Source organism: Malaclemys terrapin, chromosome 2, assembly GCF_027887155.1.
Source record: "Malaclemys terrapin pileata isolate rMalTer1 chromosome 2, rMalTer1.hap1, whole genome shotgun sequence".
NCBI lineage: Eukaryota > Metazoa > Chordata > Testudines > Emydidae > Malaclemys > Malaclemys terrapin.
In genome coordinates, this window is record NC_071506.1 from 210,048,006 (window position 1) to 210,192,184 (window position 144,179).

The window sequence follows — 144,179 nt, forward strand, 5'->3', positions numbered from 1 at the left end:
GGGGAGAAGGGGAGGGTGCAGTTAATGTTGTGAGTGACATTCTGTTTTCAGTGGGCAAGCTTTAACAGGAAGCTTTTGCAGCATTTCTGAACAGTGGTCAGACTGTAGATTCTTCTAATCCACAGATGGATTCCCTCATGCAATCCCACTCAAGGATTTCCCTAGACCTCAAGGGTTAACACATTGTTGTTAATGTAGCCTCACACTCTACAAGGCAGCACAAATGGAGGGAGGGGAGACAGCATGGCAGAGAGAGACGGACACACACCGTGTGTGTGAGCAAGAGACACGCATTGCCCCTTTAAGTATACTGAGCCCACTCTAAGTACATTGCCTTTTTCAGTAGATCAGCAAGTTGAGACAGCAGCTGCTGGCAGCAAGCTCCCTCCGTCCCGAGCCCTGTGGAGATGGGGTAAAGAATGGGGGGGCAGGGCCAGCCCACAACATTTTGGCACCTGAGGCGGGGACCTCAAATGGATGCCCCCATGCCCCCTCACTTGGGCCAAAACTTTGAAAGGTCTCCATTCAACCCTCTTCCTGGTCTACTCCTCTGCAACCTACCCCAATAAAGGAGAACTAACAACTTAAAATGCCTTCTTCAAAAATTTTAAGTAACACTTAACTTTCAAACGCCTCAACAGCAAATGTAACTTTTCTTGTCTGCATAGTAAACACTGGCATTTTTATCTGTTTTGAATAATCAAAGTGGTGCTTTCTGTGCTTTTTTGGTTGCAAAGATTTGAACTGCTTCCTGAAGGTCCACAGTCTGGGCTAGCTCATGCTCTATTGAGATGGTTGCAAGGCCGACCAGCCTGTCCGTGTCATTGTGGAGTGTAAATATGTTTTTATTAACTTCAGCTTGGAAAAGCTGCATTCTCCACTGGCAACTGTTACAGGAAGTGTTAGAAGTATGCACAGAGCAACAAAAGCATTTGGAAAGAGGGTGGTCATCTTATTTGTGCACATACATTCCAGAACAGCCTTTGGAGTTGATCCTGCTGAAATGTATCTTGAAAGGGCTTTCAATTAATCACCTAAATCGCTCGCATCAATATAACGCATATCATCATGTGTCAATGCGGTCTCTAGAGCCCTGCATTGCTGGTGTAGGTCGTCTTCAGGTATAGTGAGGAGTTTTGAAATATCATACAACATCCCAAATATACTGCTGTGTTCCTTGAGCTGCATGAAACGTTCTTCAACTGACTCTATTGCACAGTCTAGCACCTGGTTAAAGAATTCAACTTTGAATTGTTGTTTGGGGTCTCTTACGGGATTATCCCGTGCCTCCTAATCAAAATGTCGTCTTCTTCAGTGACTTTTGTATTCTTGAATGGGTGGGAAAATAGCTTCAGTGTGAAGTTCCTCTGCCAACTTCTGTGCACTCTTCAGAACATTTTGAAATCCCTCATCTGACCGGTAAGACTGTAGGTATGACTTTGCTTTGTCCAGTTGTTCCATTGCTCCAGATATATCAAGGTCAATACCTTGGAGTCTCTTGCTTACAACATTTATTTCAAACAGTATGCTATACCACAACACTAAGCCACACAGAAATATGAAATTATGTATGTTTCTGGTGATTCCATTTCCCTCTGCCATTGTTCTCCCATGAACAGTTCCTGTCATGGCATTATCCTCCATAATGGCAACTATGGCATCATCTATCTTCCCAATTTGGTGTTTGATAGGCTTTATCGCCTCCACTCAACTTTCCCATCGTGTGGCACTCAGTGGTTTCAGGGTCAGAGGATGTTGCTTCAAAATTTGCCATTGATGAGTTGATGCAGAGAAATATACATAGATACTTTGAATTACATTAAAAAATTCAACAGCCTGAATAGAATAGAATAAAATAGAATAATAAAATATCAGGGTTGGAAGGGAACCTTAGGCCATCTAGTCCAACCCCCTGCTCAAAGCAGGACCAATTTCCCAACTAAATCATCCCAGCCAGGGCTTTGTCAAACCTGACTTTAAAAACCTCCTAAGGAAGGAAATTCCATCACCACCCCTAGGTAACCTATTCCAGTGCTTCACCACCCTCCTAGTGAAAAAGTTTTTCCTAATATCCAACCTAAACCTCCCCCACTGCAACTTCAGACCATTACTCCTTGTCCTGTCATCTGCTACCACTGAGAACAGTCCAGATTCATCCTCTTTGGATCCCCCTTTCAGGTAATTGAAAGCAGCTATCAAATCTCCCCTCATTCTTCTCTTCTGCAGACTAAACAATCCCAGTTCCCTCAGCCTCTCTTCATAAGTCATGTACTCCAGCCCCTTAATCATTTTTGTTGCCCTCTGCTGGACTCTTTCCAATTTTTCCACATCCTCCTTGTAGTGTGGGGCCCAAAACTGGACCCAGTACTCCGGATGAGGTCTCACCAATGTCGAATAGAGGGGAATGATCACGTCCCTCGATCTGCTGGCAATGCCCCTATTTATGCAGCCCAAAATGCCATTAGCCTTCTTGGCAACAAGGGCACACTGTCTACTCGTATCTAGCTTCTCGTCCACTGTAACCCCTAGGTCCACTTCTGCAGAACTGCAGCCTAGCCATTCAGTCCCTAGTCTGTAGTAGTGCATGGAATTCTTCGGTCCTAAGTGCAGGACTCTGCACTTGTCCTTGTTGAACCTCATCAGATTTCTTTTGTCCCAATCCTCTAATTTGTCTAGGTCCCTCTGTATACTATCCCTACCCTCCAGCGTATCTACCACTCCTCCCAGTTTAGTGTCCTCTGCAAACTTGATGAGGGTGCAGTCCATGCCATCCTCTACATCATTAATGAAGAATCAGAGGGGTAGCCGTGTTAGTCTGGATCTGTGAAAAGTGACAGAGTCCTGTGGCACCTTATAGACTAACAGACGTTTTGGAGCATAAGCATCTGACTAAGTGAGTATTCACCCACGAAAGCTTATGCTCCAAAATATCTGTTAGTCTATAACAGGGGTCGGCAACATTTGGCACGCGGCTCGCCAGGGTAAGCACCCTAGCGGGCCGGGCCAGTTTATTTACCTGCTGATGCGGCAGGTTCGGCCGATCGCGGCCCCCACTCGCCGCGGTTCACCGTCCCAGGCCAATGGGGGTGGCGGGAAGCAGCGCGGGCGAGGGATGTGCTTCAGAATTTGATTCTTGAAGACCTGCTCCATGATTTTTCCAGGGACTGAGGTGAGGCTGACTGGCCCGTAGTTCCCCAGATCCTCTTTCTTCCCTTTTTTAAAGATGGGCACTACATTAGCCTTTTTCGAGTCATCTGGGACCTCCCCCGATTGCCATGAGTTTTCAAAGATAATGGCCAATGGCTCTGCAATCACATCCGCCAACTCCTTTAGCAACCTCAGATGCAGCGCATCCGGCCCCGTGGACTTGTGCTCGTCCAGCTTTTCTAAATAGTCCTGAATCACTTCTTTCTCCACAGAGGGCTGGTCATCTCCCCATGCTGTACTGCCTAGTGCAGTAGTCTGGGAGCTGACCTTGTTCGTGAAGACAGAGGCAAAAAAAAGTATTGAGTACATTAGCTTTTTCCACATCCTCTGTCACTAGGTTGCCTCCCTCACTCACTCTCTCCTGCTGTAATGAATGTGTAAATCACAGAGTGAGTGATTGCATAATGTTTTCTTATTCCATTATACACTTATTTTTCTTGCACAAAACAGAGATACGATGTTTATATCCAGGCAGCAGGGAGTTTTTAGGTACATCATGAGCAGACAATTTTGTCTCTTGTGTGTAAGTAATGACTTGTAAAGGAACAAGGATCTCCCATCATGATCACTATATCTTGTCTTGTTCTTAACACAGAAGATTTGATGGGAATAGCACTGAGTATTAGTTTTAGCTAGTATGATCACATGAAACAAGACACCATCTGAAGTTTCAGGCAGATAGTTTAATTAGTACCATGACATGTTGCATAACCTGCATTAAAAAGCTCAGTATGATGCCAGCATAGTGACAAAGGGTACATTTTACAATTGTCCCCATACAGTTTTTAAATGTCTTTCACCAATTAGAAATTAAATACTTTTTTAAAAAAAAGTCAGAAAAATAAAATATTTTCTTATACTACTCTCTAGACCAAAAAACTGGTCTAAATTGTGAACATTTTTATTTGAAAGAATTTGGGGTCTGAAGCTTTGAACAATGACTATCAGGCATGCTTACTACTGTGAAGAGTCACCTGTGCCTGATCATAAGAGTTTGAGAAATGGGACTTTTGTTCCTTTATAGTGCACTGATATTCAAAGCCTGATCCCACTAAAGCCAGTGGTTTATATCCCCAGGGACTTCAGTAGTAATTTGGTTTAAATTTTCCTTTTTGGAATAAAGATACATAGAAAAAAATACATTTAACCAATATCTCTTCTTTTCCCCAATTGGCACAACATAATTCTAGGTTTGAGAGTTTACTCCAAGCATAACTAACAACTCTACTGTAATATGGGAAGGATAGTTTAATGGGCTCACTACCTATTCAAAGTACTTAACGTACCAGTTAAAATGTAATGAGCTACTATATATGTATGCTGTCTATTTTTACACATCTGTGTACTAACACTGAAATGAAGCTTTGTAAATGTACAACAAACCTGGATGTTGCAATATTTTTTTATGACTATTTGACATCACATCAGTCTGAAAATTGGTATATTGTGGCATATGAAACCAAATTCCATTTAGCCACTTTTTAATATTGAGACTGTAAAATTGAATAGGGTCCATGTAGCTATGAAGACAAGTAGAGTTGTACAAGTTCTGTCCCATGAAACCTGCAATTCTGAATTTTTTTGTTGTTCCAAATCAGAACAAGCAGTTGGAAATACAAAATTTTCTGTGGAATAGACTTTTTGAAAACTTCTAGACTGGCACACTGGCCAGACCGTCGGGAGCCAATCTGCTTGGTTTTCATCAAAACTTATGATGGAATAGAGACATTCCTGTAGAATGCTTCAATTCCATGGACTCAACATTTTTTGATGGAAAAAACACGTACATTGGAAAGTATTTTTTACAAGCCCTATGCTTATGACTTTGGTGTTTTGTTTTGTTTTAAGGTAGACGAGATGCTCCATGTTAAAGACACGCTGTTCTTTTAGAGTTCTCCTTGGTCTAAAAAGTAATTCAGTCACCAATTGCATAGTTACTCTATCTGGAAAAGCACAGCAGTGACTAATAAGCCTTCTTCCTATCTTTACACAATGCAACTTACACTTGTAGAAGGACTATGGAAAGTAAAGTTTCACTGAAAAGAATTTGCACTGCAGTTTACTCATTGAAAGAGGAGAGTGTTACACACACATTCATGCCTCAGTTCTTGCCAGCCAACTCCAACAAAGCACAACTGACCTGGAGACTAGACAGTTCCTTAAGGGCCTGACCCTGTTAATTTCCAAGTGTCCTCACCTCCCTCTGAAGTGAATGGGAGTTGAGCACATTCAGTACTATACAGGAGTAGACCCTACGTGCATAGGGATAGAGATATTCAAGTTTTTTAAAATACAGTCTTGTCCATTTCTTAAAAAAATAAAATTATTCTGTATCTCACAGATCATGTCCACATTTCTTCCATGATTTCCACCAATAAACCATTGTAGGAGGCAGAGACGGGAATTTTTATAGGTCAGAACCATGCAGCATAGTTAGTTTCTTCAGCCCAGTGCCATATTTAACCATTTCATTGTTTAAAACACTTTGGTTCCAGCCATCTATAAAACAAAAACAAAAAGGGCCTTCTCTTTAGGATGAGACTGTCCATACAGAGGATTGAAAAGGCTTGTTTTCAATACCATTGCTTTTCTCTTTTTCCTATAAGCATTGTATTAAGGTAGAGTATATCTTTTCAAAACAGTGAGTGATGGCCAAATCTTGGCTCTTGCCACAGCCTGAGCACGTGCTATGGCGCCTCTCAAAAAGGGCCAGGATGGGAACAAGTCTCTAGCCAGCTGATGAAGCCAGTCTTTCCTCTGCTGGGAGGAGTGGCAAGATGGCGAGATGCAGTGGCTCTATTAGTGCCCTCACTTCTTCCTCAGACTGAGCCCAATCCCCCCAGTCCCCAAACTACATACACTGCTTCTGCAGTTGGCAAATGTGTGGAATTATGGTAGGCTTTCCATCTCTGAGAACAAAACCAATGGACTATATCCATCATGGGGATGGGGAGAAGGAGATGTCTGAGGATGTGAACAAGCGCTACACAACAAAGGAGTCTATAAAACTAATACGTTCAGAGAAAGATGATGCATATGTGCTATATAGCAAAGATGCAGTTGCAAATGAGCATCCATTCAATCCCCATCACAACAGTACCTGACACTACACTCCAAGGAAATCTCTACAGCTATTTTCAAAGGATATTTAAGGGCCATAAAGGAAAGAAAAATATTTCAGAAACACGTCAATCAGAGCAGTGGATGTGCAATACCTCTGAAAATTAGTTCACTTATTTATGTGCTTAACTTCAGGCAGCCAAGTTTGAAAGTGGGAGCCTTAACCTCTTCGGGCTGTTTCCCCATCCATTAACAGGAGATCAGTCTTTGCTCCTGTAGAGCATTTTAGGCCCGCAGATGAAACGTGCTGTGTAAATGCTAAGCATTGTAGTGAAAGGAGCTGGAAAGCAGTAGTGAATGCTAGCCATTTGCTTTTCAATTTGCTAGATATTTTACAAGACTATTTTTATTTCCTCTTCTTCTAACTGCCATAATATTTATCCATGAGCCTTTGTATGCAGCTCCCTTCACAGCATTCTGAGAACAGAATGTGCGGATGACCAGTAAACTGTAGTGGCTGCAGATCCAACCAAATTCCTAATTGTTTTTATAATACATGAGCCTAGGCATTCTTGCTTAGTATTATTATTTGAACACGATCGTGTTTACATCCTCAATATTAGTTCATTTTGAAGGGTCACAACAGTTCAGGTGGACCAGGTCTTAATATTTTACTGAGGGTGCTTGTTTCAGTGAGAATATTTGGGTTTGGGGTAAGAGGAGGCCATGGTTGAACCACATAAGAGGCTGTCCCACCTCATGTTGGGAAACAGCCACAGGAGGGCGACTAAGAGGATCATGTGTAGCTAAAGGTAGCTTAGAATGGGCCTGGAGCCATAAAACAGATCTGTGCTTGGAGGCTAACTGACGGAGAAGGTAAGTGGCAACAGGAAATTCTGCCTGCTTGTGTAGGAGCCCTCTTCCTGTCATGCTGGTGCTGAATCAGTGATTCTACAGAAGGCAGAAAAGAGGTTAGGTTGATGGCAGGAAGAGGAGGAGGAGACAGAGAAGAGCTGGTATATTTGGCTCCTTTACCTCAGCTCAATTTTCTTAGAAGGTGTGAAGTCATCCATAGGGTTCCAAAGGTTAAACCTTCCACCCTGCTCAGTGAGGTTTAAGCAGACATCCCCCTTCCTTTCCTTACATCAGAAATAACTTACTGTGACGGGGCAGCCCCGCCCCGCACTAGCCCCGGCAGCAGCAGACAAGTAGCTCTGTCAGTGGAAGTCCCGCACCAACCATACTGGGCATGCTCCAAATGCTCAGTGAGTATAAAAGGAGAGAACTCTGCTCATTCTGGGCTGGCAGCCGAAGGGGGGGGTGATGGACTGGTACCTTGCCCCCGGTAAGCCTCAGCGTGTTTCGGTAGGACCCCCCCCGCTGAACCAGCAGTAACCAGGGGCAGTTCTATGGACTCTGGCCGCTAGGCAGTGCTGCCTTGTGACACGGGGGTTAAACCCTCACACTTACGTTATCTTCCCTTCCGTGTGTTTTGGCAGCATTCTCCATTATGTCGGTAGTTACCAAGGATTGATGTGTATTGCTGACAAAACTGTTGGTGTTTAAAGGACCATCGCTTACGTCATCCTGGAACATTAGTGTTGCATGCCCAGAAACAGCGTATTCAGCATCAGCTATGGCATCACCTCCTGACCAATCCTCATCTAGGATAGCACTGGGGATAAAAGAACAGGAAACATTTTGGCCTGGCAGGACGACTCAAAAATAGCTGGTATTAGCTAACTTCCTCTGTTTCAATGTCTGCCCTTTTCCTTAGGTTGAGTTAAGACTTGAACATCTCAGGGAAGAGATATTCAGATTTCAATAAGGGCTCGTCTTCACCATTTGTAGCAAGCTGGGGTATGAATCTACCCTGCCCTGCAGTAGGTATCTGTGTAGACCCTGCTGCTGTGCACTAACAGTTTGCTAGTGCACTTAGAGAGTAGCTAAAATCACGCTAAGGAACTGTTAGTGTGCATCAGCAAGGTCTACACAGTCAGTGAATAGCGGGCTAGTGAAGGTCCGATTTACACCACAGCCTGCTGCAAACTAAACATTCATGTGGACAAGCCCTAAGATCTGGAACAATACGTACCCCCAAAACAATCAACCACCGGTGTTGGGGCAGGTGGTGCTTTGCACAAATGAGCTCTGCAGGACAAGCGGAAATCAGGCAGGAGGAGAATTTTGTATCTGGTTTTAATGAAAACGTTTTTAAATCTTTGTTGCAATTCTATAGTTTTCAATTTCTTTTTAAACGACTGATAATTTTGATGGCAGAACATGAAATTACTGCCCAACACAACTACTCACATGCATAAAGTGAAGCACATCTGTGAGCGTTTGCAGGTTCAGAACCTTTGATAGGAATCCCTACCCAGGAGAACTCATCAATTTGCCCATATGTAAAAACAAGTCATAATAAAATAAGTGTCTGGACTCACACATGTTGGCCTTTCTGAGAGCGAACTCTGGTACAAATTCTCTTGAGCTCTACTGGTGGATATTTGTTGCTTGCACCTGTCAAGAAAACAAGATGTAGTAACAAAGTGTACCAACTCAGTGGAATTTGGAACAGTTTTCACTCAACTTTTCCTCTTCTGCCCCCACGTATCTTCATTCACCCAGCAGGGTTGTACTAAATACTGAAAGCAGTAAGACAAATTACTGGCAGAGCTTGCAAGGGCTTATACTCAGCTTGATGGTATTTCTGTTTGGATGGAACACAAACTTTTGGATGTCACAGCCAAGCGATTCCAAAATCTCAGGAAATGGTCTAGACATAAGAACGGCCATACTGGGTCAGACCAAAGGTCTATCTAGCCCAGTATCCTATCTTCCAGCAGTGGCCAATGCCAGGTAATCCCAGAGGGAATGAACAGAACAGGTAATCATCAAGTGATCCATTCCCTGCCACCCACTCCCAGCCTCTGGTAAACAGAGGCTAGGGACACCATCCCTGCTCATCCTGGCTAATAGCCATTGATGGACCTATCCTCCATGGATTTATCAAGGCAACAATGGGCAGAGTCCTACTGATTTTGGTGAAAATCAGAAGGGGGATGGGGGGAATGACATGTAGCCCCTGGCATCTAGTTGTAGACCTAGCAGCTTCAAGCGCCTCTGTAATTGTGTACAAATCAAAGAACTATTTGATGGCTGCCATTAACGCTTTCTATCATAACAACACCCCCTCATCTCAGCTCTCCCCATCCTCCCAGTACAGTTTTAAAATGCTGACTTGAAAGAGAGAGAGAAGTAGAATCAGAAGAGTGGCATGGGGGCACATGCAGCCCCTGAGATGAGAGCCTATTGGCAAACTCAGTTTAAATACCTTCTGTTTCTTTATGCATAGGCACCATTTTTTAGACACATTCACACCATAAGGCCATTAGAAGCTATGATTAGTTTATAGTACATTAGTTCTCTCACCCTTGCAATTCAGCCGTTCTCAAAGGCTTACTTTTGCCTAGGGATCTAAAAATAATTCAAATGTGTCTATGTTAAGGTGAGGACTTCAGGATGATAGTCCAATTATGCTCTGTAGTCTCCTCCAGTATCATTCCATCAATGAGTCTGGAAGGGCTGCTGCGATGTGTAAGTAGCATAGATTGTACTAAATACATCCCCCATCTGCAGGTTCTTCTGATGTGTAGTCAAGTGATCCAAGATTCTAACAACTTTTCTGACATATCACTGTGATCTACTACTAGGTCAGCATTTTTTCTGTTTATTGAATAAATGGAAGGCCCAGGGAACTGATAATAGGATATCAAGCTCTCAACCTAGGTCACTGGTCCAATCTGTGGCAAAAGCTAGAAGTGACCTAAAGTCACTGCCATCTGATAGTTGTTAGGTGGCCTATGTGAAATAAGATTGGTGGCCTTAGTTCAATTCCTAGTAGAGAGATTTCCCATCATAAAACCTATTGAGATCACCAGTGTTGTTCGTTCCTAGCATGGAACTAAGACTATCAAGCATGGACTTAAACCACTCTTTTACCCCTTAAGTATTTAACTTGATCTACTAAGGACAGAACTAAGCGACTTTGGAATGGGAAACCTGCATTGAAAACTCCATGCTAAACACCTTTGTGAATCTATGGAAGACTAATGTCCAAGGTTATCAACCTAACCTCTTTCATGAGTTGCTGAACGTTCACTGAAGAACAATGAAACAGCATTAATATAATAACTTACGCCTGAGGAGATGCACAAATGGTTTCATAAACCTCACTACGTATTCAAGTTCAGGCTTATGAACTCTGCCCAGCTGAATCAAATGATGTTCCAGGGGAATACTAGCCATCTCTTCCAATTCCATGTCGTTATATACATGTCCTAATGAAATTACAAACAGAGCATATCCTTGGCACTTGGCTCTCAGAGATGCCTTCTTTAATGTGTCTTTGTCCCACTGACTTGTTTCTCCAGCAGATATAACAATAATAGCCTTGTGTTGTCTGGAGTGGGGTGCAGTTAAGAAAACATTATCAATTGTCCACTGTATGGCATGGCCAAGAGCAGCTGCTCCATTCAGCTGTCGAACAGATTCTTGGATATGTCTTTTCATTAACTGTCTCTTCTTGTAGGTGACAAAGTCAAACTCTTTCTTTACAGGGTTCCGCCCCATTCGGGGTTTGAAACCTGGTGGAGCATGGCTTACTACAGCCACCCTATCACCTGTGGAAGAAGTCTCTGGCTCAGAGGAAATGTCAAAGTTATCAAGTACTCTGCTCAAGAAGTTTTTCACGTTCTGAAATTCGGCACTACTCATTTTCTGTGAGCTATCCAAAATGAAAGCAGCATCCACATATACCGGTGGTGATCGGAATCTGCGGCGTTCACAAAACTCGTCTGGTTTACATTTGTCTGCAAATAAACGGAAAATTAGTTTGTACTTCTTTCTTTAAGAAACTGAAAGTGTGACAAAAGAAACGGCGTCAGAACTCTCAGTTCCGGAGAGGATTAAAGAGCCTAAACTTGAAGTATTAACAACAATCTTCTACATCTGTGAAAGTTATGTATAATTAAAATCAGAAAGCTAAGGGACTGATCCTGTGAAATAATCCGCTCCTCACAAGAGTAGCCTTTATTACTAGGATTGTTGATTAATCAGAGTTAACTCACGCGGTTGCCTCAAAAAAAATTAATCGCGATTAATCGCAGTTTTAGTCGCACTGTTAAACAATAGAATATCAATTGAAATTTATTAAATATTGTGGATGTTTTTCTACATTTTCATATATTGTATTTTGTGTTATATTTTAAATCAGTGTATATTGTTGATTAAATATTTGCACTGTAAAAATGATAAATGAAATAGTATTTTTCAGTTTACCTCATTCAAGTACTGTAGTGCAATTTCTTTGTTATTAAAGTGCATCTTACAAATGTAGATTTTTTTGGTTACATAACTGCACTCAAAAACAAATGTAAAACTTCAGAGCCTACAAGTCCACTCAGTCCTACTTCTTGTTCAGACAATCGCTCGGACAAACAAGTTTGTTTACATTTACAGGAGAGAATGCTGCCCTCTTCTTATTTACAATGTCAACTGAAAGTGAGAACATGCATTCTCATGGCACTGTTGTAGCTGGTGTTGCAAGGTATTTACGTGCCAGATATGCTAAACATTTGTATGTCCCTTCATGCTTCGGCCACCATTCCAGAGGACATGCTTCCATGCTGATGACGCTCGTTTAAAAAAAAACAATTTTGTTAATTAAATTTGTGACTGAACTTCTTGGGGGAGGGGGGAACTGTATGTCTCCTGCTCTGTTTTACCCACATTCTGCTATATATTTCATGTAATAGCAGTCTTGGATGATGACCCAGCACATGTTGTTCATTTTAAGAACACTTTCACTGCAGATTTCACAAAACGCAAAGAAGGTACCAATGTGAGATTTCTAAAGATAGCTACAGCACTCGACCCAAGGTTTAAGAATCTGAAGTACCTTCCAAAATCTGAGAGGAACAAGGTATGGAGCATGCTTTCAGATGTCTTAAAAGAGCAACACTTCGATGTGGAAACTACAGAACTCGAACCACCAAAAAAAGAAAATCAACCTTCTGCTGGTGGCATCTGACTCAGATAATAGAAAAATTACATGCGTTGGCCCGCACTGTTTTGGATTGTTATCGAGCAGAACCCATCATCATCATGGTATGGTATATCATCAGTATGAAAACATGTCTTCTAAAATGGTGGCCAAAGCATGAAGGTGCATACGAATGTTTAGCATATCTGGCACGTGAATACCTTGCAGTGCCAGCTACAACAGTGACATGCAAACATCTGTTCTCACTTTCAGGTGACATTGTAAATAAGAAGAGGGCAGCATTCTCTCCTTTTACGTTGTTTTGTTTTTGAGTGCAGTTATGTAACAAAAAAAATCTACATTTTGTAAGTTGTACTTTTGCAATAGAGATGACACTATAGTACTTGTCTGAGGTGAATTGAGAAATACTATTTCTTTTATCATTTTTACAGTGCAAATATTTGTAATAATAAAATAAAGTGAGCACTATACACCGTCTTCTGTATTGTAAATTGAAATCAAATATTTTAAAATGTAGAAAAACATCCAAAATATTTAATGCATTTCAATTGGTATTCTATTGTTGTGATTAATCGCGATTAATTTTTTTGAGTTAATTACGTGAGTTAACTGCAATTAATCGACAGCCCTCATTTTTATGCATTTGAGTACATTTCCTCCTAAGAAAAACTTGGCAGCACAGATAGTGGAGATAAGCAGTTGGTTGTAAATCATGATCAACATGCTACTCATTGGAAAGTTCCCTCCTTTTAGGGATTAACTTGTGAAGAAGAAATAAAGCCAGAAAATTCAGTTGTGGTTATTTGAAACACAAATGCCAGTCTCTCTCATGCTTTTTGAGAGGCAGCACTAAATAGTGTTTTTTTTCCTCTAATACAGATGGATCTTACCATAACAAAGAGTGCAGCGCCGAAATGTTTCTAAGAATGGCTCATAGTCATCCTCTTGATTAATATTTATTACCTGGAAGAATCCAGTATCGTCCATCTAGACAGAACAATAATAAAAGGATTTAGTGCAGAAGGCAAGTGGTGAGTTTTACCTTAAAACAGTTTCTTTGAATACTGTACAATTGTGTTCACGTCAGGAATTCAGAGAAAATTACATTCATTCCTAAGTGTCAGATATTCAACCCCTAAGCCACCTACAACCAACAGCAATTTTGTACATTCTCCAGCGTGACAAACTTCAGTGACCCTGAAAACCTCCACAGAAACCTCCAATTTCTCAACTACCCTTCAGCGATGAACTTGGGTTCCGGCTGTCTTTGCTCTGGGCTCTGACTTGGCACCTCCACACTGAAGTTTTGCCCTCTATTGGGGGCTGGAGTGTTCCAAATCTCAGAGTCAGCCAGCTTGCGTGATTTGGAGCATTTCATTTGACACACAGTTAATTCAGTAGTAAACCAGTGAGACTTTAGATGCGTGTCCAAAAAAAAGGCACTGCATACTCTAGTTTTTCCAAGCAGAAGTACGGATTGAGAATAATTCTCAAAACAAAAATGCTACATTGAGTGTTTCCAAACACTAGCTACTCCTTACAAAGTGATAGGCCCTGTCCTTCAGTGTCTTCTTGAACAGAATTCCCATTGACTTCAATGGAGGGGGTCAAGGACTGCATGCTGAAACTGGGAATCAGTGACACCAGGCATCTTATTCTATTCTGAAATGGTTCTCTTTCCACTGATGTAATGTAACACAAGCTAGGAGTTATTATGTAAAGGGAGAGGGGAAAAGGGGCAGAGCTGGGGAATCCTGTGGCGCTAAAGGAGAGCTCATGCAGAAGCCCCTGCGAAGAAGGGGAAAAACCTGCTGGTTGGGAGAAGCTGAGCCCAAAGCAAGAAGGGTTGATGCTGAAGGGTGGATCCCAGGGGTAGAGGTCACAGGCAGAGAGGCCTGTGAGAGTAGAACACTAGGGGAAGCCCCCTTGCAGCAAGCCTGAGTGGAGGGCTGCAGGATGCAGAGCCCAAAACAAGGGAGCTGTCCTGGAGGGATGTTCCCTGAGCAGGGGTAGGACTCTCAGAAGGGAAGCCTGGCTCAGTGGAACACTGGAGAGTTCTGTCCCAGGAGACCTGCCTTGGGGCTATGGGAAAAGAGTTGCGGGTCTTGGAACACTCAGGTAGATGCCCTGGAACAGGGGCTAAAGGAACTGGGACAGAGTGGTTAGTGACTCTTGGCTGGGTGACTGGGGAACGGTGACCTTTGCATGGGATTGACGAGCTGCTGCGTTGTAACCTTGTTTAACTTTGGGGGTTTGAGAACAACTGTTTTACTATGAGGGATCTGTGGACTGTGACCCTTTTATTAATATAAAGGGTTTGAATTTGCTGCTGAGAGAATGTTCCTATGCACAAATGGAGTCCAAGGAGAAACTGAGGTAGCTGCAGCAGGGTGCTGCAGAAGGGCTCCCTGAGTGGGGGCCGTCCTACTCCACATCCCTTTGTTAAACTGATTTCTCTTCATAGCGTCTTCAACTAGATCTTTGTTTAGCTTCTAGTCTTTCTCCTTGAAAGAGATTAGAGTTCCCAAGGAAATCCATGACAACATGCTGTATTGTAAAGTAATTTTTACAATAACATCAAAAACATAGAATGTTGAAGCTGTAAAATTCCAACTGATTTTTCTCCTTTCCAGCAAAAAATGCTGCAAAAGAACAATCTCTTCGGAGAACATACTGCAGCACAACTATGCACAGAACACACTTTTAGACACTGAGTAATGAGTGCTGTAAGGGCTCGAGTCCTGCTCATCTTGCTCATGTGATCAGCATTTGGCCCAAGACAGTGTTAGCCTATAATCGTACTGTGGTAACTGGAAAGGTCATCCCAGAACAAATTAGCTGAACAGGAACTGTCTGTAACATTAGATGCGCCAAACTGTGTTAGAGAAACATTAAAGTTGCACTGACTGTTAAAGAAAAAAAAAATATATATATATAGAAATCCAAACATACTGTTCCTGCAGCTATGCAACTTAGCCACATTGCACAGATCTGCTCTTTGATTTGTTCCTGTTGCTAAATCCAGCTCAGAAATTGCTCTGCTACCCCAAAACAATGACTGAAGTGTGGGTCTCTATAGTCAGTAGGCCGCCGTGATTTCCATACCAAATCTGCACAGTTTGAAAGAAAATACTTTTTTTGTCTTGCTCCTCACCAACTCAGCTTAGCTATTGACAGTCAACTTGGGTTGTTCCCATTTCACACACCATCAATACTAATAATGGTTCTGCAGGCTGAATTATTCCCTCAGCTACAACTATGCAGCCCTGTTATCTTTAGATTATGTAATCAGTGATACCTCTGCAAGCCACCAGATAATTAAGAATCATGCTGTTTTTCTTCATAAGAGGCCCTGCTCTCTCTACTACTGTTATTTGAAGGATTTCCTTGTCACAAATGCCAGTAGTCCCACAAACACATTGCTTTGGTAGTGAACTCTACAGTTTTCAAGCACATTGCGTTTGATTCTCCACTGCCTTGCCCCTTGTGTAGTCATTTACCCCCCAGGCAGAGTGAGTGGAAAACACCACTGTTCGGGTTTGGTACTGTTTTACTGCTAGTCTGCACTCACTTTCCACAGGGGTAAATGACAGACAATGTAAGGTGTAAGGCAGTGGAGAATCAGGCCGGGTTTTCTTGAATGTATTAAATACTCTGATTAAGCACCAAGTCCTACAATGTTCATCAGATGCATAATCCTTATACAAGTAGTTCTACTGACTTGAATGGAATCACTAGCATTAATAAGGACAATTCATGTAAGTGTTGCAGGATTTGACCCCAGATATAATCACAAATAACCAATACAATGGGCCAGATCTGTCTTGGGTGTAACTCCACTGAAGATAATGGAGTTACACCAAAGGATGAATGTGGCCCACTCTGTTTTGAAGGCTGTGAAATACAAAGTCTTGTTACTGAACATCAAAAAGAAAACGTTAGTGGATGTCTTACCGCAAAAGCACGACTGAGGAGGGGAACATCATTAAAAGCAATAACTACTGGAACAATATCAAATGCAGTGTACTCCAGAAGTTCTGTGTTAATAGAAAATTCATCTGCAGACGGCCCATTGCTGAAAAACACTGCTATTTTTCTCACATTAGGACCTTGGCGAGTTCGCTTGAAAACATTCCTGGCAACGAATCCCATTGCTCTGGCAATATCCCGTTTGCTTGAGGATCTCTCATAAGCCAGATTATTAAGTTTGTTGAGGAGCTGATTCTTGTTGCAGAACTCGGAGAAGCGGATCAGATAATGAGTGTTGGAATTGTAGGACACAACAGCGACTCTAGCTCCCACTGGGCAGTTGCTGTCTCTAATTTTGGTGGCATTCACTACTGATATTACAATCTCTCTCATTCTTTCAAATAACTGGGATGTGACATCCTGGGATATGTCCAAAGCAAACACTAGTTCCGTTGGATATACTGGGCATTCCGGTTTTTCTAGACAATAAAAACAGTTATACAAATCACACAGGATAAAATATGCAAGCTAGTTTAAAAAGTGATTAATAACTACTTAATTTTTTGCTTTCCCGAGATAGCAGGCAGCATTGTATCAGGCTATCTAGGGACTCACTCTACAGAAAATGATACAAGGGCAAGTCATGCTGGGGCATAGTTCATGAATGCAATGAGACTTTTTCAGACACTGCACTGAGGAGTGCAGGTGCTGGACACAACTGCAGTCCCTGTACTCCTTCGAGTAGGGGGGAAGGGAGGCGAAGGCAGGGAGAAGCCAAAGTCATAGTCTTGCCCCCTTCCATGCCACATACAGGTCTGCGAAACTGGCTGGGTGCAGAGGGGGATTATGGCTGGGTGCAGAGGGGGATTATGGAGCACTTCCCTTCCTGTCTGGAAGGTCCAGGAGGGATTGTGTTTCCTGAGGCACAATCACTCCTGGAGCGCTCTCTGTGGTAACGTGGTTCTGTACTGGCCCCAGCTCCATGCTCATCAGGCACAATGGGGCCTACCATGTCTATTGTACTTTACTTAAATGCAACACTAAGCTGTGGAAAAGCATGGGGTACTTCTATGTTTAAATACATTTCAATGTGTTTAGTGACTCCAAATGGTAGTAGAGGCACATGACATTAGGAAAGACAGCTGAAAATAAAGCTAGTGAATGGAAAGGAAATGGTAATCTAAGCTCATGGTACGGGCCATAAAGACGACCACGATGGTACCCAAAGGTTGTTATAAAAGAAAACTCTGAGAAAAAGAGGAACACCAAAATGACTAACAAACTAAGAGAACTGGTAGGTAATGTCCCGTGGGAAGAAAATCTAAGGGCTAAAGGTGTTTACATGAGCGGTGTGAAGCAGAAGTTTCTCAAAGAGACGGTATCGAAGGCGCAACAGCAAACTATCCTGATGCAAAGGAAAGATGGGGAGAATAATAAGAGGACAATATGGCTCCATGAGGAGCTCGTTAATAACCTGACAATCAAAAAGGAATCCTACAAAGAGTGGAAACATGGACAAATTACAAAAGAATAGCGCAAGCCCGTAGGGACAAAATCAGAAAGGCTCTGGCACAAAATGTACAAGGGACATAAAAGGCAATAACAAGCGATTCTAAAAATACATTAGGAGAAGAGAAAGATAAAGGAAAGTGTAGGTCCTTTAGTTAGCTGTGAAAAATAGCTAGTAACTGGATGGCATCAAGAAGGCCTGTTTTGCTTCAGTCTTCTCTAAAAAGGTAAACTGTGACCAGATCCTTAACACAATTAATATTAACAACAAGGGGGAAGGAACACAAGCCAAAATAGGGGGAAGAACAAGTTAAAGAATATTTAGATAAGTAAGATGTATTCGAGTCATCAGGACCTGATAAAATTCACCCTCTGGTACTTAAAGAACTAGGCTGAAGGCATCTTGGAACCATTAGTGATTATCTTTAAGAACTCATGGAAGTTGGGTGAGGTCCCAGAGGGCCAGAGAAGGGCAAATATAGCACTTATTAAAAAGGGGAAAAAAGAGGACCCAGGGAATTATAGACCTAATTTCAATATCAGGAAAGATACTGGAACAAATTATAAAACAATCAATTTGTAAGCACCTAGAGGATTACAGGATTATAAATGATAGCCAACATAGATTTGTCAAGAACAAATCATGCCTAACTGACCTAATATTCTTCTTTGACAGGGTTACTGGACTAGTGGATAGGCCGAAAGCAGTAAACGAGATAGATCTTGATTTTAGTAGGGCTTTTGACACAGTCCCACATGACATTCTCATAAACAAGTTAGGGAAATATGAGTTAAATAAAATTATTAAAAGGTGGGTACCCAACTAGTTGAATGATAACTAGTCTTTGAATAGAGTCTATGGTCCACTGTCAAAGTGGGGAGACTTATCTAGTGGGGTCATGCAGAGGTCTGACCTAGGTCCAGCACTATTCAACATTTTCATTAAATGGACTTGGACAATGGAGTTATACTTATAAGTTATACTTATAAATTTTGCAGATGACACCAAGCTGGGAGGGGTTGCAAGCACTTTGGAGGACAGGATTAGAATTCAAAATGACCTTGAGAAATTGGAGAATTGGTCTGAAATCAACAAGATGAAATACAATAAAGACAAGTGCAAAGTACTATGCTTAGAATAAATAAAATGCACAGTTACAAAACGGGAAATCACTGGCTCAGAGGTGGTACTACTGAAAAGGATATGGGGGTGATAGTGGATCACAAATTGAATGAGTCAACAATGTGATGCAGTTGCAAAAAAGGCTAATATTCTGGGATATATTAACAGGAGTGTCATATGTAAGACAACCAGCTATGTCTGTGTGTGTTGCAGCAAGCCACACCTTGGCTCTTACCAGCCTTAGTTATACTGCAGGGTGATCCCCAAACACCCCCAGTCCTAGACTTTTTTCCTGGAAATGTATGTCTTGTACTGCCCAGCCCCCTCCTGCACAATAGAAGTTTATGTATAGTCTATTATTGCTTTAATAGAAATAATATGCACTTAACTTGCCATCCCAAATGGCATTTAAAACATAGGATTAAATAAAACAAGTTTATTAACTACAAAGAGAGATTTTAAGTGAATACAAGAAATGAGGCATAAAAATCAGAAATGGTCACAAGAAAATAAAGTTCAAATGCTACTGCTGCCTCACTTAAACTATATCAAATTCAAGCAAAGTTTCTCATCATACGCTTTCAACAGTCTGACTGACCAAACGTAGGAGGTCAGGACCCCTTCTCCAGTCCCAGGAATGCTTTGGAATTGGGAATAGTAACATTCCAGGAGATTAGCTCTATGTGGGCTTTACCAATATCAAAGACAAATGATGCAAAGGATTGAGTATGCTAATACACCAAGAAGCAAATCAGAAACATACAAGAAAAGGCCATGAGAATAAGCTGAAAATATTCATACAATGGGAATCAGGGATGGGCTGGACCGTAAACTTAAAAGATTTGTGGAAATTAAACTAAAAGAAGAATATATCCTTTTTCGTTCAGTGTATGATCCTACCAACTTCAGTACATCTCAAAATGCAAATATATGCAGACTGTGACAACAGCAAACGCGTAAGTGTGAATAGTTGTCAAGGCTGACACTCAATGTGAAGGAATTCTTAATTAAAGGAAGAATACTGGTTTCTCATTCCTGCTGTGGATGCAGCAATCACAACACACAACAATCACTCTGATGAGTTAAAGAGAAGCACTGATGGCCCCTTTCTGATCACATGTCCAATCCTCTATCCCACAGTGGAGGACTCAATGCAGGGCCTTGAAAATTGAGAGTATAAAAGTAGCACTCTGAGAAGGTCAATGAGAACTTCTGAGAGTGAGAGGAGAAGAAAACAATGGGGCAGGTTTTCCCAAGGGATCTCCCCTCAAAGCATATTTATTTGCGAAGTTGCCTCAGATGCTAGGTACTTCATCAGCTATTGAGGAGGACGAATGATGTTTTAAGGCCAAATCATCCTGCAATTCCCACAAACGTGAGTAAACCTCAAAGAACTATAGAGGTAAAACCTTTCTTTTATCTCTGCACAAAAGTTACTCATGTGAGGGCTGCAGGCTAAGTGACATAATTCACAGTTTTAGTGGTTAAAAGGCAAGTAATCCAGAGAGATGCACCATAAGTATCTTTACGGTAATGGCCTAAACTTCAGAGGTGCTGATCATCCACATCTCCCACTGCATTGAATGGAAATGCAGATGTTCAGCACCTCTTAAAATCAGGTCACAAAGGAACTAGAATAACTCAGAAAGACACAGGGCCAGGAGCTAAGTGTTATTTTCTTGTTTTTTTCTAGCTGTAGCTGAAAAGCAAGATAGGGATCAACTGAACTCTAGTTTACGTTGTCTTATCTAGTCACTGAACTCTGCAGATACAATATTAGGTAATGGGGATTCACATAGCCAGAACTAGCTGACCTGAAGTTCTCAAAAAAAAAAAAAAAGGTAAAGCAGAGTGAATATTTATTTTAAAATCTGTATCAGTAGAGCATGCTCAGGGGCAAGCTATCAATGAGGAAATAAAGCAGAAAGGGTATGCCTATTGGAAGAGAAGTCTGACAAATTAAGAAGTAGTGATATGATGGGCAGGGAATGAGGGGCATGCTCTCTTTACAGAATTGCAGAACTACAGTTGTTTCGCTTAGTTAGCCAGAGACAAACAGAGGCTGATCTATCAGCAGGTGGGGAGCTTAAAGAAGTGAAACTCCAGATCACAAGTGAGGTCTTTACCTAAACCATCTTCCCAGACACATTGATACATTTTAAGATTTTAGTTACAACAATATAATAATAAACAGTACTCACCCTGCCAACAAGCTAAAGAAGAAAGGGAAAAAATGTTATACAGCATGTTTAAAAAAAAAAAATCTTAAAATCTCTTTAAAAAAGAAAACATGTAGTGTCCTGGGAATAGGGACTGGGAGTGGCTGGCTCACTACAAAAGCAATTTTCCCTCTCTTGGTATTGACACCTCCTCCTCAATTATTGGGAGTGGACCACCTCCACCCTGACTAAATTGGCCTTCAACATCGGTTCTCCACTTGCAAGGTAACTTCCTTCTCTTCACGTGCTAATATATATTTATGCCTCTATCTGTAATTTTCACTCCACGCATCTGAAGAAGTGGGTTTTTGACCCACAAAAGCTTATGTCCAAATAAATCTGTTAGTCTTTAAGGTGCCACCAGACTCCCTTGTTGTTTTTGTAGTGTCATGGATTGCACACCTATAATTTTACAGCATTCCCTGTGCATGCAAAACACTCATTGGTTTCAATGGAAGTTGTTAAGTGAACAAGGAGTTCAGCTTCTGTCCCTTAATTTGCATTGCATATTCTTATTGTGGATGTCTATGGTCCCTGGTTTCTAACAGAATTTAGAGAAATAGATATAACTCAGCAAATTATCCAGACTCCTGAATTTGTTTTGGCAAATTCCATGGTTCGAGACACTGGACTGAAACATTCTAATGTTTTCTCAAATAAATATTCTCTGCTTAGCCCAGCTCAGCTGAACTTTCACTGTGGATCAAGATTAGTCACATGAGTAAGGGTCCATAATCTGTGTTTAAGATTGATTTACATAAAATAATGTAATTTACTTCCTGATCTTCCCTTAAGGACACTTGGGGCATCTTCATTATTCATATGGACACTAGCCCTTTCCAAGTGTCCCAAGCACCTAATTTCCATGAAGGCTATTTTATACACAAAGGGAACATGGATCCCTATAACAGCTATTGCCATTTAAAATAGTCTTATATTTCAAAAGAGGGTTTTTTGTTTGTTTCGTAATTTGTGAGCTTTCAAAGGAAATCAGAGAAGCATGTTAGAAATGATCATGCAGAATTACCGACTGATTACTAGAATCAATAGACATTTACTGATTCACTTAGTGCATGGTACAAACACAGCTAAAACAGCATCATAAAAAGGATCTACTGTGAGCTAAAAATACTCTCTCTGAAATGAAGGCTATTTACTTGTCAAGCAATTACTCTCTCTTTTGCATGTAAATGGCCTTTAAGTCTGTAAATTGAAAAAGAAGTGGTCGCTAGAACTTGATTTTCTTTCCCTAAAATATCACTTCAAGTGCTGACCCTTTGGGTGATACAATTTTATAAAGCAAAATCATGTACTTACGACTGTGTCTGCGCACATAGTCAATGACTTCACATGGCTGCAGAACAGAAACAAAACAAGGAGAAAGAAAGGAATTCTTAGCTGATGAAGTGGTTTATTTCTAAATGTTTACTGAATATAGAAACACGCCAGAGATACATACGGGAAAAGGGTGCAGTCCCATTGTTCCTTTAGCGCCCTATAAGAACAAGATTGTAGATTACTAGATCATTTAAAGCTATCAACTGCCTGGATAATTATAATTATTAAATTGCAAGAATGTCTTGTACAACGAGACAATCATATAGTACAATCAAGTTCTGCTATATTTTCTCTCTTTTCATTTAATATGTATTGTGCTGTGGTGGCAATTGAAGTTCCAGAATGGTGGGATCATGTTACCCAAACAGAAACAGAGTTATTTTATTTTAATGGGCTTTGGGGAGAGAGGGAAGAATTAATATATATGGGAATCCAAGTTCTTAGCACCTTTGAAAATCAGGTGTAATGTTGCTGCCCCTAAGCATCTGTCCAATATATCTTTGTGTGACATTACTGCTGCTTATGCCCAAGTAATGATTACAAACAAAAATTAGATTTGAGTGGAGTCCAGATTCAATTTCTGAGATGAGTGAAATCTCAGCTCACTTTTATTGGGATCTTTTAATTCCAGCCTGATATTACAAAACTATCAGAAAACAGTGGTAAGCTGCAAACTTCAGACATGGCTAGAAAAAATTCCAAAAACCAGATATACGTTCCTAATTTTTAAAAAATATTGCAACACATGTGTTGTTCTTTAATTGCCAGTTTTCAGGTGTGGCCCAAGGTCCAAATGAAAAGGTTGCAGCTACATTTTAAGTACAATTAGGCATTTAAAGAGTTGTCTAGATTTGCATGCAAAAATTAGATTTGGGCATCTAAATAGTGATTTGCACATGCAAATACCCAATTTGTGCTCTCAGTTGCAGTAGAGTGAGAATTTAGACACACAGTTACATGCATAGACTTTGGGTCTCTTTTTTTCCTAAAATCTGACCCTTAGAATTTTAGTTCAAATACTGTAACATAATTTGATATACAAACAAACACACAAACCTATTGTCATATTGCTGGTGAAAAAACAGAATTAGCATTTTCTAAGTGACATCACCAAGCAGATTACAATATACCTACCTCCGGCACCCCAAAATGTGAGTGTCTTAATGATTTAGACTATTGAATACATACTGTAGCCCGAGACAGGAAAAAAAAATCACCTCTCCTCACCTTCAAATTTAAAGGGAGTACCTTTTCATGCAAATAAAATTACATACACTTTACGTGGTCAATTCATACCCTGGGTCCTGGAAATCCCTTGTCCCCTGGAAATCCCTCTGGACCAGGAGGACCTGGAGGACCCTGGAAACATTGGCATAAATTAGACAGACAGACACTCTACAAATGGTATATACAGCAGTTATGATACTATTGCATACTTCTCTACTCTAGGGCCCAGTTCTCCATTTCATTAATGCAAGTTTTACACCAGTTTAACTCATTCAGTTCGACGGATATACTCCTGATTTATAGCTGGGTGAGAAGAGAATCAGGCCCTATGTATTTTCACATATAACCATTTTTAAAAGAAAAAAAATAGAATGGCAGCATACTACTGCTTTCTCTTTGGGTGTTTTCAGCTGAATGCTAGCAATGCTTCCTCCACAGTGACTCAGGAGACAGGGATTCTACTCCCACCTCTACTGTGGACTCTTTGTGTAACCTTGGGAAAGTCACTTAACTTCTCTGTGACTCAGTTTCCTGATGGTAAAATGGGAACAACAACACTTGCCTGCCTGCACCTCACAAAGACACTGAGGCTAAATTCATTCAGATTTGTAAAGTGCTTTGATATGCTTGGATAGGAAGTGCTACATAAGTGTCCCACTCCCTCGATCCCTAGCTCTGCACCCTAAACAATTTCAACCATCCCTGACACAACCTCTGCACCGGGGGGGCTAGTGCAGCGGAAGTAAAGCCAGCTTCAGAGTCTCAATGTGTGGCTGAGACGATGGTGTAGAGAGGAGGGGTTCAGATTTATTAGGAACTGGGGAAACTTTGGGGATAGGGGGAGCCTATACAGGAAAGATGGGCTCCACCTAAACGAAGGTGGATCCAGATTGCTGGCACTTAACATTAAAAAGGTTGCAGAGCAGCTTTTAAACTAAGAGATGGGGGAAAGCCGATTGCTGCAGCGGAGCACGTGGATCGGACAGAGACTTCTCTTAGAGGAGAGTCTATTGATAGAGATTCTCTAGGTTCTAGTCAGGAGGAGAGGATGGAAGAGGATAAAGTATGGGCCAGATCAGACAAGAAACATTCACATAAAAAAAGAATCTGACATCAGAAAAGGGCAGACAAATAAACAGTGACAAGTTTTTCAAGTGCTTGTACAGAAATGCCAGAAGTCTAAATAATAAGATGGGTGAACTAGAATGCCTTGTGTTAAAGGAGGATATTGATATAATAGACATCACAGAAACCTGGTGGGGTGGGGACAATCAATCAATGGGACAAAATCATTCTGGGGTACGAAATATATCGGAAGGACAGAGCAGGTTCGGCAGGGGAAGGAGTGGCATTATATGTGAAAGAAAATGTAGATTCAAATGAAGTAAAAATCTTAAATAAATCCACATGTTCCATAGAATCTCTATGGATAGTAATTCCATGCTCTAATACTATAGATCCCTACTGTTATATTCTTATCGACCACCTGACCAGGACAGTGATAGTGATGATGAAATGCTACGGGACATTAGAGAGGGTATCAAAATAAAAAACTCAATAATCGTGGGGGATTTCAATTATCCCCATATTGACTGGGTACATGTCACCTCAGGAAGAAATGCAGAGACAAATTTTCTCGATACTTTAAATGACCGCTTCTTGGAGCAGCTGGTACAGGAACCCACAAGGGAAGAGGCAATTCTCGATTTAGTCCTGAGTGGAGCGCAGAATCTGGTCCAAGAGGCCACTATAACAGGACCGCTTGGAAATAGTGACCATAATATAATAACATTTAACCTTCCTGTGGTGGGAAGAACACCTTAACAGCCCAATACCATGGCATTTAATTTCAGAAAGGGGAAATATGCAAAAATGAGGAGGTTAGTTAAACAGAAATTAAAAAGGTACAGTGACTAGAGTAAAAAGTGTCCATGCAGCTTTCAGGGATTTCAAAGACACCATAATAGAGGCCCAACTTAAATGTATACCCCAAATTAAAAAACGCCGTAAAAGAACTAAATAAAAAGAGCCACCGTGGCTTAACAACCATGTAAAGGAAGCAGTGAGAGATAAAAAGGCATCTTCTAAAAAGTGGAAGTCAAATCCTACTGAGGTAAATAGAAAGGAGCATAAACACTGCCAAATTAAGTGTAAAAATGTAATAAGAAATTCCAAAAAGGAGTTTGAAGAACAGCTAGCTAAAAACTCAAAAGATAATAACAAAATGTTTTTTAATTACATCAGAAGCAGGAAACCTGCTAAACAACCAGTGGGGCCCCTGGACAATCGAGATACAAAAGGAGCACTTAAAGACAATAAAGTCATTGCAGAGAAACTAAATGAATTCTTTGCTTCAATCTTCACGGCTGAGGATGTTAGGGAGATTCCCAAACCTGACCTGTCCTTTGTAGGTGACAAATCTGAGGAACTGTCACAGATTGAAGTGTCACTAAAGGTGGTTTTGGAATTAATTGATAAACTTAACAGTAACAAGTCCCCAGGACCAGATGGCATTCACCCAAGAGTTCTGAAAGAACTCAAATGTGAAATTGCGGAATTATTAACTATGGTTTGTAACCTGTCCTTTAAATCGGCTTCTGTAGCCAGTGACTTTAAGATAGCTAATGTAACGCCAATATTTAAAAAGGGCTCTAGAGGTGATCCCAGCAATTACAGACCGGTAAGTCTAATGTCAGTACCAGGCAAATTAGTTGAAACAATAGTAAAGAATAAAATTGTCAGACACATAGAAGAACATAACTTGTTGGGTAAAAGGCAATATGGTTTCTGTAAAGGGAAATCATGTCTTACTAATCTATTAGAGTTCTTTGAAGGGGTCAACAAACATGTGGACAAGAGGGATCCAGTGGACATAGTGTACTTATATTTCCAGAAAGGTCCCTCACCAAAGGCTCTTACGTAAATTAAGTTGTCATCGGATAAGAAGGAAGATCTTTTCATGGATTGAGAACTGGTTAAAAAGACAGGGAACAAAGGGCAGGAATAAATGGTAAATTTTCAGAATGGAGAGGGGTAACTAGTGGTGTTCCCCAAGGATCAGTCCTAGGACCAATCCTATTCAACTTATTCATAAATGATCTGGAGAAAGGGGTAAACAGTGAGGTGGCAAAGTTTGCAGACGATACTAAACTGCTCAAGATAGTTAAGACCAAAGCAGACTGTGAAGAACTTCAAAAAGATCTCACAAAACGAAGTGATTGGGCAACAAAATGGCAAATGAAATTTAATGTGGATAAATGTTAAGTAATGCACATTTGAAAAAATAACCCCAACTATACATACAATATGATGGGGGCTAATTTAGCTACAACTAATCAGGAAACAGATCTTGGAGTTATCGTGGATAGTTCTCTGAAGACATCCATGCAGTGTGCAATGACAGTCAAAAAAGCGAACAGGATGTTAGGAATCATTAAAAAAGGGATAGAGAATAAGATGGATTTCCCTTCTATAAATCCATGGTACGCCCACATCTTAAATACTGCATACAGATGTGGTCTCCTCATCTCAAAAAAGATATACTGGCATTAAAAAAAAGTTCAGAAAAGGGGAACTAAAATGATTAGGGCTTTGGAACGGGTCCCATATGAGGACAGATTAAAGAGGCAAGGACTTTTCAGCTTGGAAAAAGAGGAGACTAAGGGGGGATATGATAGAGGTATATAAAATCATGAGTGGTATGGAGAAAGTGAATAAGGAAAAAGTTATTTACTTGTTCCCATAATATAAGAACTAGGAGCCACCAAATGAAATTAATGGGCAGCAGGTTTAAAACAAATAAAAAGAAGTTCTTCACACAGCACACAGTCAACCTGTGGAACTCCTTGCCTGAGGAGGTTGTGAAGGCTAGGACTACAACAGGATTTAAAAGAGAGCTAGATAAATTTATAGAGGTTAAGTCCATTAATGGCTATTAGCCAGAATGGGTAAGGAATGGTGTCCCTAGCCTCTGATTGTCAGAGGGTGGAGATGGATGGCAGGAGAGAGATCACTTGATCATTGCCTGTTAGATTCACCCCCTCTGGGGCACCTGGCATTGGCCACTGTCAGTAGAGAGGATGTTGGGCTGGATGGACCTTTGGTCTGACCCAGTATGGCCATTCTTATGTTCTTAGCTATGTTGGTCCAAGGTTCTCCTCCCATGCTGGCACACCATTGTAATACCATTTTAAGGTCATATTGCATAGCTCCAGCAGCGGACAGTGACCTTAGCATGACCAAGGACCTGACCCTTGGCAAGGGAACTGACTGTATTTCAGAAAAGCTTCTTCTGGTCCAGAAATGAGTGCTACCAATTAAACTACCGTAGCACAACGTATACATTTATAACCCCAATGGCATGCTGCCTCTCCTGATTTATTAACGTCTGTTGGCAAAATTGTCATAAGGCTTTAAGTTCTTTGGGGGTATAAGGTTTCACTCACTTTCAATGGAACTGAGGTTCCTAAATCACTCAGGTGCTTTTGAAAAATTTACCCTGTGTTAGAAATTAATGGATAATGGGCACCATGTCACATGTAATATCTAACCAATAACATTTTACATGTACAAAAACAAACAAACAAACAAAAAGACGACGACGACGAGGACCCAATCCAGCTCCCATTGAAGTTAAAGGCAAAAGTCTCTGATTTCAGAGGGAGCAAGATCAGCCTGAAGTGAGGAAAAAAAAACCAAGTCATAGTGTGATAACTACAAAAACAAGAGTTGAAAAAGGTTAGCAATTTGCATGGCTAACTTATAATACAAAACTACTACTACAACTTTGCCCTCCCTTTGTCAGAGGAGCTGAAAACACAGTTAAACAGGAAACAATTGCCCCAAAAGAAGTGTTTTGTTTACCTTGGCCTATTAAATGAAGAAGACTTAGCCATCTATCAGATTCTTTCAAACTAGTAACTCTGAAATAACTCATTTATAATTACAATTTAAAATATAAAAATCACTTATATGAGCTCTAGCAACCCTGAAAAAATTAAACTTACTATTGAAAAGGAGCATAATACAATAAGAAATGTTAATGTTTCAGCCAGTAAAAACAGCAACAAAATATGCCCCCGCCCACTTCACCAACTTCCCCATACCATTAGCCCTCCACAGGATTTCTATAAAATAATTAGACGTTGTGTTTCCCTGATTTGGAGCCAGCTCTGTGCTACACCAGTCTTCCAGTGTAAATTATTCAGGTTGCCATTGGTCATAAGAACAAGAAAACGGTTACACTGGGTCAGGCCAATGGTCCATCTAGCCCAGTATTTGGACTTCTGGCAGTGGCCCATGCCAGGTGCCCCAGAGGGAATGAACAGAACAGGTAATTATCAAGTGATTCATCCCATCCCCCATTCCCAGCTTCTGGCAAACGGAGGCTAGAGACATAATTCCTGCCAATCCTGGCTAATAGCCATTGATGGACCTATGCTCCATGAATTTATCTAGTTCTATGTCCAAAGACAGAGAAGGTGGGCGAGGTAATATCTTTTACTGGACCAACTTCTCTTGGTGAGAGAGATAAGCTTTCAAGCCACACAGAGCTCTTCTTCAGGTCTGGGAAAGCTACTCTCAGTGTCACAGAAATTGCATGGTGGAACAGATTGTTCAGCATAAGTAGTTAGCACATATTGTAAGGTAGTGGCCCATTAGACTGGTCCCAAGAGACAGACATGGCATCCAGCTATAGGCCACTAGAGGCCGCCTCTTGCACTAGGTTGATCTTCCATAGCTGGCTACACCAGTTTTAGACTTGCTAGTGGTGTACAAAGCAACTGCAACTGAGTGCGGGATCTGGACTATTGTGCTTACAACAGATGTAATACACATAAATTCAGCATGTTAAAAGATATCCATTTAAAACAGATTTCTATCACCTGGGCAGGAAAAATTACATGTGATTTCTGCATTAACAACAAGCCAATCTCAAGACAAATCAATATTCATAAAAAGGTGCTTGCCCTTTGTCCTTTGATTCCTATTGGTCCAAGTTCTCCTGGAAATCCTGTTTCTCCAATTTCACCCTAATTAATTGGATACAGCAAAATTAAAATGTGAAAATGGATATTCATTAAAACAAAAGTGTGAATAACTCAAGGAATGGTTCTTGCTGTTTATTCCTCCATTCATACATCTCGCTTTTCAGAGCGCAAAGACTGATATGAAATAGGAATATACAAAAATATATACAAGTAGCACTGTGTGTGGTCTCTCCCTCCCACCCACCCCCTGCACCAAAATGATTCTTTCAGAAAATACACATTTTGCTGAGTCAATGGGGAATATTTAAGTTCTTATTCTTTCCATATGGAAGTGTATGTCTATTTAATATGCTAACACTCTACTGCTGATGGTTTTTGTTAACATATAATGATCCTAAACGCAGACCCTGTGTGCCCTCCCCCCCAGCCTACCTTCACCCCAAATACCAGCTCCATAACTTGGAAGGATTCGATTTATATATGTAAATTTTGGTAAATGTTAATTTCTCTGTACATACACAAACTGACTAAAAACATATTTCCATCAATAACAGAAATTTACAGATAGGCAAAGTAAGAAAATTGCTGCTTGAGAACTTATTAGGGACTTCTCAGTATTGGGATGCAGACCTCAGCATACACTGCTCAGCCCCTGTGCACTGAAACCTTGTTGGTCTGACTGTGGTCACAGCCTCTGTGCCTGCAGCAATGCAAGGGGTGATTTGTCCCTAACCTAATTGCTTTGGAAATATATTGATTTTTTTTAGAGATGGACCCAAACTAAAGTCTGGATCTGAAACATGTCTGAACTTTGAGGAGACAAGTTCACAATGCAAACCCAGATAAGGATCCAAATTTCACAGCTGGTCTCTATCTTTACTATGGGCTGAACCAAAACCTGAGATCCTGTTTTGAATTTTTCAGCTCAGGCCCTTCTATAATTTAATTGGATGTTGTCCCAATACCATCTTTATTTTAGTTAAGGTTGTGGAAGCAGAGAAAGAACTGTCATGCATTGCATCCCCTTCCTGTCAGTTCTTTCTCTGCTTCCACAAGTTTTAATTAAATGAAGCAATTGATCAATATTGCATATTATTACTGTATAAGAGTCATAGAGGAGATGTAAGAACTTTTTATCTTTTTTAACATTATTTTTCATTGGTCCTTCCACTGAAAACTGTTTTGCACTGCTAAAATTAAAAAGAAGATATCAAAATGCTCTTTCTGCCAAGTTTATTTTGGCATCTACCTGTGAGAAAGTTTATAAACTACAGCACACCGCGCTGACTATTTTACTGTGTTAATTCCCAGTTGTGCAAGATTATTGGTGTGGACCAAATATCTCCTTACTACATTTAGACTCCCAGTACCAGACACTCAGCCCTCTCTGGCTCCTTTGAGCAGCTCAAAAGAGAACCAACTAGCTGGAGAGCTATCCTAATAGGGCTGTTGGACGATAACCCTAGAGCAGGAGAGTCCCCTGGTGGTATAAAGTGGAAGTAACTGGCAATATATCAGCTACTTCCCTCAGGACAGGGTGTTTGTCAGGGGAGCGCAAGATGTACGGTGGAGTATGGTCATGTTCTGGTGATCTCTGTCGGAGGAAATTATTCCTGTCAGTGCAGCAGAGGATAAAACAATCTGGCACCATTGACATCAATGGGAGAAGGATTGAGACCCTAGAGTAGCCCTTAGCCTGCTCCTAGTTACCTTCGGACACAACTGATCAGAAGAGTAGAAAGGTGGCATAAAGTCATCTTTCCTCACCCTGATTCAACTCTAGAGCAATTAAAGTATCAACAGAAACACATTCTGCAGTGAAAACAAAAGAATGGAAGAAACAACTTGTCTTTTTACCTTAAAGTGACTAGTTAGGCCTACAGGTTCCCCATGTATTCTTTCTGGTTTTATATATTCTCCCTCAAAGAAGCTACGTCAGCAGTACATGACTTTTGGTGTTTGGTTTTACAATTGCAAACAACTGCTAATAGTTAAGGATGAGCATGTCAGACTTGCTTTCAGGGCTGACGTTTAAAAAAACTGGAGCCTTTTAATATGTCAGAATGGGTAATTTCTCCCCAAAATGTGTAATTTTAATAATTTAATCAGCCATGTACTACTATACATTACAGGTTGAAAAATAATGTTTGTGTAATTCAGGAGATGAGGCAATGAATTTAGTTGGTCTATACGTCGATATCAGCATATTTTCACCATCACTTACGCAATACATTGATGTCATACTTCAGATGTAATGCACAGCACAAAAGTCTAGTTAATAGTGTATTTTTCATACACATAGCTTCAATAGACTATGTATATCACACACAGCTTCATATACAACACTACAAGACAAAATGCAGAAGTGTGACTAAGGCTGTGCAAGATATTATCTGGGGATTTTTTCTGGCACTTTGTTTGGATAACTGTGCTTTGTAACCGCTGACACTATCTGTTACCTGCTCCACGTTACTGACAGGAAGAAGTGGGACACAGACTCCTAAACCAGCAGGCACAACACATAGCTATTCCTAGATTTAGAGAATCATGTCCCAGAGGCTCATAGACTTTAAGGTCAGAAGGGACCATTATGATCTTCTTGTCTGACCTCCTGCACAACGCAGGCCACAGAATCTCACCCACCCACTCCTGTAACAAACCCCTGACCTATGTCTGAGCTATTGAAGTCCTCAACTTGTGGTTTAAGCACATCTCTAAATGTAAGATTTGACTTCACCAACAATATTAGAAATGACACACTAATTAAAATTGATAACATTTAAAAAACGGTTTAAAATTTCCAAGCAGTAAGGTGAGCAGACAAGAATTTTTTTAACCCTTTAGTATCAAAGAATTTCAGATGTTGACAGATAAATCAGAACTTTCTTCCCATGAAACATCAAGAATGTTTCTTTTATTCTACCATTGAAACTTATTTCCATCCTTAAAGTCTCCACTCTTTTATCTTGATTTTATGCCAATATAATTGTTAACTGCAGCAGAGTTCTGTTGGTGCAAAAGTGGTGTAATGGAGGGGAGACTCAAGTCTATTGATCAGAAAGCTACAACATTAATGTGAAGTACGATACCTTCTGTTCAATATCTCCGGTGAATCCTTTTTGTCCCTGTTATTTACAGTAAATAAGATAAAATCATCATCACATTGATATTTCTACTGAGTTTTTTCTACTATATTTGACTTTTCAGAATCAGACACATAACCCAATAAATAATAAGCAGTGAAACTGGCAATGTGCTGGAAAACAGTATTATTGTTGCTATCTATTATTTTTTGAGGTGCTAACATGGATTGTACAAAATGCAGAAGACGACACTGCCCTGATGCAAGAAGCTTATAATATAAGAGGAATGATACAATTGATGCATAAAGGGCCAGATCCAACTCCTGTTTGAGTCAATGAAAAGACTGCCGTTGATTTAATGGGAGTTGGATTGCACCCAAAATACCTCTGCAGACCAGGAAGTTTAGAGCCCAATCCTGCTATGTGCTGGTTACCCTAAATTCCCAATGGGAGCACCTTTCTGGATTAAGTCCTTAGAACACATGAAGCATGTGGGGAGGGGGAATGGCAAGAGGCACAGTAGGGGTGTGACAGCATGTTACTAAAGTGGGATAAGCTTGCCAGAAGAAGGGAGTTTAAGGTGAGGTTTGCATTAATAGGGTTAAAAGACATGGATGGAGAAGTTCAGGGAGTCTAGTAGTAGTTACCCAGGACAAAAGCGTTCTGTTCTCCTTTATTTTATTCAGACGTATATCATTTAAAATATATATATAAAGAAGCACTGTACTTTACTGGGCTATTCATGTGCTCCTAATTGCATTGATAAATTAAAAAGAAGTGACTATGTAAAGATGAAATACTCCAGGATAACTTTACTCGTTTTTCCTAAACACAGACAGAAACTGTACAGTGAACGGGCACTGGCTAGGCTGTCTGGCATCTGTGGCTATGACAGAAAGATTAGATATATCAAAATATTAGACCTCACAGTTCAGAGTAGAGGGGACTGGAAGCATTTCTTGGAATAAATCAGAACTATTCTCTGATTAGTTTTAGTGCAGCAGAATTTTTTCTCTCATTTCAAAAGAAGGTTTGTAAATAATGATATATGTAAATGTGAACTTATTTAACTGTAAGATGTATCTAAGCTATATAAAATATATCTACGGAAGGACATATAATCTGATTCTATCCCGCTCCTGCACCCTTCAGGTGTTGCTTGTCTTTTTAGACTGGAAGCCCTTCAGGGCAGCAACAATATCTTCCTGAGTGTGGACAGCATTAAAATATTGTTACAATAACAACAACAATATTAAAATAATGCTCCAATAAATAATTAGGGTTATTATTACTATTATATTTTATCTTTTACTCTAATTTTAAGAGTTTATAACTTATTTTCTAACGTTTATACGTTGCCATAGGCACACATGGCAATTGATAGACAAATAAAAACAACAATCCCCCCCCACCCCACCCAATGACTTTACAACCTATGGCCCTAATCTTATAATATGATCTGTACGGTGGATTTTTATGGAGCCCCTGCAAAGTTAATGGGTGCAGAAGTCTGCTTCTGTGGATCAGATTGCAGGATTTACAGTCAGAAATGATAATGGAACAACTTTTTTTTTTCCCCTGCAGTTTTCGCTCTCACTAAAATAATGTAAAAACAAGTTAAGAGTTTCCATTTCTTTTTCCTTTTTCATATTTACCTTTGCTCCTTTCTTTCCTGGTTCACCATATCTATCAGCACCATTGTCTCCCTGTAAATAGAGCATTATATTTAAATCATCTGTTTTTTCCGTCAGTGCTTTACTCCAGCTATTAATGTCTATATTAATTCTAAGTGTCTATGTAGCAACCCAAATATGAGGAGGACAGAGAGAAGCGACAGGATTGGCAATTTATAAATTAAGAACTAGCTTTTGGCCACACACTGCCCATGGAGAGAATAAAACACAAACCTGAATTCCCCGTTGACCTGGTGGCCCTCTCTGTCCTTTCTCTCCAGGATCACCATATTCTCCCTGTTAAATGCAATTAATATGAGCTGAGACTTGTAAGTAATATCTTTTAAACCCACAGAGCCTGATTAAGCTTTCTATCCAACTGATTTTAAGAATACTGTAGAAGCTACAATCCAAAGGTTTAATAAAGATAAACAGTAAAGCTCACTTAATTACTTACGATTAAGGCTGCATGTCTGTCATGGAGATCACGGAAGTCAGATACCATGACTTTCTGTGACCTCTGTGACTTCTGCAGTAGACAGTGCAGCTGGCTCAGGGGTGTGTGGGAAGGGGCTCAGGCTGGGGCAGGGGGTTGGGGTGTGGGGTGGTGCTTACTTCGGCGTGGGGGTGCTCCCTGGCTCTCACCAGCATGTCCCTGCAGCTTCTAGGCAGAGGGACATGGGGGCTCCACATGCTGCCCATGCCCGCAGGTACTGCCCCAGCAGCTCCCATTGGCTGTGGTTCCCAGCCAATGGGAGCTGTGGAGCCAGCGCTTGTGGCGGGAGCAGCGCATAGAGTCTGCCTGGCCGCCCCTCCCCCTACGAGTTGCAGGGAGCTGCCTGTCAGAGCCAGGCAGGGAGCCTACAGCGTGGCCAACCCTCTCCCCCAGTGCCAGTGGGGATCACAGGCCACGCACCGCCGCCCGCCTCCCCTCTTCCCCCCCCCAGCACTAATGGGGGTCCCGGGCTGTGCGCCTCCACCTCCCACAACACCAGCAGCGGTCCTGGGCCGTGTGCCACCACCACCACCCGTGTCCCCCTCAGCTCCAGCGGGGGAGCCGGGCCACCCCCATCCCAGCACCCACAGCCTCCCCCCAGCCCGCCCCCCAGAGCGCCGGGGCACCCCCGGAGCAAGTTTTAGTTAGGAGTGTATAGTAAAAGTCATGGACAGGTCACGGGCTGTGAATTTTTGTTTACTGCCCATGACCTGTGCATGACTTACTAAAAATACCCATGACTGAAACGTAGCCATACTTATGATTATGCACTGCCCTTGGACTGTGCATACAGCTGCCACTCAGATCAAAGACCTATAGTCATTTAAAAAAAAAAAAAAACCTGCCATTGACTTTTGCCTGAATGATTTTTTCAGGAGCAGTCTCAAAGGCAAGATCTTCAGGTGGGAACAAACAAATTAACGTTTAAAACAACAACAATAGTTAAAGGAATGAAACCTACTTTATTTCCTCTCATCCCAGGACTGCCAGGACTCCCTTTTGGACCTGCAACTCCCAGTTCACACTGAAATTAAATGAACATAAGATATCTAGTGAGAATTTGGAAAAAAACCCAAACAAATCACTTTGCTTCTTTTTGCAACTTGTAACAACCATATAATGATGTTCAATGGCTCAGCTTCAACAAACACCACCACATTAGCACTTCATGTAGAATGACAAGAATCTAGTCTTAACTGTGCCACCTGTGCTTTTCCTGTAGATATCTGGCAGGCAGCAAAAGCAGTCAACATCAATAACATTTAGATTCATTGCTTCAAGTATTCATTGCTTCAAACGTTTATTTTCCTACCAGCATGGCAGCAACAGTGTACAAGATGAAGGCCATTCACTAGTTTGACTGGTACAGAACATTTTTTCAGTATCCATCAAACGTTGCTTTCTCAATTCCAGACAAATAGAGACGTGTCTATAAAGTGATTATACTGTAGACTTAAAACCTATTCTTCGTTCATAAAAAAATAATCCAGACAAAGTTACTACTGGCTTCTCATCCACACAGTCTCCATATTAGTCATATATAAACAAAAAGGCCTAATTCGGTCTTTAGTTACATGGATACAATCTCCACTGCTTTGTATCAGGTTTATATGGATCATATTGATTTCAATGGGAGTTCCCCACTCCCATCATAAACAGAAGCAGAATTTTGTCTCACTTTTTTATTTTGTCACAGTGGCCACATCTTCCGAACACAAATCTACCCAAACAACATATATGGCTTGAAGGAAGTTTACACGAGAGAATCAGGAGAAGACCCATTGTTAGCTTCAGGAAACTCCCTAATACAGTTTCTTCTATTGTTGAAACTCGGTGTGTCTAGCTCTTTCAGTGCAATGGTTTTCCAGAGACTCTGGTCACAAGAAAGGTGGCAACTTGTCAGAAATAAAGACTATCCTGGAAGAAATTAGGGATCTAGCCTCTCTATATGGTAAATTGACTGTAAATACTTTGGAAACATGTAAAATATAGCTGCTCAGTTAAGATGCAAAGTGCCAAATACAAAAAAGCAAAGAGAGCAACAGAATCATCAGCCATTTCTTTTAGACAGTACTGCCAAGAGAAAGGCAAGTATGGCAACTAAGCAAATATAAATGTTAGGTGAGATTTTTAAAAGTACTCAGCACTGGCCTACATCTCATCCCAATGGGAATTTCCCCCCCCAACGTTTGAAAAACCCAGCCTAGAAAAATCAAACTGATAATTGCTCCGCCTGCCAAATGGAGAGCAGGAAGAAGATTTGGATAGCTTTCTTGTTAAATTATCTAGTAGATGGGTCCAGATTCGGTGGCTGTACCGTGGTTCAGACTCAGTGGTGCAGTTTCTGTGACTGTCAAGGTACCAGCTACAACTATGAGACTCAGGAAGCTGTATGTCATTTAATAAAACACTATCATAAAGCAAAAGTTCTGTTATTTTCTAACTCTCGAGTAGTTCATTTTACAAGCTTAAAACCATTATTTTAATCAATGTTTTGCAATATTTATGCAAACCCACACACACACGCTCCTGTACCCTTAAATAAACTGGTGGGTCATGTTAGAATATAAACAAATTGTTATATAGCTATTGCAGATTTTTTTTCTTAGAATGTAAAACAGTTTAGCATTGCTCTGAAATGTTTAAAATTCCTTTAGCCCCTTACGAATACATTTCTCTCTGACAGGGTATCATGATACACTGCACAGGAATTTTGAAACAAAGAATGCAGTAAAACAGCAGTAAAAATGAAGTCTCCCACTGGTTACACACACAGTGAGTAGAACACTAAGTGAACTTCACACAGTATTTTTACCTGAAGACCTTTATTTCCTTCACTTCCTTTCTCTCCTTTCACACCTTTAATCCCTTTTTGTCCCTAGAAGGTATGTTAGATGACAGAAAATCCAGTTAATACACAAATGCATATATTACAAACAGAAATATTAAATACCCTGTCTTAAGAAATAACACCATGTAGCTCTTTATATAGGTGTTATGTCTTGAAAGTGCTCTTAAAACACCACCTGATTCATCCTTATATCATCACTATGTGATGGGTATTCTCCCCATTTTACATATGGGGAAACAAAGATTCAGGGGCACAGCTACTCTCCAGCTGCATAGGTGGGGCTGGGGGAGGGGGGGGGAGATGGAGCAGGGAGGACTAGGGAGATCTGTAGGGGGAAGGATGGGAGGAATCCTGTCCAGATGGTAAGATACACTCAAGGGAGGCTGCTAAGATGTCAGCAAAGGTCTCTGGTGGCACCAGGACCCCCCCCCCACCAATGCAAAACACAAAGCATTAAAAATGTAAAGAAAAAGTAACCAGTGAGTTCTAGCACACACAGCTACAGACACTGGGTTCCCATAGCAGACAGTCAGCCAAGAACAGGAGTTCAGCTGCCCCCAGTTCCTTCCTGCTGAAGAGGTCCAGGTGCACGCAAGAACATAAGAAGGGACATGCTGGGTCAGACCAATGGTCCATCCAGCCCAGTATTCTGTCGTCCAACAGTGGCCAATACCAGATGCCCCAAAGGGAATGAGCAGAACAAGGCAAAGATCAAGTGATCCATCCCCTGACATCCAGTCCCAGCATCTGGCAGTCTGGGGCAATTTGGAGGGGATGTGTAGCGGGGTGGTCACCTGCTCCGGCCCTGAAAGGGTTACAGTCAGACCTGGGAGAGGGCGGGGGCTGCGAGCCAAAGACTAGGCTGATGGGGAAGGCAGCCACAGCTGGGGCCACACCCAAATCAGGCCACAGCTGGCCCTATAAAAGTCTGTGGGCCAGGAGCTCAGGCAGCCTCTCTAGCTGTGGAGAGAGGTGGGCCTGGCTGCTTGGGAGCTCAGCAGGGTACCTGGAGTGGAGCAGGGCTGGGGAAAGGCTAGAGAAGCTGGGGAGCTCCAGGCTGGAAAACCCCACAGCCTGCAGGCCTTGCTGAAGGCCTGAAGCAGGTTCTGGGGTTGCAGAGGGGCAGCCCGGGGTAGGCAAAGGCAGCAGGTCCAAATCCCCCCTTGCTGATAATGAGTGGTTCACAGACTGCAGTCCGTCCCAGTGAGCGTGGGATAGATGGTGATTGGCAGTAGCCCCTGAGGCAAGGTGGGGATAGATGGTTGGGGGTTCCCTGGGATGGAGAGACCCAGAGACTGGGGGTACTGCCAGGGAGCAGCACCCAAGGTAAAGGGACACCAGGAGGGATATGGGGGCCTGAGGCACGTGGGATAGCGGCTGGCAGAGGGCGCTCCAAAGCTGGAAAAGCTAATTCCCTGGACAACCAGCAGGAGGCACTGCGCTGGTGAGTCATCGCCTTGCCACAGGATGCGAGAGGCTTGCTGAGAAGGATGCGGATTCACACCCATGGGATGGCCCTCTGGTGCGGCAGCCCCCCCAGGTGTTAGCTTCAAGGAAATCCCCAATATAGTTTCTTCAATTTGCAGCCTCCAAGAATGAATCTATATCCATATTTACAATACAGGGATCTAAAACATGTCTAAAATCACACGGGGCCAGATTGTGAATCCCTTACTCACTCTGGTTCCACAAGCTATTTCACTGGATTACTCATCAACATGAGGAAGAGGCTTCCAATCTGGGCCACAGAAAACTGTGGTCAGAAGTCCAGATCTAGATAGGAGGCATACTTGGGCAGTATTTGCTCAACAGAAGGGCAGGACTGGAACATCAGAGGTATTGCAAGCCACGAAAGGCAGAGCTGTGTGGGGAAGTTTGCACTGTGTCTGCCTTACTATGCTATGCCCGACTCAAGCCAATGCTGCCAGTGCTTCACAGCCACCAACAATATATTCACTGACATGTTGGCTGTGCTTTATAGAATCATAGAACTGGTAGGGACCACGAGAGGTAATTTAGTCCAGTTCCCTGCACTCAAGGCAGGACTAAGCTTTGTGTGAGTATGGACACTGGGTTATATGATTTTTGGACATAGACTATTTCATTTCTCCTTTGTATTTCAAGTCCTCCTCCTTCTCGAAAATACCTAGATCAGCGGTTCTCAAACTCTGGGGGTCACCAGGGCTGGTATTAGACTTGCCGGGGCCTGGGGCCAAAGCCCCATTGCCCAGGGCCAAAGCCCAAAGCCCACCACCCGTGGTCAAAGCCAAAGCCTGAGGGCTGCAGCCCTGGGTGGCAGGGCCCAGGTTATAGGCCCCCCGCCTAGGACAGAAGTCCAAGGGCTTCAGTTTTGCCCCCACCAGGCTTTGGCATTGGCCCCCACACCTAGGGCAGTGGGGCTCATGTGGGCTCAGGCTTCAATCCCCCCTCCTAGGGTCGTGTAGTAATTTTTGTTGTCAGAAGGGGGGGGCTCACAGTGCAATGAAGTTTGAGAACTCCTGACCTAGATGAATATTCATGTTAAGATGTTAATATTCACCTGGGATCCTGGAAATCCTGGTTCTCCTGGAAAGCCCGTCAAACCAGGAGCTCCTTTCTCCCCCTGTATTAAGAGACAGAATCTTGTAACAATTTTTTCAAGTGATCATAACAGTGACTGATCTGCCTGGAGAACAGTATGATATTTTCAATTTCTAATACCATTTATTTGGCATTTGAACACCTTTTTTCTTTTCATTAAGTGATGTTTCTCTAAAGAGTCAGCATTTAGATCAAATTACATTTTTTTAGCATAGTGTCTTCACAGACTATTAAAAATATGGTAGGATATGCTGATAAAGTTGGTCGTTGCAACGCATGGATTTAAAAAATTGTTTGTTTTTAAAATCCAGAAATTAAGTGAAGCTCATTTATTGCCACAAAGCACGCTGAGCTTATAACCAAGGCAGCTGTTATAAGACAAAATGCCTGAAACATGGTTTTTGAGACATGGTTTTTCAGTTTAGCAGTTGGACAGTACTTTGCCATACAATTGTGCATAACTGAGGGAGAGTGCAAGGAGCCTCCTGCCCACGTTTTACCCTTTAGGGGCACATCACAATTACAACTCTGCACTCACCTCAGCCCAAGGACTCAGTGAGGCTACCACATCTATAGACCTCAAAGAGGCAAGCAGAATGTGCATGTCTTCTGGATTCTATCCCATACTGCTTCTAACATGGGGCAGTGCCTATACAATGCAATCCAGTACTAGGTACTGTGCAACATAATGTGTCTTGATCTTTGTTTAAAGAGCAAAAAGTATTTTGTAAAGGAATGTTACCAGGTTAAAAATCTTCTTGAAACAAACACACTTCTAATATCTCAGATGATTAAAACTGAAAATATTTATTCTGGTTTATTTTCAGTTTTTCATTTCTCTGCCTTTGACAACAAAAATCTCAGTTTCACTTTTAGTGTCTCAGTGCTGATTGAACTGAAAACACTGCAGGGAAATGATTATTTTTGTTGCGATGGAAAATTATGGAAACTTTTTTATTGCTCTCAGGTTTTGTAAAAACTTCTTGTCACAAGATCTCATTTAGATTCAAGTTTGACTTGACAATGTCCTTCAAATAAAATATTATGCATCCATGATCTTTCACTATTAATTCTCTACAGTGCCATATTTTGTACAATTTGGATTTTTATGGTGCTCGTTATAGTATGAGGGTCTGATCCCGCTCAGCTCATACTTGCAAGCCTAGATTCAATAGTCCAAGTCTATTCAGCAAAGTATCTCAGCACAGGCTTACTCAGTACAATGACATTCCACGACTGTCACCTAGACTGAAGCCTAGAATGTCTGTACACTCAGTGTGAAGAGATGAAAACAAGTACAGGTATGGCTGAAAGCTCCTTTTGTTTATACTAGCACCAGGTTCAATCATCACTTGAATGGTAACAGACTGCCAATCCCATCTTGAAGTTCCCAGCCATTTGGGGCCTTTTTTTAAAAAAAACCCACACAGACAACTATGGATTACACTGAGGCAACAGCATGGGCTTTCAGCATGGGTTCTCATGAATGGGACTAGTTCTTCAATGGGACTTGAAGCATACACATTGCTGAACTAGGACCCACAAGTAGTATCACTGAACAAACTGAGATTAATTGCATGAGTAAGGCAAACAGGATTTGTCCTTTATGTTATATGCTATAACAAATTTAAAATAAATATTGGACTCTCTCTGCAAATATTTTAGAAGGCAGGAAAGCTCCCACGTTAGTTCTACTGTAGATATGGGAAATTAAGGAAACCTACCTGTGGACCTGGTGTTCCTCTTTGACCTTTTGCTCCCTGACACAAGACAAGATAGTTGTTTGTTAGACATCTGTTAGACCCCAGTTATATCTCTCAATTAAATGACAAACAGTAGAGAAGCTGTGGCAACTGTCAATTTTTTTTCCAGATAATTTGATGTTCACACAATGCTTTACTACGTGCTCAAGTTACTGTACATGCTAGAACAGTGATTGAGAGCAAAGCAAATGCGAAAGTTATTATGGATGTGTCAGGATATTACTTTGCTATCACTTTTGCTTACTGCTCACACACTTCCTGCTGTGCCAAGAGAAGGACTAAAACATTCATGCCCTGTCCGCCCTGGCAAAACAGATGTGTTTATAACATTGGTTTTGGCAGTAGAGCTTAAAGACATTTCCCACCAAGCAGAGAGAAAGGTTCCCACCTCTTTAGTCTGTTCTTATTGGTAACTGTCTATGACAGAGTGCTAGGCAAGAAAGGCCGAGTCAGCACTCTGTTCACAGCAGCTCCAATCAAGCAAGGCAGAATGGAGCTGATTAAGCACAGCTGTGCCTAATTTGTGGGTGGGGAAGGGCAGAAAGGCTAATTAAGCCCTTAGGCAGAGCCCACAAATAGGTACAGAAAGGAAGTGGAAAGGGGGAAGCAAGCAGAAGAGAGATTGCGCTCCCCTGCTTGTTACAAGAGCTGTATGTATTATGAAGGTGGTGGGAATCCATTTGTAAATAAACTGCACAAGGTGTTGAACCAGCACAAGGATCTCTGAGTAGTTTGTAGACAGGGATAGAGGTAGGAGCCTGGTGATCCTGCTACACTGCCACACCAGAAGAAAGAGTACGTTAATGCAAATCCTTATCTTTGTAGAATTTCTTTTTCTTTGGAAGCAGAGAAGTGAAGTCATCAGCAAGCATTGGGGGACAGAAACTGGGCAGTATTGCAGTAGGTTCCAAATTTGAAAGAAATGAGGAAGCTATTTTGTCTCTGATAGTCAGTCAGTTGTGTTGGATAGTCCTATTCAGGAGGAAAGAGTTTGCCTGGAATCAGAGGCTATTGCTACGGTTAATTTTTTCAGGGCAATCTATCAGAGATTTATTTATCTCATCTTCCTACAGTGAATGGAGGCTGACCGACCGATCGATCGATCAAGGTTAAATTTATGGACTCTGAGATCATTCTTTCTACCTTGGATTAATTACAAGCATTTCCTTTGCATATTTAGTCTCCTTGTCTATATGGTTCTTACTGTGGTTCTCTGAGAGCCTGGTGACCCCGGTGAGCCCATTGGTCCTCTTTCACCCTGTAAATGAGAAATTTAATTTCATGTTATCTCAATTGTCACTCAAATTCCAAACGTTTTATATTTTTCCAGATTATTAAGCCATCTAGTCATGAACAATGGATATGCAAACCAATGGGAAAAATTTTTTTTCATAACACTTGGGCACACAACATCTGCAACTGCTTACCCCTGTCAGAATTAAGAACAGAAACATAGTATTTTAATTGCACAACTTCATCTATGCAACATTGTCAAAGAAATGCCATTGTGTTACAGTACATTTCATAAAGTAGTGCCATCAAAATAATCACTGATGTTGCCCTCAAATTATATTTGTCTGGAAGGTGCTGCATGTTTGTCATTACAGTTACCATTCTGTTTTGTCTATCAAAACTGATCTCCTGCATACTGTGCAGATAATCCAAGTCTTGTACTGGTGCTCCATAACTGCTCTACAGTGAAATCAATTGAAGTTCAGGGGGGATTGGCACCTTCTGGGGGGTGCTGGGCACTGTGTAGTATTGGGCCCATAAATAGTTCTAAGTACTTTCCCCGCACACACACTTTGCAAGATTTTCTGTGGAAGTTCATTAATTTACTACAAGAAAGGTTTTAAAAACAATAATAATAATAAATAATAATAGATATGCCACAGATGACAGTAGGTATGATTATTCATCATATATCCACACCTTGGTTATTTTTCATCTCTTTAAAAAAATGTAAGACCACTTCCAAAGCCGGACCGCAGAGTGCAGATTCATGGATCTCAAATCACCCATAAGGCTAGAATCAGAGAACCATAGAAATGTAGGACTGGAAGGGACTTCAGCAGATCATCAAATCCAGCCCCCTGTGCTGAGGCAGGACAAAGTAAACCTAGACCATTCATGACAAGTAACCTCCAGTGATGCGGATTCCACAACCTCCCTTGGAAGCCTATGCCAGAGCTTAGCTGCCTTTACAGTTGGAAAGTTTTTCTTGAGATTCCACCTAAACCTCCCTTGCTACAGATTAAGCCCATTATTTCGTGTCCCATCTTCAGTGGACCTGGAGAACAACTGATGGTCATCATGTTAAGGGCTGTTGTAAACAGATTTGAAGACTTATCAGGTCCCTCCCTCAGTCTTCTTTTCTCAAGACTAAATATGCCCAGGTTGTTTAACCTTTCCTTGTAGGTCAGGTTTTCGGAACCTTTCATCATTTTTGTTGCCCTCATCTGGACTCCCTCCAATTCATCCATATCTTTCTACCTAGAAAGGAACAGAGTACTTGAATTGAGGCCTCGCCAAGGCGGAGTAGAAAGGAACAATTACCTCCGGTGTCTTCCATACAAGTCTCCTGTAAATACATCCCAGAATATTAGCCTTTTTTGCAGCTGCATCATATTATTGATTCATGTTCAATTTGTGATCCACTATAACCCCAGAACCTTTTCAGCAGTGCTACTACCTAGCTAGTTATTCCCTATTTTATAGTGGTGCATTTGACTTCTCCTTCCCAAGTGTGGTACTTTGCACTTGTCTTTATTGAATGTCATCTTGTTGATTTCTGATGTATTGTGTGGTATAAAATTAGGAACGATAGAATTGTCATACTATTTTTAACAGCCTTGGTTATCAATGGATTACTTTTAATTTGCTCTATATAGCTATATTTTAAAGGATTGTAGGTTAGTATTTGAAACAATGTACAGTAAGCAAAGTCACATATTTCTAAATAGTTACCTGTCTTCCCTGTTCTCCTTTTGAACCTTTCGACCCTTTGATGTCATTGTCCAATCCAGGGTTACCCTAAACAAAGACACAAAGTTAAGTACATTTATTTCCCATGGGAGCTGATGGCACTTAATATCTCACAGTAGATGCTCAGCCCCTTGCGGCAAGGGGCCCTGAAAAAAGAATGGGAAAACGCGGCTGGAGTTAACCGTTTGTTAGGCTATTAATCTTTGTTAGACATATCAGCCTTTACACAATATTGATAAAATATTTGTAGTTTTTGTTTTTATGAAATCACAGTGTTGTGACACTTCACAGAATCTAGGATACACTGGGTAGACAAAAGGGACATTAAGAGTCATTATTCTACTCTCAGGACTAGACAGAATTCCCACTTGATTCAGTGGAAGTCCTGTGTGGGCACTGCAGCTCGAAGGGAGCATATGGCACTGAGGCTGGGTCTACACTACCCGCCTGAATCGGCGGGTAGAAATCGACCTCTCGGGGATCGATTTATCGCGTCCCATTGGGACGCGACAATCGATCCCCGAATCGATGCTCTTACTCCACCAGCAGAGGTGGGAGTAAGCGCCATCGACGGGAAGCCGCAGAGGTCGATTTTGCCGCCGTCCCTACAGCGGGGTAAGTTGGCTGCGATACGTCGAATTCAGCTACGCTATTCGCGTAGCTGAATTTGCATATCTTAAATCGACCCCCCCCTGTAGTGTAGATGTAGCCTTAGTCTTGGTGTTGGGGCAAACTTTAACCACAAGGGCACCCTTAAAAAAACATGAAAAAACTAAAAACTCAGTATTAGAAATGTCACAGGTGACACTGCACTCTTTGAACACACTGGAAGTACAGGGCAGCCCTGCCGCCTTCTCCTGGTGTTTTCTCCTCCTCACCAACTACAACATCTGTCCTTTTATAGTGATTTCCACAGCGATGTTGCTTGGTCAGGCCCTCATCACACCCAGGGGTGGCTCTATGTATTTTGCCACCCCAAGCACGGTAGGCAGGCTGCCTTCGGCGGCATGCCTGCGGGAGGTCCCCGGTCCCGCGGCTTCAGCATACCTGCTGCCGAATTGCCGCTGAAACCACGGGACCGACAGACCTCTCGCAGGCATGCCGCCGAAGGCAGCCTGACTACCATCCTCGTGGCAACCAGCAGGCCGCCTCCAGGGCTTGCCGCCCCAGGCACGTGCTTGGCGTGCTGGTGCCTGGAGCCGCCCCTGGTCACACCAGACAGAATGCATCTTCATTCCCTACTGATTTGATGAGGTCACTCCCCTCACTGGCTCCCCATCCACTTTGGCATCCTAGAATTCTGCATCTCCATATTTATTCAAGCTTGTCAATGTGTCCTGCCCTCACCCCTATCCCACTTGTTTGCTCATGTGTCAGCTTCTCACACAACCACCTCAGCGCCTTTTTCCATGAAGCCCCTATGCAACCTCCATGAGACCATTGGCAAGCCTTCTACCTTGTTCCTCTTTCCCCCTTGAAGTCCCACTTTTGCCAAGCCGTTTACAGTGCATCTAACTGACTTGAATTTAAAGACATCACTGTTCGTTGTTTCCTTTCCCATTCCCCTAACTTCTGCCTGCCAGTCTGCCTCTAGCCTTTGACTGTGAGCTCCTTGGAGCAGGGACCACCTCTATTAGAATGTCAGAAGTCCTTAAATTGTGGGTGCTACTATAAATTAATAGTAATAATTATAACAACGACAAACAACTGATTGGAATTAGATGAGAAATACATTATCTTCAGCTGAATCCGCTGAGTCCTGGAGCTAATTCAAGATATGAACAAACAGGAAATACAACGTATTTGTAATATTTCCCCTCCATTTCTCATATTCTATTTGTGATGGTTGCATTCCTAATTTTCACCTGGCCCAGCAATGCTATACCTGACCAATAAGTACTACAACGATTAGCAGCTAGGGCTGCAGCATTTCATGACATATGACACACCTTTCAGTGAAGTCAGACTCTCACAAGCTGGCCTGTGGACTATGACAGGTCACGCCCTCAGGGTATGCCACTCAAGGAGTGGAGTGAGAACTCTTTCAATTCCCTGAGAGGCACGCTACCATAAACATAAGAAAACACTGCAGTCCCTTTTCACACATTATGTAATTTCCATTCATCAATGTTCTCCTAAATATTATGTTCTGAAACAGAGGAATATTCTGGTTTATTTAAAAAACAAACCTCATCCTGAGCTGTACTTTTTTCTTCTGTTTTATAAGTAATCATTCAACAGTACAAGATCACCATCCAAAGGCTAAAGCCTACAATGGTCCTGATTCAAAAAAGTACCAGCACGCAGGAGGAATAGAGGTAAGTGCTCCCCACTCCAATTTACTCTCAATGGGAATTGACGGCACTTCATATCTCACAGTGGATGCTCAGCACCTTTCAGCACTGGGCCCTGAAAGAAGAATGGAAAAGACTGCAGGATTTAGCCCCATGTCATGTCTGACAAAGATTAATAGCCTACCAGCCTTTATACACTGCTTATCATCATGGTATCTTTGCCTAGGGCAATACCATTACATACTGGTGTAGGAATAAGCATAATTCATTCACTAGTGAATGGATACAAAGTCCCCACACAGAGAATATCATAAATCCACAGGATGTCCCATAGTACTGGATTTTTCTTGTAGGTCTCTCAGGCAACTGACAGATCTGCATAGCCACATGTAGACCAATTCATTGTCTTGAGATTAGGCATTTAAGGAGGGTCATGTGCATTTTTTGTTCCAGAAAGTATAGCATTTGGGATATCTTGGGCTCATGAAATGTCCCAGATGTACTAGTCTCAGATAAGGAATGTGAAAATAATTATTGTGAAAGGCTAAGATCTGCTAGGTTTATCTGATCTATTATCCTCATCGTTGGGATTACAGTACAATAGTCACGCACGTCTGTCCTAACATACCTTTGAAAGAATATCATATTACCATGCAGATCTGAACAGATGCTTTTACTCCCTGCAAGTTTATTCACTTTCTTGTGCACCATAAGTGAGGTTCCGAGATTAGATTCAAATCCTTAATGTTGTGATCCTAAGAGCACCCCAATGCCAAGGGGCCCTGTGGTATAGGACTAGGAGACCTGGCCAGCTCTCTGCACCTCACACACAATATTTGTCTAAAAAGCGTCTTGTAACATATCATTTGAAAACACCACACTGATGATTAATATCACTGTGAAATGTAAGTAATAACACTGTTTGTGAAATTATGGATACTCTCTGATATATTTTAGAATCGGTCAACAGACGAACAAGGCAAAACAGGTTTTTTCCAGACAAAGAAGAATGACCAATTCCTCTTGGGCTCAATTGCAAATCAAGACAGGTGTGACCAAGAACAAGGGGCTAATCATTTGCATGAAGGATCACAGGAAGATCATTTGGGCTTCCTGACTTTGAAAACAAAGATAAACTTTGAGGATATAAGCAACTGCTAAAGACTTTGGGGTATCCATCACCTAGGAGACAAGGGGGAGCAGCATGAAAAGTGGAACCTCTTGGCCCAGGAGGAAAGAGTAGCTGGAAACTGACTACAGGGGAGAAACCTGCTTAAACAATGATTGCAACTTGCTGAAATTAAGTTGTAGTCATTAGAAAGCAGGTTTTGTTTTGTTTGATTTGTCACTAAACTTGTCTCTTCTAGTCTTACTTATTATCACTTAAAGCTCTGTTCTTTGTTAATCAACTTATTCTTGTTTTATTACAAAACCATCTCAGCGCTCTGTATTAAACTGAAGGTTAAAAATCCCTCAGCCAAACTATCAGGCTCGTATGTGTTCTGCTCTTTGGAGGCAGCAAACCTGATAGTTGTGTGAGAATCCAGTGAGAAGATCTGGACACTGCAGCGGAGATGGTTTTGGGGAGATTCAGGACTGGAAGGGCTGTTGGCGTCACACTGCAAGGAGTAACCAGGCTGGTGGCAGCCAGGGTGAGGCCATTGTGCTGTGAGCAGGCTGCTGGTGCCAGGGCTTTGAGCCAAAGCTGCACAGCACAGAAGCACCCAGGGTGACACAACCTCTCCCTCCCTTACTGCTCTGGTTGAACCCCACGGAGTCATACATGTATAATATAGAATAGATTTGCACCTAGGAAAACTTACATGATCTCCTCGTAAGCCCCTCTCACCACGCTCACCAGGGAGTCCTCTTGGCCCTGGACTGCCCTGAAATCATAAAATGGCTGAGTGAGAATCTGAACATTTTCCTGCTGATGTTAACAAAACAAGAGACAGGAACAAGTCCCAGCATTTTAATACAGATTTTGAAACTCCCCAGGTTCAGGGTTGTTTGCATCCAGGATTTTGTTTAATCGATTATCAAGTCACCGGACTTCACAAAATACAGTTCCAGACTGTGGAGTTGATTCGGAACACCTCCGAGGACGGGGGAGGAAAATCCACTGAAGATACACAACTTCAGCTATGAGAATACCGTAGCTGAAGTCGATGCATCTTAGTTCGGCTTACCTCGCATCCTCACGGTGCAGGATCGACTGCCGCCGCTCCCCCGTCAACTCCGCTTCTGCCTCTCACCGTGGTGGAATTCCGGAGTCGACGGCAGAGCAATCGGGGATCGATTTATCGTGTCTACACTAAATGCGATAAAATCGATCCCCAATAGATCAATCACTACCCGCCGATCTGGCGGGTATTGAAGACGTACCCTTTGGTCTCTCCTCATATGAAGGCCATTCCATACCTTTAATCATCTTTGTTGCCCTTCTCTGAATCTTTTCCAGCTCCACTCTATCCTTTTTGAGAAGGGGTGACCAGAACTGGACATAGGATTCAAGGGAGGAGGGTGCACCACAGGTTTATATAATGGCATTATGATCTTTTCAGACTTTTTTTTTTTTTTTTAAACCTTTCCTGATAGCCTTTTTGACCACTGCTGCACAATGAGATGAAGTTTTCAGATAACTACCCAGGGTGATATGTGTAGTTGCAATTATTTTTTTACAATGTGCATTACTTTGTGCATATCAGTCTTGAATTTCATCTGCCATTTTGTTGCCCAAACACCCAGTATTGTGAGATCCCTTGGTAGTAACACTAATAATTTAGCAAGTGCCCTCAGAGTAAATACATGTCATGGACCAGATATTGCCATACTTTATTCACCGTGAGTTGTACCTTAATCCAATTAATCCCATTGGAGTCACTTGAGGAGTAAAGTAATTAATTTAAGAGGAGCAGAATCTGTTCCTCAACAAGCACAGTACAGAATCTGTGTTTTTTTTTAAACCCAGTTTGTTTTTATAATTATGTTCACTGAGTTACACAAGCCCCCTCTCTCCTCCCCACCCCGACATTTTATACCATTAAATGCTTTTGCTTTTCAGTTAATTAGTCTAAGTGTGAGACACACTCCAGGCAGTGGAAGATTTATCAAGCTTGTGTTTAGCACAATGTCACACACGCTGAGGTGCTCAATCAATAAATAAATAAAACTGCATTTAGAAGGCTGTAAAAATCAGCACTTTGCAAGTGGTTACGATGAATAACTGTATGCTCTGCACATTATCGGTTTCCCTAAAAACAGGGAGTACCCGCTTCAGTTAATCATAGTGAACTCTCAGAACCAGCCTGAGGTGAAACTATATTGAACTGATCAAATCTTGACATTGCTTTCAGCAGACTAACATTCAATTCCAGAGGAACCTGCTTGTAGAGAACCCCATGTAAGAAGGGATTGAACTGGGGCCACAGCCATTGGTATACAAGTTTACATAGCTCCATTAGTCCAAATCTTGCATAGTGAGAAATGGAAACCTGGCCACATCAATCAGTGCAAGCTCTGTAGTAGCGGGTGCAGCTCAGCTGTGTAGGCACCTGAGCCAGTTGCAGCTGAGGGTTCTATTTCTCAGCCCTGTGACAGGCTTTGCCTGCTTTGAAAAGTATTTTTTATTTCCTTTTACAAAAGCCACGTTGTACAACAAATCATGTCCATCTAGGTGCCTGATCATTCTGTTCTTTACTATAGTTTCAACCAAGTTGCCTGGTACTAAAGTTAGGCTTGCTGGCCTGTAATTGCCAGCATCGCCTCTGGAGCCTCTCTTAAAAATAAATAAATAAAATCGGCCTTGCATTAGCTACCCTCCAGTCATCTGGTCCTGGGTGCGGAAGTGTATTAGGAGTGGAGAAGAGGAAGAATAGGGGTTTGGGCTGCAATGAGGGGTGGATGGTAGGGCAGGCAGGGGATGTTGGAGACTCAGGTAAGGAAGGCATGGCATGCCCCAGCTATGCCAGAGCACCCCAACTCTCCTGCAGCCCCAGCTTTACCAGGGAACCCAACCCCTGTGTACTCCACAGCTCACCCAATGCACCCAGCCCCTTGAGCCCCAGCTCTGCCACTGCACACCATCCCCCCACACTCCCCTGCCCAAAGTCTTTGGGAGAAAAATCAGACACGTGAAGGCTTCCTGGGCAGTGAGGGGGAAAGCAGGGGGCAGAACAGTGGGAGATTAGCGGGTGAGGAGTTTGGGGCTGCAGCAAGGGAGGGGTATTATGGGGAGGAGGATAAACTGGAATGTGGGGGAGAGAGGCTGGGGTCTCAGCTGAGGGAGGCTTGGGGGAGTGAAGGGATCAGGCACTAGGAAGGGGATTGTGAGGGTGCGTGGCAGGATCTAGGGGACAGGAGGAGCAGCGGCACTTGTCAGCCCCACATTCTCCCCCTATCTGTATGCCGAGGGCTAGAGGGCTCTTAACCCTCTAGGGGAGATCTAAGCCCCTCCTCTTATGATCTGGGATTTAGATGCCATGCCCCTCTGGGTGCCTGAGCCCCTCTTGCTGCCCCCTTATGTGTGCCAGGATCTGAGGGCCCTGTATTAATCTATGAGGGTTGGATCTTCCCTTCCCCCAGCATCATGTAAGCCAGGTTTGGGGGGAAGGGTTGCCCTTTTAGAAGTGAATGAGTCCTCTTTCCTGCACTCCACATGAACCAGTATCTGGGGAAGTCCTGCCCCTTTGATTGGGGAGCTGAGAACAAGTCTACTTCATGCATATCACAGGCTGGAAAGCACTCAGGTGCGGGATGGGAACACCCACTAAGGTGAATGGAGCCATTGACACACACAGCTGTTTCAGGTGGCACTCACCTCCATGGGGTGTTCTCGTTTAGCCGAGAGCTTCACACTGACAGGACTGGGCCACTTCACACCTTTCAGAGCCTCCTACGCTGCAGAGGGATGTGCAGGGGACCCCTTTCCTGCCATCATCCCACTACCCTTGTTTAAAGCTGAGGCTTCTAAGTGCTCTGAAGTCTGAATGTTCGCATGGATATTCTTGCAATTTGCTAGAACTTGTGGGAGTGACCCACATTTGGGGCCATTTGAGCCTGGGGTTCTGGAGGAATATGCCCTGAGGAAAACAGCCATTTTTCCAAAGTTTCTAGGTGGGTTGTTTTTATGCAGAGCTAGAGATCAAACTATTGCAGTTATGCAGGTCAAAATGGTCTCCATTGGTCATTTTTTACCCAAGGTAGTGCATGGCTCCCATTAAGTGTTTGAGGGACCCAAATTGTGAATGGTATTTAAGAACACATTCACTTCTTTGCTTCCAGACATGCAGTATGGCAGGATTACAGCCAATAACGAAAAAACTGTGAGAGAGTTTCTATGCAGCCATTTTATGGATGCCTGAGTAGTTTGAGGGAATGTGCCAATGCCATTGCCCTGGTGAACACCCCGTCACTGATATTTCTAGTCTGAACCTTTGTACAGCTGTGCAATAAAGAATTAAATAACTCATGTTGCTTGCTACAAGTTCTCTGTTATAATACAAGACTTTATTTTATGGGAAGGCTTACTATGAACACAACAACAGGATAATCAGCAGTCGGTCTAACCAAAATTTGTTTTATATTGGATGGGGAGAAGATGGAAGCAGAGGACTGTGTAGGTGAGGTGGGAGGGAGAGGAACAGGTTGCATTTGCAGATGGGTTGGGTAATGAGGATGGGTGGTAGCCAAACCTTGGATTGTTGCTTGGGGGAAAAAAAAAAAAAAATCTGTATTTCACTTGCCAGTGGGGGTGCCAGTGGCCACTTCCTGATCTTAGTGCAGAATACCGTGGGGTTTTCAAAGACAGACAGTGCAGAGGTTTGAAACTCACAGCACAGGTACCTTGACCACTGAGGGAAAAGAAATCTATGTGCACTTCCAGGGTTGCCAACATACCTGGATCACGAGGTTGCAGGAGTTTGTTGTAGAGCAAGGAGTACATCATGACATGAGGATTGCCGACTGATTGCAGGACCTGGTACGTACAACTGCCCAAATGACTACTGACATTTTTCCTGATTAAAAAAACTAGGAAATTAAATAGCAAAAAACTCCATTAATGCAGAGTTAAATGAGAGTGTATGGGTTGTAAAAGGAGGTGGACTATCAGGCTGGCAGAATGAAGCGGTGTTTGTTATGGGGCACAATGCTGAATAAGGTTGCCCATGCAACCTCAACTCTGCATTCCCCTCTTTTCAGACATTTGAGTTTTGCTCAGCTCAACACTCTGCAAGGGACGACATACCACCAAATAACCTTAACTCTGCATTAATGGAGTTTTTGCAACTAAATATAGATCAGTTCTGGCCCTAAAGGGGAGCTTTTTGGTGTCAAGAAATGATATTTTCAGATTCTACATTTGTTCTAACACCTCTGAAGTAGAAACTCTTTGTATGGAACAACTTTACATTGGACATTTTCAAGCAAAACAATACCTTAGAGATTATGCAGAGATGGATCGCTCCATTTCTAATGCAACACAAATTATGACTAGTGTTCTGATGCCAGTTCTAATAAGCTGAAATACCACAAATTTACTGATGTATCAAACCATTCCCCTCTCCAAGTATTTAGTTAAAGTTTTTTTCACTGGGACAGCCTCATGAGATACCTATCTGATTGCTCTCAAATTCAAACCCTGCCCAAATAAGATAATAAAAATCATTACCATGTAGCCTGGGTCACCCTTTTCTCCCATCTTTCCTGGATACCCAAGTGATCCCTTAATGAAAAGAAAAAGTAGTAATGTTTTCATATTTTAAAAAACATTCATTGATCTCAACAGAAAATGAGAAGCAAAACTATTTACCTTCTCTCCATTAATTCCATCAATCCCGTTGTCCCCGTCGTCTCCCTGAGGTAGCAAAAGTGATAGGGATTATATAAGACCCAGTGATCTAAATAACCAGGATGTGCTCTCAGTCCAGCAAAGATGGTGTCCGTGTGAACTCCCATAGCTGACCATGGAAGCCAAAGCCATCCAGATTTTAAAAATATACAAATTAATGCTTAATATCTCATTTCTTACATCTGCCCTAAGTACAACAGTAGAATAGACACTATGTCCAACCCTCGAAACAGGCTAAAAGGGATTAAAACCCCAGTAGTACACTCACTGCAGTCCCTGGCTGTCATGGACTTGAACAGGAGCAGAATGAGGCTGTAAAATAGTGCATCTGCACATTTATTTTCCTTTGATGCTCCAGGCTATTGGTCAACTGTAAGGGTCCAGATAGACTTCCAAAGTTAAAGTGACCACTACAATGAATGAGGAGGAAGAGACCAACGTGAACAGTATTTACCAATAATAAGACCAGCAAGATAAATATAAGCTGAAAGTCAAAATGATACTCAACTTTTATGTCATTCCAGTACATTTCTTTTTCTTTATGTCACATGAAAGCCTTAACAGGGACATGTATTTTGTTTTTAATGACTTGTTTCTTCTTGACTGTAAAACTGGTGTCTTAAACACAAGCAATACATAATCGCTCTGAATAATTGCTAATAGGGCACTGGCTCCATGTGGCAATAGTCACGTCAAATTATATTTTCAGTAACATGAATATTTCTATAATTCAATGCAAGTGAGATGCTGTATGGATTATGTGGGACACTATGATATTGTTGACACCAATATTATAAAATACAATGAATCTGACCAGACATGACACGTGAAGTTTCTGCAAATGCGTTACAATTTGCCAAGTATAATAATCTTATTTATATGTTTGTATCACCTTTGTATTGTGAGTTATATAGATATGAAGGCATCTCTATTTCCAAACTTGTGCTGTTTTTATGGGTGACACCGCAGACAGATTGGCATCAGCACTGCCTAGCCTGTTTGATGGCCCATCAACGTCCATTGACTGTACAATGAACCCACTGAAAGGAACCAAGGAAGACACCAATAGTTTAGTTATATATTATAGACTTATAGAAAGGGACCTTCTAAAAACATTAAAATGTATTACTGGCACGCGAAACCTTAAATCAGAGTGAATAAACGAAGACTCGGCACACCACTTCTGAAAGGTTGCTGACCCCTGACCTAGCCTGTTTGATGGCCCATCAACATCCACTGACTGTACAATGAACCCATTGAAAGGAACCAGGGAAGACAGCTTATGACTTAGCAAGGCCTATAGGGGCATGCCTATGGACAGAACTAAGGTTTTTCCATGGCCTATGCTGGACAACTTGTGTTTGGAACAAAAGTAGTACAAGCCACGTGGCAAAAGAAATTTAAAAGGCAGCTGGCTGCATCATCATCTCCATTTTGTCTTCAATCCTGCTTCTGGCCTCTGCAGTAACTTTTCTATAACTGCGGCTCTGAACAAAGGACTGAATGACCCATCCAAGCTGTGGATGTGTTCCAGAGGGACTTTCAAGGCAGCAAACTTACCAATACTGCTAAGAACCCGATATATGGACGTTGAAGTCTCTGTATGTATTTGATTGCTTCACCATTTTACAACTCTCTTCTTGTTCTTTTCTCTTTGTAATAAATCTTTAGTTTGACACACTAAAAGACTGGCTGGCAGCATGGTATTTTGGGTAAGATCCAAACCTATACTGACCCAGTAACATGGCTGGCCCTCTGGGGTCAGAGGAACATTTTGTATATGTGAGCAGAGTTTTAAAATAACTCACTGGACTGGACCTAGGTGCTGACTGGAAGCCAGAGAACTGGAATGCAATAAAGGGGCTGTGTGGGTTTTTTTTGTTTTTTTTTTGCTTCTTGATAACCAGTGGGGGAAGATCAGAAGCACACTTTGTGACTGGTTGGTGAGTTTATTTCAGTGTTAACAACCAGTCTTTGGGAGAATCTGCTCTCCTTTTTGCAGCCTGCCCTGACCTTGGCATTTCCAGTGAAGGCTGCCTTAGATACCAGGGTCACAGTAAGTTTTTACAATCTTCCTGCAGAAAGCAAAAGTGAATCCCTAAGCCCTGAATTAAACAAAAATAATTTGCAGTGTGATGAATCCAAGAATCACTTAGCATCGGATTCTATTCTCTTGGGAGTCAACAAAACTACTCCTGGGTAAAGACCACAGGATCGAGCCTTTAAACACCATCAGGCTCATCCCAAAAATCTTCAAACTTAAGGATACTTACATGGGAAGATGAATTAAGACAACATGTCTATATGAAGGTGAGGGTATACCTTTTCTCTTCTCCCTCCTCCTTTAATGCACTTTCATTTCTTATTTATGCTTTCAGCCATCTCACCTGATTTGTAGTCAAATCAACACAAAGTTATTCAGGAAATAAGTGCATCAGTACTGTACCTTTTCACCAGATATTCCTTGGAATCCCTGAAAAGAATTACAACAAATATTTGTTTGAATGAGGTCAACAAAAAATAAATGCAAAGACATTTTGCTGAGCTAAAATAAAGTCAGTAGATTCTTACTTTAGGACCTGTACTACCATCACATCCCTTATTCCCTTGCTCTCCCGTTGGTCCAAGCGGTCCTCTTGAACCCTGAAAGAGAGAGAATGAAAAACACATCTCAGTATATCCTGCCTAGTAAATGAAATATGAAGTTTGTAAGGAGAGTGATCACGTGTTTGATCAGGGGACGACTATATTCATGAGATGTAATCCTAGAAAGGGAGCGTGTATGTTAATGAATATGGTAAATCTCTGAGAAAGCTCCCGCATAAGCTACATGTTTCAGAAGCCTGAGCAGACTCGGATTGAGCTAAGTGCTTGTGCAGTTAAAACTGCTGTAGTTTCGCTCCAGAGTGCTTACAAAACATTACAAGCTTCTGATCGTTATATAAGAGTTTCATACCAAGTGTAATCTCTTTGCATAATGCAAAAGAAAGTTCTGAATTGAAAAAGCAAATAGACAATTATTGTTGCTCACCTCCATTACAGATAGCAGTGGGGCACTTTCCTTCATTCTGCTCTTAATACTACTCTATTAGAGAGTTCCTGCTGGGAGGGTGGGGGGTGGGAAGAGAAGAGACGGTGCGGCGGGAGGGTAGGGCCAGAGGAGGAAGAGGGTGTTGCTGCAATGAAGGCCTAGGCTCAGTGGGCAAGAAAAATAATCAATCCATGTTTTTTTCAGTGAGCACAATCCAAAGGCCGAATTCTGCTCTGTTACACAGGAGTCTGGTGTGGTGCAGGAGCCATGCTGGCTCTACACCCTCATGGGACTCTCCAAGGGGAGATGAGGGCAGAGACTACTCCCTTTGCCCCACCTGAGCAGTGCAAAGCAAGTGGGGTCATGAATCTGCTCCATAGTATCGTGACCCCAAATTAGATTTGTTTTACTTGTCAGACTACATTCATGCGCTGTGCTGTTATTTTCTGTCAGAGTGCACCCAAGCACATTCCGCTACAAGCAGTAACCCAGGAGCCACACCATTAACAGGTGTGGTTTAAGGGAGTGCAAAAAAAGCAGAAATATAATCCGTCCTATCTGTTGTGTTTCTTAATCTGAAACAAATAGTCAGAACTGAACATACTGTTTCCTTTTATTGGGCCTGAATCACCACTAGGTTACTGAGTTTTACACCCATGTAACTCCATGGGTTACACACTGGAGTAATCGAATGATGAATCAAGCCGTGTATATGGAAACACAGAAGGCATGAAACCCAATGATTTATAAATGGAGTGGTGAACATTAGTTTCCTAATGTCTTTCTTGTGCCATGTACTCCGTCTCAGCAGCTTGCAGACAGCAAAGATTACATAGTCCAATAGTGAATGAGCATGCAAATCCGTGCCTACTTTGCATACTATTGGGTATATTATTTACACACACGGCTAGATAAGTTCCGAACTAAATAGGCACCTATATAGGAATGTATGTGCACCAGTTTGTACACATACTTTGCATGTAAGTATTTAGTTCACATGAGGGCCGGCTCCAGGCACCAGCCGACCAAGCACGTGCTTGGGGCACACCTGGCGGGGGGCGGTGCTCCGGCCGGCCGGGGAGAACGGAGCCGCGGCGGGCTCGCCACCCTCCCCTGCCGTGCTCCCCGCCAGGGAGTCCGGGGGCGGCGGGAGGTTTTTTGCCTGGGGCAGCAAAAAAGCCAGAGCCGGCCCTGGTTCACATGCAAATATTGCCTGCATACTTGCTGAAAATTAGGTTTCTCTTTTCCCTTTGTTTATTGAATCTTAGAAATTTAGGCCTGGAAGGTACCTTGAGAAGTCAAGAAGTCCAGCCCCTGCACTGAGGCAGGAACCAAGGGAGGAATTATTTTAATTTCTTAATATTTGGAAAAAATGTAAGCCTAGAATTCTCATGTAGACCAACAGGATTTTAATTAACAATTTATGTAAAAGTTTCTCCAAGAGATCCTCAAGTTCTTTTAGAAATTAAAAAAGAGAAGGAACTCTAAATTACTCTAGAATTCTAGAGTATTAAACATTGACAAAGTGCTGAATCTTGACAGTTTTTTTAAAAAAAGCTATGACCATTTTATTTTATCAGAATGATTTCTTTGGTATCAAGATTAGGAAATCCCCCCTTCCCCATCAGGTTATTACATTTTTTAAATACTTACCCCCCCAAAAAAAGTCTTTATGGGCACTTAGTTTTGAAGTATTTTTTTCTTAGTAAAATGTAATCAAACGTTATAACTTACCGGCTCTCCCTCTTCTCCTAAGTGTCCTTGACTGCCTTTTATACCTTTAGGTCCCTGAAATTCAGACAGAAAAAGTAAAGATTAATACTAAAATTCTCTTCGCTTAAAAAGGTGAAACTATTAAGGATTGTCCTGACACAGTACTTTATTTAGGAACGGCTAAAATTTTGCCAAAGGCAGTTTTATTTTGTACATTGCACATTTCATTCCTTTGTCGACTGTATTCAAAGCACTCTTAAAAAAAATTGGAGAAATGGGTTCAGCAAAGCAGAATAAATGGATAACCTGCAGGGAGGAATCCTTTTAATTTCTTAATATCTCAACTTTTTAGGACAGAGATTCTCTCATGGAACACCAGTGGTCCGCGAGCTCCATTCAGGTGGTCCGTGGATAGTTCCCTCTAAGGTGTGTGCCTGGGCAGACGCACACAAGAGAATGAAGAGCCACACACCTAATTAGTGGAGGTGGTGGCCTTGGGGAGGGAATAGGGGGCAGGTGGGAGGAGGCAGTGGGGTGCGAAGAGGGGGTGGGGGGAATTTGGGACATGCAAGGCTGCGGTGGCCTGCGAAAGAGGCAACTTTCCCCAACTTGGGGGCTGCCGCAGCAGGGGAGACCCCCGTCCTGCCCAGCCCCAACTTGGGGGCTGCCACAGCGAAGGAGAGAGGAAACATCCATTGCAATAGAAAAGTACGACTACTGATATTAAAATATGAGTTGTGTGCTTTTATTTGTAGAACAAAAAACGATAAAGAATTTTTAAATATAGAGCTTTTATCCAAAGCGCTTTACAATAGTTATATCATGGTACAAAGAACATTTGGAAAGATCATTAAGTGGTCTGCTGAGACCCCCAGCAATTTTCAAGTGGTGCACAAAAAGAAAAAAAGTTTGAGAACCATTGTTTTAGGAATTATAAAAGAATCATCTAAAAGAGAGTCATTGAATATCAGGGTTGGAAGGGACCTCAGGAGATCATTAGTCCAACTCCCTGCTCAAAGCAGGACCAATCCCTAGACAGATTTTTGCCCCAGATCCTGAAATGGCCCCCTCAAGAATTGAACTTACAACCTTGGATTTAACAGGTCAATGCTCAAACCACTGAGCTATCCCTAAACATTACACTGGTCTACAATTTTTGAGAAGTCGTCTGCTTCAGAGATAAAATGTGCTATTTATTATGTATTTTGATGTGCTGAATTCAAATATGACAATTAAAACAACTGGCTACTGTTTCTAAGATATTTAAGTTCTTTTACATTTTATGTCTATGTATATTGTGTAGATAGAGTTTTAATCATAAATTGTAAACCTAGGTCTTTTCATGTGTTTATGGTTGCTTTACATGATATTTCACCTGTCCTGTTTATGTAATACTTTAAAAATCAGCAAAAGGGTTATATAAATAAAATGTATTATGAAACAAAAGGCACAAAACTATTATGTACATAGTTTAGTCCTATTCAGTGTCTACTCGGCGCTTCTTGGCTTGTCTCTTGTATTCATTAAATGGAGCATCTCTTGTCACTGTCCAGCAATAGTCTGCAAGCATTGATGGGCTCCATTTGCCCTGATAGCGTTTCTCCATTGTTGCAATGTCCTGGTGAAATCGCTCGCCGTGCTCGTCGCTCACTGCTCTGCAGTTCGGTGGAAAAAAAATCTAGATGAGAGTTCAAAAAAATGTATCTTTAGTGACATGTTGCAACCAAGGCTTTTGTATGCCTTGAGGAGGTTTTCCACCAACAACCTGTAGTTGTCTACCTTGTTGTTTCCGAGAAAATTTATTGCCACTAACTGGAAGGCTTTCCATGCCGTCTTTTCCTTGCCACGCAGTGCATGGTCAAATGCATCATCTCGAAGAAGTTCACGAATCTGAGGACCAACAAAGACACCTTCCTTTATCTTAGCTTCACTTAACCTTGGAAATTTTCCACGGAGGTACTTGAAAGCTGCTTGTGTTTTGTCAATGGCCTTGACAAAGTTCTTCATCAGACCCAGCTTGATGTCTAAGGGTGGTAACAAAGTCTTCCTTGATTCAACAAGTGGTGGATGCTGAACACTTTTCCTCCCCGGCTCCAATGACTATCGGAGTGGCCAATCTTTCTTGATGTAGTGGGAATCTCTTGCACAACTATCCCATTCGCAGAGAAAACAGCAGTACTTTGTGTATCCAGTCTGCAGACCAAGCAAGAGAGCAGCTTTGTGGCGATTTGAAGGTTGTTGCTCTCTTGCTTGGTCTGCAGACTGGATACACAAAGTACTGCTGTTTTCTCTGCGAATGGGATAGTTGTGCAAGAGATTCCCACTACCTCAAGAAAGATTGGCCACTCCGACAGTCATCTGGATCGTGAACGATGTTGAGGGCTGCCATCACACCATCGATGTTGTTGCAGGGTACAAGATCACCTTCCATGAAGAAGAATGGGACAAGATCCTTTTGACGGTCACGGAACATGGAAACCTTAACGTCACCTGCCAGGAGATTCCACTGCTGCAGTCTGGAGCCCAACTGCTCTGCCTTACTCTTGGGTAGTTCCAAATCCCTGACAAGGGCATTCAGTTCACCTTGTGTTATGAGGTGTGGTTCAGAGGAGGAGGATGGGAGAAAATGTGGGTCCTGTGACACTGATGGTTCAGGACCAGAAGTTTCATCCTCTTCCTCATCTGACTCAAGTGAGAATGATTCTGGTGCATCAGGAACCGGCAGTCCTTCTCCGTGGGGTACTGGGCGTATAGCTGATGGAATGTTTGGATAATGCACAGTCCACTTTTTCTTCTTTGACACACCTTTTCCAACTGGAGGCACCATGCAGAAGTAACAATTGCTGATATGATCTGTTGGCTCTCTCCAAATCATTGGCACTGCAAAAGGCATAGATTTCCTTTTCCTGTTCAACCACTGGCGAAGATTTGTTGCACAAGTGTTGCAGCATATGTGTGGGGCCCACCTCTTGTCCTGAGCTCCAATTTTGCAGCCAAAATAAAGGTGATAGGCTTTCTTAACCATAGTGGTTATACTGCGCTTTTGTGATGCAAAAGTCACTTCACTACAAACATAGCAGAAGTTATCTGCACTGTTCACACAAGTACGAGGCATCTCTGCTCACTTTGGCTAAACCGAAATGTGTCCCTTTGCAAAATCAAACACTGACAAATAAGAGAGCATGACACTATGATTTCTAGAGCTGATATAGGGCAATTTGTTCAGCAGAGTGATGTAAGCTTTGTTATGATTGCATCATCCATGACTTCTAGGAATAACATGATGCAATTCATATCATGTATGACGCAATACCAGCTTCAGATTGCATCATTCATTGTTTTGCCTAAAAAGCAAGTACTGTCCAAAACCAAGTCATAGATTTATTCATAGATCCAGTCAAAGATGTAGTTTAGTCATTTCTGGTTTAAATTGAGATCCCTTCCCTTTATAACTCACTTGTCCTCCGCCATTCCCAAGTCAAGGGTCGTATATACTGACCCAATAGCATATCTTGAAAACTAGAGCCCAATCAACAAGTTTAAGCATCATTTTCGTTCTCAGTGACCCAGAATTAGTAAAGTTTGACTACATTTATTTCAGAAGCATTTTGGCTGTAGAGCAGTGTTATTATAAAGTGTGGAATCTGGACAGGTTTTTTTCAAATGACAAAATTTTAAAAAAGTCAAATAAAGCAACAGGAGAAAAATCACTATCTTCTTTAGGCTTTACAACCGGTTTGATTTTATACAGCTAGACTTAGAGCGGGATGGGCAAGCTTTTTGGCCCCAAGGCCATATCGGGGAATAGAAATTATGTGGCGGGCCATGAATGCTCACAAAAGTGGGGTTGTGGTACAGGAGGGGGTGTGAGCTCTGGGGATGAGAGGTTTGGGTTGTAGGAGGGTTCTCTGGGCTGGGATCGAGGGGTTTGGAGAGTGGGAGGGGGAATCACAACTGGGGCCGAGGGTTGGGGTGTGGGGAGAGGCTCGGGGGTGCAGACTCTGAGCAGTGCTTACCTCAAGTGGCTCCTGGAAGCAGTGGCATATCCCTTCTTCAGCTCCAATGCAGAGGTGCGGCCAGGCAGCTCTGCAACAGCTCCCATTGGAGCACATAGGGACTGGAGTGGGGCCATGCTGTGGCTTCTGGGAGCCGTGTGGTGCGGCCCCCGACCCAGCACCCCGCTGGAGCAGGGCACAGCCGCATGGTGCGGCTCGCGGGCCAGCTTAAAATAGCTCAGTCCACAGTTTGCCCACCTCTGTACTAGAGTATATTTTTTCAGCATGGTTGTGTCAGTCAGTGGTATACACAGGGTCCATTTATGCTGTGAGTATTTTGTGTTTGTTCATCTCAGATTTTTTTATAATGCCTTAAGAGCCAATTCAACTTTGCAGTTTATTTTTATTTTTTTTTAAATAGATCATGTTGTTGGGTCTACCTAGCTACTGCCTCTCAGGGAGGTGGATTACCTACACCGACGGCACAATCCCTCCTGGAGCAGGGAGTATCTATACTGGAGCACCACAGTGGCACAGCTGCAGGATTTTAAGTGTAGACAAGCAATAGATACACCAAAGGCAATAAAAGTCTTCCTATAAAGCTCCAACACTTCCATTTTCCTGGACTTGGCCGGCCCCCATATAATTACAATCCAGATGAAGTGTCACAGAAGTATTCTTACTTCATTTCCTTGCTTCCCTTGGAGTCCAATTCCACCTTCCTCCCCAATGCACTTGCAAAAAACAGCACAGCACGTCCTTTCAGCAACGTTAGTCTTGAAAAGAGGAACAAACAACCTGTGAAACTTCATTTTTCATTCATACTTCCCTGATCCTGAGCACATTTAAGACATTGAGAGTTTTGCATTGAATTCAGGAGGAGCAGGATTGTGCCTTGCATTCTACAGGCTAGATCCTCAGCTGTGACTGAGCAGCACTCAGTGCAGCAGGCCTTTGCAGCACCCTGTTCCTGGGGCTATCTGGCAACCAGGGCTGGTCCCAGGCTAAATTAGAGCAGCCTCACTCCTTCCTCCTGCCCCCTCCCCAGCCACACTCCTTGCACCAACAGCTGCCAAGCTAAGCAGGCTGCTCCAGTACCATGAGAAGATTCTCTTACACAGTGGGAAACTTCAGAGGACTGAGCAAATTGACTCTAGGCCTGTTTTGTGCCACCAGTGGTGGTATGAAACAGCCCGAGTATACCAGAGAATCTTGCCCTCTGTGACTATTGTACTCTTCTCAGTTCAGTTGTGAGCCTTGTTCAGTTCTTTAAGAAAATGACTAGGGCATTCATCAAAACTCTAACTAGACACACTGGAGCTTCTCTGAATGACTTACCACATACTTGGACAGTGCTTTGGCGATATTTCTCATGCCAATAGTTAATTGAGTCATATAGTCGAATCCCTTTCCAAACTCAATGTACTGAAGCTCATCAAATTTAGAGGCTCCTTCCAGAACAACGGTCATCAGTGCATCCAATCCTGTTTAAAACATTGACCATAAATGAGCAAAACATAAAACATTTATCCAAATGAAAATCTTAGACAATTATTTAGTTGATGGGATCCTTGCGTGTAGGAATTCAGATTATTATATGGGTAAAAATAAAGATTATAGATTAGAGAATGAAAATCATGATTTATCTTCACATTTTCTTTTTAAGAGTCCATAATTAATTTATAGAAAATAAATGGGCCAGTGGCAATCCGGAAATTCTCTGAGTGAAGCTTAAGCATCAAAGAACATGTGACCACTGTGGCTGGCCACACAATTATTTCCAGAATATTTTATCCTTTCACCTGAAACCAAGTTTTTAATTTTCAAAATAACACTGCCTTGTACTGAAATTAAGTTTAAAGCTGAAGAGAAGAAACACACTGGGCTACATCATCAGCTGAGATGTTTTCCAGTTTTGGATTTAATAGACTGAAAACAATTATCCCAACATTATGTCCAGAATTTTCAAGAGAGCTCAGCACCCACATTTAGGACTAGATATTTAAAAAAAACAAAACAAAACAAAAAACCACTCAGCTCCTGTATATACACCAAAATAAGTGGCCAGATTTTCACTAAAGCTCAGCACATTGGGTACATATGAGCACTTTTGAGAATCAAGCCATCAGCACCACAATCCGAGGAACTGCATGCTTTTGAAAATCTGTTCCCAGTGACAGGTGCTGAGCAAATCTGGTGCTTTTCCTATATTTATTTCATGACCTTGTACCATTTGGTGATGATTGTGGGTTATCACATCACATCATCATGCATGGAAGCTTCATGACAAGGCAAACAAAAAGCAATATTAGGACATAGAGAGAGAAACTAATTCAGAGTGCTATCTCCATATCCGGATTGCTAAAAGGGAAGGCATTCATTTTTCTTCTGTCCCCTTTTCACCTGCCTTTCTTCCAGGGCTGGCTCCAACTTATTTGCTGCCCCAAGCGGCAAAAAAATTATATATATAAATAAAAAGCCGATTGGCGGCACTTCGGCAGCAGCTCAATCGCGCCGCTTCATTCTTCTGTGGCAGGTCCTTTGGTGGCAGCTCAAAGAGGGACCCGCCGCCGAATTGATACCAAAGACCCAGACGTGCTGCCCCTTTCCATTGGCCACCCCAAGCACCTGCTTCCTTCACTGGTGCCTGGAGCCGGCCCTGCTTTCTTCAGCAGAAGAGCTTTGGGTTGAGTAACACTCTTACAGACCCTCTCAAAGTAATTTAAATATTTGTCCACTTTAAGATACCTTTTTTTCTGAGTTCTTCTGACTTTTGTTCAAGTTCTTCTACATCTTCATCCAAACCATCTGAAAATACAAGTAAAACCTAAAGAAAGATAGAGAGTTTGAAATCACAGGAAGTCAACAGCAGAATTAAAACAAAAGAACTTATTTTTGGTCCAAAGTCTTGGTGTAAGAGACTAGGTTACCTTCCTTCGATTTTGATCATCAGGTTTGCTAGGAAACGTTTTCCAGAGTGACTCCAGGAAGTTGCCATTGAGACGAGATGGTTTGTCGATCAGGATCTTGCTCAGGTTTTTCCATATTTTCTCACTTTCAAATTGGAACATAGGTGTAACGGTGTTGTTCAGGTAAACTGCCACAGTGCTCTGTGTCTTTGTCCCCACATTGCAACTCAGACTGCTTAGGGATGTGAGGGCTTTTAGAATGTCAGGAAGATATGCTTCCAGCTGGGACTGTCCATGGAATAAATGGCCACCTCTCTTTTGTGAAGAGATGTCAAATCCCATAACAATATCCACAAAACAAGCTATAGTAGGAAAGAATAAACAAAATATCACAAATTAATGCACAAACAAATTTAGGTGGAGGAACAGAGAGAAAGAGGGGGACAGAGTTTAAGCTAAAGAATCATGTTAATTGTAGAATTCAGTCAGATACAGACAGAAAAACAAGACAACAGCTGGTGGATAGAATATGTATAGAGAGGTCCTCTGACGTTATTGACACAAACTGGAACCGTATAGATAGCTGTTGCAACCAAGGTCCTGTAGTGGAAACAAATCTTGTATAAAGGGGGTCAAATAAGGTGTCTAAGACAAGGTTATGGTTATGTTATCTGTATGCATGTATCATTTTTCTATTTAAAGTTAAAAGTATTGGCTCTATACTGTCTGTATTTCAAACTTGTGCTATGCTTCTGGTTGACACCCCAGACAATTTGGTATCAGCACTGCGTAGCTGCTTGATGGCCTATTAAGGACCATCAGCTACACAATTGACCCATTGGAAGAAGGCAGATACAGCAAGGCATGCAGAGACATGCCTATGGACAGAATTCTAAGGTTTTTCCATGCCATGTGCTGGAGAGCTGGTCTTTGGGACAAAGAAAGCAGAGGCCACATGGTAAGAGACTGTAAAAGGCTGCTGCATCTCCTCCATCTGGTCTTCAATCTGGCTTCTGACCTCTGGAGGAACCTTGCTACAAACTGAAGTTCTGAACAAAGGATTGAATGACCCATCCCAGCTGTGGATGTACTCCAGTGACTTGATTTCAGCCTGCAGTTTATTCTATCACTGCTACAAGCCTAAACCAATAACTTTGCCATTACTGTATGTAACTGATTCTATTTAACCAATTCTAGCTCTCATCTATATCTTTTTCTTTTTATGAATAAACTTTTAGATTCTAAAGGATTGGTAACAGCATGATTTGTGAGTAACATCTGACTTGTATATACATCTGACTTGTATATTGACTCCAATAGTTTCACTCAGCCACACCGCCCAGCTCCTTCTCCAGCCTTTGTCCAGTTTCCCCGAGCAGAAGGTGTCACCTGGACCCAACCCCCTCCTGGGCTCAGGTTACATGCTCACGTATCATCCCTCAAGTGAAGTCACACCCACCATCCAGCACCAATGCAGACAGTACCAGTAAAACTCCTATGCCACATTCCCAGGTCAAAACTCCCCACTCTGTCTCACACTTTCAAACACTAACTTCAAACTACTTTTTCAGTTAATTACAATTACTATTATTTTTTCCATCTGAACCATTTAACAAAATTCTGCTCTCATTGATGTCAATGTGAGTTTTGCCGTTTGCTTCAATGGGAGCAGAACTGGGCTCAATTTCATATTATTCCCCATTCCCAACAATAGTTGGGCTGAAACTTAAAAAAAATTAATAGTGCACTGTGTTGGAAGGTGCTTTAAGAGTTAATGATGCTGTACTAATAGTCTATTCAATACACCTGACATACTGACAATTCTGTTTCACATGTAGGTCAATACTAACAAATAGGGTGGAACACCTTAAATCAAAGTGATTTAAATCATGATTTTAATTGACTTAACCTTTTAAAAAATATATTGATTTAAGTTAAACCTTTATAAAATTAATTTGAAATTTTGTGCTATTGCAACTTTAGAATAAAATGTATAATGCACTTCATTATAAATGCTACTTTTTTAAATGCCGGTACTGGTGGGGTATCTTATTTTAGTATTACAAAACTGCTATAGGCAAAAGAAAAGTATTGAAAATTAAAGCCCTGATTGTGCAGGCATCTAACTTTACTCATCTGAATAGACAACGAGGCTACTCTTTTAAATATATGCATGAGCGCTTGTATTTTTATGAAACACTTTGTGACAGTCTGTCATTTCAGAGCAAAGCAGCTTCTGCATTAACACTGAGAAGTTTAGACTTTCAGTACGTTAATAGTTATCAACTTTTATTTATACAAATGGCCCATTTGTTAAAAAAATATCCTAAGGTTAATTACTAAATATGAGCTTAAGGATCGAAGAGATTTTCAAGACAACACAAAGAACACAAGTCCCAATGGCTCCCAACTGCAACCGCTGATGGAGGAGTACAGCGTGGGCAAAGCATGTCAGTTTCTTGACTTATGGAAGTTCAATATATCCAAGATTGTGTTGTTGTAAATATAGCACATCTAGTTTGTGTTGTTCTCACAGTAAGGGTTAATGGGGAACTGGAATTATCATTTTCTGCATAAATGAGTATTTTAAGAGTGAAATCTCTCAATTGGAAAAAGTCTGTGTAAAAGCTCAGATTCCAATCGTTAGGAAACTAATTGGAGAAATAAGTATAAAATATCCACTTTAGGAATTTAAAGCTATGAAGTAGGAAGAAAGTAAAGAATTTGCAATGTGTGAATAAAATGTGATTCAATTGAAAAGGTTAAAATCAAATATTCAAACTGATATTTAAAAAAAAAAAAAGAATAAATTATGGTAGGTCTTCACCTTGTGACCAAATCACTCGTTTCTTTTGCCACCAATTACATCTTCCTATGCTCTTGCTACTGGCAGTACTACTACATGTCAGTGTTAGAGCAGCTGCACCCCCACACCAGAGAAAGAGGACAAAGGCAGACAGGGAAAAGGAAGCAAGTGACACTCTTCCCCAGTCTGGAGAAGCTTTGTTTTCATTAATCTCAAGCTCTAGGACCAGGCTGTAGTGAAAGAAAGGAGAGAGCAGCTTAGTGCTCTGACAACGGCTGTGAAGACAGAGAAATTGCCAGCCCAAAAAGGAAGTGAAGAGTAAAATATCAGGTGAGGCAAAGGAAAATAAATGCCTTTCTTCAATGGGAAAGTAAAAAGGAGGCTCCTCTGAGTCAATGACTTGCAGGCTAAAAATCAGAATAGCTGTAGCACGGGGATCCAGATAGCCTAGAAGCAAAGGGAAGAAGCACAGGGGTGGGTGTGGGGGGAACCTTGACATAAAGACATATAAGCTGAAGGAAAGTGATTGTAAGGATCAGAAGCTCAGTTTTCAAGGCAGTGGAGGTTAGTTGGCCAGATTCTGCCTTCTGCCGAGATCTGCTCAGTACAAGAAAGGAGGAGTGGCCACCAGGGAGCTTGTTAAGGCTTCTCAGCATGGAGCTATCCCAGCATACTTTGACTCAGCCCAAAGGTGAATTTCTATTGGCTGGGCATAGAAAGGAGCCTACAGTCAACCTGATGGCATTCCTCGGTCTGTTTGGATGAAATACAATAACTTTTGAACTGGCGTCTGCTAAGAAGGCAGCTTCAACCAAGTCTCAAATTACTTCTCTCTCAGACTGAAAGAAAAAAAGAACAGTGAGGGGAGAAGATGAAGCTGCAGGGGGGGGGAAGGGGGAGTTGCATGGGGCGGCGACAGAGCCCCTGCCATGAGGATCGGGTTGCAGAGAATCCCTGAAATAGAGGGGGATGGGAGAGGAGCACACATAGGGTTACCATATTTCAACAATCAAAAAAGAGGACACAGGGTGCCGCCCTAGCTCCGCCTCAGCCCCGTCCCCTCCCACTTCCCGCCTCCCTCAGAATCCCCCTACCCCCTACCTGTCCCCCCCCACCCTAACTGCCCCCAGGACTCCATCCCCTATCTAAGTCTCCCTGTCCCCTGCCTGCCCCAACTGCTCTCTACACCCCCTTCTCCTGACAGCCCCCCCAGAACCTCCAACCAATCTAACCCCCCGTTCCCTGTCCCTTGCTTGCCCCTCCCACCAGGCCGAGGGACAGCTGCGGGCTCCACGTGCAGCCAAACAAATAAGGCACTGCTCTGCAGGGGAGGAGGGAGCGGGGGAGGGGGAGGGACTCTGGCTGCTAGAGGCCCCAGTGGCTGCGAACGGCTTTCAATCAGGCACAGCCGTCCAATCAGCCGCGCCGTACTCTGCATGAGGGGAAGGGGAAAATCCCAGACATTTCTACCTTATTAGAAATCCCCCCTGGCCAGCCATTTAAAGCTAAAAAAGCCGGACATGTCCGGGGAAACCCGGACGGATGGTAACCCTAGTGCAGCACACACAGTTTGTGGGAAGGAACAGATGAATGCAAGGAGCCCCCGGTGCATGCAATGAGCTTGACCTATGGAAGCAACAAAGTGTGCAACCCCTAGTTTATTTTGAAAGTAGGAGCAAAACAGGTGCAGCCATTTATGTAAACAAAGCATTTTTCTTGCATGTTCCAATCAGTAATTTTGACCAGAGTAATTTATAAATGCTGTCACTTGAAATTTCAAACCTGGCTTTTATTAGTCCTCAGTGATGGTCAACAACAATACACATTTGAAGATAGATACCTCTAGAGTTGGGACAGAGGCAAGAAGGCAGGATTGAAATGTGAAGGGGGGTTCAGTAAATATCCATTTATACTTACTTGTAGGAACATCAGGTTTGCATAGGTCACCAACTAGTCTTTTTTTAATAATCTTCAGCTCATTGAAATCATTAACAGTGTACTTCCTTTCCGGGATGCCAGCTATTTGCATGAGCTGCATGTGATTGATATCCCCAACTCCTATAGCATATATATTAACACCTTCCTTTCTCAGATCTTCTGCTGGTTCAGCAACATCATCATGCGACTCCCCATCAGTGACTACCAGCAAAACTGGTTGGACGTTTCTTGTTACTCTTCTGCTGCGTGCTGGTGCAAAGAATTCCTTCACCCGCTTAAGTGCAACTCCAATTAAAGTACTAGTTCCTGTCATCTGTTTAATGTTCTGAATTTGAATGTTCAGTTCTGATTTGTTCTGAAAAGCACCCAGGCTGAATTCTCTTTTATACCTGTCACTGTACTGGGCAATGCCAATTTGAACATTGCGATCATAATCAATCTGATCTAGTATAACTTGCAAGAAATCCTTCATCCTGGTGAAGTCATCTGGCTTTATACTATTGGAACCGTCAATCAAGAAAACAAGGTCTGCTTGAATTTCACACTCTGAAATGGGAAGAAAAAAAAGGAAAATTAGCTTATTATTTATAGTGCTCATAACATGCTGGGCTCTTCACAGACAAATAAAAGACGGGGTCCCTGCCCTCAAAGAGTTTTCAGTCTAAACAGAGACAAGGCAAAACAAGTGCAGACAAACACAAAGGAAGTGGGGAAGGTGAAAGCAGGACAAGGCTTACAAGTACAAGACTGTGTGATTGTTTTGGTGGTTCTGCACACATCCTCTTGATTCACTTTATGTATATTTTTATTACATGGAAGTAATCCCAATTGGGTTTTTTTAAGCTCACTTTGGGGAGAGACTGAGCATGAGGGAGTGTGGAGAGGGAAAGATGGGGAGGGGAAGAGGAAAGCTCAAGGAAAAAGAGAAGGAAAGAGGGATGGAGGCAGGCTGACATCCTACAGCAGGATGAGTGTGGTAGTTGAAGAGAGATGGAAGGAGATTAGGACAAAGAGCAAATCAGTTGGGCAATCAACAAGTGTAAAGGCAGATCAGAGTTTGTATTTTAGAGGACAAAACTTCTGATAACATGAGGACACCGATTGTGGGTGAGTGAAGGCACTTCCCACCTCTTCCCTGCTCTGCTGCTGGAGGAAGGAGAAAAGCTCCAGAGACTTTAAGAACACTCCAAAGCACCTCCTGCTGTTTTTCTAAGTGGTCAGGGAGATGTGGCTATGAGCTCATGTTCCCAGGCATCTCCTGGTTGGATCCGGCATGGGATGGGGATTTCTGTTCCTCACTGTGGGAGCAGAGCTCCATGGGTTGAGGTTTTTGAGACTGGAGCAACAGTGGGCTATTACAGGCTCACACAGAACCTGTGGGGAGGAGCAGAGATTCAGGCAAAGGACATTGCCTGTATGCCTGTCCCTTTCCCAATACTTTGGATGGTTTCTGCTTCTGGAACCACCTCCAAGCTCCCCTGTATTCAGCATACAAAAAACAGGGCAAGTGGGGCAGCCTAATTCTCACAACAGGGAAAGCAGTCTGTGCAACAACTGGATGCTAGCATGGAAGCCCCCCCCCAATAAAGTTTGGTGGACAATAGCACTCCAGTAGCCCCAGGAGGGGAGGGTGATTACAGTCCACTCTGACCCAGGGCACTGGTCAATACAAACAGCAATTTGTAAGTATTCTTGTGAATAAATACATTCACATTGATGGCATCCATGGAATCATGTTATTCATTGTTTTCAAGTATTCCGACAGCTTCCAGACAAGTGAGAAAACTGAGGGAGTCACAGGAGTGCCACAAATTTTAATTTGAATGCTCGTCAGCAAATTTATACCAGAAATACATTGTTACTTGTTATTCTTTATTCACCTGTTAAAAAAAAAAAAAAGAATTACACTCATCCAATTGGGGAGCAGAATCATCATGTGATTTACATTGGCCAACTAACAGTGCAAATAATGAATAGAAAAGAAGTGACCACTTAGCAAAAAGTCCATAGGGTCACTGTAGCACAGGGGCTTCTTACTGCCCCCGCGGGCAACCCCTTGCAGCCAGAGATCATTCTGCAGCACCCTGGCTCTGTTATCCCCCTTTCAGGGCCCTTTAGAACTCATAGTTCAGAAGGGGTTCCAATAATAAACAGGATGTCTTGGGGGGATTGAGTCCTCTGACACATACTGGCCCTGTAGGCCCCAGGCAGTTCAAGGTCCCTCTCCAGATTAACACACAAAACACAAACTCACAGTCTTCATCCCAGCTGGCCTTTACAGTCTCTTTCCTTCTTGTTCAGGGTCTCTCCCAGACCTCACTGCCTAGAGACTTTCCTCCAACTTCAGCTTTTTTCCCTATTGACTCAGGGCCTTTACACAGATGGCAAAAAAAAAAAAAAAGGGGGGGGGGGAGCTCCTGTAATCTATAAAAACTATTTACAACTTTCTCTCCCACCCTCCTGAACCTTCCTGCTCTTTTTATCCTGCCAGCTCCTGATTCAACCCAGGTGTGGTTCATCCTGCAATCAGGGCTGGCTTAGCCCCAGGCTATCCAGCACATGAGGCCAACCACCCTGTTCCAGTGACAGAGGCTATTCAGTGAACATTTAGGATTATATGCTAGAAATCTGGATTTATTTGCAAACAGTTTCAAACACTAAAAAGGACCAAATTTGACAATTTATTTGCAACAAATCATTCAACTAGCTGCACAGACCAGCAACCTAGAAAGTGCACCTAAAGTACTGATTTTTAACAAGGGACAGAGAAGGGCATTAGGAAAAATAGAAATTGTGGGGCCTGATTCTCCACTGACTTCCACATTACACGCTCCGGTACATAAGCATGAAGTGGGCATAAAACCCTACCAAACTGGATTTCCTCACTAGTAAGAGTAGCATTTTACAGTCTCTTTGCAAAGATGTAAGTGACTACTCTGGGCTGCAAAGATCTCTGTGATCCCTCCTATGGCCTGTGGGCAAATAGACAGGAGCATGGACAGGCAAATGAGGATGAATCTGACTAGTTGGTCATTCAAATGTATCTTTTTATACAGCACAGGGGTTTGGAAGTGTAGACCTATGTGTAGCTGAATGGGACTAGAGCACTGGTGGGCAACCTGTGGCTTGTTAGGGTAATCCGCTTGTGGGGCGCGAGACAGTTTGTTTACATCGACCGTCTGCAGCTCCCAGTGGCTGTGGTTTCCTGTTCCCGACCAATGGGAGCTGCAGAAAGCCACGGGACACAGGGATGTGCTGGCCTCCGCTTCCTGCATCTGCCATTGGCCGGGAATGGTGATCTGCAGCCACTGGGAGCTGTCCCTGTGGACGATCAGTGTAAACACACAGTCTCGCGGCCTGCCAGCGGATTACCCTGAGAGGCTGCAGGTTGCCCACCACTGGACTACAGGATGCCACTGTGCAGTTTGCATGGTGTAAGTTTCCTCATAATTGCCACTGTATTTTGATTGCCACGTGCAATAGTCCCCAGCTGCCTGTTCTTGCCTATTTCCTCAGCAGAGCTCATCAACCAGGCTAAATCATGTGGTGCTTTTGTGATGTAGATAAATGCCTATCCCTACAACAACTAGTCTAATCAAACTGAAACCTGAACTCAGGCCTCTTAAAGTGAAAGGTTAGTGCCCTAATTTTACCTTTATGAAAGTTTTGAACCTGCACAGACTAACAATAATATCAACCACTTAAGCAATGAAAATCCTCAGTTGTAGGATCAAGGATAAGCTTTAAGCAACTTCCCTTTTTGCCTATAGCTTGGCTTGCTAAAGAGAAAAAAAAACAAACAAACACAGGAAGCTAGATATACAAATGAAGCCATACACGTTGCTTTGAAATTTTAGAGATGTGTCTCCCCATCTTTGCCAATTTTTAAATAAAATGATGAGGAAAGTTTAAACAGTATAGACTAGTAAAACAAACACTTACCTGGTTTTGAATCATCACATATTTTTTCTGATATTGCTACAGATGTGTTTTTGAGTCCTTCAAATGTATCCACATAGTAATATTTGTCTTCTGATCCAGCCATAGCCAAAAGCTCATCCGGTTTTGCTCCTTTTATCCCAACAGCATAGATAATAATTCCATTGTCTCTTAATCTCTTGGCTGTGTCACCGAGCTGTGCTGCATCATCGGAGTGTCCGTCTGTTATCACTATAAGAATCTGTGGAACTCCCTTGCTTTTGCGGCCACCATGCTCCTGAGCAAACAGAGCTTCCGAATAGTCAATTGCCTTGGCTGTATACGTTGGACCTCCTTTAGATACGTCATTCTGGATAGCCTCAACAATGTCAGATTTTGTTCTGTTCGTATTAAGGTAGAAAAACGTTTCCGGTTCATCAGAATATTTTACAGCTCCAAACCGAACTCTATCTGGAGCAACATCAGATTTTTTCACCAAGTCAATCATGAACTTTTTCATGGTCTGGTATTCTAAGGAATTTATGCTCCCAGATCCATCTATCACAAACACAACATCTAATCTTTCTATCCTTTTGCATTCTGTAAAAGAACAAATGACAAAACAAAAAAACTCAAACAGGTAAGTAAGTACAGACTCTTACTGAATCTTTCTTACTAGCCCCCTTGTATTCAAGACAAGCTTGTGAATTTGGATCACTTTTTGGAGGCAGTAACACAACTGAACAGCCTATGTTAGGCATGTTTTGGGAAAATCCACCAGTGCACAACAGAAGAGCCTAACCACTAATCCTAAAATAACTGAGAGTTTCAAATTAATCTAAAATCCAGTGGGACGGGGGATGGGGTGAAGAAATGAATAGTAACACAACAGAATGGGATCAGACTAGATGATCAGAATGGCTTCTTCAGGCCTTAAAATTCTATGAATCTATATTCTATTAGAATACAAGCACCAATTAAAAGCTTGTATTTTAATTTCTGGAGTTATGTCAAATTTCTGTGACCCTTGTTCTACTACAGCGTCACCATACACACAGTTTTATTTACTGTTTACTAATGGAAATGAGCCAAATTCTGCTGCCATTTGCATCTATGCAATCACACTGAAATGCATGGAGACCCACCAGGCATCAATGATAGCAGAATTTGTTTTCTTCTTTGGATCTATTGCAATTTTTTCTTCTTTGTGTAAGAAAGATGTTCAATTTGGAGACTGAAGCCCTGCCATCCCAACACAGCCCCCAAGGCCCTATGTTGCAGTGACCAAAAAGGGCTGAACGGGACTTTTGTGAAACCCATTAAAACTACTCCTAAACTAAAAATCAGCATTTATGACGAGGAGATGGGAAGTCAATACCGGATTAACAGTTTAGTAAGGAGGACATTGTAGCTCCTAAACAAAGAACAAAATATATACCTTTCAGGGCAGGTTTGGATCTGTTCTCACTTTGCAACAGCAAAAATGTGTTTTCTACAATTGGATTAGTGAGTGCAAGAGAGACCCAGAACTCAGTCCTGTAAGCCCCTGAAATGGAATATGCAATGTGCAAAGAGGAGAGACTCCTTGTGCTCTCCCCAGCCACATTGCATGGGGCCAGGCATAACCTGGCCCTGGTCTATTCCATTTTTCAGGTTCTCATGCAACAGCAAGTGCAATGTTTGGATAGCAGCCTCTGCAGGGAAGTGTTTGCACAGATGGTTATCACTCTATTTTATTCTATATAGGTTCTTATACTGCAATCATCACCTTAATATACCTGTGTGCCTTCCAGCCATGTATTGAGCAGTGAGTTTTTTCTCTCATCCTCTCCCCAGGGGCAAAAGTGTGTTTAGTGAGTTGTTTTGAATGTCACCTTCACTCCCCATATATTTATGTTAGAGAAGGCAAGGTCATAGGGGAAAACACCTTGCACTTGGAGTGGAAGGTGGAGAGGTTTGTGACAGACCTTAGTTCCTGTGAGAGTTCATTTCACACAGTCCTGGACTGGAACCCCCCAAAATGAGTAGCATGTGGTCACTACCATTTTCATCTATCTGTACACAGTTTTATGCCTCTTTTGCACCTATTTAAATGCTTCTGTCAACACATTTTCTTAAAAGACTTGGCTACATTGGGTTTGAACCACATCTGGAACCCAAACTGAAACTTGTAAATACGGTTCCAACAAAACTAGTTTCCGGTGCTGTATTGCTGGCAACACGGATGGGGGCCAGACTCTCTCTCTCTCTCTCTCTCTGTGTGTGTCTGCGCATGCACCTATCTATCTTCTAGGCCATTCATGGTTCCTGTGTAAATGAGTACTACTAAAGTCTATCAGGTAAATACAACCTATAGAGCCCATTTCTGCCCTTATTTACATGGTGTACAATTTCTATGACTTCAATAGAAGTTGCACCCTTGTAAATGAGGGCAGAACTAGGCCATTAGTGTGAACAAGAATCAGTCCCCAAGGATGTTTTACACTGCCAGAACACCACAAAGGAGCCTTAGTATAAGTGAGAATCAGATTCTTAGTCTTTTCTTACACCCATTTGAGAGAATATAGCATCTTTGAAAGCTAGTAGGACAGGCCTCCTGGTACCTTGAGCCAAATTCTACCTTCATTTACTCACACACTTCTCATCCCTGTAGGCATCTCCAAAAGAAGATGACATTGCAAGTAGAAAGCATGCCTGTTTATTTACTTTATTACAATACTCAACTATCTGGACAGAGCAAAATTCCTACACAGACACAGATTGACATGAGTTATTGAAAACGGCAGTGCTTACCCTCATGAGGTGTGCATATTCCAAAGATGATCTCATCTTCTATGTGCTTCAGAATATCAAACTTCTCAACGTAAAAAACCAGCTCACGCTTCCTACTAATCTCTTCCAGCTGAGTTTTATTTGCATTAAACACCCCAACAGAGTAGATAATAACACCTTGATCACGTAGGGTTTTTGCTGGACCTTTTACTTCATCCTGCGCTTCCCCATCTGTAATCAGGATAAGAATCTTTTTGACAGTCGGACGTGCACCTTTGGGAGGCTTGAAATAATCAGCTACAAATGTCAAAGCGCCTCCTGTTAGTGTATTTTCCCCTATAAGAGACATTCTAGCAATAGCACTGAAAATGTCACTTTTTGAAGAGTATCGGTCAAGCTGGAACTCTTCGTGTTGTGTGCCACTGAACTGGACGACCCCAACCTGCACTCGGTCTGCGCTGATGTCAGATTTGTTCACCAGTTCTCTCATAAAGTTTTTCATTTTCAAAAAGTTCTCTTGTCCTATGCTTCCAGAGCTGTCCACTAGAAACATGATGTCAGCTGTCATTTCTTTGCAGGCTATAGAAGAAAACATTTATATTAGTATAACCCAGGCTGTACATTAAAAATAAGTAAATAGACTTAACTGGGGCAGGATGATCTGGGATAGAAGGTGGGTGCTAAGCTTTCTGGCTGTGCTGGGTAAATGGGGGAATAGTGAGGTAGGTGGATGGGTGCTGTCTGGAGAATAGCTGGAATGAGGAGCCTGGGGCCAATACTGGGCCCTCTCTCACATTCTGTTACTGCCTCCTCCTCCAGTTGCTGCTATGCATTAGAATAGGGTTACCATATTTCCACAAGCAAAAAAGAGGACACTGCTGGGGAGGAACCCCACCCCTGCCCCGCCCCCATCCACTCCCTCGCACTTCCCACCCCGATTGCCCCCCTCAGAACCCCCAACCCCCCCTGCTCCTTGTCCCCTGACTGCCCCCTGCTGGGACCCTTGACACTAACTGCCCCTTAGGATTCCACCCCCTATCTAAGCTGCCCTGCTTCTTGTCCCCTGACTGCCCCCTCCTGAGAACCCCCCACCCTCACTGCCCCCCTACGACCCTACCTCTCCCCTGACTGCCACACCCCTTTCCACACTCCCACCCCATATTCACATCCCCGCCCCCAGACAGACCCCCCCGGGACTCCCATGCCCTATCCAACTGCTCCCACCCCCTGACAGGACCCCCAGAACTCCCGACCCATCCAACCCCCTCTGCTCCCTGCCTGCCTCGACCCCTCTCCACACCCCTGCCCCCCTGACAGCCCCCCCAGAACCCCAGACCCATCTAACCCCCCCTGCTCCCTGTCCCTGACTGTCCCAATCCCTCTCCACACCCCTGCCCCCCTGACAGCCCCCCCCCCGAACTCCGGACCCATCCAACCCTTCCTCCCTGTCCCCTGACCAGGGCCGACTTTAAAGAGCCCAGGAATCAGTCTGCGCTCTGGCTGGAGCTCCGCCCGGGGTTGCGGGGCTTGGGGCTGGGCCGGCGCGCTTGGCTGGAACCGGGCCGGAGCCGCCGGAGCCAGAGCCGGCGCTGCTGGGGCCCGAGCCGGGCCGGGCCGGGGGTGCTCGGCTGGCGCCGGGCTGGCGCACTCAGCTGGAACTGGGGCTGCCGCCCTGGGGCCCGAGCCGGGCCAGAGCCGCTGGGGCCGCCGCTCGGCCAAGGCCGCGCCTCCCCGGAGCTCTCCTCCTTGCGCCCCCCAGCCCCAGCTTATCTGCGGCTGCCTCCCACCTGCCCCTGCTTCTTTTCAGACTTCCCGCCAATCAATACAGGCACAAAATATTCAGGGGGTTACAGCTGTGTATAAGCATATGACTCTAGCATTCTAATAATGTACCTGTTAATCACAAACACCAACTTGACATAGCTATTGCTAGAGAATTTAGCTTGCATTTGTTTTCCTCTTACTCTTTGTGTGTGTGTGTGTGTGGGGGGGGGTGACTTGAAGGCTACTGAGCATCACAGTCTTACAAAGACAATGATCTTAAATTTCACCTTGCCTGACTGCAGCCTGACGGTAGGGTTAGTGCTCTGTGGGCATTTGAACAATTCATGATACAGGTATTTACATTGGGACAATAGCAACACAACATGACAAGTTGGAAAGCACACTACTTGATGTAGGACTACCCTCTTCAGTTGAAAAGCCATCTTGTTCATTACAGAGCTGAGAAAAATAAAAGAGGAAGGAAAAGCAGTGCTTTGATGCTCTGACTGAAACCAAATAAAAATACCCTTGCTTTTTTAAAGCAAATGTTGAACATACACAGAATAGATTTAAAAAGGAAAGAAAGAAAACTGCATTATTTATAATTGGCTTGCAGACAGCCATCTCAGTTCAAAATGTGCCCAAAGTATATTTATACATTTCAGTTATTCAGGCTGGAGTAATATGCTTATCATGTTTTAAACTTAAAATTATTTGTTATACAAGAGGAGGCTCCTCATTCAATTAGCGCTCTGAGTTCAAAGGGCAAAAATCAAAATTTTCCCCTTACCTTCTCCAGAACAGATCCCTTGAACAATTTCATTTTTTATGTTTTTCAAGGAGTCAAACTCTTGCACAAAGAAAGTCCTGCTCTTTGACCCTGCAATCTCATGGAGCTGTGCTTCATTTGCATTTTTTACACCAATGGCATAAATATAAACTTTCTCATTCCTCAGTCTCTCAGCAGGCTCCTTCACACTGTCATGTGACTCCCCATCTGTTAGGACAATGAGGTAACAAGGCACCCTGCCAGGTCTCTGCTTCCTTGCCGTTTCAAACAGTGGCTGCATGAAAGTCAAAGCTTCTCCAATATGGGTATCCCCATATATTTGCCTAATGTTGTCGATGGCCCTTTCTAAATCATTTGTTTTGCTGTATTCATCAAGTTCAAACTCCAGTCTTTTGTCATCTGAGAACTGCACAGCTCCAAAGCGAACTTTATTCGGCCCTATGTTAAACATCTTAATCACTTCCTTCAAAAATTTTTTGATGTCTCCGAAGGGAGCAGGATGAATGCTTGTTGAGCCATCAATGAGGACATAAATATCAGCTTCCTCTGTGTCCACACATCCTACATGGAAAAATAAATTGCATACAGCATTAGTGTGAGAAGAAAATGTAAAGCGAGAAACACTGAGAGAAGCACCAAAGCATATAGACTTGTAATTAGGGCCCAGAGTCAACCAGTATTTATACAATGACACAAACCTAGGTGGAGTTCCACAGCGGCAGAAAATCTGCCAGAGAGTGAGGTTATTATGGTGCAAAGTGGCTGTAACCTCAATGTAAAGTAACAATGTCTGAGAAATGCTGGTTATTTATCTTTTGATAACTGGAGTTCAGGTTATGATCCCTATCTGTATGCCACCTGAGATGTGCATGCACTTCATGTGCCTAAGACCAGAAGATTTTTCAACAGCAGTGTTTCTTGGTCTGTATCTGTGCCCATCACTTCCTTGTGCTCCAATTCAAGGCATAAGGGACCACATGGATTGACCACCTCTCCAGTTCCTTTTCTACCATGAATAACCCAAAGAAGGGATCAGAAGCAGATAGGAAGGAGGGTGGGAAGTGGAATACAGATCGGGACCACACATCTTGAAGAACACCAGTTACGGTAAGGTAAGTAACCAGAATTTCTTCAAATGACGGTCCCTAGTTGTATTCCATTCAAGGTAGCTCACAAGCAGTACTCAATGAGGAGGGTGCAGGGAACCCTGATGTGTTTGGCAGTGTGATCCTGCAATCTGAAAGGATACATCTGCTGAAGAAACTAATTCTAGGGCATAATGCCTAGTAAAAATGTGCATACAGCTCCATGTTGCCACTCTACAGATCTCCAGAAGGGGAACTCCATGAAGCAAAGCCACTGATGTAACCTGTACACCTTGTGTGGGAGGGTTCACCATCAGCTCACAGCTTGATGCAACTTCAAATCCATTTAGAAAATCTCAAATGTATGAAAGGGGAAGCAAAGGAGACAACTAGATTAGGAGTTTCCCTGAAGGGTTCTGTCATCTGCAGGTAGAATGCTCAGGCTCAATAAACATCCAGAGAATGGTGCTCCCTGTCTTTTCTGGTGGCATAATATGTTGGGTGAAAGATAGCCCGGTATATGACCTGATTTAAATGGTATTCAGAGGGAACATTTGGAATGAATATAGGGTGTAACCACAAAGAAACCTTAACCTTATTGAAGACTGTGTAGGAGGGTCCACCTTAAGGGCCCCAAGCTCACCTACTCTTCTGGCCAACAACTGCAAAGACCGACTGCTTCTGTGCAAAGAAGGGTGGACCTCCCTATTCCTGTTTTTTGATATAGTGTACTGTAGTCATGTTAGATGTGACTTGACAATGCCGGATATGGATGAGTGGCAGGAATCTTTTTCAGGCCTCATGTACTGCTCACAGTGTCAGGGTTTGATGTTTAGCTTGGATTCTTCCTGGGTACAAGAGCCTGGAGCCGCATGTTTATCCAAGTGAGCTCTCTAACCCCATTCAGAGGCATCTGTAGTTTTCTTCATGGGTGGGGAGGGGATGAAGGGAACCCCCCAGGTACACAGCCTCTATTTTTCAACCAGTATAATGACAAAACTCTGTGCGGTTGGAGTTGTAAAAACTTGCTTGTCCAAGCTGTGTTTGCTTGGACTAAGAAAGAAAGAGAAGAAAAAAAAAAAAGAAGCCTGCCTTGCTAACCCAATGAAAATAATTTAGGCACCAATCCTATACTGGGCTTTGTTATCATGGACCCTCCCTTACACCTATGCAGAGTCCCAATGACACCACGAGGACTCCATAAAGACATAAATTGCTCCACTAGGAGACCGTGATGCAGGATCTTTGCACTAATTCAATAAAATAACATGAACCAGTCAATATGTTAAAAAGATGGGTCTGAGCTACAGTTTGGATCCAGATTCAGCTTCGGAACTGCACTTCCTCAAAGGCTAAAGTTTGGAACTAGATCAAAAGTTCAGGGGGATTTGGATCCAGGTTTTGGTTCAAGACCATCTCTACTTAAAAATCTTCCACCTAGAGAAAAGATAGAAATATGATTACTGGGAAAGGTTTACCTGCTTTAAGTAGTTCTCTTCTTTCAGACTGGACATACAGCTTGTCCTGAATTCGATTCAAGAGTTTCTTTTGTAAAGTTCTGGCTTCTTTTGGCAGGTCAGAAAAAGCCGTCAGCTTAGTAACATATTGCTGTTGAGGATATGATGCTATCTGGGTTAACTGGGTGTAATCAGCATTTTCAATGCCTATGGTGAATACAGTCACACCAGCTCTCCGAAGATCATGAGCTGCCTCACTTATGTTGTCTTCAGAGGGTCTGTGGGTGATCAGAAAGGCTATTTGCTCTATCCCTTGGGCCTTTCTGCTTCCAGAGAAGACTCTTTGCCTTGTAACCTTAATGGCAGCACCGGTGTTGGCCTTCCCTTCCCTCGGAGAAAAGCCCTGTATTTTCTGCAGAATAGCAGTTTTGTTTGTTTCTTCGCTCAATAAAGATAACACGTGTGACTCACTGCTATATGTCACTAGGCCAATCTTTGTACAATTCTTTTTCACAACAAGAAAGGAAACTGTATCTTGCAGGAACTTTTTAATATCTTCAGCTTTTGGTTTTGAAACACCCTCGTCTACTATGAACACAACATCAGCAACAGAATCACTCTTACAAACTGCAGGGGGAAGAGAGGGGAAAAGAACACAATATTAATTGTCTATTTCTTGGCCAATCCATGGAAAAAACTCTTCTAAAATAGTTTCCCTCATTCAGATTTATCTAGAAACACAGAAATTGCCATACTGAATCAAATTAGCAGCCCACCTAACTCCAGCATCCTATCTCCAGCAGTGGTCAATACCAGCCACGTCAGAGGAAGCCCAAAGGAAAATGCCCATTAGTTAGTTGTTCAGGGCATAAACCAACAAGAGCTATTTTCTCTTGAAAATTACCAAATCTGCAAGAATAGTTACAGCTTCACTCCACCCACTCTCCATTCACTTTTGTGGAGTCCGGAGTTAGTCATGCATAAAGACATGATCAGATAGGCACTGGTTTTCAAAATGTCAGGATTACATGCTTCTCTGTATACACAGGTACCTGGTCATGGACATGTCTGTTCTCTTCATTGTTTTAAAATATGCATGTCATTTAATATTTTGAAAATTTAGCCCAAAATGTTCAAGGTGTCTTTCTTTCCAACACTGAATTACTTCTTCCAACCAATATGATCACAATTTTTTCATAGCCTTGAATTCCTTACCTTCTCTCTCAGGAACTGTTATATCTGTTGGTATTATGCCATTAATATCTGTTTGAATAACATCCTCGATGATCTTGGTCAGGTTTTGAGAAGACATACTGAGATCTCTCACTGTGCGAAACTTATAAGAAAATTGAGATGTAGCCATTGACTGCAATTCTTGAGGAGAAACATCCTGAATCCCCATGGCTATGATTTTCACCCCATCATTTTTCAAGATGTTGGCAGGCTCTTCTACAGCATCTTCTGATGCCCCTGAAGTCAAGACTACCAGAATTCGTTCTTTGTCTCTTCCATTACCTGGTCCTTTGAAAAAGGTCTTGTGAACTTCTCGAAGGGCATTGCCAGTTTTTACTGAACCACCCTTGAATACAACGTTTTTTTTTACATAATTCAGCATTGGGTTCTTTGCTTTATAGACGTCCAGCTGAAATTCAACGTGCAAATCATCACTGTACTGGGCAAGCGCGATACGGTATTGGTTAGGAGTTGCTGTTAAATGACTGATCATTTTGCTAATAAAAGACTTCATAGAGGGGAACACCTTGTTTCCCAGGCTATTAGAGCTGTCAACCAAAAGGACAATATCTGCAGATGTAGGGGCTGCAAAAATCAGAAAGTTAAATGTTATTACATATTTCTTACCCTTTATCTCCACAATACTCTGATGATACAAGCAATGCTTCACAGAAGAATTTATCCAGAGATATCCAGAAATAAAATGTCCAAAAGCTGAAAAATATCCTTCTAAGCCCAAGAATTCTCTCTTATATTTTAAGCTTATTTTATTATCATGAAAGATTACAAAGATAGGAAATTACAGGTGCTCAGCATCTGTTTGGTCCCTAGGACTTCCCAGGAGATGTAGCTATTCAGTGCTTCTCAGGATTGGATGCCTGCTTCCTTTTTGAGGTTTAAATATATATTTTTTAATTTCTACTGAATAGGACACACATTATCTAGTGTTTCCAGTTAGAGAAATATCTCTAAGTGCTAACTTCTTTCACATGTGCCTGCAGTCACCGCCCCATAGTCACAAACAATGCACGCTGGTTTATTTTTGCCAACATTCAGTTCAGCACATGGCAGAGTGTAGTTCACCCTTAGTGTGGAGGAACCATGCAAAGTCCCCTGAACCACTTAGGCTCAGGAATTACAAGGAATTGTGCACTGCAAAAAGGATCTCCATACTAACTCTACTGCAGAGGGCTGGGATGGAGCCCAAAATCCACATTTAGGCAGATCCTTATCCTTTGGCCCCAACTCCCAGTGCTACTAGCTAAGAAGAGCTGAGACAACTACTTATGACTACCTCTTATGGAGGAGTCAAGGTATTGGGGTGAGAGAAGAGGAGCTGCAGTTTTACATGCTTTCTCCAGTTTGGATGGGGGGAAATGTCACCTTCTCCTCTCATCCCTGTACTCTTCACTGGCACGGTCATATTTTACCTTAACACAGTAGATCTCAAGGGTATGTCAGTGATCCAACGGCCTTCAGTGACTAACAGAAGGGTTAAAATAAAGCACCCTTCCTCCTACTTTAATTTACACCTACACCACAGTAGAGGACATTTGTCACGTTCCTGAGAATGAATATTCTCTCCCATATGGAATCCTATGGCAACTGTGGACTAAGTGTGCAACCCTCTTCAGAGTCTCATTGTGTTGTATGCCACAAAGTGGCAAAAGTTGCTTTTTCTTTCTGCCTTGATTCCTCTGTGCTTAGTTACCGGCCTGTCACAAGTGCTGGTTGCCTCCAGCAAGTTGCTAATCATCCTTAACCTCCACTGAAGTCAATAGGAGTTGACCTCAGTTTTTCTCAGAAGAACTTGCAGCGTTGGGCCTCACTTTCCTCCTGAGCAACTTTCCTATTGACAACTTCTCTAAATTGTGCAACACACCTACCCTATCAGTCACATTGATCTGGCCCCTTCCACGGCCAAATTCTGCCCTAACTTACACCACATACAATGCCACAATTTAGCTCTCGCTGTGCCTGGGATTTATACCAAGGACCCAGTTCTGCAGAAGTTACATGTAGAATCCAAGTGACCCCAACAGAATCCATGTGAGTAGGGAGCAGGACTGGATCCCCCTTTTGCACACGCTGAGTAATTCAATCCCAGGTAGCCACCTGAAAATAACTAAATTCCATGAGTGGCCTTCATTTATACGCTATCTGCATTTTCACCTCTGAATTTGGCCCTAATCTATATAAATCTGTCACAGTTTACGATAGCACTGATCAACCTAATATGTAAATCTAATGTCCATCTCCATTATCCAAACACAGTTTCAGTCTATTATACAAAGTCTCATAAGGTATAGAGATCCTGACTCAAGAGTCTCAGGCTTCACCTCAATTTTTATTGGGAAAACTGGGGACTAAATATTGTATTTAAAAGAAAAAAAATCACATAATACAACAGAATACAAAGGATACTGAAATACCAGGTGTCTGAGTTACTGAAGTTTGACTCCCAATAAGGAAGAGGAACAAAGTCAGCAGCATCTTCATATTATGAATGAACGTTCCAAGCTTTAATTCTGGAAAAAATAAAATAAAAATCCCATATATCAAGTATCACAAGGGCCCTGGAACATGACTGCATAATGCACTAGTATAAGGAAACTTATAGGGTTGGGAAAGATGTAGTCCAATCCCAATATGCTGTTATAAGAACCTAAAGCACTATAGATAACAGGGAAATGGTAAACGATACATTGTCTTCTTCTTTATTCATGTGTAATATGGCATACACTCACCAGCAGCGCCTCCTGCTGGTTACCTCAGGAATTAGCTCATCCCAGCATCAGAGCACCTCCTGCTGTTGCTTTTTGTCTTATCATTATCAATCTTCACCACTGTAATTCAGGCGCTGTGTCCCTCCCAGCCCGTAGTGTCCCTTCTCCTGGATACTGCCCCTCAGCAGTGCCCACACACTCGGGGTCTTTCCCTCCCTGGGGAACCCCAATCCCCTAAGCCCACCTCGCCTCAATGACCCACTACCAGTCTTCATCTAGCCCCTTCCCTCAGGGGCAAACTGTAGTCTGAGTGGCCACTCATCATCAGCCAGGGGTTGGACCTGCTGCCTCTTCCTTCCCTGGCTGCCTCCCCACAACCCTAATATCTCCTCCGGTCCTGACAGCAAGGCCTCTGCCTGGGGGTTTGCCAGGCTGGAGCTCCCCCAGCTCCTCTTCCTGCCCTTCCTCAGCACTGTGCTGTCCAAGGTACCCTTTTCGCTATCCAGCCACCAAATCCATCTCTCTCCAAGGCTGTAGCCCTTTTATAGGGCTCAGGGTGGCCCTGACTGGCTGCCTCCCAGCCTTTTCCTGATTGGCTCCCAGTCCCAGTCCTCTCCAAAGGTTTGCATTTAATCCTTTCTGAATCAGAGCAGGGTGACTGCCCCACTACACCATAAAAGCAGACATTAATTATTGTAATCTCACCTGTGTGGCACTGATGCCTCCAACCTTCCCACTTCATAGCTATTTAAAATGTTTCCAAGGTGATTTTGATGACATCATTTCCCCTTTGTACCCCTCCACTGGATTCCCCTTCTCCACTGAATCAGCGGCCTCTTACCTTTAAAATCTAGTTTCTTATTATGGCCCTGACCCTCACCTTCGCTCTGCCAGTGATACCCTTGAGCATTCATTTATCTGCTTGTCAGAGAAGCGACTTCCTGCTTTTTCCCATGCCATCCCATGTGCTGGGGAAGAACCTTCTGACAACATTCACAAGCCATCACCTTATTCTCACTGAGATGCCTCCTTGAAACCTATTTTTAAAAGATACAAGCCTACAAACCATTGCCACCTGGGACTGATTAGGCTGGCAAACAGCTGTTACTGAGACCACGCTGAGTTATGCAAATATGCCTGGCTTAGGGTTGCCAGGCATCTGGTTTTTGACTGGAACACCTGGTTGAAAGGGGACCCTGGCAGCTCTGGTCGGCATAATAGTCCAGTCGGCAGTGCAGCAGGACTAAGGCAGGCTCCCTGCCTGACCTGGCTCTGCGCAGCTCCTGGAAGTGGCTGGCATGTCCCTGCGGCCGCTTGGCGCAGGGGTGATCAGGGAAGCTCCGCGTGCTGCCCCCACCTCGCGCGCCAACTCTGCAGCTCCCATTGGCCTTGGCTCTACTGTTAGTTTTTCCTTCTCTCACTGCCCCTCCCAGTTTATTCGCCTGTCAGTTTATTCGCCTGTCCCATACTTTCTAACTGCTAGATTGCAACCTCTCTGGGGTAGGGACAGTGCCTAGTACAATGGGGCCCTAACCCTTGATGAGGGTCATTAGGAAATACTGCAGTGTTCTTCAATCAGTGGCCTGCCTGGGGCCAGATCTGGCCTATGAGGGCCTTCCCGCTGGCCCACTGGGCATCAGCTGTTCCATCCTGCTCCCTGCTGGGAGCTCTACTGTAAGGACGCCCCCACTACCTGGCTCCAACTCTGCCCTGGGCAGCGGGCTCCCAGCAGCTCCAGCCGCTGCCCAGTCCAGCTGCAGCATCCCCATGCTGACCTGCCTCCCAGTACCCTGCCCGAGCCCAGCACCTGCTGGTTTGGAGGACACTCTGCAGCCTGGGATGAAAGGGGCCGCCTGGCAGGGCAATGCAAGGGCCAGAGCTGCTGGAAGCCTGGGGAGCGCTTGAGCTAGTTTGTGGAGCTGCCTTTGCAGAGCCACCAGTGGGGGAGCAGGAAGGAACAGCTGGTGTCCAATGGGCCAAACAGAAGACCCTCATTCATGGCTTTGGCCCCTTTCCCTCCCCAGCTCCAGGGAACTGAAAATCCTAATGACCCGAATGAGCATGGGGACACACCGCTGATTCAGATCATCAGGATTTTTGGTTATTTGAGTGAGTATCAAACATTTCCACTTCAGCTGTGTACAGAACTTTGACTCCAAACGCAGTCTGTCATCATGGTCACTGACTGAATGAAATTTCACTGTGAAACTATAGCTAAAAATAGCATTTCCCTTAATCCCAATGCCCAAAGGTATCAGATATCCCCCAAGTCATTTGGATAAATGGACTTCACCTATATTTCATTTAGAATCTTTTTCATTTACATGGAGCTATTCTGGAGCTATGCTGTGTTGATACATTTCAGTTTAAAGGGGTAGACTTTCAATCAGGCGCTTAATCAGGTGCCTGTGAAACATAAAGCATAAGAACATAAGAATGGCCCCACTGGGTCAGACCAAAGGTCCATCTAGCCCAGTATCCTGTCTTCCGACAGTGGCCAGTGTCAGGTGCCCCAGAGGGAATGAACAGAACAGGTAATCATCAAGTGATCCATCCCCTCTTGCTCATTCCCAGCTTCTGGCAAACAGAGCCTAGGGACACCATTCCTGCCCATCCTGGGCAATAGCCATTGCTGGACCTATCCTCCATGAATTTATCTAGTTCTTTTTTGAACCCTGTTATGGTCTTGGCCTTCACAACATCCTCTGGCAAGGAGTTCCACAGGTTGACTGTGCATTGTGTGAAGAAATACTTCCTTTTATTTGTTTTAAACCTGCTGCCTACTAACTTTATTTGGTGACCCCAGTTCTTCTGTTATGAGAAGTAGTAAACAACACCTCCTTATCTACTTTCTCTACACCAGTCATGATTTTATAAACCTCAATCATATCTCCCCTGAGCCGTCTCTTTTCCAAGCTGAAAAGCCCCATTCTTATTAATTTCTCCTCATATGGAATCAGTAATTGCTGTGCTTTTACTAGAGAGCAAACCCTGAAGAGCCCTTTGGCCCTAGAGAGAACCTTTGGCCTGCCAAGATTTGGACATTGCCTTATAATGTAATTGAATACCACTGTAATACTAAAGATCACTACAAATAATAATGACTATTATTGCACATCAGGCTCTCTGCAATGATGAAAGGCAGCTTAAAATGCTACCACTGTCCCTTCCAACTACATATTTCTCTGCATTTCAAGTTTAATATAAAGAAGCTCCTAAGAGTTCATGTTTTACGGGTGTTTTTATGTGCCCCTTGTGTATAGTTATTAAAACATAATATTTAAACAAATAAAAAACAGCTAAACGAGAATAAAGATTTAGAGTGGTAGCTGTACAATGAAATGGCTCTCTGCATGCCATTGTGACATGAGACCTAGACATACTTTGCTGAGGGATGTTAGGCCCGAGAGCCCTGAGAGCCTCTTATGCTTTTTACAGATGCTCAATAAACCCTTCTGTTTTACGCTGGCTGAGAATCACTGCAGTCTAGAGATCAGGGTTGCATTATTCAATCTGGATGTGGAGACCCCGGGGATCCAGAGAGAGTGGACTCCCTGAGGGGGCCCATGGCGAGAGACAGGTGTGCTGAAGGCTCAGAGAGGTGTGCTCCCAGGAAGCGGTGGAGCCTACAGCTTAACCCCCGAGAAACAGTGGACTCCTGAAAAGGACTGTCACACTGAAGGGGGTTTCTCCCAGGGACTGTTCAGAGCCGAGAGAGAGTATGAGTCCTGTGAGTCCGTAACAACTTGTTGCTGAGTGACTTGTCTATGGAAGTACTAACTTCTGTCATGATATTTACTTGTAGGTATGTTATTTGGCCACTAGATGTCTCTGTGCTATACTGAAAGTCCCTGCAAGTTGGTCCCACAACAGACGGAAGCCAGCTTGTTTTGTTTCAGAGTAACAGCCGTGTTAGTCTGTATCCGCAAAAAGAAGAACAGGAGTACTTGTGGCACCTTAGAGACTAACAAATTTATTAGAGCATAAGCTTTCGTGGACTACAGCCCACTATATGCATCCGAAGAAGTGGGCTGTAGTCCACGAAAGCTTATGCTCTAATAAATTTGTTAGTCTCTAAGGTGCCACAAGTACTCCTGTTCTTCTTGTTTTGTTTATAGCTTATTCCTGTATTAATCAATGTCTGCTTTGTGAGGGCTGTGGCTACACTTACTATGACAATCTGCACATATGTCCAAATCCTGGACCCACTGCACAGTTGGGAGTAAATGGACTACCCTCTAGAGGAAGCATATGGGAGACGGAATCCTCTGCCCAGATCATAGATTGGTTATGAACCACTTTGCAGCAACTACCGCAGACTAAAAGCTACATCACCTGTACACCAGTTGCAGCCACTCTCACAGGGAATATTACCCAGTGAATCTGCTTTGTTTTGGAAACAACATCCCTAGCAGAAAAGCTCTCTGCCTTGTGATGCAGGGAGCTCCTGGGGTGCTGGGAAATGCAGTTGGTGCAGATTCCTTGCCTGGACGATCTGCATCCCCCACCTCCTTTCCACAAGCACTGGAATCGAACATCAGTCTGCACCCTTTAAATTCCTCCACTCCAGTGGAGGATAGTGGAGGGAGTGGGACAAGCCACATAAGGCTGGCCCTACTGTCAGTGATGTGTGACCTGCATCTTTAAAAAGTTGGGGAAAGTTAGTATGAGTGACTCCATTTTGGTTTGGGCCCGCCCTTAGCTAGAAGCGAGCACATCATGTACTGGAAAATGGGGAAGGGGAGAAAGGAACATCTGGAAACAGTAAAAGGAAGGCATGCCAGCTAATTCAGACAATATGGCCTGGAGGAGGAGGAGGAGAGGGGGCTTGTGCATGAGCTCGGGGGCTTGTAACGCTAGCCAGCATGAGGGAGATGCTTAGTTAGGATAGGTGAGAGACAAGTAAACGGCTTATTCATTGGCCAAAAGTTACGATGCACGAGGGTAGCATGCACTGCTAAAAGGTATATAATCTTTGTGTAACCGACTGTCTGGGTCCCCCTCCTGATTAGCAGCGGGGGCACCATGCTCGAGTGTAATAAACTTGCTATCTCTGTAATACTCTGCATTTGTGGACTTTGTTCATGTGCCTCAGCCTAGACTCGAACTGCGCGTGACCTACAGGTATAATTCGCAACAAAAATCAGAACTGAGTCCATAGAATAAAGTGATCTGTAAAGGGAAGTTGCATTATGGGTGTATGGACACCCAAAAAACTCCACTCTGATCTGTACCTGCAACTGCCGCACACTTAACAGCCCTAACACAAATCCTCGTCCTTCCTGCCCATTGGAGAATGGGACCCAGCAGGCAGCCTCAAGATGAGGAGCAGGGCAGTACAAGAGAAGGAGCCCTGCCAAATGGCCAACAGGCTGAGGCAATGACAGAATGAACAGTTGCTCCTGTGGCCACACCTCTAAGCAAAACGTCTGTAATGACCCTCAAAGAATATGCTGTGTTCACGGAGCCTCTCTGACAGTTGGAGAGTTGGTTCAGCAAGCTCTGCATGCCCCCATCCCTGTTACGTTAGTCCCCAGCATAGGGAGTGTACCAGGGCATTTTGGGGTTGGGTGGATGTGTGGCAGACAGAGTCTTATTGACAGCTATTTCCTAGCTGCCAGAAGACCCATACAGACCATGGTCATCTGGGTTCAAGTTAAGCCAATGCTAAGGGCTTCGCTAAATTGTATTGGGGGACTAACCAGCTCTTTGAACCCCCAGGGAAGAGGAATCACACTGCCTCCCTTCTTAGTCCCATTGCAGGGCTCTGCATCAGTATCCTAGAGATGAATTCAGGCTTGGAATCTTTGGAATCTGTGTGACAAAGCCAATTTCTATGAAGATCAATCAAAACGACAGTATCCAGCATAGTTTAGAGTCCATGCTTTGTTTTCTGACTTTATTATCTTTCTTTAAATAATCAGAACTGTCGCAATTAACACCTGAAAAAATGTAGTCCAATTACACACTCTCATTGGCTTGAAAACTATGTTTGGCTGTAGAAAAATATAGAAAATGGAATACTAAACTTTTGGAAAGCAAACAGAATCTATTGCTTGACAGACAATATAAATTTTCACAGCACATGCAAATACTGTCCGATTGCATTTATAAGAAGAAAAGGCTTTAGGATAGGAGGCAAGCTAAATATAACTTTTTTCAATCTTGCGATTTGTGAGACATTTTACAAATCCAGTGTCAGTTTCATTGTATTAAATTTAGGGCTGTCGATTAATCGCAGTTCACTCACGCGATCAACTCAAAAATATTAATTGTGATTAAAAAGATTCATCGCAATTTTAATCGCACTGTTAAGCAATAGAATATCAATTGAAATTTATTAAATATTTTGGATGTTTTTCTACATTTTCATATATATTGTATTCTGTGTTGTAATTGAAATCAAAGTGTAGATTATTTTTTATTATAAATATTTGCACTGTAAAAATGATAAACAAAAGAAACAGTATTTTTCAATTCACCTAATACAAATACTGTAGTGTAGGGGTGGCCAACCTGTGACTCTTCAGAAGTTAATATGCGGCTCCTTGTATAGGCACCGACTCCGGGGCTGGAGCTACATGTGCCAACTTTCCAATGTGCCGGGGGGCTGCTCACTGCTCAACCCCTGGCTCTGCCACAGGCCCTGCCCCCACTCCACCCCTTCCCCCCCCTCCCCTGAGCCTGCCATGCCCTCGCTCCTCTCCCACCCCACCCCCAGAGTCTCCAGCTGATCGGGAGGGGGAGGTGCCAGGGCCGGTGCAACCACTAGGCGGCTGCCTAGGGCGCCTAGTGGTTGAGGGTGCCTAAAAGCCCGCTCAGGCGAGGAGGTGGAGTGGAGGTGAGCTGGGGCAGGGGGGCGCGGGGAGGGCCGCCCACAGTAACGGGGAGGGCACACGGGGCCGGTGGAAGGACGTTTCGCGCCCTACGTGAAACTTCCACCTTGCGCCCCGTCCCCGAGCCCCCACCCTGAGGCGCCCCCTCCACGGCAGCTCCCCCCCTCTGCCCTGAGGCGCCCCCCCTGCGGCAGCTTCCTACCCCCCGGCCCTGAGGCACCCCCCCCCCCCCAGCTCACCCCTGCCCTGTCAGCACCACTAGCCTGGGAGGCGGGAGAAGTGAAGCAGCCACGGCGTGCTCGGGGAGGAGGTGGGGCAGGGGTGAGTTGGTGTGGGGAGTTCCCCTGCATACCGCCCCCCCCCTTGCTGCAGGCAGCCCTCCCCACGCTCCACTGCCCCAGCTCCCTCTGCCTAAATGCCGGTGGCTACCTGGGCGGCCGAAGATCCGGCCGCCGCAGTTGCTGCCAAAGAAAATGGCACCTCCCCAAATCCTAGCACCCTAGGCGACCGCCTAGGTTGCCTAAATGGTTGCACCGGCCCTGGGGGCACATAGGGGAACTGCTCTCCGCCCCAGATCACCTCCACTCTGCCTCCTCCGCTGAGCACACAGGCCCCGCTCTAATTCTCCTCCAATCGGCACCGCAAGCCTGGGAGGGAAGGAGAATTAGAGCGAGGCCAGCGTGTTCAGCGGAGGAGGCAGAGCGGAGGTGTGCTGGAGCGGGCTCCCTGAGAGGGGTTAGCTTCCGTGGGGGGGGGGGATCCCCGGGCGGGGTTAGCTGCTGCAGAAGGGAGGGGTGGGGAGGGAAGTGGGTGGGGTTAGCTGCCGTGGAGGGGGGCTCCCTGAACGGGGTTAGCTGCAGAGAGGGATAGCTGCTGCGGGGGGGGGGGGACGACTCCCTGGGCTGGGGGGCAGCGGGCTTCCCAGGTGGCGGGCAGGGTTAGCTGCCAGGGGGAGGGGGGGTCTCTTCTGGTGGGGAAGCGCGGGTGGCAGGGTTAGCTGGGTGGGGTGGTGGTGCAAGGTGGCCTTGCACCGGCCCTGGGAGGCGCTGATCGGCCCGGCTGCCAGTGGGTGGGAGGCACTGGGAGAGCGGGGGAGGGGATCTGATGGGGGGGCTGCTGATGTATTACTGTGGCTCTTTGGCAATGTACATTGGTAAATTCTGGCTCCTTCTCAGGCTCAGGTTGGCCACCCCAGCTGTAGTGCAATCTCTTTGCTGTGAAAGTGCAACTTGCAAATGTAGATTTTTTTTTTTTAACATAACTGCACTCAAAAAGAAAACAATGTAAAAACTTCAAAGCCTACAAGTTCACTCAGTCCTACTTCTTGTTCAGCCAATCGCTCAGACAAACAAGTTTGTTTACATTTACAGGAGATAATGCTGCCCACTTCTTATTTACGTCACCAGAAAGTGAGAACAGGCATTTGCATGGCACTTTTCTAGCCGGCACTGCAGGGTGTTTACATGCCAGATATGCCAAATATTCATATAGCCCTTCATGCTTCAGCCACCATTGCACCATGCTTCCATGCTGATGACGCTCGTTTAAAAAAATGTGTTAATTAAAATTTGTGACTGAACTCCTTGGGGTATAATTGTATGTCCCCTGCTCTATTTTGCCTCCATTCTGCCATATATTTCATGTTATAGCAGTCTCGGATGATGACGCAGCACATGTTTGTTTTAAGAACACTTTCACTGCAGATTTGACAAAATGCAAAGAAAGTACCAATGTGAGATTTCTAAAGATGGCTACAGCACTCGACCCAAGGTTTAAGAATCTGAAGTGCCTTCCAAAATCTGAGAGGGACGAGGTGTGGAGCATGCTTTCAGAAGTCTTAAAAGAACAACACTCCAATGCAGAAACTATAGAACCCGAACAACCAAAAAAGAAAATCAACCTTCTGCTGGTGGCATCTGACTCAGACAATCGTTGGATCGTTATCGAGCAGAACCCATCATCAGCATGGCTGCATGTCCCCTGGAATGTTGGTTCATACATGAAGGGACATATGAATCTTTAGTACATCTGGCACATAAATATCTTGCGATGCTGGATACAACAATACCATGGGAACACCTGTTTGAAATTTCAGGTTACATTGTAAACAAGAATCGGGGAGCATTATCTCCTGCAAATGTAAACAAACTTGTTTGTCTGAGCGATTGGCTGAACAAGAAGTAGGACTGAATAGACTTGCAGGGTCTAAAATTTTACGTTTTATTTTTGAATGCAGTTTTTTTTACATAATTCAACATTTTTAAGTTCAACTTTCATGATAAAGAGATTGCACTACAGGACTTGTATTAGGTGAATTGAAAAATACTATTTCTTTTGGGATTTTTTACAGTGCAAATACTTGTAATCAAAAATAAATACAAAGTGAGTGCTGTACACTTTGTATTCTGTATTGTAACTGAAATAAATATATTTGAAAATGTAGAAAACATCCAAAAATATTTAAAGAAATGGTATTCTATTATTGTTTAACAGTGCAATTAATTGCATGATTAATCATGATTACTTTTTTTAATCACTTGACAGCCCTAATTAAATTCTATTTTCCTGAACTTGCTCCTGACGGTGATTAAAAAAATGTATCGCAATTAATCGTGCAATTAATCGCACTGTTAATAATAGAATACCATTTCTTTAAATATTTTTGATCAGTTTACTCTACTGCAAGATGTTTTGCATAGTTTCAAAATATCACATATATATAGATATAGATATAAAAAAAATCTGGATCATGGACCTATTTTCCCATATCTATATCTATATATATGTGATATTTTGAAACTATGCAAAACATCTTGCAGTAGAGTAAACTGATCATGAATTTCAAAGTGTGATACTATGAGAGATGTGAAGGCTTGTTTAATTAAAATTTTGTTGCCAAACATTACTCAGATTTCTTTGAAAATGGAAGTGACTAGCCAAAGCCTGTTTCATATTTTTTACAGGAAAACTCCAAGAAAAACAATCTATGAAATGTTTCCCCCAACTCCATGCGCTGCCTTTTCCTGTTAAAAAATATTGTATCGAATTCAGGAATATAGCATCATAGGTGGATACATTCCCATCACTTCTGCTTTGTGGTTCTGGAACAGTTATGATTTAACGTTGTTGCAGTATAAAAATAGTACTGCAAATGCTTCATAAAACAGTTAATGGAGCTCCTAAAAAAAAAAAAAAGGAGTCTGTGAAAGGCTTAAGGAGGGCACATTCCACATGGCACAATTATGGATTCTGCTGTTGAAAATATTTTAATTTAAGGTCACATCAGGCAAAAGAGATATTCTACCCCATAATGGGAGTAGCCAATCTGCTGCAGCAATCTCCATTACAGAGTGCTAAATTCTGCTCCCCACAACATAACTCTGCTGATTGTTGATGGTTTCCACAAGGAGAAGCAGGAGAAATTAAATAAAATTCACAGGTAAACGGGAGAGCCAACTGACAGAATGATAAAGCCGTAAGGACAAGGGTTTTACTTGTATCTATCACATCAGGAAATCTACACTCAAAGAGCCAAAGTGTACATTCCCCAGAACTGCTCATGTGAAGGGAGAGAGGGGGGCCAATAAATTTCAACTTCAAAGGTAACCTCCTGAGTTGAATTGTCCCCTCACTTGGAGGGATCGGGAGAGCCATCAAGAAGGGAAGGGTGCTGCCTCTCAGCCCCATAGAGTCTCCTGAACTACAGGGAAAAGTAAGCTTCCCATCCCACAGAGGGGTGGCTTCTTGGTCCTGCTTCTCTGGCAGCCTTCCACCCCGTGGCAACGTTCCTTCTGCAGGAACCAGGCTGCCATTGGCCACGCATGCACATCTCTACAAGAAACAAAACATAAACATGCCAACTAACCAACAAACCATTCACCACAGGGGTTCAAGCAGGAAGTGGAAGTAAATGCTGTTTCAAGAAACTGTTACTATAATCATAGATACCTACTGGGAAAGCAGTTGCACAGGAGGAGAGCAGAATTGCTCCTCCTAGGAATGTGCAAACAATGCAGTCTCACATAGTGCACCTTGCCTGGGGCCTGCCTTTGGTGACCTAGGTTTGGGGGGCAGATGTAATGGCAGACTTTTTCAACGGGAAGACAATGGAAGGGTAGGGGTAGAAAAAGTTTCCAGGAAGGGGAGTTGGAACAGTAAAAGCCTCCAGGTGGATGAGGCAAGGAAAGTGATGGAAGGAAATTGCCCCTCTGGGAAACTTCTGCATTTTCTCTAGAGGTATGCAATGATGCCACTAATATGGGTCCCTCCTTCTCCTGAATGGGACCTCCCTCCCCGTGAGCCCCTGCGGAGCCCATTCTTTGCAATTCACCAAGGAGGAGCTTCTGGCAGGTAGTGGGAAGGGGGGATAATGCAATGGAGGAAAGGGGGCTGATCGTTAATTTCTAATATTACATTTTATACTGAATGATGATGGCAATGTAATGTTATAGCAAATGTTCAATACTATTTCAAAATGCTTGAACAATACTATTGGGGATTCTGCTTTTTACCACTCAGCTACAATCACGGATAAATTATACTCCTGGTCTGGCACACCAACGTGCCTGTATTTCTTTCTGCTAACTACACACATCTAACTCTGGGAGAGCAAACCAAGCACATTATCACTTTCCCCTTCCATGCCCAGATCCAGACAGAGGCATAAGGGAGATCATGTTCCCCTGAGTGGTTATGCAGTCCTGGACAAAGTCTAGCTCTTTGTAAACACGGCAATTTTAGGATCACCTAGAGCAGTGGTTTTCAACCCCTGGGGATACACAGAGGTCTTCCAGGAAGTACATCAACTCATCTAGATATTTGCCTAGTTTTACAACAGGCTACATAAACACTAGCAAAGTCAGTACAAACTACAATTTCAGTAAGTGTGCTGAGACCCTTTTGTATTTTCATGTCTGATTTTGTAGGCAAGTAGTTTTAAAGTGAGGTGAAACGTGGAAAACAAATCAGACTCCTGAAAGGGATACGGTAGTCTGGAAAGGTTGAGAACCACTGACCTAGCAAGACCTGAAAAGCAAAACACACTTGTCACTTTTTAATATCAAATCTTATTGCATTTTTGAGGAACCTAGTAATCCCTGCCTTTAAAATCATCAGGTTAATATATCCATTTACTGGAGGAGGTTAAAAAATCCTTCCTTTAGATGCATATATTTCTAGTACAGTAGTGGGCAACCTATGGCCCACACGCGGCCCATCAGGGTAATTTGCTGGTGGGCTGCAAGATAGTTTGTTTACATCGACCGTCCGCAGGCACAGCTGCCCGCAGTTCCCACTGGCCGGGAATGGTGAACGGCGGCCACTGGGAGCTGCAGGCAACCGTGCCTGTGGATGGTCGATGTAAACAAACTGTCTCATGGCCCGCCAGCAGATTACCCTGACGCGCTGTGTGCGGGCCACAGCTTGCCCACCGCTGTTCTAGTGCAATAATTTCTCAAATATAAATTACTACCATGCCTCAATATCTTCAAGTCAAAACATAAATAGAAAAAAAATGTGATTATAAATAAGACAAACCTAGGAACTCTTCATAATCTGTATGTTAAATTGATTTGTAGAAGTAAAATATTAAAAAATAATAAATGCTGGAGTTTTGTGTAATATCCAGGTCAGAATAAGAATGAAATTATCTTGGGAATATTAGATTTTCAAAGGATAGAATACCTTCATTTGCAAACCAGCATCTTTTAATATACAAAAAGTACAGTGTGTATACGTATAGATTTATATACAATACATTAACACAAGCAGAAACTTTCATCATAGTTAAGATTGCAGCAGGACACGTCAGACTCACCCAAAATTTTAAAATCATTGAAATAACATATGAAGGGAAAAGCCTCTGGCATTCATTGCCACTTTCTCATACCCTTCTACATCATCAATAACTCTTTCACTTCCAGATCTAGCAGATACTGAAAAGCCATTTGTACCCCAATTTTAGCAAACTTGTGCTCTGCCACAAAATCTTAGTTTCAACCTCATACACTTTTGTATCAAGAAACTGGCACATCTGACTTTCATACAGCCGTATACATGTAACATCATTCCACCTTACCATCGCAGAGGCTGATTTTTGTGTTAAGAGTGTGAGTATGTTGGAGTATGATGGAGAAAGAAGTGGATGCCTTATGGAGTGTTAATAATAATGCCTATTTCTTATACAGCCCTTTTTATCTGTAAACCTCAAAATATGTCACCGTCTTGAATGTATTTATCCCCACAAGACTCCTCTGAGGAAGTGTTATCATTCCAGTTTTACACATGGGGATGTCAAGACACAGAGGGGCTAAGTGACTTGCCCAAGGTCACACAGGAGGTCAATGGCAGAAAAGGGAATTGAAGCAGGGTCTCCTACATCTTACGCTAGTGCCCCAGCCACTGGACCATCCTTCCCCTTTACTATAGTTGTGGACAAAAAAAAAAAAAAAAAAAAAGTAAAACATTTATCTGGCATTAGGGTTGCGCAAATGTATCAGTAATTTAAGAGTCGAAAACATTACAAGAATGTTGTAATTATCTTAAAAACAAGCATTGCATACTCAGGAAATTCAGAGTTAAAAAGTAAAACTGAAATATATATACACACATTGGCTATATATGATGATATAAATAAGGGGAGAGAGAAAAAGATTATACTGATAGATCTATATACAAATCAAAGTTCAAGAGATTTTAGAGAAAAATCTGTATACAACCAAAACTTCAGAGTGAAAATTTCAGACTAACAGTATATTTAAATGCAAAACTTGCCACAGAGTGAAATGTAATTTTGTAGCTTTCCTTGTAACTCAGAAGACAGCTTGTGATACTTACCACATAAAGGGAAGATGTTTATCAGCTCAAAACTTTAGACCCTCCAAAGTGGCTCAGGAAAGACTGAACCCCTTTTAAAAGCATCGCTATCAGTAGTTTGCCAAAAAAGCCCTCCCAAGATGACAATTAAAATATGTATATTTCAAAAGCTTCCAAACCACCAGAAATAATCTCCTCCCCTCTCCTCACACAGTGAAGAAGGTTGGTCTTCAGTGTTCACTTCCAGCAACAGCAGCAGCAGCTGTGAGGGTGAAGCTCAGGTCTTCATTACTCTCCTGGGTTTCTTACTAACCTGATTTTCACTTTGAGCATCAGTCATTCCTGTAAATGCTGCAGCTGAGGGCTGAGTATCAGGTTTTTTTCTCAGCAGCTCTTAGAAAGGGTGCTGATGTTTTCTTAATTTATCTATATTAATCCCTTCCCATGCTTCTTATCACAAGTTCTTTTTACTGCCAGGATAATGAGGTGACCCTCATCCCTCTTTAGGGAGTAATGCTGCAAAGATGCAGAAACACAGGCTTAATGATGTACCAAGTGAATTTTCTGCCCCAACTGACTCACTCATTTTTTGGACTGCTCACAAAGGGATAATTAGCTGGAAAGCACTTTCCAGCTTTCTTCCAGCTTTTATTTGTAACTTATACAAACAACAGTATATCCTGCTGGACCACAGAAATTCGTCGGAAACTGATAGCCATGATCTATTGTATATTCTAGTAATAATAATTTTAAAGAGAAAGTTTCCCACATATAGAGTGAGGAAATGGCCATTTAAAAAGTGGGTAGACAGATAGATAATGCAGTATACTTTACAGTTGCATCCCATGCATGGCATTTTTAAATTGAGTGCTATTGAAAGGTATGGAATTGGCAGCCCTGGGAAATGGAAGTCATCTATTCACAAAACAGGTTCACTTAAGGGCAGCAGCAGTGTAAGCTACACCGCCCTGCTACAACATACTTCTGGTGCCCCAAACCTAAGCTGGAATTTAGGAGGAGGAGGAGATCTATGATGAAGAGTGTGACACACTAGTTGCCAACAGTGGATAACAAAAGCCAAAACTAGACGTTTATTTGAAAGTGAATGTGCCCTAAGCTGATAAGTAGGCTTGGAAAGAGGAGATTTTTTTAATCAGTAACTGTTGTTCAACATTGATTTTATCGCACGCACACACACAAACCCACAAAAAATATTTCCACTGATAATAATCAAAATGCACAGATAGGCAAAGTAAGAAAAAATGCTGCTTGGGAACTTAGAGTTTGATTTAAGGTTATTTACTTTGTATATTTTGACGTATGGTGTTGAAAAATTGCATTTTAACTGTTATAAAGTTTTACTTTTTTCAACATGTACTGTCATTAAATAATTGTCTGACCCTCCCCCCTAATTTTCTGCAACTGAAAATTTCAATCAATACACATTAAAAAAAATGCTTAGAAGCCATATACAGTAAAAGCTGTCTTAACTGGCACTTTATCCATCAGAAAGCTCTATTAACCGGCATTTCTGACATCTACTAATACAAATCTTCAGTCTAGTAACTAGTACACTGCCCAGGAGGTTATGCAATTGCCCATTCTGCACTCTGCTTCTATGCAAAAGAGGCAGAAGACAAGTAGGCAAGCTGATATCAGGGATTTATTCAAAACAGCAGCTTCCAGGGTGTGTCATAGGGTCATTACAGATTCAATCCAACCTCCTACACCTTCTACACCTACAATGATAATTAATGTTGATGATGATGATCCTGAGGCACTGAAAGATCCTGAAGTGCCTTCTGAATCACCAAAGAAAGATTAAATTATGTTCAGTGGAGTTTTAGTGTTAAGTGTATTTTTACTGATGTGGGTGCACGCCATGCGCTGCCCATAGTGATCTGTAGTGTCATACGATAACCTACTGTATAGAAAACTTTACCTGTATACACCTAACTGCTTCAAGAAACCAACCACTCTGCAGTGCAGTACTACTACTGGATTGGTGAGTACCTGTATACTATTCTATACTTTATTCATTTTATTGTATTCTAATTCTTTGAAAATTGGTATTCCATTGGTAACTATAACTCTTAGTTAACCGGAATTTTTGACTAACCGGCATCCCTTATTCCCGCAACATGCCGGATAACAAAGCTTTTACTGTATTTGTGCAACTGTGAATATTTAAATAGATAAACATCAAAAAATACTTAAAAATAAACACTGATAGTCAAAATTATAAAAAAAATGAAAATCAAATTCTGCCAAACCTACTGCTGAGGCAGTCTGTCACGGGATTGTAGGACCTTCTGGATATTTTTCTTTTGATTATTTTATTTTTTTAATAACAAATCGTGCTGCCATAACTTGAAATTGTCACTTTGCAGGGGCATGATGCTGGTGAAGAGGTAACCAGCACTTGGACGGAAGGGGACTGAGCTGGAACTGGTAGAAACCCCTGTTCTTCCTGTGGTAAAAAAATTCAAACAAACGTTTTATTTTAAATCTTTTGTGAGAAATTTTCAAAATGGTTCAGATCAAAATTTTTGTTTTGTTTAGATTCTAATTGAATTTTTTGTTTTGATTCACGTCAGACATTTTGTTTTTGATTTAGTTTTTAATATGAAAATTTTAAATGTTTACCCCCCCAAACACACATTTCCAGCCCTTCTTCTTTTTTGCCACTGAATGCAATCAAATGAATGAATGTTGTCTACAGGTTTGTTTTACTTAATTAATTTTTTCCTTTCTTTTTTTCTTTTTCCTTTTCCCACTAAAACTTAAGGACATTTGGAGATGTTACAGAGGGGCAGATTTACAGTGTTTTATTTTTCCTTTTGCCACTTTTCAAAGCTGGGAGAAATTTTGAAAACTTACAGAGTCGGGAGGAAAAAAAGTGGGGAATACACACGCTGGAAATTATTCATTCTGTTACATTCAGTGGCAAAAATGAAAAGGGGACAAAGAGGGGAAAACACAAATAATAACCAACATGTTTGAATATAACAAAAAATTCAATTCAAAATTACATGGAAAGTGTCCTTTTGTTTAGAAACTTCCCATACAGTCATTTAAATTACATTTTCCCCACAAAAAATGTTTTTTTTTTATTAAACTCTATTTTGCATTAGGAAATTATTTTGGTCCTTCAGAGCCTACTGCTCTCTCAGTGTTCACTGAGGTTGGTGTGGGAAGGGTTCTCATTGCTAATCTCCCAACAGTATTGTTTGCTGCTTTGAGGTAAATCCAGTGCATCTCTCTCAAGGGCTGCTTGGAGGCCTCAGGGAGCAGTACAGCCTGAAGCAGCCCTGTGTCAGCCACTCTTGGGAGCTGCCTCAGAGCGCAGGTTGTTCCCTGCTATCACCTCTGAGCTCCTCCTGCAGTTTTTCCCTGTCATGCAAAAAAGGGCGGGCCAGGGCTACAAGCAAACCTCTCAACCCGCCAATATGTGGCACAAGCCATCAAAATACATGACAAATGACCAATGTGTGAAACACCTGGGCTTTTTTGCCCGCTGTGCTGCAAGTGACGGATTATAATGGCTTTTAACCATAAAACCTGATTTTTAGGGCTCTTTTCTCAATAGCTGAATTAAATTGCAAAACTGGCTTATTTGGACTCAAACAGTGAAAAAACATCCCCCAAAACATGTTTTATACTTAAGAACCATTGTAATCCATCAGTTATGGCACAATTCACAACCAAAGAGCCCCTTTGCTCTATCCATGTCCTTCTCACAAACAGTATCCTTTGCCCCCCCTCCTCTCCCCAGTCCTATTTTCCCCTTTATTCCCCTTGCTGCCCATTGTTGCCTCCTGTTCTCCCCCACTCCCTTACTTTTGCTCTCCATTCCCGACCCCAAAAGAGCCAGGAAACTACCTGCAAATCCTTCAGGGAGCAGCAGCAACAGTAAAGGCAGCAGTCACTCAGTTCTTCTTCAGGCTTCCTTGCTCCTCCTCTCAGCCTGTGGACTTGCCTCAGGCAGTGACAGCGGTTGTGGAGGGCAGCTCCACAGAGTGCTCCCAGCTCTGCTGTTCCTCTTGCCTCCAGCTACGGGCCGGCAGCAGATAGTGGCTCGTAGCGGCTCCTCTCACACGCCCAAGGAGAAGAGGTGCTGCCAGCATATGCTTGAGTCCTCTTCGTGGTGATTTCACCACACACACATATCCAAGGACGTGCGCTGCTTGGTGGTGTCTTCTCTTGTTCTCTCACTAGCTTCTGCTGACTGTTGTACCAGCCGCAGAACACCACTAGCCTAGGTGTAGCAGCACAACCATGAGCCTTAAATACCCCACGGCAAAAATTACAATGAAATATGGTACAATTGGGAGGCCAGTCTCCCTCCTTAACTAGACAGGATAGCCAGCCACTTCACTCACGCTCACCTTTCACTCAGTCTCCTGTCCACCACCTATACCCTACACCTACTAATTTCTTCTCTTTCCCCTCTCAGTCTCCTACCCATCATATTCTCCTTCTCTGCCATGCCACTTTCTCCTGCCCCCCCTTCAGGCTCCTCCTGCCCCCACATATCTCTGAACCTTTTAGCCTGACCCCATGCTCTGCTGGGTCCCCCTCAATCTGCCTCAGTGCCTTGAACCCACTTTCAATCTTCTGCCTGCTCTCTACACTCCTCTGCACCCCCTCAGTCTCCACATATTCCAAACATATTCCTGCATCTCCTTAGCCTTACTCTTGCTCCCTTAGACTCCTCAGTTTCCTGTACAGTTTCTTAACACTCACCTATGGCCACCACCACCACAATCTCATTTCCAGCTTGTTCATGTTCTCTTGTCCCCTGCCTGTTCCCCACATAGTGACTAAGGAGTCACCGTGACTTCCCTGTGGGAACCTGGCTTCAGTCCCCTAGGAAACAATCAGAGATGGTGACCATCTTTAATGGGGGCAGCATCGCTTTGATGTGTAAAGGCTTTAGGGAAATGGCAGCCACCATGCTGAGGGCAGTCAGTCCCACTGATAGCAACTGGAGTTGGTGGCCATTTTGGATTAGGACAAAATGTCACTGGTCTGAAGGCAGAAATCCACTGTTGCTAACTTGAGTGATGTTATCAGTATTGTCAACCCCAAAAGTTCAAAAAGTCAAGAGTTAGACTCCAAAATATCATTAGCTGGGCCTGTAGGAATATAGACCCATGTTAGGCCTGAGTGAACGATGGTTTTAAATTGAGTTTGGATATTAGCATGAGCAATAGGCCCAAAGCATGTGAGCAAAAAGAAATCATGAGAAAGGAGGGTTATTTGTGTTAAACGTATAGTGACTCTTTGGAAAAGCAGCATTATCTTATTGAAGGTTTGAGCTGAAGTAATACAAATAAAGAAAACATGGTTAATTGGGCACCAGGTGCAGTAAATAATTGGTTATATGGTTGTTTGTTTAATTTATTATAGAGAAATGCTTAGCCTAGTAGTTAGGGGGAAATATGGCAAAGTGAGATAAGGAAAAAAACAAACCTTGAAGAGAGCAGAGTGCAGCCCTAAAGTGATTCAGCTGGCTTTAAATAAGGTCCAATAACCAGCAGTGACATCACATGTTTGTTATAGTGTGTAAAATGGAAGGTATCCTAGCCATTCTTTGTCAGGCCTTTTCTTACCTGCTCTAAAGTCATGCCATGATGGGAAGGCACCTCCTGATCCTGTTGTAAGTTTGTTGGCCAATGCTTATAACTGTATTGTTGCTATAGATATAGCATATAAGGGTGTAAATATTTAAGCTGATATTTTGGATGTAACCAACACCATGTGGCCTTTGACTAACAAAAGAATGCTTGTGTGGAATCTGAGTCATGGTAAACCTTAGTAAAATTATTAGGAAAATTAATTCCAACAAGGCTAGGGTTGCCAATTTTGGCTGGCTGTATTCCTGGAGGTTTGATCACATGATTAATCTTTAATTCTGGGAGACTCCAGGACAGTCCTGGAGGGTTGGCAACTCTAAACAAGGCCCAAAATCATGACTTCTTTTAAAAATTAGGTTGTGTTGTTTGGTCTGTCTTTTGACTTGTGAATCACTCTGTGTGACAGATAGTGATCCCAGCTCTCCCAAACATAGCACATAAGGTGATATTGGCCTTTGATGCGAAGCTTTGGCTACTGCCTGATGGTCCGGAGATTCTAGTTTCTTCCCCCAAAACCAATTTTCTCATTGATTTTTCTTCTCTGTTCCCTGCCCCACATCTGTCCATCCCTCAACTAATTATACTAACCACAACCCCTACATCAACTTTAGGTCCCCAACTCAAAATCTACCCCTTACCCCTCCCAATGTATCTCTTGTCCCTCTAGTGGTTCATCGTGTCCCTCTCCAAGGCAGGGGGGTGGTGCAGCTGCTGCAGGGTTCCCTTCTCTGCTTCCCAATCCTGGGGGGAGGGTGGGCACCTCCAGCAGTTCCCTCTTCCTCCCAGGCCACCCCAATGAGAATATCATCAGCTGCTCCCTCTTCTGCTTCCCTCCCCAAAAATCTCTTGGCTACTCTCCAAGATAGGGAAGACAACTCTGCCAGCCTCTTGTGCTAGCCCTGATTGGGGGAGGGCAGCCAATCAGAGGGGTTTTTGCCCCTGAGCCAGCTGGAAACTCCATGAAAGCTGCCCCTTCTCCTGTCATATTGAGACTGGCTCCAGCCACAGCCAAAAATCATATTACTCATGGTGAAATCACAAGAATTGGCAATGCTGTATTAATGTGTGTCTCTCAATATTTATTGTTTGACTTAAAGTCCCAGCTGCAGCTGCTTTAATCACGTAATCAAATGATTGCATGAGAATCTCACTTAAAAAAATAAAGCTGAGTTGCTAACCCCCATGGCCGTGGAGAAAAGTTCACTGCCACTGCTCCAATATTGGAAAGCCAACACACAATTAAAAAAAGAACCTCACAATTTTTGGAGCTTGACTCATGACTTTTGACCCACGAAGGCTGGCAGTTCTGTAAATCAGAAATTCATCAGAACCATTAGCCAAACCAAATATTGAGAGACTCTCAAAACATAGCTAGAATTGGGAATACTGGAGGTGGGCTGTACGAGGATCTCAGAACTGCTATAGGAGCCTAATCCACAGCCTGCTGAAATCAATGGGACTCTTTCCATTGATCCAAAGCCCACGGAAACCAGCCCCTGTATGAGGACCATTGTGCATTCTGAGGCAGCTCCAGCACCTTCTCCCCATCTCCTTCCTGTATCCCCACCAGCCAGCAACTCTCCCACAACCGCCAGCACTTCCCCTGCCTCCCGTTTTCTCCTCGCCAGGCAGCAGGGACGTGAAGAATATGGATGACTAACTGCAGCCTTGCAAAATCCTCACTAAAGTTTTCTGGATCAAACAGGCTGAGCTAGTCATTTTTATTTGGGGGTTGGCAAACTTTGGTGACAATTTAGCAACGCTGATATGATCTCTCTTTATGTTTGGGAGATAAATGGTAGAGGGCACTGGAGCCACTTCAGACTGCAGGTGGTTCTTCTTACATAGCAGCTCTGAGACACTCCTACAGCCCTACCTTCCCTTCTGCAAGGAGGGGTGAAGCAATCAAAGGCACTCACTTCCGAAGTTCGGACAAACAGCACCTAAGAAAATATTTAAATAAAAAAGTCTATTTAGGCTTCCAAAGTAAATCAAGCACCTGGGTGGAGCTGTGTAATTTTCAAACTTGGTGTTCTCTGATGCCATTAATACAACAGAATCCGAAATCTCACTTAGCAACAGGTTTTACATACGTCTTACAGCTTTACTCTCCAAGGCCAAATTCTGTCCTCATTTACACCCATGCAATTGCACTGATTGGAATGGGAATGAGTGAATTTAATGGTGACCACCATTGGTCCAATAGCTCAGACCACCCACAATTACTTGAACTAGAGAAAATATCTCAAAGTTTATATTAATTCTAAGAATTGCACAACTCAACACAAATGCTCAATTTGCTTTATAGATAAGGCTAAACAGACTTGAGGGTTTTTTGGATGACATTTTGTTCATCTACCTTTTTTGTGCATGTTTTATGTACTTTCACATGTTTTCTTAGTTTTTATGCACATTAAGCTAAACCACCAAATTTGAAACCAATGCGAACCACACAGATAAAACAGAGGACAAAATTTAACTTTCATTCTGCAAAACTACCTCTTCTCACACTTTAGATAACTAAAGTGGATTGTGGGTAAAGCTCATCTGTGCAGGAGACAGAACTTTCTCAGTGGCTGGTCTGAGACAGTGGAATGAACTCTCACAGGAACTAAGGACCTCACAGATCTCACCACTTCTGCTCCAAGCGCAAGACCCTTATCTTTGCCCTTGCCTTCTCTAACAAGCACATAGCAACATGTATGTCAAAACAAACAAACCAAACCCTACCAAAACAAGACACTCCCTGCACACACTTCTACCACTGAGGAGAGAATGAGAAAACAAACAACATGGCACAGATGTCAGTCAAGTTGTGCTATACACTACTGGAAGGCACTTAGATACTATAGCGATGAGCACGACAGAAGAACCGATATAAAATAGCCTTTGAAGCCTCAAGAGCTATGGACTTACAGTGACAAGTGACCCATTGCACCAGTAGTTCTGCTTTTTGTGACCCGATACTGAGCTTTCTTTTCCTGATATGAAAGTGCCCTCTGACATATTGCTCATTTATATGCAGCAGCTTCTGCTAGGGCAGACAATGAAGTATCAATTTCAGGAATAGGAACTGGGGGATGACAGGGAGAGCAGAACTTCCCATAAGCTATGATGTTGAAGGAAACTGTGTTCCCTGACTCCCCTGCACAGGCAGAAGTTCTCAATTTAATGGTTAGAGTACAATCACTTCCAGGCTTTTAAGTTTCTGACCACAGCAGCTGTTCTATCTCCACAGCAAAATATTTGCTAATGAGTTTATTTTGTAGAAAGATCCTGCCTACTTTGTTGTTCAAATGTGGACAGCAGGGCTATCTGAGACTGTGAAAACATTTCCTTTTGGCTAACAGCATTAAAACGTCTAAAAATTAATTGACACTGGGAGCAACCATTTAATTTCTATATTAGTAGTGAGTTCTTTGTTGTTATCTCTATTGAAATATTTTCTCCAGGCCCCAAATGACTGCATTATACTAGGCACAGTACACACACACACGAGTTTGAGACAAGATGTAATTGCAAGTATGACAATCAAAAGCAAGAGAGGAAGGACAAGGGTAACTATCACAGGTATTTAAGCGAGCTGTTGCACAACAAGTATTTTGTTAGTTTTTTATGCTTAATTTATTTTAACTAAATGAAATCCTATATCCCCAACTGGGGCACAAACCATCATTCACTGGCTGATTTTTTGTAGGCATCATAGCAGGGATAGGTTGTGAGAAGAATTTGAAGGAGGGGAGAGTAGTGGCAGTAGGAATTAATCCAGGAAGGGGTTCTCTTTGCAAGTGGTGCCACGGAAGAAGGTACAGGGATGGCTGTGGAAAAACTGACAAATAGAAAGATGAGGTTTGCATTGTTGGCAGAGTGGGAGAGGCAGGAGATGACAAGATAAGAAAGAAAAGGAGCCGGATAGGTAGGGCGAGGTAGAGCTGTGAGACACCTTAAGAGTGAGGGCAAGAAGTATGAACTTCATATAGTAAAACAGAAAAAAAGTGGGGAGTGATGTGGGGAGACAGATGAGTTAAGAAGCTGATTCTAAGAGCCAAGTGGACTTGCATAACTGTCTTTTTTTTCTTATAAGAGAAATCTACATGTGTGTATTAAAGCTGGCCAATATATCTGACAAACTGAATAGCCAAAAGAGATGCAGAAAGGAAATGATACTCAGTAGGCTAACATTTTGATGAATACATTTTTTTTACCATTAGAGATTTTATGTAAATTTGGGTTACAGAGCCAAATACTATAGTCAGAGCCAGAAAAAAGACATGGGTCAAGCTGCCTGACCTCCTGTCTCTTGCAGCATTATTTCTTCCAGTACATCCTGGCCCCAGAGCAGTCAATGAGAGACTTGATTTCAAAGGTTGACTTCAATGAACCCAGGATTCAGTCCAGTACTACTTTATTTTTTTAAATAACTCACTCTTTTTTATTTAGGAAGTTTTAACCGGTTTGCAAATCATTACCATGTAAATATCTGAGATAAAACAATAATCTTTACAGTATTGAACTTTTTTGTTTTGCCTTTTGGAAACTTTATGCTGTAATATAATTAACTCTGTTTTACGGGTGTTATATTACAAAGTGAGCCTCTGTACATCATGCTGGATATGTTGTTTCTAGTGAATTTATTGAATTAAGTGAAACTACTGATTATATGAGCATATGCTATATTTTCCACAGAACCATTCACTGCACAGGATGGACAGTGAATAAGGCAAATCTTCATGTCAAATGAGGCTGTTGGACCCCTTTTAAATTGCCTGGGTTGGCCACAGGGCTCCTAGGCACACACAATTGCTTCGGGCCCTGCATTTTGGGAGGTGTGATTGGCCAGCGCGGTTGGTCCCAGAAGTGATTGATTTGTCACTTCCATCCCAGGCCCTGCACCCATCTAGGGACGGCCCTGGTCCTGGGGTCCGGAATTGCTGTTGCTGGGCCTGAATGATGGAGCAAGCATTACCATCCTGATTCTAAGGCAGCCTATGTAATTCACTATTCTCGGGTCTAGGATAGTAGAGAGACCCCCTTTTTTCTTCAGAATAAGGAAATATTGGAAATGGAATCCTCTTCTCTTGTACTCCTCCGGTAATTTTCTATGGCTCCTAGCTAAAGCAATGAGGCCACTTATGTTGGCAGTAGCTCTTGTAAGAAGGGTCCATGAAGAAGGATGGGAAAGGGTGGGAGCTGGATAAGGGGAAAGGAGCGGAAATGGATGGGGTAGTCATGGGGGATGTGCGGTGACCATTTGTTGGCCATGATTGTAGACCACACCCAATGAAAGAGTGCAAGGCTGCTTCCAAAAGCTGTTGGGAAGGCCTAGGTTTGCTCTGGCGTGGCTCCCAACAGTCCCATCAAACCTGCTGCCTCTGAGAGGGTGCCATTTTTGCAAGAGAGGGGGATGATTGTCACATCCCACAGTACTGGGTCTTTTTCTGAGAGAGTGCTCCAGCTCTTGAATCTGGTACTAGAAGGGAGCTCTCTTCCTCTGCTGGGGCTGGTATTTGTATGGGTAGGGCTATGGTGTATAAATCCTTAGTGATTGCTGTGTGAGCTTAGAATCTTTGAGAGAGGAGCACTTCATCTGTTTGGCTCCAGCTCTCCCAATGGCAGGTCCTCTATAGTGTGTTGTAGGGATTCCAGCGCTTGAAGCCACAAGGCCTGTCTCATGATGATGGCTGTGGCCAGCAACATGGCAACCACATCCAGTGCATCCATGGCCACTTGTAAAAAGAGTTTTTTTGACCATCAGGTCCACCTTTATGACATCTCTCAGTTCCTCTCTACTATCCTGTGGGAGTTTTGGTAGAAAGGCAGCCACTCTCTCCCATATGAAAAAAAATATATTTTTGCAAACAGGGCCTTTTTTCAAACCTTGTGGATGAGAGCTGAAGATGAGGAAGAGTGGTTGTGGTTTGCCAAAGTCCCTTCACTGGCTCGAGTATACCCTTTTTGATGCAGTCCTAGATTACCTGTTTGGGAAGCCCTATCTAGGGTTGATGATCTCAGGATATTGACGAGCTCATGGGACTTCCCCTGGTTCACCAATGTCCATGGTCTCAGTGATCTGGGTCAAAAGGTCTTGGAACACTTATGTTATCAGGTGCCAGTGCCACTGCTTCATCTGATGAAGATGAAGACTGTCAACAGACAAGGAGGTTGCTGAGGTTCCTCCAGTGTTGCCTCAATTTATTTGCAGCATCACTAGCCAGGCCTCCCATGCCTGATCTTGGGTCTGGCTAGCGATGCTGCTAGGGAGCGAGATCTCTTCCTCTTCCATGACAGGTGTGTCCGGCTTCATGAGCCATGGGAGCAAGGGGTAGGCTGGGTCCCCAAGGATAACTATTGGCATTTCAACATCTCCAACAGTAATTTTCTGGTCTGGGAAGAAAGTCCCTTCTTGCAGCTTTCCCAACCATCCCACTTGATGTTGGTGAAATGGCCCTTGTGATCCACCAGTGCTTGCAACACCACTGAGAAGTACTCCTTGTAGTTTATGTACTCTTTGGCAAGGTGGTCCAGTGCCAAGATAGGGATATGTGTTCCGTCTATCGCCCCACCACAGTTAGGAAACCCCATTGCAGCAAAGCCATCCACTATGACCTGCACATTTCCCAGAGTCACTACCCTTGTTAGCAGAAGATTATTGATTGTCCTGGCTACTTGGATCACAGCATCCCCCATGGTAGATTTGCCCACTCCAAATTGATTCCCAACTGACCGGTAGTAGTCGGGTGTTGCAAGCTTCCACAGGGCTATCACCACTCGCCTCTCAACTGTCAGGGCAGGTCTCATCTTGGTATTCCTGTGCTTCAGGGTGGGGGAAAGCAATTCACAAAGTTCCATGGAAGTGGCCTTATGCATGCAAAAGTTTCGCAGCCACTGGGAATCATTCCATATCTGCAACACTATGCAGTCCCACCAGTCTGTGCTTGTTTTCCGGGCCCAGAATTGGCGTTCCACTGTATCAACATGCCCCAATGCCGCCATGATATCCCAATTGCTACATCCCATGCTTTCAGGAACATCTGTGTTCATGTTCTCCTCACAATCTTTCTTGTACTGGCGGCTCCTAGCTAGGCTCTGCACATACTGCAAGATAATGCGCAAGGTGTTTACAATGCTCACAAATGCAGTGTGCAACTGAGCGGGCTCCATGCTTGCCATGCTATGGCGTCTGCATGGATAACCCAGGAAAAAAGGTGTGAAATGATTATTTGCGTTTGCTTTCAGGAAGGGAGGGTTGGAGGGAGGGGGACTGACGACATGTACCCAAAACCACCCGCGACAATGTTTTTGCCCGATCAGGCATTGGGAGCTTAATCCAGAATTCCAACGGGCAGCGGGGACTGCGGGATAGCTACCCACAGTGCACCACTCTGAGTCGATGCTAGCCACGGTACTGAGGACACACGCTGAAGACCTAATGTGCTTAGTGGGGACATGCACAATCGACTGTATAAAATCGGTTACTAAAGATCGACTTCTATCAAATTGAATTAATTTCACAGTGTAGACATGCCCTTAGAAGAAATCGAGAGCAGGAGCAGCCATGAAGCACAGCCACAAATATAGAAGTGTAGCTGAGAGTGTTTTGGAAAACTATAAACATTGCAGACAACTGCGTATTGTGATATATTAGCATATTGTTCTTCCTGGCCCAAAAGCCAGAAGCACCCGCTCCTCTCAGTTTATATATTGGATTACGAGGAACAAAGCTCAGCAGCTGTGCTGGTGGCTTCCGGCTGCTATAAGAGGAACTGTAACCCTATAGCACTGAGCCCTTAAAATCAGCTGCTTTGTGTTACAGAAAGACTGCATGTGCAGCTGTACAGTGACCTGGAGTAAAATCCATGCTCTCTGCTACTGTCGTCTTACTGTGTCCACCTTCTTAAGCAGTAACCCTTCCTGACCCTTGCCAATGGAGTTCTTTAACCTCTGCCCTATCCTAATTTGCCAGAACTCCTACCTTTACTTCACACTTCGGCTGGGCCAGTCTATCCAGGCCTGCCAAGTGTCACACATCTCACATGACACACATATATCTGACAGATCTCTCATGTCTGACTGCATCTCAGCTGAGATGTGACACATTCAACTGGGCTGGGCTGCAGGCAGACAAGACCATTGTTTGTCCTAACCCCTAAGTGCTGCTATAGTGACTGGCTTCATGTAGCCAATGTTCTCTCTGCCTCCCTTCTTCCTGCTCCTCCTGCTGGGGCCATAACATCTGGAGCCCCCGGGATGAAGCAGTGGCAGGGTAGGGAAAGAGAAGGGAGAGAGTAAGGTAGGGTTACCATTCGTCCGGATTTACCCGGACATGTCCTCCTTTTGTGTGCTAAAAATAGCGTCCGGGGGGAATTTGTAAAGCACTCACAATGTCCGGGATTTCCCCCTCCCCCGGCAGAGCGAGCGGCTGGGAGGGCTGCAGGAAAGTCCCGGGCTGGACTCCGGAGCAGCTTCCTCCTCCCACCCCCCCCTCCCTGCATTCTGAGCCGGCCGGCAGCTCCTCCTCCTGCAGCCCGCTCCGGCAACCCTGTGCAGGGCCAGGGACCGGGTTTTGTGTTGTGCTGGGGAGCTCAGCCATGTGTCCGGCTGGCACAGAGCCCAACACCCTGTTCTGAGCAGCAGGGTAAGGGGGGGCAGGAGAAGGGACAGGGAGGTTCTGGATGGGGCAGTCAAGAAACGGGGGGGGGCTTTTGGAGGGGAGTGGAGAAAGTTTTGGGCAGTCAGGGTACAGGTAGGGGGTAGGGTCCTGGGGGGCAGTTGGGGGGGGTCTTAGGAGGGGGCAGTTAGGGGACAAGGAACAGGGAGTCTTAGGTAGGGGGTGGGGTTCTGGAGGGCAGTTAGGAGCAGGGGTCCCAGGAGGGGGCAGTCAGGGGACAAGGAGCGGGGGGTAGGGGGCTGGGAGTTCTGGGGGGGAGCTGTCAGGGGGCAGGAGTGGGGAGAGGGATCGGAGCAGTCAGGGGACAGGGAGCAGAGGGGTTTAGATGGGTTGGGAGTTCTGGGGGGGCTGTCAGGGGGCAGGAGTGTGGAGAGGGATCGGAGCAGTCAGGGGACAGGGAGCAGAGGGGTTTAGATGGGTTGGGAGTTCTGGGGGGGGGCTGTCAGGGGGTGGGGAGTGGTTGGATGGGGCGTGGGAGTCCCAGGGGTCTGTCTGGGGGTGGGGGTGTGGATAAGGGTTGGGGCAGTCAGGGGACAAGAGGCAAGGAGGCTTAGATAGGGAGTGGAGTCCCGGGGGGCAGTTAGGGGCAGGGGTCCCAGGAGGGGGCAGTCAGGGGACAAGGAACGGGGGGAGGGTTGGGGGTTCTGGGGGGGTGGGAAGTGGGAGGGGCAGGGGCGGGGCTAGGGCGGGGCTCCTCCCGTCCTCTTTTTTGCTTGTTGAAATATGGTAACCCTAAGTAAGGGGGCAGGACTGAAAAGGCTAATAGGCAGAATTAGGGTAACTATCTCAGGTTTCCCCACAGCCCAACAGTTCTCAGGCTTCCACTACCCTCCAGGTTCTTTCCCCACCAATCCCTCTTACAGAGTCTCTCCCCCTGCACCTCCCACCCCGCAGCAACATGCCACAGTGGCCCTTGACTTCCTCCAATATCCTGGTCCCTGCTAGCTTCCCCAGTCTCCCTCCAACTGCCCTAGTTTGTCCCCAAGCCCTTCTTACATCTGAGGTGTGGGATGAAAAGGATCCTGCCCAGGGCTGCCCTTACCATGAGGCGAACTAAGGCCACCGCCTCAGGTGACAGACTTTGGGGAACAGGGGGCAACACTAGGACGCAGAGTGTAGAAAATTGTGTCTGCTGCTGGTGCATATGTATTCTCTCTGCTCTAGATGCACAGAGGTGGAGTGCTGTGCTGGAGGAAGGAGGGCACAAGAGACATAATAGGCAGGCAGGAGAAAAGGTGAGAGGGAATAACAGAAAGCAGCAGGAGCTGCAGGGAGAGAGAGGAAGAGGAGCCTCTTATGTACCTCTCTAGCACCCCCAGGAGCCTGGACTGATTAACACCAGCTTCTCAGGGAGCTTCCTATTTCCTGCTGCTTCCCTGAACCCACTTGAGGAGAATAGGCAGTCAACTGAAGTAGTAGGAGCCAGTTAGGCCCGTAAGACACTGATATCTTCCCTCACTCAGGCCCTGCTACCAGCCTGCTTATTTGCCCCCTTCAACTGAGTGTTGAGAGCCACTATAGCTGGCACAGAACAGCAGTCATGAGTGAAAGAAGAAAACGCCCCTCTGGGGCAGCATTCAGAAAAAGCAAGCAAGCAAAGGAAGCTTTTCTATCTAAGCAGGAAGGAGCTCTCCTGAGATACATAGACACAAATGTTCACGGTGAGCCTTCCGGCCCCAGGGAGGATGAGTGGAGAGGAGATGCCTGATCTTCCAGTTAGTCAGAGTCCAGGTGACCTGGCAGCTACTGCAGCATCCATATCTCCATCTCAAATGAATGTAACTGTGCACAGAGGAACAAGAACAGAGGAGCGCAGACACGGATCCGAGAGTTAAATCCTCGAGCTTTTTTTATCCCATGCAATTCTCATTCATTGAACTTGATGGTCAGTGATGCAGCATCAGCTTCTAGTGAGGCTGCTGAGTTTTTTAATGTAATTCAAAGCATCTATGTATTTTTCTCTTCATCAACGGCAAATTTTGAAGCAACATCTGGGAACATCCTCTCTGACATTGAAACCACTGAGGGCCACACAATGGGAAAGTCGAGTGGAGGCGATAAAGCCTATCAAACACCAAATTGGGAAGATAGATGATGCCATAGTTGCCATTATGGAGGATAATGCTATGGCAGGAACTGTTTGTGGGAGAACAGTGGCAGAGGGAAATGGAATCATCAGAAACACACACAACTTCAAATTTCTGTGTAGCTTAGTGTTGTGGCATGACATACTGTTTGAAATAAATGTTGTAAGCAAGAGACTCCAAGGTGTTGACCTTGATATATCTGGAGCAATGGAACAACTGGCCAAAGCAAAGTCATATGAGGGATTTCAAAACATTCTGAAGAGTGCACAGAAATTGGCAGAGGAACTTCACACTGAAGCTATTTTCCCACCCATTCAAGAATACAAAAGTCATCAAAGAAAAAGACATTTTGATTATGAGGCACGGGATAATCCCATAAGAGACCCCAAACAACAATTCAAAGTTGAATTCTTTAACCAGGTGCTAGATTGTGTGATACAGTCAGTTGAAGAACGTTTCATGCAGCTCAAGGAACACAGCAGTATATTTGGGATGTTGTATGATATTCCAAAACTCCTTAACTATACCTGAAGAAGACCTACACCAGCAATGCAGGGCACTGGAGACAGTGTTGACACATGATGACATGTGCAATATTGATGCGAGTGATTTAGGAGATGAACTGAAACCCTTTCAAGCTACATTTCAGCAGGATCAACTCCAAAGGCTGTTCTGGAATATACGTGCACAAATAAGATGATCACCCTCTTTCCAAATCCTTTTGTTGCTCAGTGCATACTTAACACTTCCTGTAACCATTGCCAGTGGAGAACGCAGCTTCTCCAAGCTGAACTTAATAAAAACACATCTTCACTCCACAATGACACAGGAGAGGCTGGTCAGCCTTACAACCATCTCAATAGAGCATGAGCTGGCCCAGACTGTGGACCTTCAGGAAGCAGTTCAAATCTTTGCAACCAAAAAGGCACGGAAAGCACTGCTTTGATTATTCAAACAGATAAAAATGCCAGTGTTTACTATTCAGAAAAGAAAAGTTACATTTGCTGTTCAGGTGTTTGAAAGTTAAGTATTATTTTTGAACAAGGCATTTTAAGTTGCTAGTTCTCCTTTATTGGGGTAGGTTGCAGGGCAGTACCATGAGAGGAGTAGACCAGGAAGAAGGCAGAATTGAGACCTTTCAAAGTTTTGGCCAAAGCGAGGAGGCATGGGGGCATCATTTGAGCTCCTTGCCTCAAGTGCCAAAATGTTGTGGGCCGGCCCTGGTCCTACCTCCCTCACACTTGCTCTCACTGATCACAGAACGAGGAGGAGATGGGGGCACATTCGTAACTTCTTTGCATCAGTGTGAAATATCAGCCGTGGAGCTGCAGAAAGCTGGGCAGCTCTGCTCACCAGCTCGGTTTACGTGCAAACAGGTGTGCGAAGCAAAGATAAGAGTTTGGTGGGGGTATCACAGTCCACTGTCAGGTGGACATCTTTTTTCCTCTTATTTTATGTTATTGCACCTTCTGTATTTTGTGGCCCATTTTGTGTAGAGCTGGGTGTGCAAAGGATTTTCCATTTTCAAGATATTAAAATTTTTTCCCGTTCATAGGCAGGGGGAGGGGCAAAAACTAGACCTTTATAATTTTTTCACAGAAAATCAGAACAAGACCCCACCCCAGAATAGGCAGGCAGTTAGGGCACTTACCTGGGATGGGGGGAACCTAGGTTCAAATTCCAGCGCAGGATCTCCCACATGAGTGTTCTAACCATGTGGCTATTCTGGAGTCGGGTGGGTGGCTTCCCTCTCTCTCTCTCTCAAACACTCACATACTTTCTCTCAGTTCTGTCCTGGACATGAAATACCTTCCCGGCAAAATTTTTGTCAAACTGATGCATTCCTGCAAGAAGTTTAGATTTCAACAAATCAACATTTTCTGATGAAAACTGTTTGCTTTTTTTTTTTTTTAATTCTGATCCACTCTACTCATGGGCACATTTTTCTGTATATCCTGTAAGGTAAATACAAGGGTAAATCAGCAACACAATACACAGAGAATTAGCTGTGAAGCATTCATGCTGATCATGGAAGTTTTACAGCTAATTTCTGCTCTGGAAAAGGACCCGAAACATTATTTAAAAGACTGGCTTCACAAAAATGTTTCAGAAGACAAAGGGGTGGAATCAGGTGACAAAGCATTGCTGGGGTGACACTATGTCCTCCTCCTACCGTGGCACAAGGTACCAGCTTCAACAATCTGCAGCTGGTGTAAAAGCCTATAGGGGGTTAAAAGCCAACGTAATTAAGAGCATCTCTGGGCTGCTCTGTGTTGCACTAGAGGCAGGAGTGAACTCCAGCAACCCTGGGGATTGTGGCTTAAAGCCACTTTTGCTTTCCCTATCCCCAGATGTGCTGAGCAGACCGTCAAGCAGGGATGCCAGATAAAAGAGAATTTCAAACATTTTTTTATAATTTTAAGCATATTTCCTAATTAAAAAAACTTGGCAACATAGATAATGGAGATGAGAGGTTGCCCATAAATCATGTCAAAGCGCTGTATTCCTTGGAAAACATGTAAGAACAAAACAGGACCAGGTAATCCAGTTATGGGTATTTAAAAATCCCAGGAAGCCCTCAATGTTTTGTCTAACTTTTACCAGTGTGTCTATCTCTTTGCCGGGCACCTCCAAACAATAGTGGTTGTCCTCTAATTGTTTATCTAGCATTATTATTTTACACAGAATATGGATCTTACTATAAAAGAGTGCAGAACTGAATTTTTTAAAGACTGATTTATCATTTCCCTCTTGAGGAATATTTATTACTTGAAAGAATCCAGAATCAGCCATCTAGAAACAACAAGAGAAGGCTTTAGTGGATTATTTATTAGTGGACAAATGGTGAGTTTTGCTTTTTTGTTGTGTAGGGATTTTTTTTTAACCACACACGCGCACCCGCACCCGTCCACCCCCATCCCCCTACAGTGTTCAGAGAAACTTTTTGATGAAAATCAGAGGCCACACTCAGAGGAATGACTGTGTGTGGTTGGTCTTTGAATCTGGTATGTGATTTGAAAATACCCTAGCATTTACACACATACACTTGTAACCTAAACACTTCCTGATATAATATAAAATCATGTTTCAGGCATTCAGAGAGACACACATTAACTCCTATGACAAAAATGCCAGAAGTTCTACCGAGTCCTGAAGAAAAGATGGGTGTAGCTCAAGAGTTTGTCTCTTTCACCAACAGAAGTTGGTCCCATAAACGTTCAAATATGAGTCATACATAGCCAATGACAATTTTATATGGCTTCCACACTGACGAATCCACTTTCACACTGACAAATCCTGGTGATCCTGCAATCCCCCTATTCCTGCAGCAACCCCTCTCTCTGGAGTGACTACCGTCCTTTATTTCATATGATAACTGGAGGCCCCTCTAGATCTATGTCTGACTTGGCACATCAACTCTGAAGTTTTGCAGTCTCTAGAGATAAAGTAGCTGTGGATGCAATTATCTTCAGATGTGTCACCTTGCGTAGGTATTTTGTGAAGACCCTTGGTGCCATGGAAAATCTGAAAGGCAATATCTTCTATTGATATTGGTTGAATTATTGTGAATCTCAGATACTTCATGTGGGACAGGTGGATGGTTATGTGGAAGTATGCCATCTCTAAGTTGAGGGCCTGTGGCGGGGTTGGGACTCATTGGCGGGGTTGAGACTCACTGGCGCGGCGCCTCCTGCTGGTCGTCCAGGGAATTAGCTCTTTTCCAGCTCCAGAGTGTCCTCTGCTGGCAGATGTCTTGCTTGCCGCTGGCCCTGGTGTCCCTCCCGGACCCCAGTACCTCTTCTCTCGGGGTTCTTCTCCCTGCAGTAACTCGCAGTCTCACTGGGTCTCCCCTCCCCAGGGAATCCCCAACTCCCTATCCCCACCTTGCCTCAGTGGCTACTGCCAGTCACCATCTAGCCCCCGCTCACTGGGAAAGACTGCAGTCTATAAACCACTCATCATTGGCAAGGGGGTTGGGATCAGCTCCCTTTGTCTATCTCTGGGCTGTAGATGTAAGTAGGGTCTGAATGAGCTCTCCGTTGACATCTAGTGGTGAGCTGTAGAAAAGGACTTCAGGAGTTGATCTCATTTGCATGGGCACACCCACCCTGCCTAGGTGCTCAGCATGATGGGATTGCTTGCCATTTTTGGCTGGTGTGGGATCCACAGTCTCCTTGTTATTGGGGCAGGAGTAATAAAGGGTTGTTATCCTTGCTATGTGAATCAAGGGTAGCAGAACTTTACTTGGCATTTCCCGATTGAGGGACTGATTCTCGACTAAACAGCATTCATTAGGCAGGGGACATGGGTTCCAAAGCCTCGTGAGTAGAGAGAGGATCGGGATATATACTTGTACCTGGTGGTTTGCCTTTCCCAAGGACCCCACCCTGTCTGTCTCCACTGTGTAATAGAGCTAATTTAGACTTATTGAGAGTCTTCTTACATGCTGCAGAGCAGAAATCACTGATACCTATGTCTAAGTATCAGACCTGCTTTGGTACAGTGTCTCTGTTGTAAGAGACTGCTCAGTGTGCACCAGCAGTGAGGCTCCCCTACTAACAGCTGAAATCACTGAGAGCTATGTTAAGTGGGGAGCCCTGAAGACATCTTGGTGCAGCCATCAGGGCAGCTGGTGGAAAGACCTGGCTGGTGGAGAGGCGTGACCAGCAGCCAGCAGGGCAGCTGGCAGAGAAGCGCAGCCAACAGGGCAGCTGGTAGAGAGGTGCGGCAAGCAGCCAACAGGGCGGCTGGTAGAGAGGTATGGTGAGTGGCCAGCAGGGAAGCTGGCCAAGAGTACAGGAGCAAAGCCCCACAGAGAGCGGTGGCAAATAAATACCACAGCAGAACGAGTAAGGTGTCTCCTTACTCCCCCTCCACCCAGGGTGGGAGGTGAACTCTGCAGATGCACCTCTGAACTCTGGGTCTGCACTGTGCAAAGACAGCAACTGTGAGTGGGGTTCAGAGCAGGGCCGGCTCTAACTTTTTTGCTGCCCCAAGCAGCAAAAAAAAGCACCGCCCCGCCGTAACACCCCCCCACCGAGTGCCACCCTGCTGAAACACCCCTCCCGCCGAGCGCTGCGCTGTTGAACCCCCCCACACGGAGCGCCGCCGAACACCTCCCCACCGAGCGCCGCGCTGCCGAACACCGCCCCCCGTGCCACCGAACACCCTGCACCGAGCGCTGTGCTGCCGAAAATTCCCCCCCCCACGCAGAGCGCCGCACCGCCGAAACCCCTGCCTCTCTGCCGCGCTGCCAAACACCCCCCACCGAGTGCTGCACTGCCGAACACCCCCGCCCCCCGCCAAGCGCCACACTGCTGAAACCCCCACTGAGCACCGCGCCGCCGAACACCTCTACCCCTCACGGAGCGCCACACTGCTGAAGCCCCCCCCCACGTGGAGCACCGCCAAACACGCCACGCCGCCGAATATCCCCCCGTCCTCCGCCGAGTGCCGCACCGCCAACCACCCCCTGCCGGAGTGCCGCACTGCCAAAACTCCCCCCACATACGGAGCACCATCAAACACCCCCCGCCGAGCGCCGCGCTGCTGAACACCCTCCCCACGGAGCGCCGCACCGCCGAACACCCTCCACTGAGCGCTGTGCCGCCGGACCCCCCCCCCCCCAGCCAAGCGCCACGCCGTGCTGCCCCCCACCACCCCAAGATTGGCCGCCCCTTACCAGGTGCTGCCCCAAGCATGTGCTTGGTTGCCTGGTGCCGGCCCTGGTGCAGAGAAGGGATGGGCAGGTTAAAGGGACTTCTGGGTTAATGGACTTAAGAATCTGAGGGGAAAAGGACACTGCCCAACTTACTTGGTGGTGGGTCTTTTGTTCATTATTTATGTTTATATACCCTGTTTGCGGTGGTTTCCCAAATTAATGCTGCTTTATTTCCTTCCTCTTATTAAAAATTTTTTTGCTACACTCAGACTCTGTGCTTGCGAGAGGGGAAGTATTGCCTCTTAGAGGCGCCCAGGGAGTGGTATGTAATTGTCCCTGGTCACTGGGTGGGGGCTCGAGCCGATTTGTATTGTATTGTTGAAAAGGAACCCCTAGACACTGAACCGGCCCTTGTTACTGCCAACTCGACTAACAGAAGGGTTACATAAGAGATTTGCTGAAATAGTCAGTATCTTTATTAAGTCCAACTGGACAAAGATCTTTTTAGAGGAGAATAAATTCTTCAAGAGACTGCAGGTCAGACACTGCTGGATTCTAACAGCCACAAGAGGCCTACACTGTAACTAGATTTCTATAACAGCTACAGCAGAGACGATAGCAGGGGATAGCATGAGTAGGATGGAATAATCCATTGCTAGTGGGGAAAAACACCCTTGAGTGTTTTCAGAGGAAAACATACAACATATTACACCTGATACAGTCTCATGCTCAGTCTCAATTTGGTTTGATAATCTCTGTCCCAGACACATTTGTTATCTAATCGCCTTACAAGCCGTGTATTACAAATACAAGCCAAACCAAAATATAGCGGGCCAAATTCATCCAGACAGACTTCTATGTACTTCAGTTATGTCCTGGATAAATATGGCCCACTACATTTAGAGATGACATTTTTAGCCTGAGACCCTTTCCAACTGTTTGACAACTTAACAAAATAGCTCCTATTTGTAGAAACGGTAGAAAAGAAAGACAAAGGTTTACGTTATGGATACACAAAAGGCTTATGATCTAGAGTGAGAGTAAAGCAGGTTTGAATTTGTTCTGTGAGTGTCACCAGAGTCAGTAACAATTTAATTAGGATAATTAGGGTTGGGTGAGGACCAGTTTGGTGCTGAGAGAGAACGGTGGTATATGATGGTCGTAAATATTTACATAAAGATCTGAAGGTAATGGATAGAGATACACCTCTACCCCGATATTACGCGACCCGATATAATACGAATTTTGATATAACACAGTAAAGCAGCACTCGGGGAGGAGGCAGGACTACGCACTCCAGCGGATCAAAGCAAGTTCGATATAATGCGGTTTCACCTATAACACAGTAAGATTTTTTGGCTCCCAAGGACAGCATTATATCGGGGTAGAGGTGTATTGCTGGCCAAAAAAATCAGGAGACATTGCTTCCAAAAATTCAGAATAACACAAACTAGTTTTTAATTGTAATGGGAAAAAGGGTCATACTTTAGAACATCAAGCACACTTCCTTCAGTGCTACATAAAAACTTGGGGGTACTATTATTATTCCTACAGTCTATTTTTATTTTAGGCCAACACTGGTATAGCAGAAACATGGATTTGGATATATTTAATGTAGAACCCTTCCACGTATCACTCAACTACCTATTTCCTGATTTACTCTAAAACCAAATGCTGCAGTTATTGCTTGTTTTTTTCTGCATGCCTTTGTTAAAACGACTGTTTCCTAAGAATTTCTTCATTACTTTTGTGTAATTGGATTCCAGCCCTTCTTTTCACAAGCTTACATAATTTCCTAAGAAATTCATAACTGGATACAGAAATCATGTTATTGTAGATATATTTTTATAGAGAGATAAAAAGTCAGAATGCTAAAGCTATGAAATCCCCACTGACATTTCTCCTTTTCAGCAAATGAGGCCAAAAAGAACGATTTCTTCAGAAACTGTACCATAGAATAACTAAAATGAAAGTTAATTTTTAGAACGCTATGTAATATAAGTGATAGAAGGCGTCACAGCCTGGTTACTTAACTCAGGCAAGTAGTGCCATCTATGTCATTCTGACCAGGGGTGGCAGGTTTGTATAATTTTTGGTGGTGCCCAGAACGGGTCCAATCCTGCGCCCCTACACTTGCCTTGTAAGCCGATATATATATTTTAAAATAATGTGAGGGATCTGGGATGGGGCTGGTGATGAGGGTTTTGGGGTGTGGGACGGGCTCAGGCAGAGGGTTTGGGTGGAGGGGTGAGGGCTGTGGGGTTGGGCCGGAGATGAGGGGTTCATGGTGCAAGAGGGGACTCACGGCTGGGGCAGAGATTTAGGGTGTGGGGAGGGATGAGGGCTCTGGCTGGGGGTTGGGAGGAGGGGTTTGCAGTGTTGATTTCAATGATATTTTCATTAAGTTAAAAGAATGAAAAGTAGTGTTTTGACCTTATTGGAACAGAATATTTCAATTTTTCATTTCAAAATTACTTTGTTTTTAAAATAATCCTTATATCATATCAATTAAAATACCAATTACCAAATCAATTAATGAAAACATTGTAATATAAAACTGGTAATTAATTTTCTAATACATTTTATATTACAATTTAAATTATTAAACCTGAATTTTAATATAAAATTAAATGTGAAATATAAAAAACAAAAATAAAAAAGTCAAAATAAAACATTCTGATTCATCTGAAATTAATTATTTTATGTCATTTTTCAGGAAATTACAAAGTTTTGACTTTGTTATGATTCAGAAAGATTTTATTTATTTTTTAAAGTTTCTTAAAGTGTCAAAATTTCCCATGGAACAGAACGTCCAAATTTTGACCAACTGTACTTAGGCTGTAATTCTACCTCAAAAAGTGACTTTGCAAAAAATACTGTGGGGTCACATACGCACTGTACCTTACTGACTTCCGTATCAGATTTTCCTCAGTTTTCAAATATTTTTGTAACGATCAGCTCGGCAAATTCACCCTCGGCTCTAACAGTCAAGCTGGGTCCTTTCAGCCTCACACATCACTCCCAGTACAGAGGTTCAGCAAACCAAAGAGCAGTGTCCTAGGATACATTGTGCAATCCCACTGTCTTCAGAACATGTTGGCAGTTGGCAACAGCCAATTCTGCTACATAATTTTCATACTATTTTCCCCCCAAAGTACCTTCCTCTAATGTATTCCTTGATTCAGCCACTGTAAATGATGTCTTTTTTAAAGATACAAACACTTATTGAAGGCATACTTACAGTTTCTGCAGGCCAGCATCTCATATTCTGATACATATGGGCTATTCCCTTCCTGTCTGCAGTTTGACAGAAGTTCAGTGCTGTGACACAGCTCCTGCTGGTCTTGCTCCCTTCTGCCTCCAGCAGTTCAGTAACAGCTCACTTTGCGCTGGTCCATTTCTTTGCCAGCTTTTCAGGTAGAAGCAAGCAACTTTTACTCTCCCTTTTGCCTTCCCTTCCCTGCCAGATTGGGTAAAGAGCAGTGTGGTTGTGTAAGCCACCCAGATCTGGCACAACAGCACCTCTCTGCTGGACTCTCTGACCCATCTCAGGCATGGCAGAGCTGTACTGCCAACGGCGCGCTAAATCAAAGTGATGTCCCATATAAGGCAGCATTTACAAGCTCTTCAGAGGATGAATTAAGCCCTGCATGTTCACAGCCAGCTAAACCTTGCACTGCCAAAATAAGGGATTTAGTCAGATAGGCATGCTAGGTCCCTCCTTCCCTAAGGAGTTGCAACTCCAACACAGAAAAACCCGATCAGGAGATGCAGAGCATATCAATGAGAGAATTCAAGGCTGAGGAGGACACCATCTGGCCAGTTCTGGTGATCAAGTCCCTGGGGAGACCTGGACCAAAAAGAAAAAACCCTTAAGGGGCACCATGTCCTCTCTGTCCCCCAAGAAACTGAAGTGGGTCCTCAATTCCCTTCAGAAAGAAACAAAGCTCCTACACAGCTTCCCCTTCTTCTCAGCACAAATTCAGGGACTCTGGCAATAAGACCACATTCCCCCAGGCTGGACGTAGGGAACCATGATGGGGAGGACATGTAGGGAGATATATCCAGAGGAACTCAAGGTATGAGATAGAGCCTCAAGAGCAGCCATCCAGGCACAGCCTGCAAAAATAGATGAAAAGATTCCCTCCCACCCAATAGAAAAAAAATAATAAAGGGGAAATATAAGCAATCTGAGGAGTATTCCTCTTCATGCAGAGTCTGTGGGTTCCTTGGCAGAGCATCCTCACGTATCTAGATTTCTCAGAGCACTCAGACTGCCTAGACCTGTGGTCAGACCAATCTTTTCTCAATGGGACCTACCCCTACCACTGGGGCTGAAAGCCTGAACCATCCTCCCCCATTGAACCACTGATATTGGTCATCCCATTCTACATATCATCAATACCTGTTTCTTGACAGCTATCACGTCTGCTAGATGAGTCTGAGGGTTGGCAGCTTTATCCATGCAAGAACTTCATTGTGTTTCATGATGACAAAATAGTGTTACCAACTCCAGAATCTTTCTTGTCAAAGGCAAACTCATGTCTCCATTCCTCACAGGAGGTCATCATCCTGTCATTATGTCCAAAGCCACAGCATCCTACAGAAAAGAGGTGTTATCATCTGGATGTTCATAGAGCACTAAATATAATGTATATCTAAATCTATATACACCGCTACTCTGATTTAACGCGACCCAATATAACACGAATTTGGATACAACGCGGTAAAGCAGTGCTCCGGGGGGGCAGGGCTGCGCACTCCGGCAGATCAAAGCAAGTTGCCTAGGGAGGTTGTGGAATCTCCATCTCTGGAGATATTTAAGATAGGTTAGATAAATGTCTATCAGGGATGGTCTAGATAGTATTTGGTCTTGCCATGCGGGCAGGGGACTGGACTCAATGACCTCTCGAGGTCCCTTCCAGTCCTAGAATCTATGAATCTATGAATCTATAACGCAGTTTCACCTATAACGCGGTAAGATTTTTGGCTCCCGAGGACAGCGTTGTATCGAGGTGGGGTGTATATATGAAGCACAACAAATCAACAAGAAGATAGAGCTCCTTGTTTGTCTCTTTTCCACTTAAGAGATCTGTAGGGTAGCAACAGGGTCCTCTATTAACACTTTTATTAAATACTGTCTGGGGGATTACAGAGGCCTCTGTTGGGAGGAAGGTGCAGTATGTAGCAATCCAGAAATAGCTTGCCATTTTGGCAGTTAGTTTCAGGATGGGAAATTTTCCTTATCTCATTCTGCTTCTTTAGCCCTCCCTACTTCTGTTGATGGCTCGCTACTTCATATACACATCAGCGTTGTGGGAGACACTGGGCTACAAATTGAGAAATTTCTTACCCAATAACTTCTTTTCTGCTAGCAGCAACTCCCACACTTCTACTGTCCCTGGGTGGCTTCCTAGCTAAGGGACAAGATTTAATTTTTATATCTACTGTTTGTGGGCCTATTGAGCTACTGTACATCTGAACATCTCTGAACTTTGAAGGGGAGGTCAGGGAACAGGTTCAGAACTGAACCCCAGATAGCGATCCACATTTTACAGCTGGTCTCTATCTCTGCTCTCGGCTAACTGGTCTGAATTTTCTAGCTCAAATCCTCCATTCATTTATTTGAATGTTGACCCAGCATTGTAATTACTTTTAGAGCTAGTTGGACATTTTCCATCAAAATGATTTTTTTTATTTGCATTGCTAAAAAATTGAAAAAGTCAGCAAAGAATTCTCCTGGCTAGATTTTGGCATTTACATGCCAGAAAAATCTATGAATTACAGAATACCGAGTGGAATGTTGTATTACACTAATTCTGGCAAAATTGCTGTTGTATGACAAACATCTGTTTACTTGATTAAGACACCCAGATTTAGTCTGGAATTTGATTCACCCACTTGAATGTAAAGTGGCAACAGAATCAAATACAGAAAACAAAAAGGAATAACAACTTGTGATATTTTATATTATAATTACCAATCACAGTTTTTCTATTGATTGATTCTGGTTTTACATATTTTCCTGCTAAAACTTGATGTTAACAGACTATTGTGGTTGCAGAGTTAAGCACTCGGTCAGATTTCTGTTTCCTGACTTCCAAAAATCTGAATATTTTGGACTTTTTATATGATAAATTCTCTAAATTCTCTCTAAAGGTCTATATTATAACAATACAAGGCTAGATTATGCCCCTGGTTTAACATGGCCACACCATGTTAATGCTGCCTGGACTGTGGCTCAAGGTACTGGGCTGTGAGGGGGAGCAGAGGCTGCACACCCCATGCTCCCTCCTGTAAGCAAATTGGTTAGAAGACTGGGAAGTGGGAGAAGCCATCGCTCCGCCCACCTATGCGCCAGCCATCAGGATATAGGGGAAAGAGTAAAACAAACTGCCTGGTGATGATGATGATAATAGTGTTTACATGGCCAATGTGGACTTTGAAGTTCAAAGCTCCCTTACGTTACTGGATAAGGGGCAAGGTCATTAAGGTGAGTATGTTGGTGGAGATGTTGGGTTTAACAATTAATGGATAGTCCCCCACAGATAATTTCAATATGGTATCCCATGGCTTGTCCCCCATTCTATGTCCTCCTCTTCCCCCAGCAGCCATCACCACACGATTCCCTCTGGCAAACCATGTCCCACTTCTAGTCCCTCTGTCCCTAGTGTTGGAGGGCAGGATGGGGGAAGGCAAGGATGTCAGCTCCCTTTAGAATGACAGGTAATAAGTGCATCATGCTCAAAAGCTTCCCCTTTTGCTCTGCTAACGTGGATGAACAAAGAAGGATGATTCCTATTTTTACAATATCTCTTTGTATTCTTCTCATACAATATAAGGAAGGGGTCTGTCATCCAAAATCTGCCCTGGAAATTTGTTTCCATCTTTAAAGAGCTATTGAACCAGATTTACACTAGGGGTAAACTAGTATAATTTTGTTAACTGCAGTTACATGAGCATGTAACAGAGTAGGATACATAAGCCCATTCATTTGAAAGTAACAACACTAATGTGAAGTCAGATACCTTTCAGTCCAAAATCTCCCTCCTCTTCTTGTCCCTGTAATTTACAGAAGAACAGACACAGTTGTCAAATGTCTTTCTGGTGTTTCTCTTCAGGTTATTGACCCTATTTATCTTTGGTTTTTCTGAATCACAGAACCCAATAAAAACAGTGCATCTGCCAATGTGCTGGGAGCAACGGGGGACTGACACTAGCACATGGAAATATTAAAAGCATGTTTTGAATAAGTGTAACTATTCTATCAGCTTCAATGAGACAGAAAAGTATTTTCCTCTTTCCAATGGGGATTTGTAAACACTGACGGGCAGTCAGGCATAGCAGGTCTTTTTTTACTTAATATCAAAGTGTATATAAAAATTGTTGTAGCAATTTCCTCCACCCTTCACATATAGTTTGGCTTCTTAGAGTGGATGCTTTTGAGGACAGGGACAGTCCGTTCTTGAGTGTGTGTTCACAGTGCCTAGCACATGGTGGATGCTAGTGAAATAAACAGCAATACTTACCAATGTCTTACATCTTACTCTTAGCAAAAGGGTTTATTTGTATTATTTATACAATGCCATATGTATGTCTGGTGCTTCACAAACAAGTAAAATGACAGGCCCCTGCCTCCAGGAGCGTACAGTCTAAGGCCCCAGTCCTGCAGTGAGAACTACATGGACAGACCCTGAACCAATGCCAAACCCCACTGACTTCATGTGGGGTCAGGGTCTGCACACAGAGCAGATTTCAGGATTGGGGCCTGAATTAGGTTGAGTGAGGGAAGATGATAAAAGACAGGAGGATGTGGGGGTCCTTTAGAATTAAGGCTAAATATCTAGGACACCTTGTTTACTATTTTTTCAGCTTTCACTTTTTCTGTAAAAAAAAATCTAAAATAGGTAAAGAAGTTAGTTTTCACTGATGGTTCCTTTTTCCTGTTTACCTCTGCTCCTTTATTTCCTGGTCCACCATATCCAGCAGCGCCAGCTTCTCCCTATGAATAGATCGTTTTAGTTAAATCACCTGCCTTTTCTGAGTGTGTTGTCCTTTATTATTGTTTCTATTTTATGTTAGTTGCCAGTGCAGCAACCCAAGAGCACAGGAGGGCAGAAATTACAGACAACCTAATGTAGGGGTGCAAGGAACTCCCCTCAACATACACACCTGGTGCTCCTCAGTAGGACCTGTCCAGAGTTCTGATGGGGAGTATAATGCCGGCCATCTGTGGGAACTGGGACCTTGAAAGAGGTCACAGAGGGGTAGGGTGAGTGCTAGACCCTGGCTTTGACATCACCTCTGCATCAACCAGCAGAGCTGTCTAGGTGTGGAAAGAGGAATATAGCCTGCACCGTCTCCAAGGCTTACAGTCCAGCATAGCAGAGCGTGCTACCTGGGCATTCCAAGAAGGAAATCTGAGTCAGCCAAAATCCCTCCTGGGGATTCTGACTGCCCTGCAGGGCTCTGCACCATCACGCCTCACAGCACACACAGGAAAAATCTAGCCCTAAATAATAACTACTATTCGAGATAGGACAAAACCTCTATCTAATCCCACCCCTCAAATTGGATAAATGGGACCTTGATCCAAGGCACTTGGGCTTTGGTTTTATCAAAATCAAAACCTGATCTACCTGACCATCCTCCATTGACTATCTTGGATTGCGTTCAGCCCAAGGACTAGTATCAGCAAGGGTATTCTTACAACAGGTCTCACCAGAGGACCTAGGCCCTCTTTGTTCTCATTCACACCTGTGTGTATTCAGAAAAATTCCACGCATATGTTAATGAGCTATTCCAAATTTATCCTAAGTGTAAATGAGAGCAGAATTTGTCTGTCTGTTGGTAAGAAATAGCCCAGAAACAAGTTGGTTTAAAGTCTTCCTTCTCTGGGAATCAAGTGCAACAAATGTATTTTATATCTGGTCTCAACTGACTCAGATGTCCAACTTGTCTGGAGTCACACTTCTTCCTCCCTAGATGAGTTTCCCTACATTAAAAAGCATTATCTTCTGTAACCAAAATATGAAACAGAAACATGAAAATAAAAACCCAAACCTGCACTCCTCGTTGCCCAGGTAGCCCTCTCTGCCCTCTCCAGGATCACCAGGTTCTCCCTGTAAAAGGAAATTAAACAGTCTCTGATTTGTGAAAAATAACATCAAACACACTTGGCCTGATTCTTATATCACTTACTCAGGTGTAAATTCAGAATTCCAACAAGGAATACACCAGTATAAAATTGCTGCAAGTGAGAACTGGGCCCAGTAGTAGGAATCTGAAACACGGGCACAATATCCATGCACAGGCAAATATATTATCCAAACACAGACTGAAACTAGGATTTGTAGCAATCAATAAATACATCAATAACTCAGTGCTCTGCAGGTTGAAATTATGGCCAATAAAAGTTGTTGTTTTTCAAACCAAGGAGCAAAACTTTTCCACTGTCAGGTCAAATGCGTGTAAACATTTGATATATTCAAGGGATACTCTTCAGTTAAAAATCATGGGGCAGATCCTGGGCCAAATAAATCCAACTTGAAGGGGTACTTGAAGATTTCCCTTTTATAGGGGAATCTCCAGGCAGCTGTAGCAATTCCCATATTACCCACCTCCTGCCCAGAAACAACAAATATGGCCAAAGGAAAGAACACATAGCTGAAGTATAACCTTCAGGGTACCCGGCATGATCTTATGGGACCAGCCAGGTGCCCCAGAACTTTAGGAGAGCAAAAGTGGCTTAAAGCCACCCATCCTGAGCTGCATCAGGTGCACAAAGGCTGAACTCAAGGATCTGACCCATATAATTTTGTTGTATCTACAAAAAGACATGCACATCTATGCCGCTGTATAAATATTAATAATAATTACATTATTCATTTTAAAAATGTCCTTACCATCCTATAATATTAAAAGGCAAGAATTTAAACACCTTATTTACTTTCATCACAGATGCTATTTCTCTTAGCTTTGGCTAGTCTGTTCATCTTTTGTTTATAGTTGGGTTTATAGACAATTTCACTTCCTAGGTCTGATGCCCCAGCACTAATATAACGCTTCAACATTTAGGTTACAAAAATTGCAACAGGGTGTTTAAATCTTCATTTAAAATATTTTCACTGTTTCTTCTGGACTCAGATTTTGTAAACACTTTTTTAAAATGTCTACATTTTGACCCAAATTTGATGCAACAGTGTGTTTGCAACTCTTTTAGGAATGGTAATTTAGCTTTATTTGAACCATGAGTTCCTCTTTAAAGATGCCTGGATCACATACCAAGGCTCAGCATGGAAATGAGGCTCAACTCCACAAGACTCAAATCAGCATCCTATTGTAACAAACAAAATATTCACAGCGTAAATGTCTCTTGATTAGGGTAGGTCATTGTTAGTGCAAGGTCTATTTTCAACTCTGCCCATGACTTGCTGTGAACCCTAGGTAAGTCATTTAACTCCTCTGTGCCTTCCAATATATAAAGTGAGGTAACAGTATTTTCCTCAATTTTGTAAAGTGTATTATAAACCTTGGATGAAATCTGCTGCAAAGGTGCAAAGCGCTAGCCCCATTCTTATCTGCAAAGAAAATAAAATTATTTTAACTGTTCTAGAGTAAAGCTAAATAGAAAGATGACATCAGAGAGTTAATAGTTTTCAGACTAACAACTACAGGTCCTGTCATGCTGCCTGGTATGTGGCTGTAACTGAGAGAGCAAAACTCAGGGCAGACTGTCAGAAAATAGGGCAGACATCCAAAACTGGTGGTATATTCTATAATTAGATTTCACCCAGTCATTAACAAAAGTGCACTCTTGGATTACTATACTAGCCTCACCATGGAGTCACAGTACCCTTAGCTCTCTAGCCCCTTTTTTACCATCCAAACTGGACTTTATGATGAAAGGTTATTAAAACCAAAAACCATCACATTAGGTTACTTTTAACCCCAAAGGGCCAGTCAGTTACCCCAAGTAAAAATATACTCCAGATCTCACCAAAGACAACACTGATGGTCAATTTAGTAAACTAACTAAAGACTCATTATAGGCCCATCAATTAACTGCAGTTAATGCATGCAATTAACACAAAGCAAATTAACTCAATTACAAATATAGTCACAATTAATCAGTTTCAATCGCACTGTTAAACAATAATAGAATACCAATTTAAATGTATTATAAATATATTTGGATGTTTTTCTACATTTTCAAATATATTAATTTCAATTACAACACAGAATACAAAGTGTATAGTGTTCACTTTATATTATTTTTTATTACACTGATGTGCACTGTAAAAAACAAAAGAAATCGTGTTTTTCAGTTCATTTCATACAAGTACTGTAATTCAATCTCTTTATCATGAAAGTGCAATTTACAAATGTAGATTATTATTTTTTTACAAAACAATGTAAACCTTTAGAGCTTATAAGTCCACTCAGTCCTACTTCTTGTTGAGTCACTAAGACAAACAAGTTTGCTTACCTTTGCAGGAGATAATGTTGCCCACTTCTTATTTACAAGTCACCTGAAAGTGGGAACAGGCATTCACAAGACAATTTTGTAGCTGGCGTTGCATGGTGTACACATGCTAGATATGCGAAATATTCATATGCCCCTTCATGCTTCAACAGCCTTAAAAAAAATAATCAAAACTTTTCATTCCCAAAATGCTGAAGTGGGATGTATTAACATTTTTGAAAGTTTTTTCCATTTTTTTTTTCAAAAGAAAATTGCATCAAAATAAAATTTTTGAGAAAAAATTCAGTTTGTTAAAACAGCATTTTTCACCAGAAAACTGTTTCAATGGAAATTTCCCAATCTGCTCTAAAAATAAACTTCTTCCCACAGGGATGGCGGGGGGGAAGTAAAATGGAGGTTCTAGTGAGTCAATGGATTGCATGTCAAAACCAGAGCTGCTACAGCAAAAGGTCCAGAAAGAGAACAGAAAGAGAGTGGGGATCCACAGGAGCAGTGAGAAAAAAAGCTGCCTCAAAAGTATTGGAGCAAAAGGAAAGAGTTTGTAAAGGATCAGAAGTTTCCTTAAGGGCAATGGAGTTTCATATCATGTCCCTATAAAGTTTTCATTTTGTGATATATCAGTATGGGGGGCAAGTCAGAAAGATCATTTAAAGAAGTTTTGTGTTGCATCAGGATTCGTCAATGAGAGTGGAGAATACCAAATAATGTCCTTATATGTGCTATGAGAGATAATTCCACTGCATAATGGGTCAGAAGAATGCGTACAAAATAGTGAAGTAACTGTTAGAGACACATTTGAGAAACCTAAGCAACTCCGTAGTATGTTGGAGAGGACCTGAGGATGTAATGAGATTCAATAAAAAAGCTAAATGAGAAAACAGTTGCGGAGAGATGACAAAGAATGGGAAAGAAGTGGTAAAACCTCTTGACAGTCCTGGGAAATATTTATAATCCACCTGAGATGCTGAATGCCATAAAGGAACAATATACAGCATTATACAGATCAGAAAAAAGGGGAGAGAAGAAACTTGGAAGACAAGAACAGGAGAGAGCAGATAACGTTCCGTGACAAAGTGCCTACAAAAGACAGAAAAGCTATCGATGTCTGATTGTTGCAGTGCTGAGAAGTTTTATTTCCTCTATAGCTTCGTGTGGGACTCTATATAGTGGATTTAGCAACCAACATCACACATCAGTACAAACTTTGGATCTTTAACATCATCCTGGCTCAGTTAATCTGAAAGGGCTAAACTTATCAGATAATTTATTTGCAACAAATAATTCAAACACCTGTACAGACTACCAGGACAGAAAGTGCACCTAAAAGTACAGGATTTCTGTGTGAAGCAGGAATGTGCTTTAAGGAATGTAAGAAATATGATTCTGATTCTCCACTATCTTGTGCTTTCCATAGTCATTTACACCTATGTAGTGAGTGCCAAGTGGGTGTAATAGAATATTTTTACACACTTACACAAGTGGGAGCATTTTATAATCACTTTGCACAGGTGCCAATGACTACCCAAGGTGCAAGGCAACGGAGACACAGGTCTATAAACTTTCGAGTGGCCTGTGGCACACGAGACAGACAGGACCATGGACAAGGAACTGGAGATGCTGCTGGCTAACTAGTTAATCAACCATGTCAAGAGAAAATGTGTGTGTTTATGCAAGCACAGGACTGGAAGTATGGGCCCCTATGCAGATCATGTTGCTGCTCTACATTTCCTCAGAACTCTGCCACTGCATCTCAGTCACCACTTGCAACACCCCTGACATGTCTGTGCTTAGCTAGTTCCTGAGCAGAGATCATCCATTAGGCCAAATCATGTGGTGCTTGTTTATGTGACTGAATTGGACGACCCCAATGTGCACTTTTTCTGTGCCAGTATCAGATTTGTTCACCAGTTCTCTCAAGACGTTTTTCATTTTCACAAAGTTATCTGGTCCTATGCTCCCAGAACTGTCCACTAGAAACATGAAGTCAACTTTGATTTCTCTGCAGGCTACAGAAGGAAGAAATTGGTATAAAACAACGCAGGCTGCACATTTTAAAAGTAAAAATAAATGGACATAACTGAGGCAGGAATATGTCTCTCAATTCATCAGAAAGGAGACAAACAACAAATGTAAATTTTAAGGTGTGAGCTAAATTCCCCAAACCAAATAAATACTGATTTTTTTGCCACTTCTACTTACTCACTCCATCAATCTGCATGCTAAAAAGTTATCATGAAATTTTCTTCATGAAAATTTGCTGTGAATGTTCAATAAAGCTTCACTACTGACCAATCACTGGAGTTCTCCAAATCTATTACTTCCACAGATCCAAACTCTAGGATTTATGGGACTCTGTTAATGTCTTCAGTGGGAATTTGATTGGGAAATTTTATGAAGGGAAACTCTACTATACAGATATTTTAGCTGCAGTTTAAAAACAAACAACAACAATGACAAGAGTGAAGAACTGTTTGAAAAGTAATGTGGTACTTTGAAAAAAGAAATTAAAAACCCACACAGCTGATCAGAATTTGGCTGTTTTCTACCTTGACAGTTTCCCTTTAATTGTAGAGAGATATTGAAGGATCTTTTGCACAGCTTGTATGGACACATGCACAGGAAGGACGTGTCCTGTTTGTTTCCCCGGTTTACCAAAAGGATTCAGGAGTTTGCAGGGCAAACAAGCAATATGACTATAGTACTCTTAATATGTGCCTGTTGATCACAAACTCCTGCTTCACGCTGCATATTGCTGCAGGGGTTAGCTTGATCTTCACTGCATTCATTTTCTTCCCACCTTATGGGGTTGTTGGCAACTTGCAATCTTACACAAATAATAATGTTAATAGCCAGATCACCAGATTGCCACCTGAGACTAGAGCTAGTGCACTGTGGGCATTTGTACAATCCTTAATTAAGGAACATGGCAGTACAAAATGACTAGTTGGGAGAAAACTTACTCCATTCAGGACATAATCCTTCTTATGCTATCCCTCATCTTACCCAAGCCATCTGCCGATCTTTCCTGCTCATCAATCAGATGATGGCCAACGGCTCAGATTTTCAGTGCTGACTTGGAAACAAAAGGCCTTCAATCCCCATTGAGGATCTGATGCCACTGCCGCCACAGTAATAAAGGAGATGTTTTGGCACTCATTAGCATTGAGTTAACAATGGACCCACTCACCTCCCTCTCACGTTGGTTTTTAAAGAAAGTGTACATTCTAAATGAAACAAGATTTAAAGCCTAACTCCTCTCACATCCCAAAACTGCTGTTGTATTGTTTCACCCAGTTTTATAATCCAGATTCCCATCTCACCATACATTTAGTCAGTGGGACTGCCCACGTGTTTGAAGTTAAGCACATCCATAGTTGTTTGCAGGATTGGAGCTTGTCCCAGTAAAATGGATGATTTGGTTTTGGAAGTTGGCACTGTAAAATGTTTCAGTAATGTAAAAACAAATTGAAGTGTTCCCAGATAGATTCTGTACATCCACTGCCCATTTATGGGGATATACAAATAATTATACATAAGAAAAGGTAAAAAAAAAAAAAAAAAACCAACTCAAAACCACCTACTAAGCCAACTAAATCAAATAATGTAGGCACTCATCTTGTATTGGTATCTCCTAGCTTGGACTCTTACATCCACATAGGGTCCCACTGAAGTCAGCGAGATGCCACCAAGGACCTGCGCTAACAGATCCCAGTGCAGAGTGGGGATATACATTTTTGTGTCATCTCAGTTAAATAATATGAAATGGGCAATATGTTAAAAATAAAGTCTGGGTCTAGGTCTCATGCCAAAGCTGAACTGCCCCAATGTCCATTGTAGAGAAAATGGCCAAGTGTGAAGTGTGGATCTGGGTATGGATTCAAAGTCCATCAGATCTGGGATACCGAGTTCTGATTCAGACTATTGCTAATTAAAACCCTTCCCCTAAAGGAGAATAGAAGTGCAGTTACCGTGGAAAGTTTGCCTGTTTTGAGAAGTTCTCTTCTTCCAATGCAGACAAAGAGTTTGTTCTGTATTTGATTCAAGAGTTTCTTTTGAAAAATCTTGCTTTGATTTAGCAGGTCAGAAAATGCCTGTAGATTAGTAACATACTGTTAAAAGCAACAGAGAGTCCTGTGGCACCTTTAAGACTAACAGATGTATTGGAGTATAAGCATTTGTGGGTGAATACCCACTTCGTCAGACGCATGTCATACTTAACATACTGTTGTTGAGGATAGGATGCTACCTATGTTAACTAGTTTTTATTAGCACCTTCAATCCTTATGGTGAACACAGTCACACTGGCTCTCCTAAGGAGACTAGCTATGCCACGCAGGGCCTGTGGGTGATCAGAATGGCTATTTGTTCTACCCTTTGGGTCTTTCTATTTCCAGTGCGTACAGAGAAGACTCTTTTCCTTGTAGCATTAGTGGTAGCACGGTGTTGGCCTTTTTGGCCCCGGGAGAAAGGCTCTCTATTTTCTCCAGAATATCAGTTTTATTTGTTTCTGTGTTCAGGAAAGATATCACTTTTGGCTGACTGTTATACATCATCAGGCCAGTCCTTATGCAGTTACCTTCACAGCAAGAGAGGAGACTGTATCTTGCAGGAATGTTTAAATGTTGTCAAAGTTTGCTTTTGAAACACTCTCATCCACTTCAAACACAATTTCAGCAACTGAATCACCCTCACACACTGCAGTGGGAATGAAGGGAAGATGAATGCGATATTAATTGTCTTCTCCTTGGCCATATCTGTGATGAATTAGCTAATCAGTTTTAAGAACAGATTTTTTGTTTTTAAACTAAAAGATGTGTCACAACTGGCTTTCAATCAATGTTGGCAACTTATAAAGGACAAGCTGAATAATACACATTAAAATACATCACCAAACTGTCAGAGAATGTGTACAAGATACTTAAAATAATGGTGGTGGAAACTCTATATTTAGATTTTTTTTTGGTGATACCATATTGGTTATTTTAGCAGGCCAGATAATGTGATAAAATTGATCTAAGAAATGAATAAATATTTGTGAAGGAGGATTATGTGCATGTGTGTGAGAGAGTTTCCTTGGAGTGTATTTCTTTTCTTAACAACTGTATCTAGCGATAATAAAAACAATAATATTTGTATATAATGAGCCCAATCCTCAGCTTGTGCAAGCTAGATTGTTAGCCACCACTAAATATGAGTAGCTTTCATTGAAGTCAATAGTGGTTTATTGTTTCCTCAGAAGGGACAATTGGGCCCCAATTCTAATCTGTGCATCAATGTAAGTCGGGAGTAACTCCAGTGAAGTCAATGGAATATAGAAAAATATAGCCTAACAAAAGGCAAAGTCAGAGGGTGTTAAAGATCTACACAGGGATATCTGGCCTCACTCACATCTTTTAGGAAAGCATTTTTTTGAAATGGGATCTGGGAGTAAAGCTGCAGCCTTCAATTCAGTAAAAGGTTCTACAATTTTGTTTTTTTGAGTAAACGAAATAAGTACGAACCCCTATCATGTTGTTGAAAAGTCAAAATAGAGGCCCTGATTTATTCCCACTTACACCAGTGTAACCTCATTGATTGATATGACTGTTCGGGGAAATCTGTCTATGTACAACTTAGAGACAAGGCGACTGAGGTAATATCTTTTACTGGACCAACTTCTGTTGGTGAAAGAGACAAGCTTTTGAGCTTACAGAAGAGCTCAAAAGTTGTCTCTTTCATCAACAGAAGTTGGTCCAATAAAAGATACTACCTCACCCACCTTGTTCTCAAATATCCAGGGACAAACACGTCTACAACAATTTATGAATTCTGATTGATTTTATGAACTTTGTTTATAGCTCTAACCCTCAGTATGTATTAAATCAGCCATTGTTTGGAAGCAGCTACAGTAGAGGTTCTCAAACTGTGGTCTGTGGACCACCAGTGGTCTGTGAGCTCCATTCAGGTGGTCCACAGATAGTTCCCTCTAAGGTGCGCACCTGGGCGACCGCACACGAGAGAATGAAGGGCCACCCACCTAATTAATGGAGTCGCGCAGAGGTGGTTTCACTAATTAGGTGCCTGGACCCTGGAGACGACACACATGTAAGGTGAGGTGGCGGCCTTGTGGGGAATAGGGGATAGGTGGGAGGAGGCAGTGGGGTGAGAAGAGGGGGTGCAGGCAATTTGGGACATGCAGGTGGCCTGTGGTGGCCTGAGAAAGAGGCAACTTTCCCCAGCTTGGGGGCTGGCGTGGCGGGGGAGAGACCCCCCTCCTTCTCAACCCCAGCTCGGGGGCTGGCACAGTGGGGGAGAGAGGACACATCCATCACATTAGAAAGGTAAGTCTACTGATATTAAAATATGAGTTGTGTGCTTTTATTTGTAGAACAAAAAGCATTAATGATTATTAAGGGGTTTTTTATATAGTGCTTTTATCCAAAGTGCTTTACAATAGTTAGCTAAAAATACAAACAACATTTGGAAAGATCATTAAGTGGTCTGCCGAGACCCTCAGCAATTTTCAAGTGACCCACAAAAAAAAAAAGCTCGAGGACCACTGAGCTACAAGACAATCAAGAAGGTGTTAACATGGAATAACTTTGCCCTAGAAATACAATGGGACATGCTAAAGAGACTGGCCAAATGAGAGTGGCTGTCGAAGGGCTGTGAGGGAGCTGGAGGAAAACTAGGCTGGAGCTGGATTGGAGCTGTGGGGGAGCTGGTGAGAGGGTGGTCTGAGGCCACTCTAGCTACAGGGAAGCTAGGCAGATGCCTATGGAAGCAGATTTCTGGCCAGCAGATTTAACCTGGCCATCCACCAGTCCTGAGAGAGGAGCAGCCGGGCCATATTTGAGTGGTGTGGGGATGGCACACTAAAGTGTTGCCTAGGGCCACAGATTGCTTTCAGTGTCCTCTGGGAGTGTGAGGGGGGCTGGATTTAAGAATCAGGAAAGGGTCCCCTATCCTGTTCTTGCACTAGGACCGGGGCGGCTCTATGTTTTTTGCTGCCCTAAGCATGGCAGTCAGGCCGCCTTTGGCGGCATGCCTGCAGACAGTCCACTGGTCATGCGGATTTGGTGGCATTTCTGCGGGTGATCTGCTGGTCCCGCACCCTTGGCGTACCCACCGCCGAATTGCCACCGAAGCCACCCTCACAGCGACCAGCAGGCTACCCCCTGCGGCTTGCCTCCCCAGGGACACGCTTGCTGCGCTGGTGCCTGGAGCTGCCCCGACTAGGACCCTCTGGCACTTTATTATGTCACTGGGCTGGAAATAAAATTCAGATCGCCTAATTCCCTGTAATTTAGCAACTCCAGGATTATCCTTTATCCCCACAAACAGAAATCACAGGGAGATTTCAGTTGTGGTTTGGGAGCCAGCACAAAATAGTTGCCTGAGAGAGCACTTATGGAATGTCCAACCTACAGAAAGCACTTGGAAGTCTATAGACCTACACAAAGAACTATAAATGATCATATTGATTGTGCGTATGAATTAGTGTGCTCATCCAATAAGAAATAGGGTGTGCATGTAACAACTGTACCTCCACCAGAACCTCTAGCAGTATAGACAAAATACACAGGCAAAATAATTGAGGGATTTCAGTTTATATTCTGGAAGCCAGTCAACTAGTCCCTTGGATTGTGTGCACATGTACGCACAGATTGAAGAGCAGAAGCTCTCTCTGTCCTGTCACACCATCCAGCTTTAACATAAATGGAGTCCATCAAAGCCTCCTATGCTTATTCATCGATATATGTTATCCGGCTGTGGATGTGTGTATATATATTTATACAAACACACACACACACACACACACACACACACCCTTCTCAATCTTGCCAAGTCAGGGAGGATTTTGGCTTCTAAAAGCCTACGTCAGTTTTGAAACTGAGACTTAGGAGCCTAAATCAATTAGGTGTTGCAACTCTGAGCAGAGCAGTGCCTAAAAACCTTTGAAAATCTGGGTCTCAGATGCTGTGGTGTCTCAGATGCTGTGTTAGCAATATAAAACCCTACAATAGATATATAACTGAATTCCCCTGGGCCCATGTGTGTGACCGTTTTTAGGGTCCCTTTGCATGGTATTAATTTTGATTTGGTGGCTTTTTTGCACTCACCTTTCCTAGGCTTGGTCTACACTAACCCCCCAAATCGAACTAAGGTACGCAACTTCAGCTACGTGAATAACGTAGCTGAAACTTCAGCTACGTGAATAACGTAGCTGAAGTTCGAAGTACCTTAGTTTGATCTTACCTCGGTCCACACGAGGCAGGCAGGCTCCCCCGTCGACTCCGCGGTACTCCTCTCGCCGAGACGCGATAAGTCGAACCCAGAAGTTCGATTGCCAGCCGCCGAACTAGCGGCTGGGTATAGACGTACCCCTAGGTGTATGTGATTAGGCTGTGAGCCAAGCAGTGGAGCTCCAGATCCCCCCCAGTCTTCACTGGGACTACACATGAGAGGAAGGGCTGCAGGGCTGTTAAGTTTTTCACCACTAAATCCCAGTTTGGAACTGCACCCTTGACAACGACTAACTTGCATCTCCACTTCTGAACTTGGCCCCACATCTTAGGGTTTGCTATAGAGCCCATTACTGTAGTATCTAGTGTCTATAGCCATTGTCCAAACTCAACTTCAGCCTACAGAACATAGAGGCATGAATGCATACGAGTTCCAACTCTAGACTCTCAAGCTTCTGATGAATTTTTAAAGGGAAAATTGGTGATAACAAAATCTCTTTTCATAATATAACAGTGTATAAAAAAGATACTGAATTACCTGGGTTCTGAGTCACCGAAGTGTGGATCCCAGTAATGATGACAGACAATGTCAGCAGCAAAGTTCCAAGCTTCAGTTCTGGGGGAGGGAAAAATTCCACATATCAAGGATAAGAAGGACATTGGAACATGCTTTAGAATAAATGCAGGAAATCTATAAAGGGTACTTTGCCTTCTTCAGCCATGAATTCAGGCATTAATTTACCATGTCATTACTTATCAAGCTTTCTTCAGTGGGCAAGAACAATTTAATACCTCCAGCATTCCTTCTGACTGCATATTGCTCATACCCGCTTTAACATAATGAGGTCAAATCCTCATTTGGTGTAAACTGGCAACACTGATTTATACCATTTGAGGATCTGGCCTACAGGTGCTGGCTCCTCAAAGATTTTATTCTATGGGCATTTGTGTGTGTGTGTGTGTGTGTGTGTGTCCATTCTGTAAGGACATTATTGAAGTTTAAACATTAAAATATAATGTAAACATTACTTTCACAGGTATAGATTGTGGTGCCCCGTTAGGTGATTCGTTCTGTGTAATTCACAGGTGCCAATTAATTTCTCTTCTATGAGAATACTCTTGTCTGCACAGAGGCCCACATCCTAGACATAGTGCAAAGTCTAGTAAGTGGAGTATATGCTGTGGAAGGCCCGTCGGGGTAGATGGAGAAGGACTGGACTACACAAACTGGAACCCATTTCCAGCCACAGATTGAAAGCTACACTGGCCCCTGCACCTGCTGCATCCATGCTTATCCACTATGTCAAGTGTACCCACTTCATTTAGGACCAGCCCTTCTCTACCCCCTCCTAACCCCTAAAATCTCTCCATGCTGGGATGCAGGAAGCTTCTGTGTGCACCATATGGTATGCAGTTGGTCCAGATCCCATGTACGGGGTATCTGCATCTTCCCTCCCCTCTCCACACACACTAGAATCACACTGGTTCCACTGCCTTCAAAACCTTCCACACCAGAAGAGGAGGCAGGATGTGCTCCGAATGGCCAATCAGAGTGATACGTAAATTTGCATCATCTTTAAGAGCAGGACTGAGTCTGCTGGAGAGAGTGTACTTCTATTTGCAGCTAAATTGATATACAGAGGGCATAAACACTATTAATTTAATGTTAACTTCAATTTAGATATATTTAGCTATATATATTACAATTTTAATAGCAGTTACTGACTGTTACTTAAATACCAGTGATTACTAAGACAATCATTTATCATGTTATCTTTTGCACTGTTATTAAACCTCAATAAATGGAGGCTGCTATGATATCAGAAAAGTCAGACATGCTACAGTGAAATCTTATTAGCTCCTAGGAAGGTTTTTTAAATTAATTAATTCATGGGAATTCATGTGAGTGGGAGCGGGGAGTAGTTATTGATGTGAATGGCAAAAGTCTCATTCCCTTCCGTAGACATAAGTCTGGGCTCTTAGTTTATTTAAGCACACATTTGATATGCTATTCATGCCAAAAGGGAAAACGAGTCTCTTTTGAACAATAGACTATGCAACTGAAAGCATCACTGCCAAAGGAAATGCTGGGCCCTATACCTGCCGGAAAGTGGGAATGTTTAGGGTCTGGAAAACAACCTCATTTTCAGGACATTCTAATAGGGACGGCTCATGGAAATGAACTAGTGCTCTCCAGGTCATTGCTAATGCCCTTGGTGAACAACTGTATGAGGATTGTTTCAACTGTATGACGTGAAAGGGTAGAAAAAGGGAATGGAGCACTGTTCCTCTGATTTTCACATAAGTAGATGTAGCTATACATACAATTTTTTAATTTTTAACCCT

The 144,179-nt window shown here is 43.1% G+C and overlaps 1 protein-coding gene across 1 annotated transcript; it reads right to left on the reverse strand.

The window, feature by feature from the left end:
- Positions 1–3,870: 3,870 nt before the first annotated feature.
- LOC128831314 (collagen alpha-6(VI) chain-like) lies at positions 3,871–100,269 on the reverse strand. Its single transcript, XM_054017626.1, has 39 exons — positions 100,089–100,269; positions 86,125–86,220; positions 83,675–84,277; positions 82,481–83,086; positions 79,918–80,478; positions 77,385–77,942; positions 74,616–75,191; positions 70,653–71,219; positions 65,951–66,291; positions 65,769–65,847; positions 64,359–64,504; positions 63,704–63,796; positions 59,047–59,100; positions 56,853–56,924; positions 56,728–56,754; positions 54,243–54,287; positions 54,102–54,155; positions 49,255–49,317; positions 45,120–45,185; positions 43,357–43,410; positions 42,114–42,149; positions 40,349–40,411; positions 37,774–37,836; positions 35,920–35,982; positions 34,697–34,759; positions 34,445–34,495; positions 32,796–32,831; positions 29,686–29,748; positions 23,786–23,848; positions 22,611–22,646; positions 22,469–22,505; positions 21,134–21,145; positions 17,643–17,794; positions 16,286–16,828; positions 13,222–13,318; positions 10,467–11,138; positions 8,712–8,787; positions 7,738–7,942; positions 3,871–5,706 (listed from the first exon to the last, which is right to left on the reverse strand). The coding sequence occupies exons 2-39, from the start codon at positions 86,189–86,191 to the stop codon at positions 5,683–5,685; spliced, it is 6,987 nt and encodes a 2,328-aa protein (XP_053873601.1). The 5' UTR covers positions 86,192–86,220; positions 100,089–100,269; the 3' UTR covers positions 3,871–5,682.
- Between the last annotated feature and the right edge of the window lie 43,910 nt (positions 100,270–144,179).

What these genes read in the sequence shown, in the direction of transcription:
- LOC128831314 (XM_054017626.1), bottom strand. Translation starts at nt 86,191, where the DNA reads ATGAAGATGCTGCTGACTTTGTTCCTCTTCCTTATTGGGAGTCAAACT. An exon ending in ATGTGATGATTCAAAACCAG is followed by an intron (nt 71,220 to 74,615) that starts GTAAGTGTTTGT and finishes TTCCCATTTCAG; the next exon opens with AGTGTGAAATTCAAGCAGAC. An exon ending in AGGGTGACCCAGGCTACATG is followed by an intron (nt 49,318 to 54,101) that starts GTAATGATTTTT and finishes TTATGATTTCAG; the next exon opens with GGCAGTCCAGGGCCAAGAGG.